Here is a 144,179-nt window from a genome sequence, read left to right as displayed (position 1 = left end):
GAGGGCAAGACACAAAAGGTGATTGCTAAAGAAGCTGGCTGTTCGCAGAGCTCTGTGTCCAAGCACATTAACAGACAGGCGAAGGGACGGAAAAAATGTGGTAGAAAAAAGTGTACAAGCTCTAGGGATAACCGCACCCTGCAGAGAATTGTGACGACAAACCCATTCAAAAATGTGGGGGAGATCCACAAAGAGTGGACTGCAGCTGGAGTCAGCGCTTCAAGAACCACCACGAGGAGACTCATGAAAGACATGGGATTCAGGTGTCGCATTCCGTGTGTCAAGCCACTCTTGAACAAGAAACAGCGCAAGAAGCGTCTCGCCTGGGCCAAGGACAAAAAGGACTGGACTGATGCTGAGTGGCCCAAAGTTATGTTTTCTGATGAAAGCAAGTTCTGCATTTCCTTTGGAAATCAAGGACCCAGAGTCTGGAGGAAGAGCGGAGAAGCACAGAATCCACGTTGCATGAGGTCCAGCGTAAAGTTTCCACCGTCAGTGATGGTGTGGGGTGCCATGTCATCTGCCGGTGTTGGCCCACTCCGTTTCCTGAGGTCCAGGGTCAATGCAGCCGTCTACCAGGAAGTTTTAGAGCACTTCATGCTTCCTGCTGCTGACCAACTTTATGGGGATGCAGACTTCACCTTTCAACAGGACTTGGCACCTGCACACAGTGCCAAAACCACCAGCACCTGGTTCAAGGACCATGGTATCCCTGTCCTTGATTGGCCAGCAAACTCGCCTGACCTTAACCCCATAGAAAATCTATGGGGTATTTTGAAGCGGAGGATGCAATACGCTAGACCCAACAATGCAGAGGAGCTGAAGACGACTATCAGAGCAACCTGGGCTCTCATAACACCTGAGCAGTGCCACAGACTGATCGAGTCCATGCCACGCCGCATTACTGCAGTTATTGAGGCAAAAGGAGCCCCGACTAAGTATTGAGTGCTATACATGCACATTCTTTTCATGTTCATTCTTTTCAGTTGGCCAACATTAGAGAAACAAACATTTTTTCATTGGCCTTTAGAATATTCTAATTTTCTGAGATACCAGATTTGATGTTTTCATTGGTTGTCACCTATAAATATCAAAATTAAACGTAATAAACATCGGAAATACATTGGTCTGTGTGCATTGCATGAATATAATGTACAAGTTTCACGTTTTGAATGGAATTACTGAAATATTTTCAACCTTTTGATGATATTCTAATTTACTGGCCAGCACCTGTAGATGGAGAATGTTTGCCCAATAATGGACCACTGGTTTAGGGTTTCTCCATGATAAATCATCCCAGATTCTCCAAGCTGAACCATCTCTTTACGACTCTTGCGTGATTTTATTTTTTTCAATTTAACAACAACATCCTGTGCTTATCTACCTACAATGTAGCAGACATATTTATCTACAGAGTGACTGCCATGTGTGCATGACCCCTTGGGGTCTTGCTGTAATAGGCTCACTCTCTACTTGGTGTGCGGGGTCAGTCTCTGTCAGCAACATACGGTGTCCCCATGGAAACCAAGGATCATCCCCAGGAGGAAAGTGAAGAGAGAAGAAACTATCACCAGTCAGAAATCAGCGTTGAGCAAGTCAGATGTGACAACCAGCTACCGAACCACAAGTGTTAATTTGCTGCAGGAGTAGAATGGCAACGGTCAGATATGACAACGAGGCCACCTGACCGACACCAACCGAATTTAGATCATCAACATTTTGATTTGCCGTCTCCTGCAACATTAACAGGGTTAGACATTGTTTCTGCATGTGTGTTTGTTCAACCACAGGCTGGATTTTATTGAAACATTCGGTGAAAAGTCAGTGCTCATACATCCACAACTGAGTCAGGAAGGTTTAAAGATGGCTGCTTGACCGGATCAACATTGGCCAACATGACAAAAGGGTAATAGGTTTAAAAAATGGACGGCTGGTTTTTACATACTTTGGAGATTTTGACTGATAAATGGCAGGTAACACTAACGGTACGTTAGAAAGAAGTCCGTTACACTGAGAGTGTGTACCACTCAACATCAAGCACTGGATATGAAGGCTTAAGGTGCATTATGTAATAATGAAGTAGGACTGACATCCTGTGGTCACATTTAGTTACTGCAGCTCATTTTCTAAACATACCGGTCACTTTGTCACTCCTGTTCCTTGAGTTTCGTGGCTGTTGCCAGCTACGGATCAACGCCAGGAGATACTAGATGACAAGTAATGATAAGTCGTACACTCTTAGTTGGTAGGTTGATAGATAACTTTCACTGTAATGTGGGGTTTTGCTGAAAAAGTAACATGAGATCTTTCGATAGACGACTGATTCTATATCATCATTAGCGTTGTTAGCTCAGTGTTAGCCTTTAGCTTTTCTCACCTGATATTAGAGTAAAAAAAGATGAAGTGATTTCTTCAGGGTACGAGGAAAACTTCTGGGTCGCTCCTGTTTTCTGTCTTAGGATCTTTACTAAACACTGCTGCGTTTTGCCAGTCACTGTCGGATTTGAAATGTCGGTGCTGCAGCGCTGTCTTGGCGCAGACTCTGCAATCTCCTTGGCTCAAAGATTATAAACAAAGATTACGTCCCTCTTTTGATTTTTAGAAAACTTGGCAACCCCCCAGCAGGCTGATAGAGAAATGTGGTTCAATGTAACCTTCTTTCCAAACCAATTGAGAAAATAAGACTTTTTTGGTGAATTTTGTAACTAAAATTCTTACATAATGCTCCATTATCTTTTTTTTTTACCTAATCCTGGAATCTTTCCAGGGCTAAATATACATTTGGTGGTTGAACAACGTTAATTTGTGGCTTAGTCCCCCTGAAAAGTATCGTCATCCTTTTTGTTTTCTTTACATCTAACAGTTTAGCTGCTTTGAGGGTGTTTTCACAGCTGTAGTTTGATTCCTCTGGCAGAATTGGTTCATAGTCACCCGTAAAACCTTAAAGAGTTTCTCAATAACAGAAATGTATTTTTAAAATACTGTTTCATGTTCTTTTTTTAACCTGTAGACTACCCATCTGTGTACAAACAACATATACAACAAATGACGTTAAAGTTGGCCAGGGTGTTCGTAAAAGCACGCCTCTGCGGACACAAAATGATTTCCAGGTTGTTCTCATTTCACAGTTTATCATGAGAATTGGCTGCAAACGCTGTAAGGTTACACAAAAATAAACAATAAGATAATTGCCCAAAGCTGTTAAATGGGATGCACGACGAGAGCAGTTGCTGTTGTTCTAAATGTCCAGCAGTTAAATGGTGTTTTCCCACAATATCTCAGCAGGCCGATCTTTGTGTGATCTCCAAGCTCTTCCCCCCCACCAGATTCTGTTCTGGTAACAATACATGCGCTACGCTGATGCAACAAATCCTCCAGTAAATTGCAAACAATTTCACAGAAAAAAAAAGTAATTCAACTGAAACATAGTTGGGACAATAACATTGTTTTGGCCGTGGGAATTGAAAGATAATTGTATGAGCCCGTGGCATTGCTGTTTCATAAGCTTCACGCTCTATTTCTGATTCCCAACAGAAAGCCGTTTCTTTTCCCTCCCTTGCTCGTATTTATTTCTGGCTTTTTTATTTTTAAATTAACTCTATTTATACACACCGAAAATCACATATTTTTGTGTGTCCTTGCAAAATGGAAATGGGCCGCGTTGTTATCTATGGAACAAAATAAAAACAATGTGCATATTAGCAATTAAGAGCATCACACATCTTCAAAAGGGCAGTTGGAAAAGAGAGGGTGCAGCAATGCTTGAACATGCAGTTGAATAAATACATTAATTAAGGGGGAATTATGTGCTCGGTGCATGAGTTGGCCTGCTTTCAAGTGCCAGGGGTCCTCATAAATATACATTTAAAAGACATGTGGCAAGATCAAGAATAACCTCTTAACAATGAACTTCTGTATCACCATCCCTCTGATGAACACCTCCCTCGCACTGGTGGCCTTGTGAAGAAACCATCGGTTTTACTTGATACTAATGAATGTAAATGAATGCTTTGTTTATCTGAGTTGAGAACTCTCAGAAGTCACGAGACGTAGACGGTTTAGTCTTAACTCTCGAGACGCAGACAGAAATATCAGATGTCAGGGACGGCACGGGCCCGTCTTACTGCTGTCGTAGAGCCGAGTGGGATTTCCTCCGCCACTGGTTTTCTCTCATGTATATCCCATTATTGGAATAATGCAGCTGTATAACAAATCATTAATAATAAGAAGAATAATGCCTGAATGTTTAATTTGAAATTATGGGGAAAAACAATATTTCTATCCATCTTACCACCATTTGGGTCATAGAGGTATTCATTATAGAACGAAAAACAGAAATCCCTTGAACCAGTGACTCTTCTAATACCTCCTGAAGGAACCTAGGGTGTTCCCAGAAAAGAAATGATAAACACTCCCCTCACTGAGTTCTCCTCTATGTTCCCAGCCTGAAAAACCTCTAAGGAAATGCAACAAGGAAGCATCCACGTAGAAGCATCAGAGGAGTGATCCAGTTCTTCACCTTATCCCTGAAGATGAAACTAGACAACCATAGAAAGAGCATTTCAGTTGTTGGTTTCAAGGAGCTTGAAGTATCAGTCATGGACATCTCATGACCGAAGCTGGGAGTTGACCAGTTCACACAACACACAACAGACCAGAGCACTCTCCTTTTTACAGACATGTCTATCGCTCCATCCTACCATCACTGAAGACACCAAGATCCATCCTCTGCTTGAGGAGATGGACCTCAAAGATGGAGGACAAGAATATGTGGGTTTCCTCGTGGGGGAAAGGGACAGCCTTGAGTGAACTATCTAGACCTGGGCACGGCTTATAAAGCCATACATTTTATGAATGAATGAAATGGTAAATGGAAAACTTACTTAAATCACTTTTCCCTAGTCACATTCATTCATTCATTCATTCATTCATTCATTCATTCAATCATTCACACACCACTTAGCCACCAGGAATTTTTAGGATTCTGTGTACCACTGTTTTAACCAAGCCCTATTTAGGTGTCCTATCCAGTTCATGTCCAATGTAACCCATTATATGTTCTGATGATGTGTTGGGTAAGATTGTGCCGTGGTGGCCATCTTGCTTTGGGTTGACTCCAAAAGTGAGCTGGTTGTTTATGAAGGTCCTTTTAGGAATTTCAGGGTTTTAATTCAATTTAGAATAAAAAGGATCTCTAGTTTGAAGAACAATAACTTAATTATTCTTGTTGCAAAAACAAAAACGAACCAAATATTTGACATGAATACCCACAGTGAAAATTGAGTTAAAGGGATATCCCACCCGTAAGTGAAAATTAGTCTATTTTTGTATTCCTTAGAGTTAAATAAAAGAGAACAAAGCATTTTGTAATCAGTGCAGTAATTCTATTGGTCTGGCAGCAGTCTGCTTGCTTTAGCTTAGCATAAACACTGGACAAGAATAGCAGGAACTGGCATTTTGTGTGCAAAAGTGATTGAATAGTCTCAATAATGACACCAATCATCCCTGGTGAGCTCAGTCATCGTATCAACTGCAAATGAAAAGTAAGAAGTAACACAGATCTAGGCTTGGGACTATATTACGACAAAGCACCGTCGTAAGCCGCCGCTGCGTGGCGCATGGATATAACACGGCAGTCGAAAAAGCCACCACCAACTGAAAAAAACGGCAATCCCATCCATATTTTGTGAAGAATAAAAAACAAGTGCATCATTATTATCTGTATTTATTTAATCACATTGTTTGAGTGTTGCTGAGGTAAATTACTATAAGTGTGGCGAAGGAATGTTTGTTTACGGAAGCCAGAAGCCTTTCAACCACTTTTTCAGCCTCCGGGTTTAAAACTGATATATGATTGAATATCATCTGCATAGAAATAATAGAAATATATATTTATCCTAAATCCTTACACTGATCAACAAATATGACCCCATGATGAACGGAACATATATTAAAATGCATATATCTCTTTTTCTTTGCCATCACTTTAAATTTTAGTTCAGTAGAACCTACCTAGAGTTTTATTTTCTCCAGATATTTTTATTAGGTGTAACTAACGTGAGATTTTCTTCTAGATGGGTCAAATAGAGTTATCACATCAGACGAGATGCTAGAATAATCACCTGGCTCAAACACAGTCGTGCATTGTGATTTTTCTCTTCTCTGCCGTTTACAGACTGCATTTGTTGTGTGCAGCAGTCTGCCTTTGCACACGGTGGCTTTGAAATGTGTAACCCCACGCCCAGGTGTTTCCTCGAGCCCCATCTGTTCATAAGAGTCTAATTGTGGCGTCGCTTTCAGTGTTAGTCCATGCAGCCTGCGTTGGTATGGAGACAACATGGGGAAGGAGATTTTCAAGGGAATGGACATCTTAATATTCAGGAACATAAACTCAAAGTGTACGTCCTTTGGCTTTGTGTTCTTTGGTATTTATTGGTACAAAGTAAAACATGTGATATGAACCATTAATGGTTGCTACAGAAAGATAATATCTGCTTTGTTTCCTTTGGCTATCAGCCCATCAAGGTCAGAACTGACCAGTAGTGACATTGCTAATCGAGAACAGGCACTGCGATTCAATTTGAACCAATTTCCAAAGCGATCTGCCAATATGAGCGGTGGCACACGAGGCAGCTCATGTCATTGGCTGGCTGCAGCACATTATTTTTGTCTGCTCTCCTCAAAGATCCGGGGTACAGATGACTTTTGTCAGCCATCAGATGCTGTGTGGCAGATGTCACAGCATTTATTGTCACGGTGATTTATTGGTTTCGAGTGACCACGGCCACGGGGAAGAACACATCAAAAAGGCCAGGCGCTGGTGAAGGGAAGCTACTGAATGCCAAGTCCTCCAACAACTTTCATCCCATCTCTCTTAGGACGGCACATTTTGCTTCTGGTTATTGTTTAGCCATCTGTTGTGTTCCAAGCATCTCAACTACACCGCTAAGCAAACATGGAGTCGGTGCCAAATAATATCACCTTCCTTTTGCCCCGCTAATGCCACCCCACTGCGCCTCATCAGTCAGATCAAGCACTGATTCACTCAACTAAAGGGAAAGGTTTACTTTGATAAAAATGAAGCTATTTTTATGGATTTTGTTATGGTTGTTGCATGTCCACTGTCATGTATCCACTGTGGTATTAAATTTGAGACTGATAACTGTAACGCTTCGTTAGTTAAATCTTAAGTAATGACCCATTAAATGTGAGATTCCATAGGAAGGATGAAATCAATTTGGGTAGATCTTTGTGTAAATTTAACCAGAAGATCGGGTCTTTTTATTGCAGGGATTGAGCAACTCTTCGTATCAACTCCAAGAAAGAGAGTGAGTCAGGTTTAAAAAGTTAAAAGATTTATTTCTAAACTATTTGAACAAGACTAACTTTAAAAACTATGTGATGATGAACTAAGGAGGAGTAAGACTAAGGATGGTGTGTGGGTGAATATGTTCGGAACCAGCAGATCCGGAGAGACTATTAGTTCTGAGTGGGAGTGAAATGGTGTTTCGCTCTAAGCTTTGGTTTGGAGATTATGACACACATTGAGACGCCATCTGACGGTCTACGTACCCCAACGGAAGTCCGCGTTTAGATCAGGAGGTGTCGGGGTCCAGCTTGGACCTTGTCTGGAACCGAAGCCTGTAGCAAAGCTGCAGCTGCTGACCAGTCCCGTCTTGACATACTCCCAGGTCACGACAGTTTTACTGGCATCTAGCGAGACCCTGAGGGGTCATGACGGATCAGCTTTTATTCTGAAGGAACCGTTGCAGCAGGTGGAACATGCAACAGATTTAATCCAGCTTGTCGTTCGGTTCTTTCGGCTTTAAGAGGAAAGTTACGGATTGGCCACTCCGATAACTTCTCTAGAACGCTTTGAACTGAAGTTAAGATGACGTGGAGCATAGTTTTATAATTCGGATGTTTTGATTTACGGTCGAATCAGAATTTGCCAACAAAAGGGGAATTTAACAAACACCAACAAAACCACGCCTCGCTTCAGATCTGGAAGGTTCTGATTGGATCAGAAAAAAAGGAATGTGTCATGTGATTTTAACATTACGTGTGATCAGTCTAGTGTCTAGTTTAAAGTTATATTACTTATTATAAACTATCATAGGATTATAATATCAAGTAATTAATATTCTCATTTCACAGATTGATTGAACATTAGGCTTCACATGATTATTTGGACTAACAGACGTTATTTAATTATTATTTAATAGAGTTCTTGGCCTTCTTTCTTCTTTCCTGTGCTGTCCGGGGAAGCAACGATTTAGATAAGAGCACAGCGCATGAGCGGCCTTGGCCCATATCTTGTAGATTAGGCTTGTGTCAGAAACTTGTGTTTCTGCTTGGGCAGAGCAAATAGAGCAGGGCCTTTAGGTCAAAGATGGACAATTCATCACGCTACATAACACTGAACAAATCTGAATATCAAATTCAAGTGTTCCAAGTTAACACCAACAAAAACCAATTAACTGACATAAGATTATAAACAACTAAACAAGCAGAATCTACACCACATTTGAAATATAGATATGAAATCTATATTAATCACTACACTCCATTGATCTGCAACTTTGATGTTTTACCCCCACAAAAACCTGAATCTTGAAGGAGTTCTGCTGTATGGTGGAGTTTCTAATGCTAATAGTTAGCTCCTACTAGCCGAGATGTTCTCTGCTGTCAGCTGGATGCTAAATCAACAACAAGAGCCTTCACTGGTCTTGAGCCAAAAGGGGCCAGTTTATGAATGCTAATTCAACAATGTGATGTCACCATCTCTTTTCTACTGCTGGCTAATGTCGGAAATAGGGGTGGAAGACTATTTCATGTTTAGCCTGCATGCTAAACTCAGAGTCATCCATCAAATAAAAAAAAATAAAACTGTTGAAAAACTGTTTAACTGGGTTAAAGCAGTTTCTTGCGCTCTCTATTTTGACTATGGCGGCCATCTTTAATGGGACCAACACTAAAAGTTGAAGATGAAACAAAAGTTGAATCGTAACCTGGTCAGCGGTTTATGAGGTATTTAGCTAACAAACGGACAATTGCTTTTTTGATAAGTGATAAAAACAATGAGCTGTTATTTATTACAGAAACACGTAAAACAGAAACATTCCACTGTCGTATACCGCCTTCCAATGAAGGGTTTTCATGACTCAGAGCAGCTAAGTTACATGAAGATGTTAATGTTTTCACTGTTCCTCTAAAGCAGATTTTTAGCTCCTTGGCATTTTTCTGAACAAAGACGAGGTCGTCTTTGATGAAAAGCACAACAACAATGTCTACTAAATGCTGGGTTTAAAGAATGACCTTTACGGTCACCGAAACGCCTCATTTTCAGGAGGACATAATTCAAGAATAAGTGCAATGAAACCTAAAGCAACAAAAATAGTCACTAATGATAAGTCTGCAACAACTGAATCATCATTAGAAAAGCTTCTTTGGCTCGTTTTTGTCAAACTGCATCACATTCATCTCCCCTTCCACTGGAACCGAATCCTGAACGATGCTTTCAGATGCACTCCGGCAAATTTCATCAACAGAGAAAGAAATTTTGTTTCATAAATTGTATAAATGCATTTGAGCTGACTGAATTATGATAGCAAAAACATTCTTCTGATGCTTCACCTTCAGCGATGACCTTACGATGGCTATTCTGTGCTGATGCTTGCTGGAGATAAAAGCTATGAGCCCTTCTCGCCCTCCCTCCTCCCTCTAACCCCTCCTTCTGATGCCAAGGACACGCGCATCATCACTTCACTGGTCTATCCGCCCAGGTGATGCATGGCTCCTATAGCAGTCAGTCTGAGGCAGTATTTATAACAAACTACGGGAGGCAGCATCCAACTCATCACAGTCAGGCTCCAAGAATCCTTGGTCTGGTGCACTCACCCCTGTTTTGTTTTATACCACAAGCCCCTCATAAATTTTTATTTCTTAATCTGTGAGAATGCAGATTCTCTGTGCTAATAGGAATGCCACTTTTTTTCTGTCATGCATCTTCAAATTGTAGTGCGTGATAAATGAGTGAACGTGAGGCTCCTAACAAAGTTACCTCGATATAAGCCAATTTGCCGTCCCGTAAAGTCCAATAACGACACGACGTGTGTTCGTTAAAAAACTGGAATGAAGATAAGGACGGAGCCTCCTGAACCTGCCGGATACAATTTCAAGAAGAAAAGCGAGACAAAAATCTACATACCAGCTTCGGCAAAGGGCAGCTCGTAACTGGAGGGGAAGTGAACGGCAAAGAACAGGCAACGCTTGAAATTCATTAGGTGTCAGTGGGAGACAAAGCACTGACAGGTGTTTATGTAAATCATCAGCGGATGGATTCATCTCCCTAACGGGGAAAACAGCAGTCTCAGAATAATGTGAAGCATGCGAAAGTAAATCATATCCACTTGTGAGGTTATGAGCATATTGTAAGCCTTATAATGTGCTGCGGTGCAGACCGGGACCTGGAGGTGTCATTTACCCAAGAAATACCGAAGACTGTTTCTACTTCCTGGTAAAACGCAGCAAATCTACAAATCCAGTCATTCTCTAAATGTAATACGATGCTGTCATTTATATATGTTTGTGTTTAAAACAAGCGTAATTAGGTGAGTCAAAGACACTTTGTTAGCGAATGAGCTGGAATACAGGCAAAGATCCATCACTGGTGTGGAACTTGTCACTTGGGGGCTTTTAATGATTGATTTTATACATTTTCTTTTTCAATTAGAAGCACAATTTGAGCGCATCAAGAATTTATTTTTTCTCTTTCCCACAGGGTCAAATTATACAATTACTGGCCAACGTGCCTAAGCTGCACCTCAACCAAAACCCGTCAACAAACTTCTGGCTTGGTTCTGGACCATTTGTCCCGATAAAAAGGGTGACGTTAATTTAAATATGAATAGTTTACTGTCACAGACCTGACTTTTAGGCACAGCCAACAGATTTTCAGCAGAGACAAAAGCTGCATTATCCAATCAGAAAGGTGTTCAGTTGTCCGTGGTCATTATGGTGTCCAAGTTTCAACATTTTAGCCAATAAATTCAAGTGAAGATCAATTTGGAAGCTCCATCTTTATTACTCTATTCACTTTTATGCAACATGCAAGTTCCACAGCATGATTCTTCCACCGCCGTGCTCAACAGCTGCTTTGGTGTTCTTCTTCAACCCACCTTGTCTCCTTCAAACCAACTTTTCATTGTGGCTTAAAAACTCAACAAGTCTCATCTTACTATAAGAGCTTCTCCAGAAGACATTTTGCTCATCACCATTTCATCAACATGTTGTGTTAACTCATTTAAATGTTGTATAAACTTTTTTTAACTTCCTGCAAGTGATCATAGTTGACTGCAGCTGGTGGTTGCTCTTGGCAACATAGGGATAAAACATTTGACAACACTTGTTTAGGGACAGCTCAGGAACCACCAAAGATTAAACCTACCATGAACAGGAAGCTGGACAACCAGTGTCTACTGTGAAGAAAGTCCAAAAGTCACCCTCAGGCTGGACTCCGGTTAGTTTTTCCCTTGGACAAGATTAAACATTTCCTGGAGACAGATTTAATTGTCAGATGAGACAAATACTGAGCTACTTCGCTGCGAAGATAAGTTAAATATCATGAGTCAAAAGCATGGTGGTGGCAGCATCATGCTGTGTAGCACAAACCTAACGTAACCTGCCAAATGATTGAAACTTGGACAAAATCTAGGTAAACAACTCCGTAAACAAAACGGAGTAAGTTACTGAGTGAATAATGCAGCCTTTGACCACATTCACACGTTTGGATCAGGAATTAAACCATGAGCCATACATTCTATCAATCTTGTGAAGAAGAGTGGTCAAATAATCAGCCAGAAAAGATCCGTGGATTGTAGATCTCCTACCATCTTTATGCAGATGACATCCAACTGTACATCTCCTTTAAGCCCCATGAGATGTCTAAGCTGCAGCTGTTACACACCTGCTTAGACTCTATCAAAACCTGGATGGTGGGAGCTTTCTTCAGCTGAATGAAGATAAGACTGAGATCCTCATCTGTGCCCCAGACAAGCTGGTTCCCAAAGTCAGAGACTCTCTTGGTCAGCTTGCTTCTCACACCAAACCTTCCGTCAGGAATCTTGGCGTGACCTTTGACCCAGCTCTCACCCTGGATTCTCATGTCAGTTCTCTTGTTCGCTCTTCCTTCTTCCATCTCAGGAACGTCGCTAAGCTGAGTCCCATTCTGTCCCGCTCTGAACTTGAGACAGTTCTCCACACCTTCATCTCCTCACGCTTAGACTACTGTAACTCTCTTTTCACGTGTCTGAGCAGAACCTCCCTGAACCGTCTACAGGTGGTTCAGAACGCCTGTGCTCGGCTTCTGACCAAGTCCTCCAAACACACCCACATCCCCCCGCTTCTCCTCCAGCTTCACTGGCTGCCAGTCAACTTCAGGGTTCATTTCAAGATCCTGGTTCTGGTCTATAGGGCCTTACATGGACAAGCACCATCTTACATTGGTGATCTTCTCAGTCCCTACACCCCCAGCAGGTCCCTGAGGTCCAGTGATCAAAGCCTACTGGTTGTGCAGCACCAGGCTAAAGGTCAAAGGTGACAGATCATCTGCTGCTGTGGCCCCCAGACTCTGGACCTCTCTCCCCCTGAGCCTGAGATCAGTGGACTCAGTGGTCTCCTTTAAAAAGCAGCTGAAGACTCACTTGTTCAGGCTGGCTTTTGTATGACCTTCTTCACCTCTCTCTTTATTCTGCTCTCCCCACCTATTCCACCTTCCTCAGGATCCACTGATTTCCCTCTTTCCTGTTCACTCTCTCTCTTTCTTTACATTTTTTCTTTTAAATCGCAACAGCTTATTCTTGCTCATTTTAAATATATTTTTAAACATTTTCGAAATGCTTTTTTATATTTTTACAATTTTTATATTTTTTGTTTTTGTGAAGCGCCTCGTGATTTTTATCTTGAGAGGCGCTATAGAAATGATATTTTCTTCTTCTTCTTCTAGATAAACACAACAACATGTGTGGTTGAGTTACAACTCGCTAAGGAATGTTGAACCACGCTAGTGTGGGTGTTTGTGTATGTATGAGCCTGTTCATTCATTCTGATCCTGTGTGGAAGAGAGAAAATCAGTAATAAACTCAAATTTGTGCACAAGTTTTCAAGTCATTGAAGCTGGATGTTATCTAATCACTCTGAGAAAGAGAGCTTCAAATAAATAAGTAAAAGCCCCAAATTAATACGACATCCATGCCCACGACGAGTGCATGGCAGTGGGAGAACATAATCGATGGCCTCCTTCACACATGCACAGCTTCCCTTAACTAGACATCAGCTGAACTCCTTCCCTGATTTTCTATTCCTGCAGCCAGAATCCAACTGGCTCAAAGGGAGGAAACTTTCTGGGCAGAACGCGCATGTGTGTGTGCACTTTTCTCCCGTCAACTTAACAGAAAGCCACAGCAGCGTTGGGTTAATTTGACATGTGATCAGTTGTTCCGAGGAACTCAACAGATTGTGTTATTAAATAAATAACCGAGCTGTTCAAACTTCCTTCTCCATACAATGATTAGCTGCGGCACATCGCTTTTTTTTTTCTTTCTCTCAACATCTGAGCACAAATAAACGAGGAAACTGATTAAAAGCATCTGAGCTACAGTTGTAATCTACTTTCTGTTCAGATATTCGTCAGCCTTCACCTGTAACAGTCGACTCATGTGTGGACATAAAGCTGCTTCTTTGGCTGTTTCAAATGAAGATTTGTGACTAAAGAAAGTGCTATATTTTTTTTTTGGGGGGGGGGGGGGGGTTGCAAATGTGCTTCCATCATGTAATTAGTCATTATTAATGTAATAAGATTAAACATCACACAGCTAATCTTTAAAGGACATTTGCTTTGTCAACCTATTGCAGACATTGTGTAAAACACTGCCTCTGGTGGAGGATTAGGGTATTGCATGGATCACAGGGACATTTTGTTCAAAAACAACACATTTCTAATGCACATCTCATTCTCACTCTTAGAATGAACCACAAAAGCTTCATAATGTGTCAGCAGTGTGTGGTGATAGTTACAGGACTTTCTGCCTTAAATTTAGCCTCAACAGAAGTTTGACACAAGTGGTTTCCATGACAACCGTCCATTTCTGATTCTTTCTAGGCATGGCTTGGTTAGAGAGTAAGTAAAAAGTATAACGTGAGGGCAGACGAATAGGATTTTATTAGGCAACTCTGATATTTATGGAAAATAATTTGTTGCTTGTTTTGTTGACGTGTAAAAAAAAAATGACCCAAATGCTGAAAACACGCCAGAGATGCAGAGTTGCAGCTCCGTTATGATATAAAAGGCATTACTGAACGCTCAGAACCGAGTTACCTTTAACTGCTATCACCGCTGATCGACTTAAGGTTCATAGAGCTCAGTCCGGACCCCACGTGACTCTCAGTTAGTAGACGCCATATTGGCAGTTAAAAATAGGTAAACAAACACGGATCTTAACCATGAACGTGAACGGGATCAGCTTGGATTTTACTTCGTCGGAGTTTACTTCACACTTTAAAACCGAAGAAATCGTTTTATATAGTCAGAAATTAAATAGACTAAACATCCCCGACCCTTACCGTGCCCCTGGGATACTTTTTAAAAACGCCAGAAGCTGTCGGAGCGGACTTCTTACCAGACCTAGCCGGGGAACCCCTTGGGATTCCCCCGGAGGAGGAGGCGGCTGGGGAGAGGGAAGTCTGGGACTCTCGACGCTACTGCCCGCTCCGACGCCAGAAGCTGTCGGAGCGGACTTCTTACCGGACCTGGCCGGGGAACCCCTTGGGATGTATCCGGAAGAGCTGGCTCAGGTGGCTGGGGAGAGGGAAGTCTGGGCCTCTCGACGCTACTGCCCCCGCAACCCGACTCCGGATAAGCGGATGAAAATGGATGGATGGACAAATAACATAGATTTACACGTAAGTAGTTTAAATAGAGTGCTGTGCTGTTTGAATGTATAAACTGAACGCCAAGAGATATCACTAGTTTGATTTTTTTTTCCATGAATAAAATAAATATGTCAGGCAGGAGCATCTCAGGATCTGTCTGAGATCCGTCTCGGTGAGACAGATAATAGCAATCCAAAGTGCTTTTTATGTGTGATCTGCAGAGGTGGAAAGAGTACTAAAATTTCCTACTTAAGTACGAGTACCAATACTATGATAATTTTTTACTCAATTACAAGTAAAAGTACTTGCCTAAATTTTTACTCAAGTAAAAGTAAAAAGTATCGTAAACAAAATGTACTCAAAGTAAAAGTTACTTAGTTACATTTTTGTCAGCGTAAGGTTGGCTACATCTAAGTAGTGCTAAATCACAACGCCAGTTCATAATTCACTCGTGTGTGTGTGCGCGCACACACATGCACACACGCTCAGCTTGAAGGAGAGATTTCTATCCAATCAGTGAGAACAGGACGTGCACATTGATTGGACGAGGTTTTTCTAGGATGGTACGTTTCAATTGTGATTAAAATTATTCTTTATTTTGAGAAAAAAATAATTTTTTAGATGCCATCAGCATGTGAAGTATCAAGGTTCTCATGACAAAACTGTAACATGAGACTGTGCTCTAACCTGTCACATAACAAGCTAAATGAAAGTCAAACATTTCAGATGGACCGTATGACAGCTGCTAACGTTGGCCCTGCCCTACTTTACCTCTACATTACAGTTCCTTTATCCATGTCCATCCTAGAGCTCCTCTCTGACCTTCATGCTTATTTAGAGCAGCTGATTTTTAAAGCTAGCAGAGTTCATCCTTGTTGGTGGGTTCACTCACTCATTTAACCCTTCACCACTGAAATCAGTTTGTTCATTCCAGTCCTCCTAAATAATCCTCCAATCATCCAACTGGAATCCTTGAGGGTCCCGTAACGTCCATCCTGTCAGAACAGGCCTTGGGAGCCCAGGTGTTACTAGAACTAACGGTGTCTCCTCACCAGCGTGACCCCGGGTTTCCACGGGAGCCGTCAGCAGCACGTTACTGCAGCAGCACGTCTTGCTCGCGTAAGCTGCTGCTTGGCCCTTCCCACGAGACGCGAAGCAGCAGGGGAGCAGCTGTCACCAACCGAGCACGAAGTCACACGAGTGACTTCGTCAGTAAACACAACAACAAGCAGGAGAAAACTACAACATGGTTTGTGTTTTATGTTCTGTCCGTTTTATAATCGCCAATACGGACCTGAAAAACAAAGGAGACCGCTAGCTAGGTGATAACTTCTCACGGGGCCGCACAGTTAGTAACCTTTTTTAAAAGTAAAGCAACTGGAAGGCAGTACGTTCTTTATTCTGAAAATCTCGGGAGCTTCTCTCCATTTCCGCGTCTGATTTCCTGTCTTTTCTTGCCCAAAAATGTCGAACTTGACCCGTTTCAGAGGCGTCGCGCGTAGAAAATAGAACCGGCGCGTAAAGGCCGCGACATGCTGCTCCTGAGACGCGGCCGACTCGCGCTGCTGACGGCTCCGGTGGAAAAGGTTCTGTTGACCACAGCGGTTCCTATCAGCAGCTATGACGTGCTGCTGCAGTAACGTGCTGCTGACGGCTCCCGTGGAAAGCCGGGGTGAGCCTCCAAACTGTGAAGGTTGGTCTCCAAACATGAACTTTAAATTCATGCATTTATCTCCTCTTGTAACACTTTAACATGTTTTAAAAGGCTTGTATCATGATAAGTTACACCTCCCAGACCAAAGATAAGATAAAAAATTATCGTAGACATTGCAGACGTCATTATGTATGAAATATGTTATTTTCCTGAGCCGTTACTTCAGCCAAGATATAAGATGCATGATTTGATGAAACCACGATGTCTCATGCAGTCCTATATGTGTAACACACACACACACACACACACACACACACACACACACACACACACACACACACACACACACACACACACACACACACACACACACACACACACACACACACACACACACACTGCAGCATGTTAGAATCATGTTAATGACTAATTTAACTACACTGAACTGCTTTAGTAATAATTTAATCTCTTATTCTGGAGTAAAATAAAGAAACAAGCTAAATCATCACATATCTGTTAGCCTAGTGAACTAGACCAAATTCTTGCTTTGCAAAGAATGGTCTAGGCATGCTCCATTGGAACCTCAGCAGCTCCTACCAGGACTCTGGCTAGCCAATCACAGCTCTCTAGAGAGGTTTCAAACACATAAAGAGCTGTGATTGGTCCATAATGGTAGGCCAATCATAGTGCCCTATCTGCTTAGTGAACATATCACAGAGCTTTATCCGCTTTGTGGGCCAATCAGGGCACTCTATATGCCTGGTGGGTGGGATGATGCAACAGAGTGAAACAAGAGTGTGTCACATTCATTGTCCAATAGCATGCGGAGATCATTTGAAAGACAACGGTAGAACCCGCCCCACAACCGAGAGCCGTCAATGGAGCGTGGCCAGACTAAATAATACATTTATTTAGTCTGGCTTGCCAGGCTACATATCTGTGGCATCAAGGAGCATCTTCTGAGTTCAGACACAGGGATGAGCACAATGTTTACACCTGAACAGCATCAGGACGTTTAAACTCACAGAGGCCTGCAGGTCTTCTGTTTTATGAGCAGAGCGCTGAGAATCCGCTTGTTATGAGCGCTAAACGTTATTTTGTCACTTCCGTGCGGAGCGGTAGAGAAACACGTTTCAAACACGGAACCGAGTCCGGCTACCGAACCGAGCAGAATTCTGACGACGTCACACCGGCGCGCGAAGGTGCGGGTTCCAACCCACAGGACAGGAGGGAGAGAGGAGGTCAACAGCGAGTCGATCGACTGAACTGATGTCTTTGAGCAAAAGTGTACACCCCCACGGTTTAGACGCGGCGCTCATGCAGGTGTCTATTTCCGTTCCGACGCTGCTACACGTAATATTTTTAATTTATTAAGCCTATAATTTATTTTTACTCAGTAACGGATATGATTTAAAATGTAGCGAATTACATTTCTTTTTTAAAAACTTAAGTAAAAGTAAAAGTACAGCTTTTAAAAACGACTTAAAAAGTATAAATATACAAAAAAGCTACTCAATTACAGTAATGTGAGTAAATGTAATTCGTTACTTTCCACCTCTGGTGATCTGACAATTGATCAACCATTGCTTAAAAATTAAATACAGCTTAGCCGGTTAATTGCTGTGATCATAAAACACGTAAACGGCAGCACGCAGAACTCACGAGGCAACGTTTTACGTGATGTTTACTTGCTGCTGTGAGTAATAAGACAGAAAAAGCCACGCCAAAATAAGTTAGGAAGCCCACTAAGAATCGTAATAAAAGCATTTAAGATAAACACCACACACAGTTGAGGAAACGTTGGTTTAAGTACCTGATATGAAGCGGTCGCTGCATAAGCGAAAACCTTTACTCTCGGGATCCCACAGTTTCATTTCAGCCCGGTCACTAGTGCGTTTTATTACAATGATCCAACGTTTGCGGCGCTCCGGATCTTGGGGAATCCTGTAGATGGCTCATTCCTTATGTCGTCCGCGTCTGTTCTGCATCCTGGGGTACAACAGGAATCTACCATATTTCCCGTTTGATTGAGTTTTCTGACAATAACAAATAGTCCAGCTGCCGGCTTCTGCATGCCAATATGGCGCCGTTTAAATTTGAACTGTTGCATGCCGGCAGAAGTGACGTCAACTCCCAGAGCTCTATAGCATCAATTACGAAGCATAATTTTACTCAAGGATCTACTTTTCACGGACAAGGTTTTGAGAGTTTCTTTGGTCAAGTCTAAAGAAGAAGTTGATTCCTGCTTTTTTAAAGTTACAATGCCATAGTCATCATCATCACACTGGTGAAGTTACATCCCTGCATTTGACCCATCCCTGTAGGGAGTGACGAGCTGCAGCGGTGGCTGCGCTCGGGAACTATTTGGTGGTTTAGCCCCTCAGTCCAACCCCTTGAAGCCGAGTGTCAAGCAGGGAGGCGTGGGGTTTTATTTTTAAAGTCTTTGGTGTGACCCAGCCAGATTTGTACCTCACCTACCAGTCCCAGAGCAGACACTCGTACCACTGATTCATTTTACAAGACCTTATTCAATCTGGTGTGAATAAATCTCAGCTACAACACAACTTTTTTGCTCATTATCTGTATAGCCCACTAAGTTAGGCATATTTGAGCTTGGACATGTTTGTGGTTGAGGTAGAACTCACAGGATTCACAGATGACAGTTTCATTAACCAGGCATTCCTCAGCGTTAGAGTAAAGTTCTTCAGACGGTGCGGATCACCAGCAGGAAGGAGTTGAGGTGGAAGGGCGGACACTCAAGCAGACACAAAAACATCAGATTTCTGGAGTTGGGAGGACTGAAAAGTGATTGGAAGAACTGGTTGTTGACCCAAAAGTAATTTTAATTTCAAAAATGGAGGAACACAAATGCCTTGAATGATGGCTGTGGCATCAAGGATCCACATTTTACAAATCTGTTTGGAATTTATACTTCCTTTATATCAATCAATCAATCAATCAATCAATCAATCAATCAATCAATCAACCAACCAACCAACCACCCAGCCAGCCACTGCCTTTCCAGAAGCCCAAGGTGCTGAACGTAACATAAAAACAACAAAAGAGCAAAGAGACCACAAGCCAAATGATAAAAAGAAGTCTTCAACAACTCTTAAAGACCTGCAGTGATGAGGACTGTTTGACAACAAGTGGGAGCTTGTTCCATCGTGTTGGAGCTAGGACAGAAAAGGCCCTGTCACCTCTTGCTTTCAGCCTTGTTCTTGGGACGATGAGCAAATCTTGGTTAGCTGAGTGAAGAGAGCACATAGGGGCATGCATCTGAAGCAGCCTAGCCAGATATGGTGGGGCACCACTGTTGAGGCACGGGAAGACAAACAACAAGGCCTTAAACTTTGCCCGGCAATCAATCCACAGGGAGCCAGTGTAGATAATCCAGGACAGGAGCAATGTGTGTTGTTTTGTTTGAGTTCTGAACCAACTGCAACTACTTCAGTGCTGCCTGACTCAGCCCAACATACAAGGCATTGCAGAAATCAACATACATGCATGCAGGACAGACTCAAGATGTGTCCTAGATGCTAGATAAATTTAGTCTAATTTAGGTCAAAATAAAGAATGGATAAAAACTGCCTGATGAAAAAGTGTCAGAAACGTGTCTCCAGATGAAGAAAAACAAAGATAGAAAGCAAAGTAATAACTAAATCACACCCAAAATCGTTGTGCACTGTCCCAACTTGGAAAGCTGCAGTTAGTGCCTACAATTAGTTTGACACTATTATAGTTAGGAATGTCCTCTTGCCTTATACTATTGCATTTTCTCCATCAGTTTTTGTCATTTAAAGATCATTTTTAATGCTTTGTCATCAATTTAGGGAATTTTCCAACATCGTCTCTAATATATATTCTTACATGCACATCTTAGTTGAGCTTTGGAGACATGTCAGTCAGAAAATCTAATTATTGGATGAAGTGAGTCATAAATTCAATGTTCTATAAATGTTACTCGTCTTTCAAAAGTATTTTTTACCATGTTGTTGTTGGCTGTTTCCTTGTAGCTTATCAGCTGTCTGTCAGCAAACAACCTATTGTTCTCCAGTATGTTTTGTGGTTCACAGTAACCTTGTTAATGAACTAAATACTGCTAATTAAATGATTATTATGTCTGCTATGTTTACTTCTGTATGATTCCAGAAAGTTCTGACAAAGTATCAGCGTCTTTTTAGATCATTTTAGGAGGGGGGCTGCTAGGCTTTTGGAGGCCCTAAGCCAATCCAGCTTAGGGTCTCCAAAAGCCTAGCAGCGGCCCTGACTGTAAATATTCCTAAATCTCACTCTGAGAATTGCATGTTCATGTGTCCGTGCATTTGCCACACTCCTGCTGGAACTGAATGAAAGAGGGAATAAAAACACGTTAAATTACTTGTAACATGATGCGAGTACAAATATCTGAAAGTGAAGTGAACGAAGACCGCAGCAGAGCGTGTGCTCTTGTTTCATTGAAGATCTTTGGCTGAACACAGGCAGCAGCTTGCAGAAAACACACAGACACACGACAAGAGCCAAATGTTTTGGCCTGCCGTCAAATTACTCAAGGAATTAACATTAATTAGTGGCAAATATGGTGACCTGCTGCCGGCAACATTTGCCATTCTGAACAACAAAAGCGACAATCAGCATCAGTGTCATAAATATGAATCAACCTGTGGTTCATAAAAAATTTTTTTATTTAAATGTAGCACCATTTCAAACCATTCCTTCAAATGTAGGTGAAAGAAACACCCGACATTACTTTATTATTCATTTTGCACTGAAAATGTCTCATTTAGACAACATTTCCCCAAGATAAGAAATTTATGGCAGTTAATGTTATCAAGCTATTTATAGAATGTGCAAAAAGTGAAAGAATTACAGTAAAATCAGGATTTAGCTTTCTAATTATAATACCATTGATGCTTTTTCAGTTTTCTTTGGCTTTTTTCAACATCTCTTGTGTTTTATAACTCCCACAGGAAGCCCAACAGTTGCTGAAATAGCATTTAATTAAATATACTGATTCCATAGTATGCTGGATGAAGACATGATGCCCCCACCAAGAAACTTTAATCTGTAATTCTCGGCCTTTATGGTGAAATCATCTTAAATGAGGTCATGTGACATAACCTCATTAAAGGTGTGCGCATGAGGTGTCTGAGGTTAATGTGGTTGATTCTGCGGTATCTTTTCAGTTTTATCATCTAAATTTGAATGCATGGCCTTATAAGAGTTGAGCAGCAAGACAGGAGTTAACGTAATACGTGTAGAGAAGATGTTCTTACATTTAATTAGAAACCATAGAATGTTAAGTATCATAAAATATGAAATATCACCTTAATGGATCTTTGTGTAAATTTAACCAGAAGATCGGATCTTTTTATTGCAGGGATTGAGCAACACTTCGCATCAACTCCAAGAAAGAGAGTGAGTCAGGTTTAAAAAGTTAAAAGATTTATTTCTAAACTATTTGAACAAGACTAACTTTAAACACTATGTGATGATGAACTAAGGAGGAGTAAGACTGAGGATGGTGTATGTGTGAATATGTTCAGAACCAGCAAATCCGGAGAGACTATTAGTTCTGAGTGGGAGTGAAACTGTGTTTCGCTCTAAGCTTTGGTTTGGAGATTATGACACACATTGAGACGCCACCTGACGGTCTACGTACCCCAACGGAAGTCCGCGTTTAGATCAGGAGGTGTCGAGGTCCAGCTTGGACCTCGTCTGGAACCGAAGCCTGTAGCAAAGCCGCAGTTGCTGACCTCTCCCGTCTTGATACTCCCAGGTCACGTCGGTTTTATTGGCATCTAGCGAGACCCTGAGGGGGTCATGACGGTTCAGCTTTTATTCTGAAGGAACCGTTGCAGCAGGTGGAGCATGCAACAGATTTAACCCAGCTTGTCGTTCGGTTCTTTCGGCTTTAAGAGGAAAGTTACGGATTGGCCACTCCGATAACTTCTCTAGAACGCTTTGAACTGAAGTTAAGATGACGTGGAGCATAGTTTTATAATTCGGATGTTTTGATTTACGGTCGAATCAGAATTTGACAGAAAAAAAGGGGGATTATACAAAACGCCAACAAAACTACGCCTCGCGTCAGATCTGGAAGGTTCTGATTGGATCAGAAAATGGAAATGTGTCATGTGATTTTAGCATTTCGTGTGATCAGTCTAGTGTCTAGTTTAAAGTTATATTACTTATTATATACAATCACAGGATTATAACATCAAGTAATTAATATTCTCATTTCACAGATTGAACATTAGGCTTTACATGATTATTTGGACTAACAAAGTTATTTGCTCATTATTTAAAAAGAAGAGTTATTCTTCTTCTTTACTGTGCTGTCCGAGGAAGCAACAGTTTAGATAAGAGCACAGAGCATGAGTGGCCTTGGCCCATATCCTGTAGATTAGGCTTGTGTCAGAAACTTGTGTTTCTGCTTGGGCAGAGCAAATAGAGCAGGACCTTTTAGGTCAGAAAAGGACAATTCATCACGCTTCATACTTTATTCTAAGGAGTGCAGCAGGCTGAAAGTTTAGCTGATTTTGTGTTAGCTGCAGTTTAGTTAGCAGAAACAGACGGCCTTATCCCAAAAACATGATTTCTGTTTGCTTTGAAAGCCTAAAATCGCCAGTAGTCTCTCTGTTGGTTAGTTTTACTCCTCATCATTAAGTTTTGTCACAACCTGTAAATAAATCCATAAATGTTTCCTGTTTGTGCACCCTCCATTCATCAATATTCATATTATTGCACCTGCATGCCTAATTTGATGTAATGCAATCCCGTCTGGATGGTTTTAGGCTACAAATGTTGTGTTGTCACATGAAAACATGACCTTTAGAGATTCAAACCGGAGACTTTTTCCACTTTCTCATTAGAGCCTCTTATAAAGCTCCACCAGCTGCTGTTTTACTGGTTACCACAGCTTCACCGCATCACTCCGAGCCACATCCTTCCAGCAAATCTCAAGACAAAAAAACTGACTCAAACTGAAATTCTCCATTGATTTTCTTTCCTCTGATGTTCCCCCTCTTCCTTTTCTTCCTGAAGAACAAGCTGTCCCCCTCCCCTTCCTCACCACAGATCAGACGCATCGAAGCATGGAAATGGCAGGTGTGTTTCATTTAGGTGAGCCAAGTTCAGGTTCCTGTATTGTATGTTTGCTCACCAAAGAGACTTTCTAACACACTCAGTAGAGACGAGCTGCTAAAAGAGTGATTTACAAAATAATCCATAAATAGATGCAGGATTGATTTTGAGGAGCGCTGTTCCAGGAGCAGCAAAACGACGATTAAACGACAGGAATAAAACAAGGATCACTAATCTACAGAGTAAGGGAAAAAGAACATACCCAATGATTTCTAATAGATTTGTGTGAAACAAAATGATAATCCATGTTAATGCAATTAATTAAACTGCAGAGCCAAATCCAAAACAAATGAAAACGAATATTAATCTGCACAAATCTGGAGGGATTACATGTTGTAAAGGATAATTCAGGCAGTGATTTTGCCGTGTTAAATTTGAAAGTTCATAATTTTAATTTGAAATAATAAAAAAATGCATCATTATTTCTTACCAGCTAAAATGCGATGACATCATCTGCAGATCTCCTTATTCCTTAAGAAATGAAACCTTGACTGAAAGCGATTGCCGTTTGCTAAAAGGCTCCTCGTGATTATTTATTCAGCAGCTTTTTGTCAGACTTATTCTGAACATCTATTAAAATATTAAATGAAGCTACAGCATCAAGTGCATTTTTCCATATTATATCAAAAGCTTGTGACTTGTTGGTCTTTTTTCAACATGTCTGTTTCGAAGACTTAATTATACACAAACTGAGTTTGTACAGAAAGTATTTTTCTTAAATTACACTACATGTAATGGTTTTAAAGGAAGATATTGACCTCCATGTGATTAGTCGGTTGCAGAAATGCCAATTTGGGGCCCATTAGTCTTTGAAGCCATCTATCAGTGTCTCTGGGTTCGAAGCAGCAGTTGAGATGGAAAGGTTTTTAAGAGTCCCATAGATTGGTTCTGATTAAGCTAACGGCCCACAGCTAGTCACAACAAGGCCAGTTATGAAGGGGATTTCTGATACCATAAAAACATTCAGATCTCAAAAATGTTACGTTGGACTTTTCCTAAAGCCCTTCTTCTTGGTCCTTATAGCCCAGGAGACGTTGGACAGAGAACATGAATACACTTCAACAATGACAACGATACCTTGACTTGAGCTGACTTAAAAATAAGAGAGCTGCTTCTAGGACTTCAGCATCAGGACCCTTCTTATGCCTCCATAAGGGTGATGGAGGAATCATGGTGGCACCCCGGACTTCTGTGCTTGTCTCCTAATATGGACTAGACTCCTCCCACTCAGTGAGAGAACACAGTGAATCAAGTGAAACCCATTCTACCAGAGTTTATGCTGTTCTAACCCACTAGCTTCTTTTACAAGACACACCATACCAGCAAATCGGCGTAATATTACCGCAATGGTATGTCTATAAACGCGCCATGCCGGCATGGCGTCGCGCGAATTTTGCGGCATTCGTTCCGCCTTGCTTGGTAGTAATATTGTGGTAATGGTTGTCGTATGCGCCCTGGCGCAACAGAGGCAGATGTCATGATGACGTGGGGAGTTATTGCTGAGCTCCGGCTGGCAAATTTATTGAAAATGAAAGTAAACTCGGCGGTGGGCGGGGGAGCCTGCTCATCAGCACCCCAGCAGAAAGGGTCAAACTCTGGTAACCGGTGGTGGTTGTACCCCATGTGCAGCATTACCGGGACCAGAGTGAATAGGGTGTGTATGGGGAGCATGAATGGGTGTCCGGCGTGTATTTTTGTAAGTCTTTGGTTGTATGTGCATGTGTGAGCATGAGGGAGGGAGTGTGTGACTGTGTTTGTGTATGACTGTATATGTCAGGTGGGGCCTTTGACTCCTCCCTTCTCCTGGGACCTCCTTTGATGATATAGATCTTCGTCTCCCCTCCCCCCTGTCACACCTGGTGGGGGTGTGATGTCTTGGTCTGCCTGAGTGTTCGTGGCTCCCGGGTCAGGGAGTTTAAGATTTTTGGCATCTGCCTGATCAATCCCGGTGGCGGCCTGGGGGGGTCTGGGTCCCTGGGCTCTGCTGGGTCCCCGGCGGGGGTGGTCGCCCCTGGGTCCCGGGTCGCTGGGTCCCGGACTCGGCCGGCTAGGGGGTGGGAGGCTGCGGGCAGGCCTGAGGACTTGCCGCTGATATCTCCCGGGGCTCTGCCGGCTGCTGGTTGTGGCCCCCCGGGGCGATCCTCTGTGCCTCTTGAGGGGGGCGGGGGCCTTTCTGGTTGCGGGCTCCTTGGGGTTCCTGTGTTCTGGGGCAGCGCCTGGATCTCTGGGACTTGGAGCTCCCCCCCGTCTCCTACGCGTCTTTGGGGGGCAGATCTGTGGTCCCTCACACTCTCTATTGGACGCTCCTATAGATAAACCTTACATAAACAAGCGCGTGTACACACACAGGTGCTCACATGGTGCTCTCATAAGTATGGGCTTGGGCACGTTCAACACATGTCTTAAGACTATGGTGGGCACTCAATGCACTGTGGTATATTATCGTGTGACTGTTTAGTTAAACAATGATTGATTATATATTTCTTCATCAAGTTGACGCAGTGATAGCTTGATTTTGTTATATTGGTGTTGTGTCCCATTTTTTTGTTATGTTTTGCTTTTTTCTCGTCTCATTTTGCAGGTCTAGAAGCAGACTCTTGTTCATTATTGTTTATTTTTGTTGAATCCCCCCCCCACCTAACCCCCTCTCTCCCCACCTTTTCTCTTTTCCTTTCTCTTTCACCTCTGTCTCCGTGTCTGGTCGAAATTACAAAGCATTCAAAAACAATAACAATAAAGTTTTAAATATCAGGTGCGACATTAAAAGCAGACTCTTTGATGCTCCACCTGAGACATTAAAAGCAGATGCTCTGATGCTCCACCTGAGAGTAAAACTGTAAGGCTTGTTACCAGCATTCAGACATCAATTCTGCTTGCTTCACAGCCAGACAGGACACGTTAAAAAAAAAAAAAAAAAAAAAAAAAAAAAAAAAAGAAAATGAAAGTAAACACAAGCAGTAAGGTTTGCTTTTTGAACAAAATCAGCCGAGACGGCAAACTGTTAGAGCTGGAGCTCAGATCACCAGAGACTGCACAGGGACTGATGGGGACAGACACCTTTAGGAGCTGCTTGTTAAAAAAAACTTAACAATCACGGCTTCAATCGTAATAAAAAGCAAGTTATGTCCAAGATAAACGGAAGTCTGCGGCGGCGCAGAGACCGCCCCCATACCCCCTTTATGCCGCCATCACCTAATCTTTTCTAAAATTTCCACAATTGCGCCACATCACCGCCGCGGTCTGATCTTATAAACGACCTTTATCCTCCCCAGGGAGCCGCGGCAAATCCCGTTTAGCAAAAGCTATGGTCCTGTAAAAACAGCTAGTGTTTCCCAACCCTGGTCCTCAAGGCACACCGTCCTGCACATTTTCCATGTTGCCATTTTAAACATCCGTGTGTCATGATGTGAAGGGTGGAGATGGTGGACCAAGTGTGGTGGAGGGTTCCAGGAGGCAGAAGAGCAGGCACGGATGAAATAAAAATGGGTTTAATAGCAACGGGAGCGACAGGACAAAACGAGACATGCACATACACAAACAGTGATCCGACAAAGGACAGGAGCAAAACAGGTGGTATAAATACACAAGGCTAATTAGGAAAACATGGGCAGGTTAACGAGGGACAGGTGAGAACAATATGGACTAATCAGGGCAGGAGAGAGACACAGTCAGGAGGGCAGGGGCAGATCGTGACGCCGTGTTACCCTGCTGCCATGGATGAGTGATTAACGGGCATGTAAAACACTTGATGTCCTCCTGAAGAGGGCATGTAAATCAGGTGTGCTGAAGCAGAGCCATGGGGAATAGGGTTAGGGTGCAGATCAGTGTGCCCTGAAGACCAGGGTTGGGAATCACTGTTGCAACCAAGCAAAGGAGAAAAACTGCTTCCACATTGTTTTGGTTCCTTCCTCATGAGAACCAAATGTGATAATGGTGAGGCTGAGGCTTAGGGCAAGGTCTCGTTCATGAGATTCTTCATAATATTAATCTATCACATGCTAAGCTGAAAGTGCTGAAACTAGCAACTTATTGCATCTCTGAGGATGTAAGTTAGCGCATTTCCCAGACTGTATCTAGGCGCGTTGGCAGGGCCGCTCAGCGCAGAGCTTGGTGTGCTTGCAGAAAGCATATCTCAGTCAGAAAATCTGGCGCGTTTGTGGAAATACCAAGGCTGATGCAAGTTGGCAACATTTCTCATGGACAAGTAAGTCTTTAAAATTATACATATAAGAATAACATGAGAATACTAATTGTGAATCAGTGTGTTTAAGCTCTATTGCCCGGCCGCAGGTGCACTTTTACAAATGAGAAGTGTTCCGCCCTATGAAAACTCGTGTGGGACAAAATAACGACTGTTAAAAATGCGTAAATATATGCGTCCTGTCCACAGCGACACAGTATTTTGCCCCCCATGGCTTTCCGTACACCTCCAGCTGTAATCCTTGAAGTTAGAAAAGGGGCTTAAGGTGCAACACACTTTACTGCCTCTAGATGGTGGCCTCTGAGAAGAATCCCCAGATTTTTGCTTTAATACTTCTTTCAACTCCGTCTCTCAGCCCATCCCAGGTTGCTGCTCAGCGTGTCTCTTAGCTCATTGCTTAACGTGCCTCTGTAGTTGTTGCTAGGTGCATTGCTCTGTGTGTTTCTTGGTGCAATGCTGTGTTTGTTTCAGTGCAAACATTTAGCAACTAGTGTTCAAATTAGACAGTTGGACTTTTTGAGATACTCCAAGAAGACATCCCACTGCCTCGTGTCCTCGCTGTGACTTTTCATTAGCTCTTCTGTTTGAGGTCTGATTTTCCGCTCTAAGGTTGTTCAAAGAGCTGCCCACGACATAACCTTTACTCAGAAACACTTCACAAGATCAAACTGTCTCTTCAAGGTCCATTAGATGAAAACTTTATAATGTTATAAAACATGTTTGAGTTCTAACTTTGGATTTCGGCCATGTGTCCAGCCTCCTCTGCTCTCTCCACCAACATTGTTCCACTAATTACAAATTGAACTCATAAAAACCAGATTAGTCAACAATTTTCAGATTGCAAACAGACAAGAGATGCACACCAGGAAGCTTCTGGCACAAAAATCCTCCCTCCTACCTCCAAAGTGTGCACATTCATACACTGATCTCTACTGGATGAGATTATTCAGATCGTGTTAGATTAATTTTATTACCTTCAGACAGATTTGTCCATGAGGTCCACAGCTGCTGGCTCCAGATTCATTGTGCATCTTGAGAGGATTATCGATGTTTATCTATGTAGCAAAGAAAGAGAGCATATTTGTCAAAATAATCTGATCTGGATTAACTGTTAAGTATGAGATTGCCTTGAGGCGCAAACATGTGAGAATACCTCCGAGCGTGGATGCTAAAGGAGCAGCAGCAGTAGTGGCAGCTGGTTTGTTACGATATCAGTCAAAATCTATAAGAACACGTCGGACCGAGGTAATTCCTGTAATGGGCTTATTCACTTTAATCAGTCGGATAGAAACGTGCGTGTTTTTTTTCTACTGAGCCACTTCATTAATCAAATCAGAATCAGTGAATTTAAAGTGGTCGGCACTTAAAAAAAATCATTATAATCAATAAACTTTAGGCATATTGAACTTGCAGCCAGACTTGAGCCCTTTTGCTCTTTATGATCGTGTTTGTTTCTCAGAAAATTCTGCTCTGGTATAGAACTTTGGCTCGGAGGAGGATGCTCCTCGTTTGCATAATCTGGTTTCCAGGGCTACAGCCGTACAACGGCTGCAAAAATCCCAAAACGACACAGGAACGCTGTGCAGAATCAACAGTCAGAGAAGGAGTTTCAATAAAGTGGCCGATGAATTCATGGCTTTTGAATACAACGACGCTTAAAGCAGAGCGTTACGGCACCTCTTCGAGGAACATTCGTCGTTAGGTTTGAACTGAGCCACATACCAAAGCCTATGGATTTTTGAGGCGTAAAGACTACAGCAGAACTGGTAAAAGTCTCGGAGTCGAAAGGTTAAAGCAGAAATCAGTAAGTTAAGGAGGAGCACGTAGCTGTCGGTTGACATCTGTGCCCGCTGGCTGGTGTCGCTTTGACCCAGGATTGATCCACTGCCGGCCAGTTAACTCTCAGCCTCAGACCTTTCTCTGCTGCTCCTGCAGAGCCGAGCTGATGTGTGAGGACAAGTCCAGACCTAATCTATTCACTGGAAAGGGGTTTAACCCTGTGCTGGCAGCAATGTGTGTTTTTGTCTGTCAAGTGTGTCGGTGAGCTTCTCTTCGATAACTAAATGTGCACTGTAAAAACGATATGGTTCAGTTTAGTTTGCAGTTAAACTGCGATTAAAACAGTTGGCCACTGAGGTCGGGGTTAAAATAATGCATAAAAATAAATAGAAATGCATGTTATTGCACTCAAATATAAAGTTACCAACAAGCCGTTCATTAACCCTCTGACCGAGAAACAGCCGATGGGCTCTGTCTTACCGTATTTAACTGTTAAATAAGCAGAACTAACACGTTATGTTATGTTTCACTGCACTTTGCTTTATTTTACATTAAAGTGATTTAAATCTAGTACCTTTTTGTAAGGTAATGCAAGTCAACGTCCTGTTATATTATGTCAGAAGTGTAAACCAAACAGACAGCAGGGTATTATGAATATGCTAAATATATTTAATTTTACATTTATTTATTTATTTAATTTTACATTTATTTATTTATTTATTTATTTATTTTTCCTGTCCTGTCTGGCTGTGAAGAAAATAGGATGAATGTCTGAATGCTGGTGACAAGCCTTACAGATTTCACTTTCCCTTTCACAAACCAGTTGTTGATAGAGTTTGTCTAATTTCTGCTTCAGACTAGAATTTAGCAATTATACTTTTACAGTATCAACGTGAAATAGATTTTTTTAGTTGGGTTTTGTGAACTCTCTTGTCTTACCTGCTGAGAAGCTAACGGCTATTCTGAGAAGAGTCCTTACCAAGGTGAACCTCTGTTGTCATAAATTATCTTATTTCTCAGAACTATAGTGGTTCACGTATAAGCCAAATAAAATAATTACATTGTCAATAATGTAATGTAATATTATTTACAAAGGCTCTTTAAAATTTATAGTAGGAATTAGCAGAAATGGCTGCTTGTCCAGCTCTACTTGTAAAATATCTGGCAGGATAATCACATAATACAAAACTGTTTATTTAAGGTGGAATTTTTAAGGCAGTTTGGACACGTGCTCCTCTGTAAATGTGATAAAGTTTCCTGAACTGACGTCAGCTTTGAGAAACAGAATTTAAAACTTCCACGACTGACAAGCTAACTGCTAGCTTGGAAACAGCAAAGACCCTGGGTGTTTCGCAATGTCAAGGCGCCTGGCCTGGCAAGGCGATGTCTTGCCAGGCCAGGCGCCTTGCCGTACGAGGACACTGTCCTTCCTTGGTCAAAGAAAACGGTTAAATGGAACAGACTTGCATCACGTGACCACGGCTTCCACGGCAGTTACGTAACGTCACATGACACGGGAAATAACGTTACATTTTATACGTATTAGTTTCAATATAAATATATAACGAGCCTTTTACTTTTTATGTTTATGTTTATGTATTTAGCACACACTTTTGTTCAAAGCGACTTACAAGTGATAATCGGCATGTTGCCTTTGAGGCTAACAACAACAATAACAACAACTTGACATCAATCATGGAGAGGAGGGAACAAGGAGTGGACAGTAGAGAGGAGGGGACGGGTGCAGGGAGGGTGCTAGTTTAGAAGATGCTCTCTGAAGAGCAGGGTCTTCAGGAGTTTCTTGAAAATTGAAAAGGAAGCCCCTGTTCTGGTAGTGCTTGGGAGGTCATTCCACATTTGTGGAACGATGCATGAGAAGAGTCTGGATTGTCCTGAGCGTGGTGTAGGCACTGCTAGCCGACGATCCTGTGATGACCGGAGCGGCCGGGCCGAGACGTAAGCCTTTGCAAGAGGATTCAGGTAGATGGGAGCCGTACCATCTCGGACTTTGTATGCTAGTGTTAGCAATTTGAATTTGATGCGTGCTGCTAGCGGTAGCCAGTGGAGCTCAATGAACAGAAGGGTGACGTGTGCTCTTTTTGGCTGATTGAAGACCAGACGCGCCGCTGCGTTCTGGACCATTTGAAGAGGTCTCACAGTACAGCCTGGAAGACCAGTTAGAAGAGCATTGCAATAATCGAGGCGGGAGATGACGGTAGATTGCACCAGGAGCTGGGTGGCATGTTGTGTTAGGTATGGTCTGATCTTTCGTATGTTATACAGCGCAAAGCGTGAATGAGCAACAGAGGCAACATGATCTTTAAAGGTCAGGTGTTCATCAATCACAACACCCAGATTTCGAACTGCCTTTGAATGAGCCAGAGATAGGAAGTCATTTTGGATTGAGATATTGTGCTGTACGGATGGTTTTGCTGGGATGACAAGTAGTTCAGTTTTAGAGAGGTTGAGTTGGAGATGGTGGGATTCCATCCATTTTGATATGCTAGAGAGACAGTTTGATATTCGTGCAGAGACAGTGTGGTCGTCCGGTGGAAATGACAGACAGAGCTGGGTGTCGTCTGCATAGCAGTGGTAGGAGAAGCCGTGTGATCGAATGATCTCACCCAGTGAGGTGGTGTATATGGCAAAGAGAAGAGGTCCTAGGACAGAGCCCTGGGGGACTCCTGTGGCAAGATGGTGTATGGTACAGGATTGTCCAAGCCAAGATACACTGAATGATTGTCCTGTGAGGTACGATTCAAACCAGGCGTGTGCTTTCTCTGTGATGCCCATGCTAGAGAGTGTGGACAAAAGGAAGCCATGGCTGACAGTGTCAAATGCAGCCGATAAGTCGAGCAGGATAAGCACTGAGGATTTGGCAGTCGCCCTAGCTTTTTAAATCGTGTATATGTTTATTAAATTAAATATATAATTGAGTTACTACCTGCTAGCCACCGAAGCTGCAACTACTAAGCAACTAACCAACCATAGATAACTGTTTTGGATAAAAAAAAAAACATTTGAAATTAGCTGACTAACATTTAAACTTTAAAATTGTCCCCAAAGTAGCTGCCGGCTTCTGATCCGCTGTTCTTTAGAAAATACCACGGTGTATTGTGGGCAATTTTGACCAAGGCTAGGCTACAAGACACCTCCCGTGGATCCTCGCTCAGCTAGCAAACCGGCTAACAAATGGAGAACACACGCCTCGGTAGAACACGAACATTGGAACACGTCTTGGGGGTTCCCGATGACGTATCTCCTGGGCAACCGGGGCCAAGACATAAAGGCAAGGTTCCTTGCATTGAGAAACACCCCAAGGTGTAATATTCAACCTAGCTGTTAGCATGTCAATCTTTAAAGTTGTAAGCTTCCTGGCCATTTAGGGAGCTGTTGACATTGTGTACAATGGGCCGACCCAGGAAAAAGCACTTTAGAAAGGTCTTAACATCACTTAAGTAACCAAACTGACTCCATATAATTTTCACATTTAAGCATTTGTTTTAAGATTTTAAAAGACCTCGTTCTTTTATTTAATCAATAGATCCATAAACTTTTATATTTAATCGGAGAACTGGACTAATGTAAAAAAGATTTCATCTCTTTCTTTTATTTTTACATATACCATTGTTTACCTATGAGTCGACTTGTCTCTGCAGACGTGTTTACACTATAAATACAGTTTATAGATGTTAAATCTGCACCAGATGGGTAAAAGTGATGATGCCCCGCTCTCTCTGTGGGGTGAATATTGAGGTTGGAAGTGGCGCTTCCTGGAGCGTTCAGTCACCGTTCATGCACGTGATGTCAAGGTTGCAGCACATTTCACACAGAGAATCAGATTACTGAAATTTCACCAACAGCAAACTGTTTCAATTGTTCTTTCATACAAAAATAACTTGAGAGCTGAAAGCACAACGACACACGGTGAAATCAACACACTTAGCAGCTCTGTGGCTTTATTTATTCAGATGTTTGTTCTACAGTCCTGCAACATCTCTGTCTGCAGGAAACACGTGAGCCATGTGCCAAACCAACAACAGCTGTGTAAAAATAACAAGTTCTTTGTGTTATATCGCTCTTTTCTCACTTTAAAGTTATGTCCTTCTATGGTATTTAATTTATTATGACACAGCTGAACAATTTGGACCAGATACAAAGTCTCTTCTGTGCCAAAACTTCTATAATAGAAATATTATTGAACTCAGAAATGTCCATTTAATGTGAATGTGCAGCCAGAAAACTGCAAGCTTTGCTTGTAGCTTGATGACAGGAGGAGGTGGGAAATATACAGTGGCTCCACCAGGCAGCACATAAAACTCAGATTTTAAGTACCTCCAACGCTTACTAATTATTATATTTGTGTCATTTGTTTAATGCACAGAAAAACGGAAGAGTACTAACAGTAATTCACAGATTTATTGCGAGCTGTCTGCTGCAGTGAGCAAATTTTTTCCAACCTCAGCAAACTCAAGGAGATCATTTTCAAAATGATTACAGCTTGATCTCAACTAATACCCATCCTTCCTATTTATTAGCCCCAACTGCATGCGCAAAAGGGCCCAGTGCATTTGGCGCTGATTTACAGCTTCAACACTAATAGTCATCGGTCAGATCGGTGTCACTCCACACAATCGCTTTGAAGTAAAACATTTGGGAGAGCTGTTGCATAAATTGGTGGTGAAGTGACAGCAGGATGTGGGACCCCCGCTGGTGTAGCAGGTCATTTACATATCCGCCATGTCTGCATAGATCACTAAGCAGCCAAGGGAGGGCCGTTGCCCTATGACTGGGTTTCCATAGGAGTTCTGGGAGGAAGAAAAGATACTGGGAGACACGTTTGCTTGGTCCTCAGCCGTCATGTCTGTATACAGTTAGCCTCTTTAGGACTTTGCTGAGACAACCGTCGGTGACTGTTTCGGCCTGAGTGACATCTCTGATCAGTGCCACAGACATGAATAACGTTAAAAGACTTTTCGCAGTAATTTAATCCATTCAGGGGAAAGAGAGATCAGGCGTGTGATGTAAAAAAGCGACGTTCAATGACCAGAAGAAACTTTGTTTTTTACAGTGTTCTGTTAAACCACAAAGCACCGTGCAAGACGGCGTTACGGGGGGACTCCCACCACGCTTGTGTGTGTTGGCATTTTAGAAATGAATTTTAAACACACATTAATGCTGCTTATCTTTTGTTTTTCCTTCCATTCTGCTTCACCAGCAACTCTTCCAACTTTGCAAATGCCCGTCATTTGGCTACGTTTGGCCATGTCATTTCCTACTGAGAGACGACCAATCAGGATGAGGTAGCCTCAAGTCCCACCCAGTGAGTCTACCGAACCTTCCTGAGTACACAGAACTTTGTTGGTTCCTGAAATGACCCAGAAAATGGTCTTTTTCATCTGGCTACGTAAAACAGAGACGCATGCATGCCACTTAGGTCCAGGAACATTCCCAAAATTTCAGTTAGTAGAAGCAGGCTTTATATAAGCATAAACATGCATAATCAGCCATGGCGTTATAACCACGGGTGATTGTTTGGACGACTGTTTATTTAATTATAAAACAAAGTTTTTATAAAGTCTGTTGGTGTTTCTCAATGTCAAGGCACCTGGTCTTGCGAGGCGATGTCTTTCGAGGCCAGGAGCCTTGCTTACGAGGACACGGTCCTTCCTTGGACAAAGAAAACGGTTAGATGGAACAGACTTGCATCACGTAACCACGGCTTCCGCGGCGGTCACGTAACGTCACATGACACAGGAGATGATGTTATATTTTATACGTATAAGTTTCAATATAAATATATAACAAGGCTTTTACTTTTTAAATTGTGTGTATGTTTATTAAATTAAATATATAAATGAGTTACTACCCGCTAGCCACCGAAGCTGCAACTACTAAGCAACTAACCAACCATAGATAACTTCTTTGGATCTAAAAAACATTTTAAATTAGCTGACTTACTTTTTAACTTGAATATTGTCACTGAAGTAGCTGCCGGCTTCTGATCCGCCGTCCTTTTGAAAATACCACTTTGTATTGTGGGTAATTTTTGACCAAGGCTAGGCTACAAGACACCTCCCGTGTGTCCTTGCTCAGCTAGCTAAACGGCTAACAAACGGAGAACACACGCCTCGGTAGAACATGAACATTGGAACACGTCTTGGTGGCTCCTGATGACGTATCTCCTAGGCAACCGGGGCGGGGCCAAGACATCAAGGCAAGGTTCCTTGACATTGAGAAACGCTCTGTGTGATGCTTTGCCCTCTACAATCTGAGGAAGAATAAACTCGTCCCAACAGATCTAAGTGGATGTGGTTTCAGACGCTGCCCATAGTTTGCTGTCACTAACAAACAAACACTTGCCTATTGTTTACAAAGGCTCACCTGGACAACAAGAAAGCTCAAACGCAATAAAAAGGGAGTTGTTTGGACACCAGAGCATGGCTTTGTTTGATAAAAGAAAAGAGAAGCAAACAGCCTAAAGACCTCTGTAGATTCTGAAGGTTTTGGCTTACTTTCCCCAGTCAGCCAAGGAGGCAATGCCTTCAAAGTAAGCATCACAGAGAGCAATACATACATGTTTTAGGGGAAACCACGGGCAGTCTGAAGAAAGAAATGGAACAGAAGATGCTCACAATGTAAATGTATAGATTTTACTCGACACGAGTGATGCGAGAAGGTCTTTGAATGTAATTTTTGTTAAGTCCTTGTGTCTTTACGGTGTCCTGCCTTGCATTTAAGCAGAAGGAACCCAATGGACATAGAAACATTCACAATAAGTGACTTTAGTATGTTGAGTGACATCAACAGTGGTGATTTATCGCTTATTTAGCCATTGTAGGATGCAAGATTAAATTAGATTTAGATGAAATATGGTAATTAACCAGTTGTTAGGGAGGTCAAAGGGATTTCAGCGATCAATGAACTCATATAGCAGATTACTGTTTTTGTTTCTCAGCCATGATGGTTGTGACATCAAAGTCTTATTTATGCTCAATAACAGATTGTGAGCTAAAAGGAGACAAACCATCTGCATCGTTGTGACAAAAAAAGTTGTCACTTCATTGGTGATAAAAGGAAGGAATAGATTTCGTAGTGACAAGGGAAGGAACAGGAACAATGCAAGAGGCAAAAATAAGTAAATGAATGAATAAATATAGATATACGTTTCAGACATGGAGTCGCTGAGGTTATCGCTGCTCCGGTAGAAATCCAACCACCACCGATCAATCACTCTGGTTTTTTTATTTATTTTTTGCTTCCTTTGGAAACAGAAAACACAAACAACGTCCCGAGTCGGTACTGTAGTTTAACTGATCATTTCACTGTACGGCTGACGGATACAGAGAGACGTTTGCAACAGGAGGTGCTCAGAGAGAAGCCTCCCGGCGATCGTTCATGTGTTATATTGCATTAATAACACCTCTGTCCGGTGGGTGGTGGACGCCCGACAGCATTCTGGTCTCAGGTTGTCCACCTCAAGCTGCTGCTGTTTGGAGCTGAACGGCCCAGCAGGAGGAAGGGGAGCAGCAGGTGTTGGTATTATCACGGTGACACATACACACACACACACACACACACACACACACACACACACACACACACACACACACACACACACACACACACACACACACACACACACACACACACACACACACACACACACACACGAGATGTGAATCACCACCTCTGAGGCCATTCGGTTTACATCTCGATACGTTACCAGAGACAACAATACGTTGACAATACGGTGAAACCTGACAATCTGATTCATCCCTGCTGATAATAAATTATTTGACAACAGTTTTTTTGATTTTATATACATTCATGGGCAATTTAAAACAATTTGACACAGTTTCAATTATTTACAATTATTTAAAGGCCTGCATCTGGTTTCTTAAAGGTGTGGAACACAGAAACGCGGTTTAAAAAAATTATCTGTGATTATAATGAGTCACTGAGGTTTTCATGCAGGATGAACATGAAGATAGTCTCCTACACCTATCTCCTGCTTTAGCTTCTGATAGAAAACAGACGGTGAAACTCTAGGATTAATAAATTTTGACAGATCTACGTCACACTGCCACCTAACATTCATGGACTCATCCATCTAGACTCCAACCGAGGCGGAATGAATGCCGCAGGATTCATGCGTCACCACGCCGGCATGGCGCATCTTTAAGACACATCGTTGCAGTAATATTATGCCGATTCGCCGGCATGATGCATCTTGTAAAGAGGGCTGGAGTCAGTGGTAGCGTTGCGTTGGTGTGAGCCAATCTGAGACGAGATGTCCAGATACCAGGAAATAAGACTTCAAGTCCCGCCGTGTTAATCTCTCCTCCGATGTGGCATCATGCTAGTTCCTGAAATAAGTGCATCTAAGCCCCCCCCCCACCCCACCCCACCCCAGAGTATGACTTGCAAGGCATTCGTTTCTACTAGTGACCAGTGCAAATGTTTTGATTAAACGAGTGTCCCACACGCTTAAACATCATCACAAACGCACGTGCACGTGGTGACTCACTGTTATTTACAAGTTTGCCCTGATTAGTTTTAGTCTACAAACAAAATAAGGGTGTGTTGCCCATATGCTAATGCAGATTTCTGCTGCAACTGGGGCGTTAGGATAAAATCTGGAATATTAAATGGTAAATGGCCTGTATTTGATATAGCGCCTTCTAGAGTCCTGGAACCCTCCAAGGCACTTTACAACACAGTCATTCACCCATTCACACACACACATTCACAAACTGGTGGGGATGAGATACGATGTAGCCACAGCTGCCCTGGGGTGCACTGACAGAGGCGAGGCTGCCTCCCACCACCACCAGCAGGCAAGGTGGGTTAAGTGTCTTGCCCACGGACACAACAACAGCGACAGACTGAGCGGGGCTCGAACCTGCAACCTTCCGATTACGGGGTGAGCACTTAACTCCTGTACTACCGCCGTGTCACCGTCGCCCACATATTAGTGATAATCAACTTCAAACACGACACAGACCTGCAAAGAATACAGCTAATGTGGTGGAAAAGCATCGTCTAGAAATAATATATTTGTGATATAAAGTACATTTATGACCATGATATGATGCTAGGCATAGCTGCAACCTTTGATGGGGCAGTGTTCCGTTTCTGACCAGTTGCACCCTCCTCTGATAGAGCTTCCTCTGGTACAGTGTTCCACGTCTGACATGCTGCTCGAAGGTCTGACTTGATGACAAAAAAAGTCGAGTTCGAGTCAGAGCAGAAGTTACAAACGAGTGTGTTTCACCCTCAGACCATATCCACTACACATGAAATCAGCTGATAATACTTTTGTCTCTTTGATGTTGTCTATTGCTGCAGTTTAGGTGGACAAGAAAAAGCAGTTAACAAAACTTAGTTATATTGTGTTTTAACTAAACAAAACATTATTGAGCAGATGGGTAAAATTATAATTACTATCAGCGTGGCTCGCGTTTCCTGTGCAGCATCAGAAACGCGGCATGGTTTTTGTCTTCAGAGCTGAAAGCCTCAGGCTTTGAGCAAAGAACAGAAAAGCTACCAAAAAACCCCACGAATTGTAAAAAGAAATGATGTGCCTGAAATATTTGCTTCATAAACTCCCTAGATTCAGGCACTTTACCTTTCAGCAGTCAACAGGCTGTTAGCTGCAGGGAGGTTTAAAAAAAGAAAGAAAACTCGGTTTCTGTCTCCATTAAGTTGTTGATGGAAAGCCCCGCTGAGGCGTTTTCTAATTCCCTGCTGAGGTTTAGCTGCCGTATGTCAATACCTCGCACTTGATTTACCTATATCAGTTCAGATCCAATAACAAAGTCGCGCACGCGCTCGTCGCCATCAGCTGGAGCTGATTAAAAACGGGTCGCGGGGATGAATCACAACAATTCTGGCAATTTTTAGACTTCTTTACAATTTGATTGCTGAAAGTGTATCAACACACTGAGCAAATAAAACTTATATTTGAGCTTTTTACTAAGAAAACATAAACATCAAACCTGCTTTTGTCAGTCTAAGACATCAGTAAACCTTCTACCTTTTTATCTCCCTATCTGGACAGAAAGATCCTTAAGTCCTCTTGACTCTGATGTTTTCCAGCTGACCTGATTGCTTACTTGGGGCTGAAAATAGCAACAGGTTGTCACAGATCTGTTCTCTGTGATCTTTTCCATCAGCGTCTGAAACTGGTACAGAAGACCCAACGTTGTGTCCATCCTTTAATCTCACACTTGATCTCGATCGCCCTATATTGCGGATGCCAAACTGCCTGAAGCGAGATAACAGATGTCAACCTTTTTGGATCTTTTGCCACAGAAAAGTCACGTTTCATACAAACATCTGACACATACTTCAGTGTAATGACAAATGGAAATCAAGTGCTCTTATTATTAGACTCTAAAAATAGGTCAGAGAAGAATGAGAAAAATGAGTAGACACTGGTTGTTGCAGCAGTTGCACTAATGTCTGAGTCGCCACCGTGCAACCTCTCCTCCACTTAGTAATGAAGTTAGTGGTGGGAAAAACTCAACATTTCACAAATGCATTATTGTACTTTACTATGTTTATATTACCGTGTCCTGATCATGTAACCACTAAACAGCTGAACTTCTATACAAACAATGAGAGTACCTTCTGTGTATCTTCATATACTAGTCCAAAGGGAAGTGCCGGAAAGCCCGAAGAACTATTGACTAAAGGCCCGTTTCCACTGTCGGTGCTTTGAGGTAACTTTATCTGACCTGTGTCCACATGTCTCCATATCACCAGGTTGTCCCAGATGACCATTTTCTGGGCCATTTCAGAAACAAAGTACTTGAACTGGGCTTTGTTCTCAGAAAAGGACATACTTGAGGTCCACTCATAGCCTAGTAATGCTCCTTTGGAACCTCTGAGGCATTGTGACAGGCCAATCACAGCTTTGGGGGTTTCTGGTCCACAATGGTGGGCCAATCATAGCGCTCTATCTTTGTGGGCCAATCACAGTACCGTAAGGGGTTAAATTTACATCTATTTAATGAGCCATAAGACATGAGATTCCATAGTAAATACGAAATAAATCTTATGGATCTTTGGGTACTTTTAACCAGAAGATTGGAACTTTTTATTGCAGGGATTATGTAACACTTCGTATTAACTCAGAGGCAAAAGAAAGAGAGTCAAGTTGTAAAAGTTTAAAGATTTATTACTAAACAAAATAAAACTAGACTAACTTTAAACACTAAATGTATGGATGGATCTTGGTGTGAATGAGACGTGAGATGAATGGTGTATGTGTGAGTGATGTTGTAATCAGAACTCTCGTATCCGGAGAAGCAAGTCTGAATGATGTTGTGATGTTTTGCTCTTAAGCTATGATCGGAGTTTCATTAACACATGAGACGCCATTTTGTCGCTCTACACATACCCTTAGAATGAGACCTCCGTACAGATCCAGAATGCCAAGTCCTCGGACCCCCCTTTCGGCACCGGAGCCGGTAAAACAGCGTCAGCAGTACGACAGACTAGTCTTTGGATTGTCTCCAGGTAAAAAGCGACAGTTGGTTGACAGCGTCAGATGGACCCGGAGAGTCAGTGAGTTCAGCTTTTATTCTGAAAGGAACCAGTGCTTGGTTGGTAAAATGCAACAGATTTTATCCAGCTTGTTGGTTCTTTGCTTAAAAAGGAAGTCCGGGTGGCCGGTCCCATACTTCTCTTAGAATGCGGTGAACTGATCTAAGATGGCGTGGGACTGGTTTTATTAATCTGGATGTTTTGATTAACGGTCGAATCAAAGTTGGCAGATTTATAAACACCACAGAGACTATGCCACACTAAAGAAAGGAAGGTTTCGATTGGATGAGCAAAAGCAATGTGTCATGCGTTTACAATACGTGTGATCAGGATGTCCAGTGCAGCTAGATTAAAGTCATATTACTCATTGAAACTTACTAATCATAACATTGTCATTTCACAGATTGGTCAACATCTTATTATTGACTAACACTTTGTTTGATTAGCTTTATTAAAATAGAGTTCTTTGATGTATTAAAAAGAAAGAATCCTTTGTCTTCATTCTTCACTTGCGCTGGACAGAAGAAGTTTTAGAAGCAAATGCATGAGACCTTGAGCAATATCTCATGCAGATTAGTTCTTTGCTGAGGAGAGGGGAAAAATGACCTTTGGGTGGAAAACAGTCATTTCATTCCGTTACAGTACTCTATCGGCTTTGCGGGCCAATCAAGGTGCTCTACTGCTTGGTGGGTGCGATGACGCGATGGAGCAAAACAAGATGGCGACAGGTCGTTTGAAACAGCTTTTACATCAGTCACATCATTGGACTTGGGCTTTATTAGAATCAAGAGTGGGTACGTGTCTTTAGGTCCTTAATTTAGAAAAAAAGATGTAATTGTGCCTTCTTCAACAGCGGACTGCCTCTTTGACCAACATCTGTTGTGTTGAGTACTTAACGTTGTTCTTTGTTCGTTAGCATGCAGATAAAGTTTGAAAGACAACAGTTGAACCCGCCCCACGACTGAGAGCTGTCAATGGAGTATCCCTAGACTAAATAACATACTTATTTAGTTCCGGAATGCTTCATTGACAGCTCTCGGTTATGGGGCTTGCTTGCCAGGCTGGTTATCTCATGCTGATTGGTTGGAACTCAGTGAAAAAACACTGGCAAACGTTGCCAATCAATCTGCATTAATAAAATTGCAAGAGTTGCTGTTGAAGCCGAATGGAAGGGATAGAAAATAGGCAGCACCATTTCTAAACTCACAACACCCAAAATTTTGGCGGGAACCCTGCCCCCACCCCCTCCCTTCCCATACACAATGCCCTGATATTGATCAGTGACATCACTCGCTGCCGAAGCACTTGCGATATGCTGATGCCTGTGCAAAGTCCTGAAAAAGCTGATTTTGTAAGGAGACTGCGGCTGAGAGGATCAAGCGATCATATTTCCTTGTCACGTAATAACAGAATCTTCCCAGATTTCCTAGAATGAAAACACTGTCCAAGAGTCTTTTAAAGGATGAAGACATTGCCTGCTCAGGAAAAAAAATAAATATATATATATATATATATATATATATATATATATATATATATATATATGTGTGTGTGTGTGTGTGTGTATATACATATATATATATATATATATATATATATACATGTGTGTGTGTGTGTGTGTGTATGTATATATATATGTGTATACACACACACACACACACACACACACACATATATATATATATATATATATATATATATATACATATATATCTTAACGATCAAACAATTTCAAATCAGTACAATAGAAAAAAATAGGTTTTCTAAAAGCTAAAATGTTTGGAGAGTACTTTACATGGTTGGCAATCAGGAAAATGATCCTGTGTGACTAACTGGAGATAAAACTTCTGCAATGAAAAGCAAAAAAAAAAAAGCTAAATGTTCTACAAAGACCCCATAACCTCATACGACTGATTGTGCCACTATTCCTAACCCTTTTGTAGCAGCTTTAATTATATTTATCTAACACTTTTTGTAACTGTGATCACACCTTTTATCTGCATGTGCGCTTCGGCTACAACATGAAATTAAAACCTTTTGTCACGACAGATAACAATTAGCACTAATGTTCATGGAGCAGCACACGGCGCTCAGCACAATGACACCCCTAAGAGTCGTTGTGCGCACAGTGCACACATTTTAAAAATGACCTAAACTTTATTGCTCCCTTCTGGTTTCACTTCTAGCATTTAGATTACAGTCATCTCTGCAATCTAATCAAGCATGGTTTATTGTGTCTCTCTGAGGGACACAGTTGAGGGACATCTATGAGCTACTCTGGCTTTAATCACTTACTGATGCAGCAAAGATCTCAAACTGCCACCAACCGCATGTTTTTAGATTGTACGGCATATTTTTAAGAGTATAATGTCATTTTGCCACAATTGTTCCCACTGTAGTAACACAAAACTAACCTTGATGGTGCCATTGCAACTAACCACATTATTCATAAAGACGAGTTCAGCTTCACCAGCCACACCCAAAACTGTCGAATTATGAAATGACTTCAATAGAACTGGTCTGATAATATGAATAGCATAGCATAGCATGGTTTATTTTTATAGCACGTTTAAAATGCAGCATGGGAGCTGCCCAAAGTGCTGCACAGGCTAAAACAAAACACACCCATTACAAGGAGCTAAAACAAAGGATAAAAATCTCAATTAAAAGCAGAGAAAACATGATGAATACTAAGAACACATTAAAACAATGACACAATAAAACACTAAAACGAGTCACTGTCTAAAAGCCAAAGTGTAAAAGTGGGTCTTTAAACGAGATTTAAAAACCGCCAGAGATGGAGCCTGCCGAACTCCAATGGGCAATGAGTTCCATAGCTAAAAGATCTCAAAAACCACCACCGTCACGACTTTAAAGCAGCTTTCTGTAGTTTTCTACTTTCAGAAATTATGTATGGTTTTTCAGAAGACCATAAAAGTGATTATATTATCATGTACTGTGGTATAATGTCAGCAATACGTCTTTTTTTTTGGCTAAGAACGCCCCCCGCCCCGCAGAGCTTCATGCAATAGGAAGCTGAGCGCCAACCAGAACTAAGCACCGCTTAAGTGCTTCAAATTTAAGCAATACCTCAGCTGATGCAGAGCTGATGAACTTTTCACGGACAAGAACATCTTTACAATATAAATATAAGAAAACACGGCATGACATGAGAATAATACTTTTCAAACAGCGTGTTTCAGCTCTGTCGGCTACAGAAGCACATTTATAAACAAGAAACGTGAGGTCGCCATCTTAAAAAAACAGAGCCACAAACGTGTTGTGTGATATGCTTGTCGGCCACTAAATGGTGCCATCGGATAAGAGAAATACTCCGGAAAGAGACTTTAAGAAGAAAAGAATAGAGAACATCTGAAGTTCTGCAGGCCTTGCTTGTTAAGGCAACAGGCCATGACTCAGTGATGAGAAAGCTCTTCCAAGTTCTAAGTCAAAAATGTTCCTGAACAAAAACAACAACATTCTTGCTTCTTCCTAAATAAGGATTGGTTACACAGAAACAGAACTTTCTGGTTGGTCCTAGTCGGTCTGGAGGAAAACTCCAAAACGACAACATGCCAACAGTCTGACATAGTGGTGGTAATGTGATGGTCTGGGACATTTGCTATAACTGACGCAGCCATGTAGCCTAGAATCTAGACCATCATTTGCCAAAGCAAACTTGGTGGTCTAGCAATGCTCCACCGGAGTCTCACAGCTCCAGCCAGTACTGTACAACGTTTATTTACATGTATTTGATGAGTTTTTCATGTTTTTTGTAGTTCTTTCACAATGCCATTATCGGACTGCCCCATTGACGGACATCCGTAGCTATCCAGTCGCGCTCTATTGGTTTGGTGGACCAATCCCAGCACTCAGCCCAGTCGGCAGGATGTTACTGTGACTGAATGAAACCAAGGTGTCCACGGCTCCTTAGCGGTCTAATCACAGCACTTTGTTGGTTTGGCGGGCTAATCACAGCATTCTAATGGTGGGGCGGGATGTTGCTGCAAAACAAAAATGGCGACAGCTTTGGAATTAGCTTTGGACTATTTTGACTTGGACTTTTCTTTGAGTCGAGAGCAGAAAGAGGCACTAAAGTTTATTTAGAAATAGGATGTATTTGTGTCTTCTTCGCCAGAGTATGGTGGACTGTCTCGTTGACTGACATCCGTAGTGGTAAGTACGTCACATTGTTTGTTATCCAATAGCACGCATGTATTCAGCATGCTGAACGACAACTGCAGATCCCTTCCCACAACTGAAAGCTGTCAATGGACCAAGGTCAGACTGTATAATCACAGATATAGGATGGCTTGCCAGGCCAATAATCATGTATTCTGCTCTCTAGCAGGAAACCCTGAAGGGGATAATCCGACCTTTGACCTTAAACCAGCTGATTTGTAAAAAACACTTTGCACATCTGAAATATTAAGTGTGTAAACAAAGCATTAAACAGAAGAAATCTGTGATTTATAATATTTTTAATCTCTCTGTGTTTTAATGATTTTCTTAAACATTCAATCAGGTTAAAATCTGAAGCCATGTTTTATTTCTAAACCATAAAGTGTTAAAATATGTTGTTCAGACTGATTTCTTGGTCTAAATCTTGATTTTAACTTGAAGCGTTTTCGTGTTACTAAAGACTTTTCTCACTTCCACCCTTTAGTTCACAGAATGCACTGATGCTTTTTTTTTTTATCAATAAGTCCTATTTCATGCATGGGCATCCTCTACGGGTTGGATGGTTGATTTTGAGTAAAACATCCTGTGGTTATGTGCACAGCCACCCAGAAGCAGAAAAACATGTTGGCAAACCATGTAGTCATTCCTCATGTTTGTTTTGCTATTTGTGTGTCTTAATATCAGTAAATTAAAATGCCTTATTTGAGATAAATGCTGCAGACTATTCCCATAAAATATCTCATTCATTTCCCTTATCATTTTCCGATAACCTTTTAACATTCCCTCAGGGCTGCGCTGCTTTATTTGCTACATATGCTTTTAGAAAAAAAGAAAAACAGCTTAGAGGTGGAAAAACTATAAAAAGCTGCACAAGAAACCATCATGAGTAGGTGGCAAAGAGCGTCATCGTTAATGATTTAATGACTCAATCATTTAATAACTTCTGTTTGAAATAAAACTGAGTTTTACCAATTTAATGACTTTTTCTGTTGATGTGATAACCTGTTTTTTTTATTTCCTCCTGGATTTAATCTGTTTTCCTGCTTCTGCTAAGCTAGCCTTAGTTAGCTTAACATATTTAGAACATTTACTTGCTTCTTTAATTACTTATCAGAATTAATTGCATATTTCTCGAATAAAGAAAAAACATTGCAGGGGTGATGTGATATTTATAATTATTAGCAGAATGTAATTAAGTAGAGTATGAAGGATGCAAAAGCTTCGTTTAACAGCTAGCGCCTCACCCAGTTACCTTCTCAGTGGCCTAGTGATGAGTGTCCACCCCGGAAATGGGAGATCGGGTACAAATCTCGTTTGGGTCACACCAAAGACCTTAAAATTTGGACCCAATGCCTCCCCGCTTGACACTCAGCATAGTTCCCGAGCTTGCCGCAGCTCGCCGCTCCCCACTAGAATGGGTCACATGCAGAGATGAATTTCACCAGTGTGTGATGACTAATGGGACTTTAACCTTCTCTGGGTCAAGGACGAGGTCCTGCCCCAAGTGAAGGAGTTTAAGTATATTCAGGGTGTTGTTCACGAGTGAGGGAAAGATGGAGCTTGAGATCGATAGGCTGATGGTGCTGCGTCTGCAGTGATGCGGGCGTTGTACCGATCTGTCATGGTGAAGAGAGAGCTGAGCCGGAATGCAAAGCTCTCGATTTACCTGCTGAGCTTTGGGTAGTGACCAAAAGAACGAGATTGTGGATACAGGCGGCCGAAACGAGTTTCTCTGCAGGGGGGCTGGGCTCTCCTTTAGAGACAGGGTGAGAATGTCGGGTCATCCGGGAGGGGCTCAGAGTAGACCTGCTGCTCCTCAACATTGAAAGGAGCCAGTTTAAGTGGCTTGGGCAAAGTTAGGATGCCTCCTGGATGCCTCCCTGGTGAGATTTTTCAAGTACCTTCAACTGGGAGAAGATGTAAAGGAAGATCCAGGACATGCTGGAGGGACTATGTCTCTTGCCTGGCCAAGTAACTCCACTGGAGGAGCTGGCTCCAGTGGCTAAGGTAAGGGAGGTCTGGACCTCGCTGCTTAGAGGGATTTAACTTTCAGCACCTGCCTATTCTACGGTTTTTTTTAGGTACAGGCTTCCACTGACAGGACAAACATTGGTGTCAGAAGACATCAAATAAGATGGAGGTAAAGGAGAAAAAAGGGACAGGAAAACTAAAATGACATTCCTCTTGATTGTTGTATGGCTGTCAGTCTTAAGCCTAAAAATCTGGACAAACCTTTGCAACAGCAACACATTTTGCTCGGCAGGTTGGTTTAGTTGGCATAGACTCTGGATGATTCAGACCTGGGTTTTTCTTTGACACATGAGCAGACAGAGGTACTTTGATGATGTCTGACGGACTGATCTGTTGACTGATTTTTGCAGCTATGAATCCGCTGCGTTTGGTCCTAGTTCTGTCCAATTATGCGCACAGTTTGAAAAAACACCATAGCTTCTGGCCCATGACCGAGCTCTGTCTATGGGTCATAGCCAGGTTATTCAGTCTTAGTATTTTCTGTTCTTTTGATACTTTACCATCCATTTTTCACAATTTACTCTGTTTACTTGTTTCCACTAAGCTAACCTTAATTAGCTTACACCCAAAGCATGTTTGTAACATTTTTCTGCCACTTTCGTTATTTATTATTCAGAATTAATGCAACATTTATGATAGTGCATGATAAAGCACCAGAGAATTGCTCAGTAGGTTGCACAGTTTTATTTCTGAAGTGTATGGGCTGCTTCATTTAGCAGCTAACCTTTCACCGTCCTTTAAACACGTTCATCTCCTTTCGATTATACATGTTAGTCAAGTACAGACGTCTAACGAGCAGACAGTTAAACAATAGTGTAAAATAACTGGTTGCAGATAAAAGGGGAGTAAGAACAAATGATGATAAGTTGCAAAAAGACAAAGTATACTGATGATTGTTCAACACACGACATAAGAATGACACATAAGACAAACATAGTTCTCTAGTTTCTCACCTGCTCTGTGTGTCTGTTTTCTGACTTTTCCAGCTTTTGGGTTCTGGTTTAGCATGATGATATTTACTAATATGCCAAGTTGGTTTCAAATTGATATAGAATTAGGAGGCTGATGTAAACGTGGGCTGCAGCTAGAGACCGAACTGAAATCACATCTAGCACCTAATGGGGAAGAGTCCAGGTGAGGAGAACTAACAGTTCTTCTCTGTGGGGTTAGGTGACTCCAATGCATGATCTATGGTACATTGCTGTTATTTAATTTAACTGCTCTCAGTGTGATACTCCAGTATTTTTGCAGAATTGCAGCATAGAGAGTAAATCAGTCTCATTATACCGTGTTTCTGCTCAAATCAGAAGCAGCATCCACTAATTTACAGAAGAGAGGGCAGAGATGAGAAGAACTGGAAACCTGTAAGAGAGAAATGAAAGGTGTGACAGTAGAGAGGGTTGGGTAAATGAGTCACCGCAGTTGATCATCTAAAAATATTTTGGTTTTGTTGCAAACGAATGAGCAGGACCCTGTTGGGTTTCACCCATTATGCTCTAGTATTAGAAATGCAAACCCATAATAACCCTGGTTTGTTTTCTTAATGTGAAAATCTTGGATTGTGATCATATCGACTACACTGATTTGCTGCCACACCTGCTATCCAGTATGTTGTTCTGTTTCTGATTGGATCATATCTGATGTCATTTCTGATACTTTTTGTATAATATTGTATCTATCTCTAGTGACAAGATGTAAAAGCAAAGAAAATCTCAGGAAATAGGAGCCAAACCTGCAGAAGCTCTTGCAGAAAACAGTAGAAGGCAAGCCCAATTTAAAAACTTGGTCCCACCTCCTTCCTCTCTGCTGTGCTTCAGCTTTGCTGCCAAAGCTCAGGCTTGTAACCATGTTAACCACAAAAGCTGCCATCGACACATATACTGGACAATTTGTGTCCATAGGCTCCAATTCTAAGTTTTTAAGCCAAAATGGGAGATGGCCACCACCGCCATTTTGACCGTGTCACAGGTTCCATCAAGCCCAGACTTTTCCATAAAAGGGAAAAGAGGTGGAGCTGAGGGTGAGGCTGTAAAGCTGGGATCAAATGACAACACCCGGTCGAACTAGCTACAAGCTAAGCTGAAGCTAACCCAAAGCTAACACGGAGGTGGGAGCTAAGCTAACGGAGGTAGCTACTTAGCTACAACCGGAGTTAACTGTGCACAACACCAGAGCTTCTGAGTCAGAGACACGCCGAGCTGCCGCTGAGAGGAGTGAGACCATACAGATAGTCCGAACCCAACTCCACCAATTCAACCCATTAAAAAAAAAGCAGCATTATGTTAAATGCACTGGGTTTTACCCTATTACATTTAAATTTCATGGTTAAACAGTACATGTTAAAATCTAAGCTCAGCTCGGCAGTGACCTAAAATACATAAATATAATTTTACTTACAGAAAAAGATGAAGTGGAGACTCCTTGGATGCTCTATTAGTGCAATTAATGCCACAGCAAGTCATTTTGTCCAACAATTGCACAAAAAATATACAAAAAAGAACGCACAAACGCTACAACTAATGGTCTAAGTTGAGAGACTGAAAATGACGGAGCACTTTCCAGGCCAGACCGAGGCTCTACTGAGGTCTTTTCCCGGAGCTAGCTCTGCGGTCACGTGGGTCTGATGCTCATTAATTATACAGAATTTTAGGCTTTTAATACACTTAAACAGAAGAGTGACAAAACTATTCACCCCCTCAGAGTTGTCATGAGTGTAAACTAGATCATTTAAACCAAAAACATGTTTTGGAACCAGGCTGTAAACATGTTTATTCCTGCTGTCAAATTGTGAAATTGGTATTTTTAACATGGGAGTCAATGAGGATTTCCTCGCTTCTGACACCAGCCCCTAGTGGATGAGGGTGGAACTGCAATTTTTGTCACTTCCGTGTTGGCTTCAATTTCAGACCCGAATTATGGGGGCTTGAAAGCTGCACAGATTCAGTGGTAAGAGATTCTTTCTGTTTATCACAAGTTATTTCCACTTTGAAACTTGGCACATCCAGCTGACTCTTTGTGTTTTTTCTTATGTCTGTTTCACAGGGCATGCCCATAAATGGATCAATTTAGCAATAACTTTATTTAGGGGCCATGCCCATAGGGGTAACACTATTAAGTGACATATTTCCTGTGCTGCTGTCAGGAGTCTGTATGAATGAGGGACCCAATGGAGACTGACAGAAAGTAGGCTGCTGAGACTAGAAATTTACGAGGATCGAGGGGAGTTTAACATCAGAAAAGTCAAAGCACATCTGCTATCATTAGCTCAGATTTATAGGTAGTCTGGCAGTGGAGACATTTGTTTTATAACAAGTGCCTTTAATGAACAACAGATTTCCTCCAGAACATAAATCATTTTAAGTCTTAGAAAAATACTTTTCATCGGAGAATTAACGGTGAGCCATACTGTTGATAAGAACCCAACCAGCCTCCTTGAACCACCTTTGCTTTATGTTAGAGAGGTTTATAGCACCAAATCTCTGAATGAACACTATAACTTACACTAAGGATTGTTCTATGCTAACATTGCTAACTAGCTACATAAACCTGAGCCTATTGAAAATGCCAAAGTTTTTGTTTATTTGGGGAGGGGAGGGGGGGGTCTAGCCCTGACTGCTGGCACCCCTTTTAATGCCACATTGGACTATTCCTTTAAGACGCCGATGCACAAACAGGAAGGGATTGGTAGTCATTCCACTCCATTCCAGTTGGTGGCAGTAAAGCACCAAATTGTTGTTTGCCAAGTGCCATAAGACCACAAATAATAATAAGAAGAGAGGCAGGAGCCTTTGTAACAAACTCGAAGTGGAAGTCGAAACATCAAGCATGAAATGGAGTTATCCTAGTGGCTCCAAGAAGAGAAAGAAGCAGCTTGATTTAAAAAAGCTTTTATCTTCACTTCCGAAAGTGACATCGTTTTTCAATGTACCGTATTTTCTGGACTATAAGCCGATACTTTTTTCCCACGCTTTGAACCATGCATCTTATAATGAGGCGCGGCTTTACTGAATGTTTTCCTTCACCTGCCACTAGGGGGCGCTTTAGCAGAAAGTGAAACAGGCGAAAGTCAAAAGTGGAAATCGAAGAAAGTGCTCATTTTAATTTAGCACATGCAAGCAGCCGGCACGACGAAGAATCTTTTTCAAATCCATACCCCCTCATCATGGTAACTACACGTATGAGTTCATATGATGCCGCATTTAAGTTGAAGGCCATCGATCTGGCGGTAAAGGAGGGAAACAGCGCTGCCGCACGTCAGCTTGGCATGAATGAATCCACGGTTCTGCGCTGGAGACGGCAGCGGGAAGAACTCATTCAAGCCAGCTTCACCCGGGGATGATGACAGCAACACGGAGAGCGACACTGACATCGCCACAGAAAAGGTATGTGACGAAGCTCTTCTGAGGCTGTTCAACGACACTGAAGAAGAGGACTTTAATGGCTTTAGTGCGCAAGAGGAAGATGAGAGCGAATGACTTCTTCTGGTAGGCAATTTTGTTTTATTTACTAACCAGACATGTTTTGTGTGCAGTTTTTATTTTCTCGTCATCCAGGTCTTATTAATGCCGTGTCAGCGCTGTTCTTTTCTTCTAAACATGCAACTTACCGGTAATAACGCGTCAGTTCTGTTTTTATGTTATAACCATCCAGAAATATGAATGCTATCAGTACTGTTTTCTTTTCTACACTTGCAGGCACGTTCACCCGTGTTTAAAATTTGTTTTGTTGAATTAAAACAACAACGAAAAACCTGCGTGTAGCGTCTTTCCGTCTGATTATCTTATGTTATGGCCGTACATGCGCTGTGCGCCGGAGACCTGCATGTGGCTGCTGCGCCGCGGCTTGTATTTGAGTGCGGCGTGTGTGTAGAAAACCTTTTTTTTTGTTGGTGCGGCTTATAATGAGGTGCGCTCTATAGTCCGGAAATTACGGTAAACATCAAAAGGAAGCAGAAAAGGAAAAACATTGGAAAATGTTTAAAGGGAGGACAACCTGGACCAAAATGGAAAATAGAAGAAAAAATAAGAAAGGCAAAAGCACAGGAGCACTGACAGGAAGAAGAAAGCAGAGCAAATATTGCAAAGGGAGAGAAAGACAGGAAAAAGAGGAGGACAAAAAAAGTGAAAAACTCATGTCAGAAGAGGGTAGAGTTTCGCAAATCCAGTTAAAGATAAGATTGTCGAAATTTTTGTGTAAGGGTGCCCCATGTCTGTGATCACTTTGGGCCCTCAAATAGCTAAATCCACCACTGGCGTGCTTGCACTTCCAACACTCCGTTTACATGCAAACTGACCTACATTTAAGTTGATCCAAGTTGATCTCATGGTAATAAGCTGGGAGTCTTTATCCTAGTTTACATCCGCATTAGAAAACCAGCCTCTCAAATAAAGTTTGCTCCACTCCGGTACAGTAGGTGGCAACATGCGCCCTATCCTGTCGGCATTCTTCTGGTTAGCTTATAGCAACACAAATAGTAAACAAATGCTAGCGGGAGTGGAGCAGATGGAATTAAAGCAGTGTGTGCACAGTGGCTGCAGAACAGCTTATTTGGTAAGTACGGTACTGTTTGATGGTCTTAAGCCTGAGTCATGCTTCTCCGTCAGCTCCAACAGGGAGAGACGCACGCACAGACGGAGATGTTTAGCCCTCATACTTCTCTGTCTCCTGGGGAGTGTAACAAAGCAATTCCCCGCCAGGACAACAGAGGGCGTCGCGCTGTTCTGTGGTATCCTGTCATGTATCGGTCCAAGATAGTGTGTTTATATTGTGTTTTTTGTATATAAGAGACTTTTTAACATGGACAAATTTGTCTCTCATCCTCCTCCACCTCTTCATGTGCTCGCCACCTCTAACCACATTTCCTGTCATTTCTGTCCACAAATAAAATGCTTGCTGCGTATCTTTTCACTCCTTCAGCCACGGGGGAATCAAACGTTCATATTTTTAGAGTTTTTTCGTGAGGTATTCTTCAAGCTTCTCCGTGTCTGCCGCTAGTTACCTGAGGCTCTCTTTATGTTTTTGAGGGCGCAATGGCGGCGGTGTAGATGACAGTGGTGCCCTGACCAATCACAAGCTTGCGTTCTCCGTCTCGATGGACGAATGTTTAGAAAAGAGAGCGCGACACCGTCCGTCCCTGCGGGGCCCTCCAGCAGGCCCGTAAGGACGGATAATGACGTTGCGTGTCTCCGCACTGACGCAGAAGCTTGAATCAGGCTTTACTTTGTGGCGAGGATACTCTCACCACTTCTGGAACCCGTTTACATGCAGAATGTATCCGGATTGCTCCCGCATTATCTGGGTGCTTCGGCTTGTTTAGAACCAGTTTGCCTTCAGCCAGATTAACGTGTCTACATGCATAAAAAAACCCAGCATGAGCCTTTCTAAGGCAATGCTTCAGTTTTCTGAAGAAAACGTGTGGAAGAGCTACAGGTGGCTAGCTAACTCTGTTGCTAATCTACTAATCTTCAATGAAAGTAACACAATCATTTTGTGTGAATTGTGTTTATCTGAACTGCCAAGAAATGTCTGTAATAATAATAGACTCTTATTGTTATGGATAGCCATTAGCTTTTCTTTCTGGCCGGAGGAAATCTGTGCTTTTCTAACCGAGGTTGCTCAAATATCTGTCTAAGCAGGTGATGACCTTCTAGCAAAGTTCTACTACATGAATTCTCAATTATTCTCTTTAAAAGTATTTTCCCCCCATCCGTCTGTCATGACTCCAATTTCCTGTTTAGGTTCAGCTACATGGTTGGGTCATAAAAACACATTTCCGCCTGTCAAGCAAATAAATGGGGTTTAACTGTTGACTTAATAATGGCCAAAATAAATCAACATGCTGAGCTGTCAGAATGAATACAGGCGGATCTTTGCAAATGATTCGTTTAAAAGAGGGGGATTACAGAAGCTGCATTAAAAATCAGGCCGGCTTCCAGAGACAGTGACAGTGCTCAGAAATCTTGACCCTAAGGAACCTGGGAGATTTATTTTTAAGCTCTTTGCAGTTGTATACCATTTGTCTGAGAGCTGTCTGCTCGCTCTCTTTTTCAGACATCAACCCCGTACTCCGAGTGACATAAATCCTAGCCTGGGTTACCAAAGCACTGAAGTGACATTTACTAACAGTCCTTTCCCCCTCTATTGTTCACCCAATTTGGAGCGTCCCCAGAGGCCGTGAAACATGTTGTGAAATGCTTTTTCATATTGGTCGGGAAATGGGGGCCACTCCGGGACACACTTGTCCCACTGTCACCAGGGAATACTTTTTTCCCTCATTTCTTTCCTCCTGTTTTCTGCGGAGATTAATTTTCACTTTCCAAGTAGTGCCACTCGTTTTAGAGATTAATCTTTTTGTTGCCTTAGGCAATGCGCAGTGGTGCGGTGGTTAGAGCTGTAGCCTTGCAGCAAGAAGGTCCTGGGTTCGATTCCCGGCCTGGTATCTTTCTGCATGGAGTTTGCATGTTCTCCATGTGAGTGTGCGGGTTCTCTCCGGGTACTCCGGCTTCCTCCCACAGTCTAAAAACATGACTGTTAGGTTGATTGGTCTGTCTAAATTGTCCTTAGGTGTGTGTGTGTGTGTCTCTGTGTTGCCCTGTGATGGACTGGCTCTCTCTCCAGGGTGTACCCCGCTTGATTGCCCATTGACCACTGGAGATAGGCACCAGCCCCCCCGCGACCCTACATGGGCAAGCAGGTTCAGACAATGGATGGATAGACACCAACATACATCAGAGTCTACACGACCGAGACACGCCCTTTAATCTAGCTTCATTGTCCTGAAGACTCTTAACATTAGCACATCTTGTTTGCTCTCCTTTTGAAAGATAACTTATTCCAGATGTGTGAGCCAATGCAGAAGAATAAATGTGTTTTTGGAGGACCTGACCAGATATGTAAGAATACATCAGCTGCATCAGACAAATGACAGTCATTTGCCTCAGGACACGATCACCCTCAATTGCTGGTTTGAAAAATTCTTCTCTCGCAATAGTCAGAGCTATCAGGTATTCTGCATGACGGCAAGCTATTTTAAGTTGACCCAAGGTGATTATTTCTCTGGCACAAAAGCCATTCAATGTTGTTTAAAAGTTTAAATGCTTTAGAAATGTTCCCTGTTCCTTCTTCACGCTGGATTAAACTCTACAAGACCTCTTAGAATTCAGCTGGATCAGAACAAATTCAGAAAACCTACTTCAGAGTTAAGGCGTGATGCTGGAACACTATAAGTACTCACCTCTCCACATGTGAGACGTTCTTTTCCACAGAAGCTCTTTTCCAAGAAGATGCTATGATGATGTCTTGGTCCAAGTCTCTGGTACAGCTTTCTTAGACTGTGTCGGGACTGAGAAACAAGCTAAACCACTCAACCATACCAGCACAACACGGTGTGAAGAGGTGAGCAAGACCAAAGACTTTCATCGTGGGCATCCTGCAACTCCACTCCACTCTTGACCCCATCATGCTGCTACCTAAATAATTCATCCTCACCTTGACTTTTGTGTTGCCAAGCGTTTGCTGTTTGGTTATGTTTTCTGCTTATCTGGATCTGGGACAAGAGGGCAGCAGCTCTAGTGGGGATCCCAGACCAGCCACCTCCATCTGGTCCTCAAATTGGATCCTAAGGTAAGTCCAGTCCAGTCTAGGGATAAAAACTCTTCAGCAGTCAGGACTTTTCTTGGGGGAGGGCTTCCGAACCACATGCTTGAACCATTTCAGCTGACTCCCATCAACCTTACCCTAACCCTTAACACAGTTCTGGTCTTGGAGGGCCGGTATCCAGCATGTTTTAGTTTTCACCCTGCTTCAACACACCTGACTTCAGTCAGCAGGTGATTAACAGGCTTCTGCAGAGCCTGATAAGCTGCAGAACAGCTGATTCAGCTACTGAATCTAGTGTGTTAGAGCAGAGAAACCACAAAAACATGCTGGATATAGACTCTCCAGGATGAGGATTGAGCACCATTGATCTAGATGGAGCACCAGAATAGCACATTCCTATATAATCTTCCCTATCCAGTTCTATACACGTCTACTGCTCTCTGGATCTGCAGGTGGTAAGGACCAGTTTTATTTATTTATTCATTTATTTATTGTTCAGATACATTTTTATTCATTTGACCAGTATTTAGCCAGGTGAGTTGGTGAGAACCCTTAGTCATAAACAGCAACGACCTGGCTAAGAGGTAGGCATGTCTGTAATATTGTTTTAAAAAATGCTAACATTCATGAATTTGTCATTTCAACGTTTTTTACGAATATAAACATGATTACATTTAGGGTAAGGACAAAAAGATGACAAGAGTTGGCATTTCATGCCCGTTTAATCTGTAGACTTAAGTGAAATACACTTAGCTTTTGTCCCACGTGGACTGCTGCAGAATGATACCAACAGAGCTAACGTGTCTCAGGCCTAGTCCACACGTAGCCGGGTTTTTTGAAAACGAATATCCGCCCCTCCAAAAACTTGCATCCACACCACCTCGTTTAAAAAAAACTCTGTCCACACGTACCCGGATAAATACGTTGTTAAGGACATGCCAGACCTGTAGGCGGCAGTACTTCCCCCGTTCTTAACCTCGTCCTTCGTCTGTGGTCTTCCGCAAGGAGCAGTAATTCCTCTTGCAAAAACAAACAAGCAAAAAGCGCTTGGACAATTGATAAAGCGAGCGCAGCTCTGAGGGCATCCATGCTGTCAACTAGTGTAAACACAGGTCGCACACGTGATGTCAGCATTTTTTTGTCGCGGAAAGTGACGTTGTGGACCTTAAAACTCCGGTTTTGTCCGTCCACACGCAGACACCCAAAACGGAGAAAATGCAGATCTTCACTTTGGCCGGAGTTTTTAAAAAGATCCGTTTTCGTGTGAAAAAACTCCGTTTTTGTGTGGATGACAGGCCAAAACGTAGAAAAATATCTACGTTTTGGCAGATCCCCGGCTACATCTGGACAGGGCCTCAGTTTCTCCCCAGTTCACTGGAGCTGTTTAGAGATGACCTCATTGCAAAATGATTGGAAGAATGCAGCCCAGAAAAAAAAAGACGGTCAAGGACTGAAACCAATATGGCAGCTGCTGATCATACTAGTTGATTATTTGCTGCAGATAGATTTAAAGATAAATATAAACTGATATCTGACAGAAGACAAAAAAATCCTAGATATTTCCGACCTTGACACGACCAGCACCCCCGCCTACACACCACTCTCCACACAACTGAGGTCACCGTTGGCTCTGGCGAGTCTGTAAGCTATCTGGCAGCTGTCAGTCTTGATGTGACCGCGTGCAGAGGTCCCAGCTGTTCGCCTCACACTTATTTACCAGCTGGAATTGAGACTCTTCCCACTCACCTGTTACCCTGCTCCTCTTGTTATCGGTTAATGTAATTGGAGAGAATCTATAATGGAATATGATGTATTATTTATTGGATTGACTTAAGCACGACTTATTGAGTGCAGCATGCTGAGCTTCCATTAAGGCTAGATTAGTAATAATTCTTTTTTTGTAGTTGATTTTATTGCTTGACGTGGTTAAACGGCAACATCTTCTAATTGCATGCAAAAGGGTATACAGAAATTACAGCTTTAAAGCTGTTCACTGTGATTTTTTACATCTGGAGCCCAGGATATTGGTTCAAACCTCTGGCGGAGACCGTGAAAGATGAATTTACAGTTAACAACGAGCTGACTCTCCCCTCTTGTGTTCTAGTGTAGAACGTGTTTCTGAAAAACCAGAGCCAGTGACTGCAACGAGAAAACACAAATACTCAAGATGTTTCACCACAAGCATGCAAACCTGCTTTTAACTATTATAGAATTATGATATTTTCTGCATCGGATTGTGAAATAGTTTATCTTAAAGCAAGAAAAAAAAGTTTTAAAGAAAATTATTCATAACCTGTCTTGCGTTTTGAGAGTTTTTTTTTGTGATTTTCAGGTTGAAGGGTGAAAGGAAGCCATCTTTAAGCACAAATGAGCATTTTGAGAGGATTTTATATTTCATTTTAGCATCATGTATGGATGCAGAAGCCAAGTCAGAGTGTCTGAAGCCTGAATTTGATCAAACTCAACAGGAAGCTACGGCTGCTCGAGGAGGATTGTGTAGAAGTTTATAGGAAACAATTCAAATTCTTGCTTCTTCAATAAACATTTCCTCCTCTGAGCTGATGGTTTGAGTGGTTCATGCTCCAGTTTGACTTCCTTTCTTCAGATTATGTTTTTAATGCAGTAGAAGGACAAAATGTAATGGGCTCGACACACGGAAGGCCACATCGCCTCTCCATTCATTTTCAATGAGACATGCGCAACAAAGCGATAATCGCGGGTCTCCCTCCTACCAAGCGAAACGCGAAAAACGTGCGTGTGAAATTTTGCGCTCGTGCACGTGTCGTGCACAGGCGACCCAGCGGCGCGATCCCAGAAAGTTGAAATATTTTCAACTTTTCATCGCTGTCTCTCGGACGAGGACCAATCAACGGAGGTTTCATTCACTGACCAATGAGTGGACAGGATGCTCCGTATATCTCCGAGCAAACATGGAGGAGAAGTTGATTATTATTATGTTTTATAGTAAAATCAGAAGTAAGATTACACATAATTCTAGCAGCACCTTGTAAAACATCATATCTACCGCTTTATTAACTCTGAACCGCTTAAATAACCTTAATTCCCTCCATCCTGACACAGCCAATCAAAACAACGGAAGATTCGATTTCGCCATGGAACAGAACGCGTCGACTGCTTTGCCGCTGCCACGGGTCGCCTCCCGTGTGTCAGGTAATAAAAGCGACAGCGACGAATTTCGCTGATCGCGGTCGTTTGTCGCCTCCCGTGTGTCGAGCCCATAAGAATGATGGTTTTACTTTTGACTTTTTATAAAAAATAAATAAATAAACTGGTGAACAATGATTCATTGGATGTTGATCTACAATTGATTCAATTTTCAGAGTCAGTGTGTATAAAAATGGCTCCCACATATACATGTTGAATCTGTGTATACTTTAGAGTGCATATTGGTTTTCAATACTTTAAAACCCATTCAAGGTGTGTTTTGCTCCTAAAAAAGAAAAAAAAAACAATTACTACATTTATTTTTGATTAGGCAAAGATGGTTTGGGTAAAAAAGGAAATTGTGGTTATATTTATGCAATACTTTGAGTAAAACAAGACAAACTTTGCCATGATCCAGAAAATAAGCTCAATAACTAGTTGTTTCTTAGCTCCATTTTGCCTTGGCCCCCAAAATGTCTTGAAACGGCCCTGGGTGTGTGACTGAGTTTTGAAGGTGATCTGAATTGTATCAGATGTATGATTATTACATGTGTATAAATTATTGTTTTATACAGGTAAAAACGTGTGGAGATAAATCTATCTACATTTTACTTTGTTTTCTTGTTTTTATTTAACTATTTCCTGTCCTGTCTGTCTCTCATCTTCCTGCATCTCCTCTAAACTCTCCAGAAAATCTGCTGCCTGGATTCTTACTTTTTCACCTCATCAGTTACTTCTGAGCAGATCAAAGGATCTCCTGACCGCAAAGCGGAGAGCGCGATTCAATGCTGCGTCAGTGAGGTGAAATCACCGCAGTGCAGGTGATGAGCTCCGCAGCAGAGCGCTTCAGGCACAAATAAGACAGAAAGTAGAGAACATGAGCGGACATGAACGATCGTGTGTTAATTTTGGTTGTGCCACTTTGAGAATGGACCGTGCGCTGGAAGCAGCTGCCTGGAGCGCTGCGCAACAACGCAGCGCTGTGTCGCTGTCTGTGCTCTCTGCTCCAAAGAGTCCATAAATGATGTCATATAGTTAGAAAACTTTTTTCCAGCTCCCCTGGATGTGTAGGATATACAGCTCCCCCATAATTCGATCCCTGCTCCTGGATGAAAAGCGGACATTTTCATCAATACAAGAACCAGTCCGGACGTCCCGGACAGAGTGAAAAGTGGACACGGTCCATCTCCTTTCCTTTTTGTATTGTTTTCTCTCTGTAAACATGCTGTTAACTTGCTTTGCACATCTTCTAATTGAAATCTGTCTTTATCATATATATATTAATTTTTCCATAAGCTTGCGTTTGGTGCCCCTTCCCCGGCGTGGTGCCCTACGCGCTGTGCGTGGTGTGCGTGTGCGGAGCGCCGGCGCTGATCCTGGGTATGGTGAACTGCAGCTCTCTTCAGGTGCAGGGAAACCCATTCTGATAATAAACAGACTAGAAGAGGAAGAATGTGCACCAGAAGTTGTTTATAATTGAATAAAATAACTTGATATACTCGATAATTTGAGGGCAGTGATCTGAAATTCTGAATAACAAAGCAAACATTGTTGCCACTGTTTTAGCCGGAACTAAGAGCTGATTAGTTTCCAGTTGAGTGATTTAGTAAGAATGAATCTGCTAGTTTGTCTTTTGTTTTCGTTGGCAACAGGCTTGCTGTTGATGAAGTCCCGTGGAAGTGGGCACCATCAAGAACGGGACCCAAACTGATAGGAGTGTTGCCCAGTGCGCTATCTGAAGGTTGCCAAGAAATATTTTGACACAGTGTGGCGGATTTGCTTCAGGACAAAATGCCAGAATTGTTTGACGTGTTATTAAGCCTTAAGATGTCTTGTTTAAAAGGCGTTGGGAGATTCCTGGCTAATTAAATTGGCTTAGCAAGCAGCGTGTGACTGGTGTGTGTGTGTGTGTGTGTGTGCTGCCCTGGTGTGTTAGTGAACCAGCTGACAACAAAAATCCAATACTTGAATGTCTTAATAATGAGCGAACACTGTTTAAAGCTGCAGCTGGGTGTTTTGAATAGAAAAGATGTTTGTGACACATGTGAACTAACAGATACAACGCTAGCTGAGAGCAGGGGCTATTTTCCTGATTCATTTCAATGTCAAGCATAAAAAAGTGCAAACATGTAAACGACAACAGTGTCGTATAAAATCTTTTTCAGCTGTTTCTGAATGTGCTTCTGTTTAAAAAAGTTAGCTTAAAGGCTTCAGCACTGAGGAAAAGCCAACAGGGCGTGTGAGCTAATGCCAGTCAGAACAAACCACCTTCAGTTTTTGGTTATTTACAAGGACTTTTGGGGTTACGTACTAGCATAAATGCAGTGTTACCACGGTTACCTTGAAATAGTAATCTGGTTACTGACTACTGGTTACTCCTTCCAAAAGTGACTTAGTTACTTTACTGATTCGTTCATTTAAAAAGTAACTATGTTAGATTACGAGTTACTTTATTAGTTACAGTCCACATCTACCAAAAACACTCTCCACTGCCTCAGCATAAAAACTACAACTGGCTTTGCCAACACTCACTTCACTGCAAATGCTTTCTAACAATAATGTCGACAACGCATCTTCTTACATTTTAAGTTGAACTTAAAACCTGTTGCCTGACAGAATGCATGTTTGTATAAAAACAAGATAAAAACAGTCTTTCTCGACCTCACTTAAAAGAAGTAGTATTCATAAAAAATAAAACACAGAGTGTACAACGAACCCTAACATTTTCAACTTTAGCTGATACAAACTCAAAATAATGACGATATATTCCCATCTGTCTCTCCTCCCGCCATTGTTGCTCACTCGCTGCTTGGTAGGTGAGGACGAAAACATCACGTGACCAGTCGCATACTCCCCGAGACGGAAGAAGAAACCACTGTAGTGTGGAACTTTTGGAGCAGGCAGGGGGCAAGGTGCATTATGGGTAGCCAGCTTTCCAGTTTTATGTTCTACATTGTGCGTTTTGTTGGGGTCTTATTGTAGGGTTGTGTTTGATGTTGTTAGCCATTTATTCAGTAATATGACTGTGCTTTTATTTTGGTTTTAATTTTGCACCATGAGTGAGAGTTATACTCCGACACATGGCATCTCGGTGCCGTTCTGTTGTTTGGTAATGCAGTATACTGCTTCCCGTGAGCGTGGAAAGTGAGCGTTGATTGGGTCGATGCATTATGCAAAGCTGATCTTGGCTCCTCCTCTGCCGTGTTTTTTTCCTTTACTCAGGATTTTCTTTAGCAGAAAATAATCAGAGTAAAAGGCAAAATAACGCACAATGGCTTTAAGTAACTTTAATTTGATTACTAGTGTGGAAATAGTAATGCGTTAGATTAGTCGTTACCAAGAAATGACGTTATATTAGAGTAACGCGTTAATGGCATCACTGCATAAAGGTTGGTTTATGCTTGACGCGTCAGCGAGGTTTGCACAACCACGCCCCTCCACCGCGTCTCCGCACGGCCCAAACTTTCTGCACCGCGCACCTAGGACATTTTCTAACCACGCGGATGGTTGGACGCGGAAAAACATGGCGGACTGGCAAGAACTAGTATGGCAGAGGTTCGTAAATACAGACATTTGTATGATTCAGCTCTCAAAGATCACCGTGATCAACATGTTGTTAATAATTCTTGGAGAGAAAAAGCTCGCACTGTCGGAAAAGACGAGGACGCTGTTAAAAATGCTGGAATGCCATGTTGTAAACAGTAATTTCTACTTCTACTATGGTGTAGTGTTGGATGCATGCCGTAGAGCTCCATGCTGCCCCCTACAGTTTGGGAGAATATTGGCTCACCGCAGAGACAAGCCGCATGAACCATAAACGCTGCGAGTTGTGAAGCGCGTTCCATCCGCGAGCCGCATCAACAAGCGGAAAGTGAATGCCTCAAGCATAAACCAAGCTTAAATGTCACCAGTGGAAGCTAACTGTAGCATTGCTGGTGCATGGTGGTCAAGTCTTGAAGGGATTTAATTACATTTTTGTAAAGAAAAATGTGAAAATGATTGTAGTGCAAAGGTTGTTCTGGTAGTGTTCGCTTTTTACTTCTCAGAATTATCTATTTTTGAACTAGAATGTGTAAAATGTTGCCTAAAGATCCTGCTGAGCATGATGGATAGAAAAAATGAGGGCTTTATCAGCTAATTCCTTCTTTCTAAGATTTAAACCTTACTTATCCACACTGACGCCTTTCTGCAACACACAAGATAGTAATTATAATAAAGTTTTACACAAAAACACTTAAAAAATGCATTTAAATCTGCTTTTGTTATCAGAAGGAGACAAACTTTTTCCTTGCACTTATATATTCCTCTACCTTTGATTCGGAGAGCTCATGAGTGCTTACCTTCGTTAGTGTTATGAAGGTCATTGCACTCCCGCTGAAGTGTACATGAGACCACAGCATCTTGATAATGTGAGCGTGAGGAAATGCTCACAGCAGAGGCTAAGAAAAGGTCACTTTGACAGGAAAGAATTAGAAAATGACAGAAATGTCAGGAGGGAGTTTTATTAAAATGCCGATTTTTGACTATATCACTTCAAGCAGGTCATCAAGATAAGACCTTTGTACTGTTTTTGCCTTTCTGTCAAATTCTGGCATTTTCTACAAGAGTAATTTTATTTTTGGAAATAAAGATCCTTAATAAAGCCTTTCCAACTTTCTCCGTAGCACATCTCAGTGAATGTGTAAATATCGTTTTTTTCCCGTCTCTGAAGCAGAACCTGTGGCCACTGGATGGGAAAACATTTAGACAAACATAAAATTTGATCAAATTGAAAATGCGTCAGCATCTAATTCCAGCTGTCCATTTAACATCATATTGGAAGTGACACACATGCATATGCAGGCACATGTAAATACAGGCCGATTTCCATTCAGGTTTGATCGAATTTTGAGGCGCTGCACGAGGTGTTGTGTTTACCAAATGAGGTATTCGGACGTTTTATTTCCTTGCAGGTACATTGTGAAATTGATGGAATATGTGTCAGATCACTGTCTGACATCTGCTCATATTCATCAGCGTCCAAGTTTCTAGCAATGGTTCCTTCATTAGAGAGGTGACTCAAAACTCCATCCAGGCTTAATATCCCCCCAGCACCTGAGCTAAATTGGATTTTAAATAAATGTCAGAGTGAGTTTTGCATTAAGGCTGGCGCACAAATGCACGTCTGGCATTGGGTCTGCGGCCGAGACGGCCGGTTTGTGTAAGATAATCTCACATATGTGCTTTTTTTTTATTTTACTGTCGCTCACCCAAACTGAAAATAGCAGATTATAAATGTGACAGGTTGTGATTTTAGTGTTAGCTGGTTCTGTTTTTTTTTACCTTTAGACTTATTATTTCAGGGTTTCCGACACCATTATAATACCAAGATGAGCTGTTGAAGAACTTTATCGGCAGCTCAATTATATTCAGCAACTTATTCACGTAATTACATCTGGTGCTATCAAGCATTGTGCAAATCTAGTACTGCAGAGCGCGTGCACACACACACACACACACACACACGATACATGATCCTCTCCCTTCTTAATGCACTAAATCAATACAGTATCATGCACCGAGGGAACAAAATGAATTGTTCTGGGGTTTGAATCAGGCTCTTGGTGGAAAAATAAACCATCATTATTTTCTTTAGCTTTCTGTTTCTGCTACAAGTTCAGGTAGGAAATCCTCTCCTGTTGAGGGATTACTGTAATAATTATAATGCAGGCGCATCTTGATATTAACCACTTTCACCAGCAGCAGGAGTCAGATTGTTCACACCTTAAACTCAGTTAGGTGGCTCAAATGAATCCAACAAAGCAAAAAAAAATTGTTATTTTTCAACTTTCGCCTACAGCTGCGGATGCTGCAGGAGAAGCTAGCTGCAGCAGCGACCGGCTCTAGGTCTTTAATGGGTGCCGTTTTGGCAGAAATATGACATCATAAATAAAAAGAGCGAGAATACAAATGGATGGCCTATTAAACAGATTTCACATGAAATACTACATGTTTTATACTGGAGGTGTTTCCAGTTTGCTGTTTTACCCGGGTTTTCCACCAGATGTGTACGTGAAAGTTGCCAGATGTTTTACACCGATCCCACGTTTGACTTTAGGCCCTATCTACCATAGGCCAGGTACCGTTTTATAGGCTTTATATGAGATGTTCTTTTACCAGAACTAAACTGTAACATGGCAATCCTTATTCTTGTGGGTGAAACTGGAAACATTAGAAACTGGTGCAAAAGTTCATTCACGTCAGTGATTGAACTAAAAAGGTGAAAGTAATAAATGAGACAGACTCATTCAGATATTTCAGCTTTTATTTGTTATCATAGTTATGATTATGGCTTACAGCTGATGAATCTCAAACCATTCAAAACTTACAAACAGGTAACGAATCCAGAACACCTGCAGAGGGTTCCTGAGCCTTTAAATGGTCTCTCAGTCTAAGCTGCGTTACTGACATTTATGGACTTTTGCACCATTTTCTAATTTTCCCAGTTTCACCAGTATATCCTGAGTTTGTGAATTCCCTTCTTCTGTGATTTAGTGCTTGTGGTTCATGATCGCTGGTCTGAATGCAGCTAATAAGCCTTTTTTTTCCCATGTATCTGAAACCAACGAGCGTTTGACTTTTCTGAAGCCTAATTTCATTCACACACCTCTCATTGTTGCAAATGTCACTGGCTGGAAAATAGCAGAATGTCTGATGTGGCAAACCTTCATTACAGCTTCTCGTGGGTTTTAAACAAAGTCACTAATACTTAAATTTATTCATTGATTTATTTTAATCCCACGACTCTTCCCTGTAGCTGTGGCAACTTTTGCACCAAATGATATTCAACAAACTATTTTTTTTAAATAACGGCTTTCTGTATTCATTATGTTGCCATCCTCCATTGTTGCTGACATTTCTCACAACTTGTTTGTCTAAGACTTGTAAAAAAAAAACAATGCCTGCATCTAATGTATGTGGGGAAAATTGGCAAAATAGGTCAGCCTGTGTGTGTTGAAATCCGAATGTCAAGAATGCATTACTATCATCCTATCCTGTGGAGGGTAAATGAGTTTATAGCCACACCAGTGAGTGAGTGAGTGAGTGAGTGAGTGAGTGAGTGAGTGAGTGAGAGAGAGAATGGACCCATAAATTGTCTCGTGCGCCGTTTCAGAAGGTCAATCCAATCACACAATTTTCTCCGGTTTTATTTCTTGTTAGTTGCCACGCTCGGTGCATACTTCTCATTGTAGGTGTGGAGAATGCCTGAATTACCTTTTGATGTTTCAGCTCCTCTGATCCAAAAGCAATTACTCTGTAAACCCCGTAATAATTAGAACAAATGAAAGTACAGTAAAAAATGAAAGGGGTGAAATTGCATTTGGAATAAACTTTTTTTAAGAGTTTTTTCTTCTTATAATAAACAATCAAATTTACTATGTTTTTTTTTTTTTACTGTGATTTTCAACTTGTAACCTGTATAAGTATGCAAAGTTACCTACAACTTCTGGCTGTTTTTCAGCGTTTACGCTTTGATAGAGACCAAAAGTTGCAACAAAACCTCCCCTAATGCATTTTCAGCCTTTACAAATCCTTTCTGGACTGAATCATAGCCTGGAAAACTCAGGGCGAAGATTAAAATCTCTTAAATACGATATTTGTAAATAAAGTTGGTGAAACTCTTGAGAAACTCCTTCAAAATATTTGATTCGGTTGATATTTTATTAATGAATGTGTGGTAACTCAATTATACCAACAACCATGCTGTTAAGAAAATATGTGAGCGGGGACCAAAATAAGGTGAGGAAGAAATAATCAAAGATTTGCACGCAGATCCTTCCATTTTCTACAAAGTATAAACCATCTTCATGTTTCTTGTGTAATTAAATAAAAGTATTTCCCTAAACCTAATAATCAAAGTCTTCACTGAACTAAATAGAACAAATTAAGCATCGTTGACTCCATCAAAGCTGCTAAATCATTTCCATTACAGTTTCTTCCAATTAAAAAAATGAACAAGTCATTTGGCTTAAAGACACCAAGTTCATTTATTTTAGGTGGATGAGCTTGATGGAGATTTGTAACCAAATAAACAAACATCAGATGATTATATTTTTCCTCTGGGAGCCAATTAACCTCTTAACTTTTTTTAGTTTTTGGCTTCCAAAAGCTTTTTCACATAATCAGCTCCGAAAGGGACTTCCATCCCTCTAATATCACATTTGGAAAGTCCAACGTGTATTCGGAGTTCATTGTGAATTTTTCATTTAAAGTGGATCTGGTGGAAGAAGGGTATAAAAGTGTTCCTAGCTCCGCCCCCTCCATATAAATGAATGAGATTAATTAATGAAAAAGGAAAAATGCTTCTTTTTGGGTGTGAAAGTTTAAAAACCCACAATGAACTAGTAGATCTTTCAGCTCAGATTCTGAGCTGACTTAATAGCAATAGTTATTAAACCACTGCTGTTTATTGATTTATTTGTTTTTGTTAATTCTTTTTTTATTGACACAGCCAGCAGCAGAATGGAGACTGTCTAAACCTTGGTTTATGCCTGACACATTTACTTTCCGCGCGGTGATGCGGCTCGCGGATGGAACGCGCTTCACAACCTGCAGCGTTTATGGTTCATGCGGCTCGTCTCTGCGGTGAGCCAATATTCTCCCAAACTGTAGGGGGCAGCATGGAGCTCTACGGCATGCATCCAACACTACACCATAGTAGAAGTAGAAATTACTGTTTACAACATGGCATTCCAGCATTTTTAACAGCGTTCTCGTCTTTTCCGACAGTGCGAGCTATTTCTCTCCAAGAATTATTAACAACATGTTGATCACGGTGATCTCTGAGAGCTGAATCATACAAATGTCTGTATTTACAAACCTCTGCCATACTAGTTCTTGCCAGTCCGCCATGTTTTTCCACATCCGACCATCAGCGTGGTTAGAAAATTTCCTAGGTGCGCGGTGCGGAACGTTTGGGCCGTGCGGAGGCGCGGTGGAGGGGCGTGGTTGTTAAAATGACGCAACTTTTCCACGCGGAGCCATGCGGACCTCACGGCAGCGTCAAGCATAAACCAACCTTTAAGAATGCGGTGTAGCCCTTTGGCTAATTTTGCTCAGGTGTTTCACCAAGATCAAGTTTATTTCTTTACTTTATCTAACACAATTTATTGACAGCATGCCACGAACTTCATCTGTTTTCCTGCTTGAAGACAAACTGCTGGAAAAATGCAAACATGTCCCTGCCTGTTTGGAGAATCATTTGGAAAAGGGACAGACTCAAAAATCCATAAATTCCTCCTGCATGCCACCTGATTTAAAGCAAACTATTGTTGTAAGCGTTGACAGATTCTGATTATCTAATACTCCAGCCTCCAGAGTCAGAAAACAGCCTCTTTCTTTATATTTTATTGTGTTGCATTCATAATATGTGTGCCCATCAACCATTAAAGCATGCAACACACAAACAAGCAAAACTGAGTCTTTACCTCAGCCTTGTTTTCCCATATTTCTATAATGAAGACCAATTAAAGAGCACAGGTTGGAAACTGGCTTGGCAGAAGCAGAAAGAGCACAGTCCAACATGCCTCATAGCACCGGGATAATTAGGTGAGCTGGATGCAAGAGGAGAGCTCTGCTCCTTTTTTTTATTTTATTTTATTTTTTTCCATGACTGCAAGCAAAGAAATTGGCTCGGACATTTTGGAGGTAGGTATGAGCCTGGCAAGAGTCGCTGGGGAGAATGTTTCCCACAGGGCAACATGGCTGCAGGCGTACAGCGCCACCGGCAAGACACCTCTGAAAAGAAATGGTAATGCTGCTGCAAAATAAAGGTCCCGTTGGACTCCTGGTAGGTTTACAGCAAACAGGACCTTCGCCTGAGGGGAAACTCACTTCTACTGTTTATCAACACTTAACCAAAAATAATGGACTTGACTGGCAACACTGGTCAAGTTAATAACCCCTAACAGGCTTTGTTAATGGAATCCACCAGCAGAACTTTTTCTTCAGCCAACTACTTGATGTGATTATTTTACACGTATGCACCTCAGCAGAAACTGTGAAGCAAAAAATTGATCTCAGTGGGGAAATCTGGTCATCACTAAATCAATTCCTTCCCGTCACTGCAGTGAGACGCTCCCGAAAGAATCAATGATGGGCTCTGCACAAAGGAATCGCTCTGATTTTTAAGAGTCTAGAGAATCCCACAGGAACGGCTCAGGAGACAGGTGTGTTATGGTGCAACGGCATAAAAATGGCAGAATGATGGAAAAGTTGTTTAAACTAATAGTCAAATCATGTCTTTATAATACATTTTAAAGGAGCCGTATCATGCTATTTTAAATCTTTAAGAGCAAAGGTAAGCACAGTTTAGTTTTGATAATTTTCTGCAAAATGTTTTGTGTCTCTAAACATTTTTGATTTTGGTCGTTTCCAAGCAGCGTTTTAGTTGATTTAGGCTGCTCTGCTCACCTCACATGGACTCACGCTGGCTAAAAAAACAAAGCAAAGAGAAGAAAAACAAACTAGTCCTTATACAGGTGCTGGCCAGTAAATTAGAATATCATCAAAAGGTTGAAAATATTTCAGTAATTCCATTCAAAACGTGAAACTTGTACATTATATTCATGCAATGCACACAGACCAATGTATTTCCGATGTTTATTACGTTTAATTTTGATATTTATAGGTGACAACCAATGAAAACATCAAATCTGGTATCTCAGAAAATTAGAATATTCTAAAGGCCAATGAAAAAATGTTTGTTTCTCTAATGTTGGCCAACTGAAAAGAATGAACATGAAAAGAATGTGCATGTATAGCACTCAATACTTAGTCGGGGCTCCTTTTGCCTCAATAACTGCAGTAATGCGGCGTGGCATGGACTCGATCAGTCTGTGGCACTGCTCAGGTGTTATGAGAGCCCAGGTTGCTCTGATAGTCGTCTTCAGCTCCTCTGCATTGTTGGGTCTAGCGTATTGCATCCTCCGCTTCACAATACCCCATAGATTTTCTATGGGGTTAAGGTCAGGCGAGTTTGCTGGCCAATCAAGGACAGGGATACCATGGTCCTTGAACCAGGTGCTGGTGGTTTTGGCACTGTGTGCAGGTGCCAAGTCCTGTTGAAAGGTGAAGTCTGCATCCCCATAAAGTTGGTCAGCAGCAGGAAGCATGAAGTGCTCTAAAACTTCCTGGTAGACGGCTGCATTGACCCTGGACCTCAGGAAACAGAGTGGGCCAACACCGGCAGATGACATGGCACCCCACACCATCACTGACGGTGGAAACTTTACACTGGACCTCATGCAACGTGGATTCTGTGCTTCTCCGCTCTTCCTCCAGACTCTGGGTCCTTGATTTCCAAAGGAAATGCAGAACTTGCTTTCATCAGAAAACATAACTTTGGACCACTCAGCATCAGTCCAGTCCTTTTTGTCCTTGGCCCAGGCGAGACGCTTCTTGCGCTGTTTCATGTTCAAGAGGGGCTTGACACACGGAATGCGACACCTGAATCCCGTGTCTTTCATGAGTCTCCTCGTGGTGGTTCTTGAAGCGCTGACTCCAGCTGCAGTCCACTCTTTGTGGATCTCCCCCACATTTTTGAATGGGTTTGTCGTCACAATTCTCTGCAGGGTGCGGTTATCCCTAGAGCTTGTACACTTTTTTCTACCACATTTTTTCCGTCCCTTCGCCTGTCTGTTAATGTGCTTGGACACAGAGCTCTGCGAACAGCCAGCTTCTTTAGCAATCACCTTTTGTGTCTTGCCCTCCTTGTGCAAGGTGTCAATGATTGTCTTTTGGACAGCTGTTAAGTCAGAAGTCTTCCCCATGATTGTGGTGCCTTCAAAACAAGACTGAGGGACCTTTTAAAGGCCTTTGCAGGTGTTTTGAGTAAATCAGCTGATTAGAGTGGCAGCAGGTGTCTTCTATATTCAGCCTTTTCAGAATATTCTAATTTTTTGAGATACCAAATTTGGAGTTTTCATTAGTTGTCACTTATGAATATCAAATTTAAATGTAATAAACATCGGAAATACATTGGTCTGTGTGCATTGCATGAATATAATGTACAAGTTTCACGTTTTGAATGGAATTACTGAAATATTTTCAACCTTTTGATGATATTCTAATTTACTGGCCAGCACCTGTAATTTAAACTGTTGGCCAATAAAGGGTTGAAAAAATCCAAAGCTAGCAACAAAAAAAAAAAAAAAAAAAACTGAACCTGCGCAAAACTATATGCTAGTCTGGCACTCTAACCAGATCTGTTAGAAAACAATAGTCGCCCATCCATATCGTGAGCTGGCCAGTGCATGCATCTTTGTAGATGGGATTCAGGGTTTTTACAGCGTGGTTTGTCCCCAGTGCACCAGTAATTTGTCAGAATAGCCACATAATATCCAGGTTTCAGAACCAAGACAGGACAGAAAATTGCCTGATGACACAAGTAGTTTTCATTCAGGCGTTTGCAGAGTTTTCAAAGAAAACTAAATTTGTAGCCGATACAGGGAAATGCATGAATCAGACCTTAGGGCACCTTAGGGGGTTGTAGAACCCTAAGAAGGCGCTATACAAATGCAGGTCATTTACCATTTACCAACTATGACTATATAAAAACTGTGAGTGTATAAAAGTGTATAAAAACTACTATTTAAAATACACATACACTCAACATTTTGCACTTGTACTTAAAGGGGCATTATGGAAGTGTGACAGCCAAAACATGTATAGAAATAATAAATGTCTTCTTCATACATTCTCCTGCAATGCCCTGGTCCTGTAGAATGAGCCCTGGCAATTTTCTGTGATTGCCTGTTTTTCTGTAAAATCACAGAAAAAGAGAGCTGCTCGGGTCGAGCAGGCTGCTTCATGCGCGTTCACGCTCAGGCATAGCCCTCTGAACCGTTCTTTGAACGTTGTTTCAGCTGTCATCAAGGATATAAATGTTACCGCTGCAGAAGACACCACTAGTGATTTAGGTCGCCTAGTAAGATTCTGGGCTATTGTGCAGAAGACCTGGGTTTGATTCCAGATGGGAACATGGTTGTTTTAGAGTTTCTTTTTTACATTAATGATATATTTTTTTTACGGTAAGAGGCCCATATTTTTCTTTGAGACTCGCCGAACGGCATTGAATTCACAGATAGAAAAGATGTGGGTTAAACTTTCATTTTGGAACAATTTTTCAAGCAAGGGAAGGGAATGATCTGAGCATGCAGGAGGACTGACCCATCATAAACCTTTGTCGGCTGTGCTGAAGAGAAAGATACAGAACCACATTATTTAATTAATTAGCTGCGTGTTCTCCTGTCCTCTGTCCTCCGGGCCACACACACACACACACACACACACACACACACACACACACACACACACACAAGGGACTGTCAGCTCTCAGAGCTCTGTGAAGCTGACCACCGTCAGCTTCACAGAGCTTCGTCTCAGCTGTTATTTTCGTTAAGGAGTGTGCACGTACAGCATGCGCGCCTCGTGCACGAGCCTACTATTGAAGCTGCCGTTACGCTTTTGGCCTGAGGGGGCAATCGCGAGCATAAAAATTCAAAACTCCGTAAAGTCCCTTTAAGCTTATCTGTGGCCTGTGCTGGCCTAAAGCTTAAAGCTGTCATGTGAACAGGAAACTTTAAACCTGGTTTTTCTGTTAACATGAATGGTGCATTGGTTCACATCAGAAAGACAACTTTGCAGTGTTCGGCTTGGTCATGGCTGATGGATAGAAACTGTTTCTTAAGCCGGGCGTACACTGTGCGACTTTTTCACTTTTTTGAGCCGATTTTCCACTCGTGCGAGAATCCACAAGATCGGGGCGAGTTGTGCGCTGAGCGTCGTGTAGTATACAGGGGGTTACGAGAGGCGATTAACACCACGTGACCAGCTACTGATCAGCAATCGTGAGCTCGCACGGACTTCTGGAGTGTTTGATATTTTGCTCGTTCCTCGTGAGGGTTAAAGCTTTTCAGCGAGCGACTGCGACCCAAAAAGTACCAGAACCGCTCACGGCACATGCGGAATCCTTCATCAACACCGCTCGCCCGCTATTTCCCTAATAACACACGTTGTTTGTTTTTATTTCTGCACGTCTTTTACACACAGTGACAAGGATTGTCAAAAAAGCGTGTTTGTCGTGTTCATGTCAAATTAAACTGATCACAAAACACAGATTTACTTTCTTTATTTCGTTTTCCTCATCCAACCCCCATAAATCCCTGTGTGTCCTCCTGCAGCACTCCCGAAGGACAACAGGCAAAACAAGACAAAAAAGTCTGACATGTTGAGTAAAAACTGCTATTTTTAGCATAGTTTTAGGTCCGACGTGTTGCTACCAGACGTACAGTGTGAGCAGTCAGGTCGCATCCGAGAACTGGGTCGTGCAGTGTGAGCGCATGACTCGTGAGATCTGCCCTGCGAGGAAGTCGTACAGTTTGAGCTGAAGCTGAGTGCTACGAGTGAAAAAGTCGCAGTGTACACCCGGCTTAAAGGAACTTTACGGAGTTATGAATTTTTATGCTCGCGATTGCCCCCTCAGGCCAAAAGCGTAACGGCAGCTTCAATAGTAGGCTCGTGCACGAGGCGCGCATGCTGTACGTGCACACTCCTTAACGAAAATAACAGCTGAGACAGTCCCTTGTGTGTGTGTGTGTGTGTCGGTGGCCCGGAGGACAGTTCACACCTTCACTTTGTTTATACTCATGCTTTTATTTTCTACGTTTATCACTGCTATTGTTTTTTCTGATGTTTGTATTGGTTAGAGGTATTTGCCCTGATCTTTATCATGTTGTACAGCACTTTGTGATTTATATCTGTGAAAGGCGCTCTATAAATAAACTTTTACTTGCTTACTTACTTACTTACAACATTTATATCCTTGATGGCAGCTGAAACAACGTTCAAAGAACGGTTCAGAGTGAAAATGGCTGTTTTGTTGCTAATTAGCAGGAAATATCTAGAAGAAAGTAGCTAAGGGTCCTCAGAAATGTAGCTAGCTTTGTCACTAGGCGCTAGGAACAGCGGCAAAGTGGCACTGCCTCTCTCTCTGCTGCTAAAGCTACTGATAGCAAATGCTACGGGCGATGCCTGAGCGTGAACGCGCATGAAGCAGCCTGCTCGACCCGAGCATCTCTCTTTTTCTGTGATTTTACAGAAAAACAGGCAATCACAGTAAAAATACCAGGACTCATTCTACAGGACTGCACTCTGGGTGATTATGCTGTCTTGACTGATTTTTTAAAATAATATTGTTTAGTGTGTCCCATATTCCTTCATATTATTTTTATATATAACTTTCATTTTACTATATTATTCCTTCCTACTTTTTTCTGGGCTGCATGCTGGCGAAGTTGTTAGCACTGTTGCCTCGCAGCACGAAGGTTGCAGGTTGGAAACTCGGCTGAGGCCTTTCTGCGTGGAGTTGCGTGTTCTCCCCGTGCATGTGTGGGTTTCCTCCGGGTGCTCCGGTTTCCCCCACAGATCACAACATGCCCTATAGGTTATAAATTGTACGTTGCTTTGGATAAAAGCGTCTGCTAGATAAATAAACATAAACATAATAATATTAACTAACTTATTTTTATGTTTTTTATATTTAGATTCTGCCTCTTCAGTTCTTTGCTTTAAGACATTTTTATACAATTTATTTTTCTTTTTACAAGCGTTCTGCAGTCCTCTACTAATCCATGGTTGATCTGTTTGTTTTTGCTTCACATTCAACGGAACAACTGGACAGTTCTGATTATAGATTGTTTTAAATATTGTTAAAAATGTATCAAATATAAATTTAAGTGATAAAATCTGTATAAATCATTGGCGTTAACGTGTAAGATGCACACTTTTCAACAAGTCTCGTGTGCAGCACTTTAGTTGATTTGATGATGACCAACAGGCCAAAAATTAGGCTTAATTTCCTTTTAAAGCATTTGTGAGATTAGTCAAACTTGTCTTCAACCTCCACATGTTTTAGACATTTCACTTCCAAGATGTGTCCTCTTGGTTTAGAAGTAATTAACCTGGGATAAAAGACTTGGAGGGTCACATCCCTTTGATATTTAGGTCTGACATTAGTCGGGTTATTAAGGCTTCAAAGCTCACATGGGTTCTGTGATTTTATCATCACACGTGGATCCCTAAATTTCCCGTTTATTTACCTGAGACCGAATATGTTTGTTGTTTGGCTTGTGCCGTCTTCTTTCATCATTATTGTTTTTGTAAAGCTTTGTGTGCTCTTTCCTTTGATTGCATTAATGAAAAGAGACCAGTCAAGAGCAGTGGCTGTTTGGAGAGGCGCGATAATTGGATGAAGAACACAAGAGCGGAGACGAACTTCAGTGGGTTTTCTTCCTTCTTTTGTGTGCTGATTTCACCCGGAGTACAGTAAAATCCGTATTGTTCATCACTCAGCAGTGTGGGGTCAAGATAGTAATTATTTAGACGAGTACAAAACGTCTGCTTGATTGAAGACTGCAGGGATTGTTTGTTGATTGTTTGAATGCGAGTGTTCATTGTTGGCATCTCTGTTGGCTTTTACCAAAACCTGACAACAATCCACTTACTCTCCCATCAGTCTTTTCCTGCTTCACCCAAAGCGTTCCAATAAATCTTCTTCTTTTGCGCCCGTTGTCATCCTTTTTTTTTTTACATCTGTCTTCAGACAGACTCTCCACTTGACCATGCAGGATTAGACCACACGGGAAGGCCTGGGAGATGGATTACACAGTATTCCATCAAACGCCGAATGTGACCCTGCATCATATACCTCCCTTCATATTAAAGTTCAAATTACATCCGGTTAATTTGTGGATGAAGCATGGTAAATGGAACCTTGAAACCATGAAGCACGGAGGTTGGGACCAGGAGGCATCACTGTATTTAATTTGGGGAGCCAGTGGCCTGTCTGCAAAACGAATTAGGGCTTTAAGTCAGCGGCATGTGTGCAGTCGTATCCCCATGATTCATTATCAGTCGGTAAACTACTTAAAAAAGGGTCATGTGATTAGATTTTCTGATCATCCTAAGTTATTACAGTGGGAAATTCTCCGTAAACTACAACATGAATGAAACTTAGAGGGATTTGCACTCACAAGTGCTTTTTTTTGGACACTTAGATATTCCAAACATGCATTCATAAAAGTCCTTGTGTTCGGAAAAAGTCTTCTGCAGTTTTCAGCGTTTCCGACGTGGAATTTGTTAACGTAATTAAGAGTGTTTGTAAATTAGGCCCAGCTGGTTGACCATGAGGCTTTTAATTTACGAGGACTCGTCAGACGTTAAATAACACTGTGGGTTATTGCATTATGTTTGAGACATTTGATGATTGTTCCAGGCGCGGAGTTACTCACCCGAGTAGCACCCGCGGAGAGTGACAAGTACTTTGTCAAACGGTTGCCCTCCCCTCTCCGTTCACGCTTGTCTCTTTGCGTTGCAGGCTTGGCACATATAGTAAATGGCAGAGCGACTTCAAGGCAGCGGAGAGAGAGAAGGATGGTACAGTACATGTTAGATTCATGATGGGGCCGGCACTGTTGCTGTCAGATAAGCAGGGAGCTGAAATTGTGGCACGTTTGCAGTCCGATGGGAATCTTCTGTTAGGTGGGGAGGAAACAGGAAAAAGCTCACTGAGAATTGCGTGGCCTTTTTTTTTTTTTCTGGTTTGTAAAAAGGGTATTTAATGAATTTATAGACCCTTTGCCCCTGGCGGGCTTCTCTAGAAGAGCCAAATGGCAACGAACCGGCAACACGAACACGTGTGATCACTTTGTGCCCGTGCAGCGATTGTTACGCGCTTGTGTTGGTACAAGTCTGCATGAGTGTGAAGTCTCCGAAGCGCCTAGCAGATGCCCAATTCTTGAGTGGTGGCAGTAAACATCGGCAGCATTATCAAAGGCTTCAGCTTGCCCTGCTCTCCATCAAGTCTCCTCTCAGCTAATGCCTGCATCTGTAATGTCCCAGAGGCTGCCTTATCTCCCCCAGCCACTTGGATTTGTTGCCAACCTCCGGTTCATGGCAAAGCTCTGATCTGAAGACAAGCTAGCAGCGTGCCAAGGTGGGCAGCAGAAAAAAGTGACCTCGCGCCACCAGCACTCGTCTCTCCCACTCACTGTGGACTCCCAATTGCTCCCGAGCACATTGTGACTGTGGGAACTAACAGGCTCCAGTAGATGCTCTCTGCTTTCCTTTGTGTTGACTCACAATGTAGCATTCTGTGATGATGATGATGATGATGTTGAGGTTAAAACATAGAACGAGCACGCTTTAACAAATGTCATGCTTTAAATTCATCCTGGATTTAATCTTTATTGTAGGTCAATTGCCTGTTAAATTGTGAGTTTTGGAAAGTAAAAAGTCACTAAACAACTTTTCTAATAAAATATTGTGAGTCATTAACGGCCTTTGTGGGCTGCGCAGTGGCGCAGTGGTTAGAGCTGTTGCCTTGCAGCGAGAAGGTCCTGGGTTCGCTTCCCAGCCTGGGATCTTTCTGCATGGAGTTTGCATGTTCTCCCTGTGCATGCGTGGGTTCTCTCCGGGTACTCCGGCTTCCTCCCACAGTCCAAAAACATGATGTTAGGTTGATTGGTCTGTCTACATTGTCCTTAGGTGTGTGTGCGTGTGTGTGTGTGTGTGTGTGTGCGTGTGTGTGTGTGTGTGCATAGTTGTTTGTCCTGTGTGTCTCTGAGTTGCCCTGTGATGGACTGGCTCTCTGTCCAGGGTGTACCCCGCCTGATTGCCCATTGACCGCTGGAGATAGGCACCAGCCCCCCACCCCTACGTGGACAAAGCGATTTCAGACAATGGATGGATGGATGGATGGATTAAAGTCCTTTGCAAACCTTCTAAAATCCTTCATTTAGTTTCCATCTGTCCAAAAGTGCAAAGGAATGCAGCACAACTCTGGGACGATGTTGTGGCCAAATATCAAATACAACTATGCTGTAATTTTTTTAATTAATCTATATTTCTGTTTGATTTACAGCATTTGCTGTTCTTGCTTCTGTAAGACACTTTGAATTGTCTTTGTAATAATAATAATAATAATAATAATGCATTGAACTTATATAGCACTTTTCTAGACGCCCAAAGACGCTTTCACACACTCTCACATTCACACACTGCTAGTGATGGTAAGCTACTTATAGCCGCAGCCGCCCTGGGGAGGTCTGACAGAGGCGAGGCTGCCATGTGGCGCCGTCGGCCCCTCTGACCACCACTAACACAGGCAAGTTGGGTGAAGTGTCTTGCCCAAGGACACAACAGCAGGATACCCCTGGCGGGAGCTGGAATCGCACCCATGACCCTCCGATCATGAGGCAACCCGCTCTACCACCTGAGGTACTGAGCTGCCTTGCCTAAAATAAAATCAGAGTTGAAAAGATACACCATCATACCCCTTCTGACCCAGCCTTGCATGGAAGGCAGTGATAATAACAAGTCAGTGAGAATCAGAGTATGTGCATATGTTCTTGCTATTCATCGTTTCCAAATGGTCGCCACCAGCCCGGTAACCCACTGCGTCTAATATTGGTGGGAAATTATGAACGTCACTTGCAAAGATTTTTCCTAAATATCTTGAAACTTTTGTGAAGATTTTTTATGTTCTTGCAAATTCCTTTAAGTCTAAAAACTTTGCAATAAAATATTTTCTCTGAGTAGAGCCAGAACTGTCTTGGTTCCTTTATAATTTTAAAATAATGTTTTTATTTCAAATGTGCAACAGTTTAAAATTAATTTTAATTTTTTTAAGTGTGCTCTAATGTTACAGATTTATTTCTGGCATTAAATTATGGCTGCAAAAATATCAATAACCTGTAAATATTTAGATGTGCAGTTCTGGGCATTTGATCCTAACAGAACAATCATCTTCTTGTCCCTTCAAGGCACATCACAGACATTAAAATTGTTTCCTCGTTCTTCATTTTTATTGTCCACAGAGACATTGTAACAACAAAGCTTGAATAATTAGACAACATGTGACTTCTTCACATTGAGAAAGCTGCAGATCTTATTGTTGCTCAGCCGCGAGGTTCCTCTGAGACGGGGCCAAAGGTCAAACTCAGCTGCTCGACACACAGCCTTTGTTTTTTTCTTTTATGAGTATCCGTAAAAAGGCTCTGTTTCACAAAGTACGTTATGTACTTCTGAGTTCCTCTCTGAAATCCTAACACTCTGTGATTAACCAAACAGATGAAAGGCCAACAAGAGTCAGAGTCAATGTTAAAAATTCTTGACTTTGAAGTGCCCTTTTCAAATATTACATCAATGAGCAATTATTGACTTGCAAATGAAGTTAATGTCACTAAACACAGTCTGGTGGTCCTTTGATAGCTATAGGGTTCCATTATTTATTCATCTCTTTGGATGGATACAGTCATCGGTGCTGCTTCGGGGGTGGGGGGGGTGGGGGGGGGGAGAACAGATTCTCCCTAATGAGATGGAGGTTTTAGAAGAATTCATCACCGATATTAAAAATGGAGCAACCACCAACTCTGATAAATAAATGCATTTAAGTTAATTTAAGAAAAATACCTCCTTGATTAATCGTGTTTAGGATTTAACGTTTATCTAAAGACAACTTTACCTCTAAGATTATGAGGTCACTACAGCTGAGTAGTGATTCAGAGAAATGATGTGTCCAAAGACGATAAACACCCAAATATTTTTTTTTTAAAAGAATGAATAAAATAGGAAACAGAGTAACCGATTACCTCCACTACTATGTTTGCAGGAGTATTGCTTGTTTGAGTTAATCACACATTACAAAAAAGCTCCACCTAGTGGCTGGCTGCAGTGCATGGTTTAAGCCCCGCCCCTTATATACAAATGGGACATTTTATGACCAAAAAAAAATCAGTTTAGATAATTAGTTTCTAGTTATCAAGTATTGTTATGTAATTTCACTATAAAGTTGCATCGATTTGAATAAATTTACATTGGTCTCAAGAATAAATTAATGCTTTATGAGTCCATTTCTATGGAAAAAAGAAAGTTTTGGCTCTCCTGTTTCAGGAAGTAGAAGATAGCCAGAGAAGTCCTGCTCATTAATTATAGGAGACATATACATGTTTATTGATGTGTTTTTGGTGGGTTTGTTTGTTGTAAATGGAGATCAATGTCAGGTCAGGTGATCATGGGCGGGGATTTAACATCATCTGCAGCACCTGCTCAGATAACATGGGGAAAGGAGGAGTGGGTGAGCGGGTTGCTGCGTATTTTTGTTGACCGTCAATTGATCGCTGTGATAATTGTACTGTTTGATTTTGAGCACGTTATGTTTCAAGTTAATTGGAGTTCCTTTAATAGTTTTTGGAAATGCAAGCTTGGAATCGCAGCTTGTAAAGAGCGCGTCACGCCGGCCCGACTCGGCCTCTCAAGCAGCTTTTAGTTTGCCTCTGAAGTTGCGGAAATATTACTATTCATGACACGCTAATAGCTCTCCTCTGATTGGCTAGCAGCAACACAACTCTTCCACTCCCACTGTTTGCTTGTTTTATCTCCACATCAACACATGCCTAAAAGAAATCTGCCATGAGGTGAGGATGCTAATGCTAATGGTCCGCACGCTCTGCCTTCCTCATAGTGAGCCACGATGGGTGAGTCCATGAAGGCTTGTTACGGTGTGACGTAGATCTGAGTGGAATGTTCTGACCCAAGCAATTCCCTGTCTACTTTCTTTCGATGGCGAATGCAGCGAAATGCATGAAATTGGGGTAGAAGTCCATTTTCATGCTCAGTAAGCAGGCAAAACACAGAATAACTGGTCGTATTTTAAAAAGAACAAGTATTATACATGTCCCAGTTTAAACACCATGATTATGAGTGGGTTAGTACAAACTTAGCTAACAAAAGTTAGGAGCAAAGACAACTAGGAACTGTAGGAGAATGCTTGCTAGTCCAGAAACATGCAACATAAATGCACAAGGAAGGCACAGTTGCATCCAAATCTGGGACAAATCAACATAGTTTTCTTACAGATGAGCTAAAGGAAAGTAGCACATGAAATATCATTTTTATTTGTAGCCACAGCTGTTTATATGAGTTAAGCCAGTGTATCTGCACAACAGTGAACATATGAATCATATCTGCATAGATGGACGAGCTCAGGATCAAATACACTGAACCACTAACCTCAAATAGATGTGACGGGTTCTACAGCCAAAATACTCCTCACCATTGAGCATTCCCATCCAGAACGCTCTGGATGCTTGAGTATTATCGACTTTCTCGGCAGATATATTTACACATATTTATTTTTTACTATGCTGCCTGTGAAATGACCTTTCTGTCAGCTTGTTTGAAAAAAAAATCACGTTTGTGAGAAATAAAATGTTGAAGGCTAATTGAGTCTTTTCACCGTTTTGGTTCTGCTTGTCAGTGTGAAGACAGAAAAGAAAAATCTAATTCGAACCGAAGTTTGCAGCAATGTCAAGGTGATCAGAACTTCTCCGTAAAAATTACAACTAATGAAAGTTTCAAGAAATTTCAAGTTGAGTTTTCAAGGTTTCCAACATCATACATTCGTTGTGACTTAACTTGTAAATAAGCAGTAGCTCTAAGCATGCTCCTACAAAGAGACTTCAGGTTATAGGGCAGATACTGATTTCTGATTTTACTACAGTTCTGATCTTTATGAGCAAATTTTTTATTTTTTTCCTGTTCAGCTGTTTGTGTCATGTTAAAGTGACAATGTGTATTCTCCTTGGTGATAGGGGGCAGCACATGCCCAAATCGTAGCTGGAAAGTGGTACTTTTGTGGTGGAGTAAGAACTTACAGATGAATGGCCATTAGGGTCAAAAACCCCTGGGAGCACAACCTCCAGTGTTACGAGCCCTGCGAGTTGCGGCCCCAATATGAGAAGTCCAGCGGCCCACTGAGCCATCTCAGGATGGTTTCCTGCTGCTGAAGGTTCAGCACCATGGAGAGTGGCACTCTAGCAATATACTTTCTGCTAGAACCCCAGCAGGAAACTATTAGGTCGTGATGATCCAGTCTTCAAAGACTGGTGTTTGTCACCTGCTCAGGGGGACTCAGATTTAGTCTGTTGTCCTCCACTGCTGCCGGGTAGCTTTGGCTTAAGAGTAGGGTTGGGCATCGAGAATCGATTGGAACCGGTTCCAATTGTTCATTTTTCCCGTAATCGCTCAACATTTTTTATTTGGATTCCTAGTTTCCATTCCTAGTATGCCGACGGAAGAGGAATCCGCGGCCGATCTCTGTGAAAAATAAACGTGATCTGCAAATTGTGATCAACGCTTTTCAGAGCTGATCACACCAGCTGTCTGTGTGCAGCACGAGCCCCCCCTCCCCCACCCGGATATAAACATACGCGTCTGCCGAACTTTTACTCCGTAATGTGAACTTTAACTCCTGCAGCGTAGAGGAAACGTGTTAAAATACGTCAACACGGTGGATTTAATAGAAGCTTTAAAGAACAAACTCAGGACGGTGTGAGGTGAGTTTGTCTCCCTGCAGAAATAAAAACACACACAGAGCGTCAGCAGTCAGACGCAGCCGCTCACCAACACTCGTGCGCGCGTGTGTGTGTGTGTGTGTATGTGTGTGTGTGTGGGTGGGTGGGTGGAGCGGAGTGTCAGAAGGCTGAACAATAACCTGTAGAAATTAAAGTCATCATGCTAGAGCAGCTTCTCTGTGGCGGACCACACCAGCTTCTGCCACAATAAATAATAATAATAATAATAATAATAATAATAATAATAATATTATTATTATTATTATTATTAATAATAATAATAATAATAAATTACACACAAAGTAGTGAAATTTCCTTTTTAAACAATTTCTGTTGAGAGTTTTAATGTTTAAAATCTGTTAGCTTGTTACTGACAGCAGCTACGTTTAAGTTTCTGTTCTGACTGAACGCTGCAGCAGCGTGGAGGTGTAGTTCTCAGTCATCCTGGACGTGATCATCCTGAGAGTTTTAGCTGAAAACAGCTGCACGTGTCTGGATATGTTGGAGACATTTAGCCTCTCATCCCAGAGGCTTCTTCCAGACTTTGGTTGTGGTCAGAAACAAACACACTGGTTGTGCTGCAAGTCTGTTTCTTTTTGTCTCCAAAACATGTTTTTGTCTAAATGAAGGTGATGTTGTTGTTCATAGAGTTCAAACTCGTGTTGAAGTTAAGATTATTTCATCAAGTAGGACCTGTGGTTAGCTGGCTCATGTAGAACACGGAATGTCTTCAAAGAATCGAAATCGGGAATCGATAGGAACCGGAATCGAAAAGAGGAACTGGAATCATTCAAAATCAAACGATGCCCAACCCCACTCGAGAGACATGGTGAGACTTTTTCAATTCAATTCAGTTCAAGTCTATTTCTATAGCGCCAAATCACGAGAGTCGTCTCAAGGCACTTCACATAATAAACATTCCAATTCAGGACAGTTCATTAGGCCAATCAGAAATAATGCTTCCTATATAAGGAACCCAGCAAATTGCATCAAGTCACTGACAAGTGTCAGTGACTTGATGCAATCCTCATACTAAGCAAGCATAAAGCGACAGTGGAGAGGAAAACTCCCTTTTAACAGGAAGAAACCTCCAGAGGATCCCGGCTCAGTATAAGCAGCCATCCTCCACGACTCACATGCTTTTCTCTTCAAATAAAAGCGACGCATTAAGCTCAATCATTTGCTGCTTCTACTCTGCAGTTTGGTTATTTAGTGTAAATTTAGTGTAAACTGATTCATGAAAGGGTGCAGTGAAGCAGTGTTTTAAGTGTCTTTTGAGACTGGGATACTTTCAGACTCCTCTGTGATAAACTTTGAGAGCATGTAGCTTGCTGTTGGTTTAGTTAAGTCTGTTAGTGTCGGTACAGCTTGCTGATTTCACTTTACTGTAGTGATCGTTTTGAGATCACTCCACTGGTTAGCTTACTCACTGGCTGTAGTCGTGTTGTGTTACATAACAACCTCCTTAAATCGGTTTCTACTTTATGGCGATCTGTTGAGGGATTATTTCTGTTGCATAAATAATACTTTTGTTAAGTAGCGGCCACACCCTCCTCCTTTTATTCCAGTTTAGTCCTATTTTATTTGTGTTTCTCCTTCCTGGACCTCCTAGCCAAGCAGGGGTGTAATATGATGGTAGCTCGTCTGGGATTTTGAATAGAAACTGTTTAAGGTTGTGTGTTAGTCCGGTAGATCTGGTGAGCGCAAGTAGTCTGCTTGTGTTACTGACAGTGTGATGTTAATATTTGCCGTACCTTTTATTGTATTTCTGGGTTTGGTGTTGTTTGAAGGCGTTTTTAGACGCACCTTCACAGGAAGTGGTCATGGGTTGTTTCAGGTGTTTTATGTCGTACCATCCAGCAAAATGACAAACACATCAGGCTCCCTTTTATCACTGGCAATGAGGGAAGCGGTAAATGTGTTAAACAACAACGTTCATGAATAAAAAAAGTTTTGTTATTGCTTGTTACAAATCCGTAAATAACTTCTGCAGCTCCTGTAGAAGTAAACATGGTGTCTAACTTGGCGTTGCCCAGTGACTTAGACCCACTCTCGTTTTTTTATGGTTATATGTAACAAAGCCGTCAATAGTTTTCACCAACTGGGCATCATTTAGTTCATTTTCACAGCATGTGGATGGATGTTTCCAGAGATTAACTGTAAAAACTACAGAAATTCAAAACTCCACCAGTAACTCGTCAGTCTGAAAGTGAACCTGCTTGATGTGGCAGAAATTCATCAAAGTCAGCAAACAGAAAAGGACATAGAGTGTTTTAAAATGCCAAGAAACTGTTCAATGAGCCATACACAAATGGGACTGTCCTGCTCATTTTTCAAGCAACTGTATTGTTTTTACAGCTTCAGCATATTTCAACAAATGGTCAAAAGCATTAAGGAGTCAATTAAAGCCGGGTGTACACTGTGCGACTTTTTCACTCGTAGCACTCAGCTTCAGCTCAAACTGTACGACTTCCTGGCAGGGCAGATCTCACGAGTCATGTGCTCACACTGCACGTCTGGTAGCAACACGACGGACCTAAAAATATGCTAAAAATAGCAGTTTTTACTCAACACGTCAGACTTTTTTGTCTTGTTTTGCCTATTGTCCTTCGGGAGTGCTGCAGGAGGACACACAGGGATTTATGGTACATTTTGGGTCGCAGCCGCTCGCAGCGCCGCTTCAACAGTGCGATACCCTCACGAGGGACGAGCAAAGTTTCAAACACGCCAGAAGTTTGTGCGAGCTCACGATTGCTGATCGGTAGCTGGTAACGTGGTGTTAATCGCCTCTCGTGACCCCCTGTACACTACACGACGCTTGGTGCAAAACTCGCCCCGATCTCGTGGATTCTCGCAGTGAAAAAGTCGCACAGTGTACACCCGGCTTAAGACAATAAAAACCCCAAGCTGATTGCGTTGGATCTGCCGTTAGCTTGTTGTTTAACCACGTTTCAATGTTGTTCAGCAGAAAAAAAGCTGTTTAACTGTAGGTCTTTTAAGCGTTTGTGCAAAAACACAACTGAGAACAAAAGACGGATACTCCCGCCAAGCAAGCGGTGTTGAGAAGATAAACGGAACAGCAAACAAAACACCTAGTGTGACATCAACGTAATAAACAACTATACTGTAGTGAACACACGGCCAAGTACACAAACCAGGCCTTGAACGTGCCTCTAAGTAGCTCCCTTGACTCGTCTTCCTAATGGCTTGTGCTTTGTGAATTCTGCTCGGTTAAAACAAAGATGTCAGCTCCACGCTACATAAATGCTTGCTGATCCTTCGCGTGTGCATGTTTCAGTGTCTACCTGTGTGTGGCTGCGTTCGGAGCGCTGCTTTTAATCAGCGTTATGGATAGTTTTAATTTGGCGATGTTTAATACTCCTGTCCCCGTTGTACCACGGCTGTGTTTAAGCAGCAGTATTGAATTTTTAGAATGAATCATTGCAACTGCACCATGCACCGCTGGAAAAGATAACTCAAGTTGAAAAACAACACACACCCACCCCACTTCTGCCCAGTGAGGAAGAATTAACTGCTGAAGAAAAGCGTTTAAACATCACATGAGCAACTGTGATTACTTCTACCCCAAATGCTGAGAAAAAGACTTGTAATGGGTTTATGTGACGCTCTAATACTGCCTTTAGATGTGAAATGAAATTACACTTCTGTTAAGGATGAGCCCATCAACATAACACGATGATGTACCTGTGCAACAATACCCTACAGAAACAGGAAATTGGAGATCTTTGCCTCGAGTTATAATTTCAGCTCAAACACGCAACAGTAATAGAACTTTTGTCCTACTGCACATATACAGTCATGATAAAACAGAAAGTGCAACCTCTTAATCTGTGGTTTTTCGTGTCAGGAAGGAATAAAAGTTATTTCAATTTTGGGATTTATTAAATACACAATGTACACAACAGAGCCTATCATATCATGCATCTTTAATAAACAAAAACAAACCTGTTCTGTTGTTCTGTGTTTGGATAACTTCCCTGTTTTATGATCTAGTTTTAGTCCCAACCCAAATCATCACCCCTCCACCGCCGTGCCAGCGGCTGATATAACCTGTTTCTGCTCATTTGCTTTGTTTGTTGCTCTCCAAGCATGCTGCTGTACATTATGGGTAAGCATCTTAACGCTGTTCTCATCTTGTTGATGGCTTTGTGGATCAGTCAGATGGACCGTTACAAACCCAATATGTGCTCTTGTCTTCTTTTACGCTCCTTTGTCTAGCTGAACACGGCTGAGTTCAGCTGAACGTGACTCCGCTCAGCTCAGTGTGGGCTGCGTTTCCACGTCAAACTGAGACATGGTTCTAGTGGGTGTGAAGGGGATGGGAGTTGGGTGTGCACCTGGAGAACTTAAGGTCTTTATCTGGCCCCAAAATAGCGTGCGGTGATCTGCATGCAACACAAAAGCACAACACGTTCTGCTCAGCCTCCAAACCCAGAAATGGCTGCAGGCAGTGAGGCAGCATGAAGACAGCTCTGGAGTGAGTCCTCCTTTTGCTAATAAATGACTGAAAGTCACTAACGTCACTTACTCGGCACAGTTTGATACGCTAGGGATCAAAACAAGGCAGGTACAGAAAAGTTGCAGGAAAATTCTGACTGCGCTTTTTTTCCCAAACCTACCGATGGGACCTTTGACCTTTGGGTCAATTCTCAAGGACATATATTTTTCAGCATACTAGATTATTGATTGTTTTTCTACTTGGCAATGCGTTTACACATACCTGCGTGCTCCAGACCTGCAAAATATCTGCTGTCCGAGACTTGAGGATAATCAGCCAATCGACAACTTAGACCAACTATTTTCTATCCAAATGTTTTAGATCAGAATCATTTTAGAACCTCTTAAAAATCAAGAGGGTGGATGTTTTCATTTAGAAAGATGTAGGTCTGAATGCTTTTTCTCTTCAAATAAAAGCGACGTATTAAGCTCAATCCTTTGCTGCTTCTACTCTGCAGTTTGGTTATTTAGTGTAAATTTAGTGTAAACTGATTCATGAAAGGGTGCAGTGAAGCAGTGTTTTAAGTGTCAACTTGTGTTTTTAGTTTTTACCTTTGGGTATGGTTTCTTGAGGCTGATGTCAGGTCCACCACAGGTTGTTTAAGTCAGCTTGGCTGCACTACATGTTGAATCACCATTAATATTGACCCTTTGCACCTACGTCACCTAATCACGTGGGTCCGCCATACTGGACGTCAAAAGCATGTAAACAGCAAGTGACACGCGTACTAAACAAAGGGAAAGGTAGAGACTGAAATAGTTTTTGCGATCTTCAGCATTCCCTCTACTAGTTCAAGCTCATGTTCAGTTATCAGAAGAAGTAGTGCACCTAGATGGGGCTCACAGACAGCGGCATTTACAAAAGTGAAGTGTTATTAACTAGCTTAGGAACGTTAGCTTAAGTTCTCTCTGCAGCCATTTTCTTCTGACTGGAGTGGGAGCATATCTGGTTTTCTGAAAAATTGGGATGACGGAAGAAACTGGAGGGCGACCCGCACCCATGGACGGCACCGTCCGGGCGGAGACCTCACAGACTGGGATGTTACTCGAGGTGAATCGCAAGCTGGACAATGTCCTAGCTGCGTTGCCGGTATTAGTGCGCAAAATGGATGTCATCTCGGAGAGGGTCACCGGACGGTTTAATCCCCCGAATTGGCTTCACTGAAGGACTGGAATGACCAGTTACAGACTGAAGGCAGAGGGAAAATTATCTCTGCCTGACCCGAACACAGTCTTGTTATCCGCAGCCTTGAAGCTGCGAATAAATCATCCCCCACGAAGGAAGGAATGCAGACAGATGCTGTGGAACCTGTCCTACAATCCCCCCCCCCCCCAAAAAAAAACACACACCCCACCTTCAGATTGTGGACTTCACAGCGAGGTCATCAACCTGCAGGAATGTGCTCTGCGCCCCTCCCAAGATCTCTCTCCCTCCTGTGGACAGAGCTGGCTGAGCGCCGAGTGGCTGCTGGTCCTGGAAAAACAGGATCCCCCCCCCCCCCCCCCCCCCCCTTCCTAATGGAGTCTCATGTTGTGAATGTTGAAGTTTGTGCTTATATGTTTGAGGTGTTTTTTGCCTAGTACAGCTACGCCCTGTCGGGTGTAACTCTGGTATGCCTGTTTTTTCCCTCCACCAGCTTATCCTCATGTAATTCCTTTTCATCTATTAAGGTAGCGCGACTCAAGTTGCGAATGACCGCGGTCACCAATTCTTGTCATGTGTCTTGCCCATGTATGTCTGATCTCTGAATTGTGTGTACTGAAACTCAATTTCGTTTCTCTGTTTGTCTTGCACATGTGGTAGAAATGACAATAAAAATGACTTTGACTTGATTTATCGATGTGAAAAAGCTGCCTACTTTGCCTAAATTCAAACGACTGGATTTATAACATTATGTTATAAACAGCATTTCACTGATTTAAAAAATGTCCGGATCCCTACGAGTTTTCTTTGCTGGTGGTGTCACCGCATGTTCAGCTGCTGCTCTCACACCGAGATGAGAAGATCTGCGAACGGTGACGCTCGTACTAAATAAATAACGTAATTTCATACATTGGAGTAGTAATACTGTAAATAATTATCTCGCATTTCCACTACAGTGGACGTTACCACTGCCTCCGGTACCGTGCGTCCTCAATGGTGAAATATCCATCCATCAGAAAGCATCACATTTGCCCTTTTTCTTCCTCATGAAATAAATAAACGTTAATCTCACCCGGTAAAGTCACGTTCGCTGTAAGCCTGAGGGCTGCTAGTCCGTTTGATTGATCGCTGCAGTTCATCTCCGTCCTCAGTCTCGATCGATGGTATTTGAAAAAAACAACACGAGTTGACTTTACATCCTTGTCTGTTAGTTTATGTTTATGTTTATTTGTTTGGCAGACACTTTTATCCAAAGCAACCAATAATTCATAACCTATAGGGCATGTTGTGATCTGTGGGGGAAACCGGAGTACCCGGAGGAAACCCACGCATGCACGGGGAGAACACGCGACTCCACGCAGAAAAGCCGCAGCCGAGTTTCGAACCTGCGACCTTCATGCTGCGAGGCAACAGTGCTAACCACTGCGCCACCACGCAGCCCACAGTTAGTGCAGCCAGCCACGCAGCAAGTTAAGTGATAAATGACCCGCACTTGTATAGCGCCTCTCAGAGTAAGGACTCCAAAGTGCTTTACACTACAGTGTATCATTCATCCATTCACACACACACACATTCACACACTGATGGTGATGAGCTACTGTTATGTGCTTTGCCCCTTTTCAGCCACAAGATGGCCTCAGTGGCCCCTGCCTGGGTCTCAGCTGGGTGTAACTGGGCAATCATGGGCAGCTGTTAAAAGCTGTTCTCCTGTCTTCAGTGACTGAGAAGGTCCAATGGTAGCACAGACTCATCTGAGTTTGTACTACTCTCTTCTCCTCGTTCGCTGTTGGTTTTGCTTGGTAGACTTCATATTTAACTCGTTTTGACATCCGGATTTGGCATTAGATCGTTTGGCTATTTGACTTCGGACCGGCAATAGACTTTGACCTCGGATCTCCCCTTTTGGTATTAATATTAATATCCACGCTTTATTCCCATCCCCTTTTGGGTTGGTGTTTTTTCGTTACCCCGTTTAGTGTATAGTGTTCATTTGAATATAGCTCCTTTTGTTTTGTATATAGTGTTCTATAGGATCCTTTGTAAATATCCCATTTTTTTTGTAACAAAACTGTTGTTTTAAGCGACACAGCACTCTGATTATTATTTCTCCCACACACTACTTTCATTACTCCCCTCCTCATCCCTCCTAGAGAGCCGGGGACGTAATTGCTACCATGTAGCCACAGCTGCCCTGGGGCGCACTGACAGAGGCGAGGCTGCCGAGCACAGGCGCCACCGGTCCCTCCGACCACCACCAGTTGTTACCATTTTACAGTGAGATCAACTAAATAAAAGCGATAAAAGGTTACAGACAGGCTTGTTTTGACTAGCTTCACTGGAGTTTCAACGTGTGTAAGTGGTCTTTTTGCCGTCCATCATGGCGAACAGGGCGGTCCCATGAGTTGGCGTGACGTCACATGCAAAGGGTCAATAGAACTGTGTGTCTTCATCAAGCCTTACTACATTTTTTTAGCATAATCTGAATACTAGTCTGGGAAATGGCTGAAACATCTTCAGATTAATAATCAGAGCTCAAGTTTTCTCTTTCATTTGGTTTAAACAAATCAGAAATGTACAAATGCAACATATGGAAACTGAAATGAGAAATAGATGGAAAATGATGGAAATTAGGTGGTCTAGCCGGATATGTTTTGCATGGATTTAGAACAGCAACATTTTGTTAAAGATTGCCTATTTCCTGCAGATGTTTTAGCTCTACAATCATACTTTTTATTGTGTTTATCTCCTAAGCACAGTGGTATTACTGTCATGGTTTGCCGGGTCAGGACCTCACTTTGAGTCTTGAATATAAATAAAGATAAAACATGATTCTTAATAAAATACGTCTGTTAAATATACTAATTAAAATCAATACATGAATACAAATAATGTAAAACAAATGAAAGCTCTGTGCTTTTTTAATTCTATATTTGAGGACAACAGTCTTAGCCGGTGTAATTTTGTGGGTCAGAAAGTTGGTCTAAAGATTTTTTGTGAGTCCCAAAGAAAACAGCAGCACATTTTATTAGATATGATCCATCTTTGAAAGCAACTCTTGCTTCAAAAGTTCACGAAGATGCAAACTGATCAGTATTTCAAACTCTACAATTTAGCATCGGGGCGTTTTAGTTTGCTTGTTTCAACCGCACGTCTGAATTAATGACCCAAACATCCCTTTAGAGTCTTGTGAGGCACCGACACGGACATAATTACTTTTACCAAGTTTGTCTCGGGTTGGAAAGTTGAGAGGATTTTCTCGAAGATGTTGTTTGACAGCACATGTGACCACGTACTGACATGGAAGGAAGGGAAAATAGCTACAGGGTGAACGCTCTGACATGTTTGTGCGGCTGATCTGAGAACAGATGGAGACAACATTACAGGGTTGCAGTACTTCATTAGAAGACCTGCCAGCTGATGCCTCTCTACCTGTGATGTACATTGATAGCTGGCACATTATGTTCCTCGTTTCACGTCACCTTTGAAAAATTAAAGCATTCCTCTCGTCTGCCTGCTTCCCGTCATTTAATTAGCAGAGATGCAGCAGCCTAACCCATTACTCTCTCATGCCTTCATCCAGCGTGGCCATTATTGGAAACAATAGCAAAATATTGTTGTGCACAAATTATGTGGCGAATGCATCGGAGCAGGCCCACAAAAACAATTATTACACATTTGTCATTGATATTTGAGCTCTATACGTAGGCTGCCGGGAACATTTTATTAACACATTATTCAGGGGAGCGTGTTTTATTCTGTCATTATTCTTAAAAGAGAATTTGCAACTGAAATCCACACGTCTCCAGGTCCCTTTATTAGAATATGTTATCGGGTTTATAATGAGTGTGGATAAATCTCTTAAAACATTCAGGTGGCGGGCTTCAATTCCAGTTTCATGTTGGGTTTGTGAAGGCCCGTGAAAGGAGATCAGATGCAGACGTTCCTCTGTTTTCCCCCATAATCTAAACCGATTCTGTAAAAGGCTAATAGATGGCATCCAATTTGCATATAAATTATCGGGGAGTCTCGAGTGATCTATGACTCAGTCGGATTTAGTTGTGATGGCGAAGCAGGGGAGGAGCGGGAGATACAGTTGGGGAGTTTGGAATTATAAGAGATGGAGAAAAGCAGGAAGAGGACTTTGGAGGAATTTCTGACCATGTCATAAAAATTCTATCTCTGCTTTGTCTTCACACCTCTAAGACTCCACACTGGATGCTGATCCAGCTACAAATCAGCCAGAATACGGATGGCACTGTGAGGATCTCACCAAGGTTCTCAATCTCATCACAGAAGATACACAATACATGCTGGTGTAGTTTGTTGTCATTGTGGCAGGTCCCAGGTGGGATGTAGAGGTGTTAGTGTACCCATCATATGGGACTCGTGTGCACCAACGTGGTTTGGACGCCAAGCGTTTGAAGCAAGACTGTGCATGCCCACCCCATGTGACTCATCACACAAACAGTGATCCAGGGTGTCTCTGGACATGGTCCAAGAACTGTGCCGGGATGGGGCCCAGAGCATGACGAGATATGAGGGTATTTGGTAGAATCCATTCAGGGACTCACCGCTGATGTTGGAAAACGTAGCTGAAGAATCAGGAGGCATCCTGATCTAACACCTTCATTACAAGAGCTAAAGTGTTGTACGAGCTTGACTGGACTGACCGATCACCGCTTCAGTGGCTGTGCTGATGATGTTGGTCTAGTCTGTGATGGTTAATAAGAACCTGAGCTGAAAGGCAATTGTTACAAACCCTTAAGCTGTTCAGGCGTTGTGGTAGAGGGGTAACATAAAAACTGGTGTGGAAAAGAGGGGAGTGTAAATAAAAGAATATTTTTATTAACAAAGTCAAACACAATCACTCAGTCCTTGGCTGGAAAATACAAACAGATGTACCTAAACAAAACACACGACGGAGATAACTCAAAAGACCTGGGACAAACGGTCCCAGGGAAGAAAACACGGAAATAACTATTGATACAAAATGGAAAACAACGAGCCGGAACTAACTAAAAACCAAAACTCGATGGCTATCAATATTCAAAAGGGGGTTAACGAAAAGCGAGCTGTAAAGCTGAAAAACGAAAACAAAACGGCCTCACTGGGGCAGAATCAAACAGATCTTCCAAACGAACCAAGGATACTAATTAATGTTATCTGAAGTCAAACCAAGTCAATCCGAATCACAAAACCGAGCTAACCGAGGAGAGAAAGACAGAGGTTTAATCTGTGGTTCTCCCGCTGAGAAACTGAAACGGGAGTCTTTTCAAGAGCGTCTCATCATCAGTAGATTGTCCGCAGCTGGGGCAGAGTGAGCGGGCCGAGGCAGAGGCCAGCCTGATGGAGGACCTGTCCAAGGTCCTGAACAGCATGGAGGGACCAGAACAGGGCCAATCAAGGTGCGGGAGCCCGGGATCCGTAACAGAAACATTCTCAAGTTTCCGGTCCTTTTCTGTTCCAACCATCATCAACATTCACGAGAGCCGAACTTCAACCAGAAGAACGAGATCTGATTTGGAAATTTGACAGGCTTTATCAGATCAACACATTCAATTAATTTGGCCAAAGACAGGTTTAAAGTTAAGCCTCCGCTACCTTTCCTGAGTCCACCTTTACGTGGTCGGCTTCAGTCACTCGATTAAATGGCGTCTCTGTCTTTCCAAATGCAGAGCCCCAATGCAAACCGAAAATTGACAGTCTCTATTTGATACAAGTGCTTTTTTTTAAATGTGAATCCCCCGAGTGCCACACTGTTTGGAAATGAAGAACAATCCCTCATTGTGAACCTGTTATTTTCGATAAGGTTATTATCAGTGACAATACCAATCCAATTAGTCTCTTCCAAGTGCTGCCTGCTGTTTTGTCAGCGCCAATGAAAAACTATTTTTAAAGCCATAAATTATTCAAATACTTGTGTTTTTACAGACTTATTTATAAAAAGGGGTATATTATTCTGCTCTTGTTTCCACGCAGCTCATTTGTTGAGCATGTCAGGGCTAGAGTCATGAAGGTGTAATGGAGGCAATCCTGTGTAAATGATGAGTAAGATTGCATGAATCATTTTCCCAATGTCTGCCAGATGCATTGTAATCAACGGCAAGGTTGTTTGCTGCAGAACTACAGGCATCAGGGTATGAAACTGGAAGCTCTTATGCAAATTTCATCTCTGCAACGAGGTCCACTCAATAACTGCTGTTTGATTATCTGTCTGGGAACACACTTCCCTCAAATATGAACGATTCATGTTTATTTATGATGGGTAAATTATTTATATCCCTACATTTCTTTTTCAATCTACACTTTTATTATGAAATAACTCCTAAAACAAATATGTTAGTCACTGAAGGTTAGCGTTTTTAAATCACCACTAATGCTTGCTGACATTTCAGGTAGTGTTTACGAATCAGAAAAGCCATTTTTACATGAAACACATGAATGTGCATGTGCATGTGCTAGCTTAAAGCATTCAGCAGTTGATGATGAAAATATAGTTTTGTTTATGTAGCTCAGGTATCGCTAAAATAGATTGCTGCTGCTGCATAAGTGCAGGAGTGTGGCAGGTGCCGTCTATGCTAAAAAATTTTAAAAAGCATTATATTTGTAACTAAAACGTTCCATCCATCCAGACGAGCTAACCATTCAAGAAAATATGTGATTTAAAATCTTTTAATGCATATAATGTAAACAATTGTTTTGCTAGCACAGCTCCTTTTCCTTAGTTTTTAAGAGGGCCTAAAAAGCCCCACTACTTACTTTATTTCAATTAAAAAGGATATCACTTTATGGGCGGGGCCTAAATTTTTAACTAAGAAGCTAATTGGGATCAATTAAAGAATTACTCAGACAAAAAAAAACTATTTGGAAAACCTAATAAAGTTTTTAAAATTTTAATTTAGACAGACAGAGACAGACAGAGACAGACAGACAGACAGACAGACAGACAGACAGACAGACAGACAGACAGACAGACAGACAGATAGATGATAGATGATAGATAGATAGATAGATAGATAGATAGATAGATAGATAGATAGATAGATAGATAGATAGATAGATAGATAGATAGATAGATAGATAGATAGATAGATAGATAGATAGACATTTTTATTCGGTCAACAACAATTTATCAATTTTACGTAAAAGTAATCAAGCAACCGAAAAAAAGGGATAGGTTGAAGCCCAGTGGCTTATAATTAGCCTATCCTTAACCCCCACAGAGATGATCAAATCCTTAACCAAGAGGGAAAAAAAAGTTGGGCTGATAGATAAGATGCATAACATTTAAAGATAAAGCAAAGATAAATCAATAAATCAAATCAACACAAGGTTAGACATCAAACTAAGTTTCTATAACTTTGGAAGATGCACATTTTTACATTTTTCTTGAAAAATGACAAAGAATAACACATCTTCTGTTCATCATTCCATAACTTCACTCCCAAAACCCGACACACATCTATACTTAGCATTAGTTCTCACTTTAGGTATTTCAAACATAAAAGACCCCCTCAAATCATATTTTCCATCTCTTAAACTTACTTAAAATACAAATTGGAACATTCTTTTTCACCGCTCTATACATCATTTCTAAAGTTTTAAGATATATAATGTCCTTAAATTTTAACATAGCTGATCCTACAAAAAATTGGTTTGTGGACTCCCTATATCCAGCTTTATTTATTATTCTAATAGCTCTTTTTTACAATTTAAAAATTGCATCCAGATATGTTTTGTATGTTTTCCCCCAAATTTCCACACACTAACACATAAGGCAAGCAAAGGGAAGTGTACAGTAAATAAAGGCAGCTCTTGTGCAATAAATTTCTTGTTTTATAAAGAACAGAAATAGACTTAGATCACGTGAAATGGAAATTATCTATGTATGTGAGACTTCCAACAAGGTTTATCATCAATTATTCCTCCTAAAAATGTAGTCTCATATACTCTTTCAATTTCAGCATTATTTAGATTCAATTTTACTTCAGTATCACTCTGAATACATCCAAACAACAAACATTTTGTTTTACTTTCATTCAGTGATAGTTTATTAAATACAAACCATCTGTTTAACTTAATCAATTCTGTTTCCACTGTTTTCAGTAATTCTTTTATGTTATCTCCAGAACAAAATAAGTTTTTATCATCAGCAAACATCACATATTTTAAAATATCACTAGCTGTACAAATATCATTTATATAAAGTAAAAATAGCTTAGGTCCCAACACCGATCCTTGCGGAACTCCACAAGTTACTTTTCTACGTTTAGATTTCATATTAATAATACTCACATATTGGAACCTTCTTTCCAAGTAACTATGTAAGAAATTCTTAAATGTTCCCACGACAATCATAAATACTGAGCCACACATGGCAATGGTTTAGACTAATGGACTTAATCAGAGATCTGGCCCTTAAGAGCACCATCTCACCTTGGTTTGGTGTCAGTCTACTCTGTTCTAATTCACCCAATCAAACGCCTCTCCAGAAAGACTCTAACCCTTCTCCGGGCTAAGTGAACGATCTGCCCAGCGAGTCCTGGGTCTTCTCTTAGATCTGTTTCCGATGGGACATATCTGAAACACCTCCCATGGACGGCGACCAGAAGGCATCCTCACCAGATGTCCAAACCAACTCAGCTTATTCATTTCAGTGCAAAGGAGCTAAAATTCCCTCTGAGCGTCTCACTTCATACTCTAATAATGTGTATGTGTCCAGCCACTCTGCAGATAAAGCCCATTTCAGCTGCTTGAATTCACTATAAGTTTTAGAGTCGCCCCATTCACTGCCATAGATGATCAATGAACAGAACTGACATGTCGTTAAAGTAGCTGAGAGTCAACACATCATCTTACTAGGGATGAGCGAGTACACCACTATCTGTATCTGTGTCTGTTCAACCATCTATGTTATCTGTATCTGTACTTGGAGTGGGCGTGGCCTGACCTGGAAGTGGGTGTAGTTTAACCGGAAGTGGGTGTGGTTTACATCAATACGTTATTTTAAGTTTGATCAGAAGTTGCTATGTGTATTGTTTATTTGAAAACTATTTACAGAGCAGCCTCAGAGTTGAGATTAAATGTTTTTGATCACAACAGTAAAGGAACTATTACAGAACGAGTTTTTCAATAAAATCAGAACATTAACGTTTAAGGGCATGAATTAAGAGAGAGAAGAAAAGATCTTTTCTATAGCGCCTCTCAAGATAAAAATCACGGGGCGCTTCACAGAAACAAAACATGTAAAATAGAAATAAGAATTTCGAAAATGATTAAAATATATTTAAAATGAGCAAAAAATAGGCATTTGTGATTAAAAAATGTAAAGAAAGAGAGAGTGAATAGGAAAGAGGGAGCGGATCCTGAGGAAGAGGAGAGAGAGAGAGAGGAACAAAAAAAAACCCGACTGGAGCGGAGGCAGTGACTGACGCAGCACGAGCCGTTTTCAGCTCTGTCTTGTCAAATACACCACGTACGTTACGAAAAAAGTAACTTTAAATAACTTTAAAGTAACTTTAAAAAGAAGTAAACTGAAGAAAACATAGGGAGTACTGAAGAAACGTGAACAGTGAAGCAAGCACAGAGAGATCCGTTACTGACTGTGTGTGCGTGGATGGACCGGACGCGGACTGAGCTGTGAGCTCCCGCTGCAGTTTTGTGTGTAGGGAGGGGCGGGCGCTCTATTTGACTGTCCAATCACAGAGCATGAAGACCGTCAGTTACCCTATGAGGATTTTCCTTCAGCATGATTACAGATATTTACCAGTTTTACTCGTTTCATGCTCGTACTCGTCAAAAATGCTTTATCTGTACTGGATACTCGTCTGAAACGAGTATACGGCTCATCCCTACATCTTACATGAGGTAACACTTTTTCAAAGTCAAAAATGGTTCAACGCAATCTTTTCTAACATAAGAGGATCTTGGTTAGAAATTTTGGGGCTTTATTGTGGAATTCCCAATAAGAGGAAATGCGAGATTTGTTTAGTTATGTTGTTTCCTAAAACTAAGGAGTGAAGCCGTTTTATATGTATCACTGTGGGTGACGGTGGCACAGGAGTTAAGTGCTCGCCCCGTAATTGGAAGGTTGCAGGTTCGAGCCCCACTCAGTCTGTCGCTGTCGTTGTGTCCTTGGGCAAGACACTTAACCCACCTTGCCTGCTGGTGGTGGTCGGAGGGACCGGTGGCGCCAGTGCTCATCAGCCTCGCCTCTGTGAGTGCGCCCCTGGGCAGCTGTGGCTACATCGTAGCTCATCCCCACCAGTGTGTGAATGTGTGTGTGAATGGGTGAATGACTGATTGTGTTGTAAAACGTCTTGAGGGGTTCCAGGACTCTAGAAGGTGCTATATCAAATACAGGCCATTTAACATTTACATCCATGTCTGTGTGTTACCAAGCTTTCAAAAGGAAAACCGGCTCTAATTTCTGCGTCTTCCTTTGATAATATGCAGCTGATCAATGCAACTTGAGATAAATACTGGCGATAATGAACACAGAAGGTCATCTGTCCTCTTTACAAATGGAAGCTACATCTCAAAGTGCTGATCAGCTTATTTCTAAATGATGCGCTGTTAATGGCTGCCACATAATGGCCTCCTTCAGCTCCACCATTCATTTCAGCAAGTAGTTTCATTTTTGAGTGTAATTTAAAGTATGATCTTTCGATTTTCTTACTTGCAGCCCCGCGTTTGTGTTTATTTAAATATTGAATATCTTTACAGGCCGGGATACACGAGGGGGAGATGCTGAGACGCTGAGTGCACACTGTCAATTATTCTGCTGGCTTTCATTAAGAGACAGTCTGTAACAAAATCAATCACTTCTATTTTAATCATACATGCCCAATACCCGTCCTACCACCATGACAGGGTGAAATATGCACAGCTCTAATGAGTGAAATGAAGTTTAACTGGAGGAAAAAGAACAGAGGAAATCCTTGGATTCACCAGCAAAAGGTGTGTGTGTGTGTGTGGTTTGTGGTGGGGGTGGGGGGTGGGGGGTGGGGGGGGTTAACAGCATTAAAACATAAAATCTTCATCAAAAGAAAACCACACGTGTCATTTTCAGTCCGTGTCAGTGATCACATTATTTTACGTATTGATTTTCTAAATTCAGGTAATTCCTGAGGTAATGCAGAAATCTCGAGTTTTTTCTCAATGAGCACCATCTAGAGGGGCAGATATGTATTACACCTTGAGCCCTTCTCATTTCTATGAACACTGCTGGAGGCAACTGTGCTAGAAACGAGGCCATCGTTTACTGAAGCTAAATAATTTTGCCCCATTGGAACCCCCGCAGCCCCTGCTAGCTAGTATAGAGGGTAGTTTCAAGTTCTGTGCTATGTCTTCCGGTCTCTTATAAATCAAATCAACTTTATTTATAAAGTACCATCACATGCCCAAAGCAAACAAACAAAGTGCTGTAGCGTTAGGAAGCTTATAATGGTCTGCCCTTAACAGCCGCCCCTTCACACAGTAACATCGCCAAGGTCGGACGCTTGGCTCAGTATGTTTACATTCCAGGAGAAGAGACAGAAGAACAGAAGAAGAATGCTTTTCATTGATTAATCAAAGTACTTTATTTGTGATAAGCTAATCAAAGCATTTGTTGATCATTAATAATCAGGTGAATGATCTGTGAAATAAAGATGCCATGAGTTATGTGTTTAAATGAATAAACAGGGCTGCACCAGACACACTGATATGCATTACCATGGAAACGCATGACACATTGTTCTCAACCAATCAGAAATTTCGTCTGTGGTAGGGCAGAATCCCGTTGTTGATGGACGCACACCTCTAGCTGGCCAACAAAGCTGGACACTGATTGTTTTACGATTATTAGTCAAATTTTATGCTGTTTATTCTCTCACTCACACACACACACACACACACACACACACACACACACACACACACACACACACACACACACACACACACACACACCATTTTTAAAGACTTGTCCATCAGAAATGACGCCAACTCTGTTTCTGTCTAGGTAGTTCAGGTGACGTGCACACTGTGTGCACGTATTGCCTACGTTACATCCCTGAACAGGGTAAGACTATCACTTCAATGGATTTTTACAAAATGTTACATGATTCCTAAAAGGGAAGAAGGTCCAGATTGCTTCCTTAAATGTATTTTGAAGATTTTTAGAGTGCATAAAGTTAGAAGTCTTACCTGTCGTAGATGGCTTCTGTTTGGAGGAAACAGCTAATCCAAACTTTCGTCATGTCCAGTTCTAGAAAAGTAACAGAAATAAATGTCATGTTTGCAAATTTTCATGAGTTTTGGGGTTTATCTGAATTTAGTTAGACAGAAAGAAAGAGAAACAGTCATGTCTAAAGGAAACAAGGAAGTAGCAGAACAATTATACATCTTAAACAGAAAAGACAAATTCCAAAACATAACTCACAGTTCACAACACGACAGTGTCCCACCTTGTTTAGGCCAGCTCACTCTTCACACCATTAATTCTTGTCATTTATTTTATAACGAGTCAATTAAAATTAGATTTAGAAAGGGCAGTCAAGTTTAATGAACGTGTTCTGGATAATTTGCCTCACATCATTTGAAACTTTCCGCAGTTAAAGTTAAAATCTTTCTACAAAGTAAACCTGCGTGTTGTTCATCCGTCCTTTTGTGTTACTGTGTATTTTATACTAAACCAGCAGAGGAGTCACATGATTAATGGGAACATTTTTCACTCGATGTGACTAAGAAGAACCAAAATTACCTCTCAGAGATTCAGAATTGGAGGTTGTGCTTTTTATTTTCCTTCTATGATCTGTTGCTCAGAAATACATAAGAGGGCTAATCCTGCTGAGTAAAGTAAATTTAGAATTTTTTTTAGGTTATTTAAAAACATCATCCCATTTTTCTGAGTCTTACTTTAGACACTTCTTGACTCATGTAGTCCGAATGGAAATGGACTATTCACGAGGGATTCTGTCACACGGATGTGTACTAAAAGCATCAAAATAAGGATTAAGACATTTGATTAATGAATTTAAATGAAAAACCTTCACAAACATTATGTGACAGCTTTAGTTGCACATACGTTTTACATGAGAATGTTAGCAATAAAATGTGATTTTCTGCTAGTTTTTTCTTTTGAATTCATTCACAAACCATCACTTAAAGCCACATTAAGCAACTTTATCCATATTTTAGATCCTTTTCTAGAGCCAGTATGTGCTATAAGGACCCTTACAGGCTTAATGAAATGTCACTCAGACCCTGTAGCCAGAATATCACACTTGCAACTTCAGAGTGGCATGCCACCTCCTGTTGGACTTAGTAAAAATGGAGCTGACTTGCTTGCACTGGAGTATGTTTCCAGCACATTTCCTGCATGTTTTAGATCGTGAACACAGCTGATGTGTTTGATTTAGTGATGAATCACTCCTGTAGACACTAATGAAGGCTGAGGGGATGTTTCAGCTGTTAGATTAAGGTGATAAAAACAACAATTTCACTTTTGGTTCTACTAAACGGGCACTAGGGGGTGCTAAAAGCAAAACTGACAAGTGTGTCTTTAATCGTAAAGGAAAGGCAAGGCACCTTTATTTATAGAGCACTTTTCAAACACAGAGGCAATTCAACGTGCTTTACAGTTATCAGAACATGATATTGTGGCGGCCCTGCCACTGAAAGGCCGGCAAGGCCGCATTGCACTCTGGGGGGAGGGTAGATTGGGTTTGTTTATTCCGCTCGAGGTGTTTTGGGGGTTATTTTGATCGGGGTTATGTTAGTGTTGTTTGTTTCAGTTTGGAGTTCACGCTGTGTTGTTCTTATCCGGTGCCTGTTGGCACCGTGAGTTAAATGTATGTGTGGGGGGATGATAAGGGGAGCCATTCGGCTATTAAAAGTGTTCTCTGTCTGCTACCTGCTGACCCTTCTTTGCTGCTTCACACACACCCCGCTAGAGGGCGATGCAGACCGCTACAATATGAAAACAACGTGAAATCACACGTTAAAATGCACACTAATGGAATTACAGTTTAGAGCTAAAGGAGAAGACAAAGCGTAGTTACAGCGTAGATTACAGTGGAGACGACGCAGCATAAGAAACAGTTCATTTACAGGCAGATGAGTACATGAGGGTTTTAGTTTGGTTTTAAACAACACTAGGGTCGGGGCAGATCTGAGGTCATGGGGGAGCTGATTCCATATGTGAGCAGCATAGTAACTAAATGCATCTCCACCATCTTTTGTTCTGACCCGAGGTTCTACCAGCCGATTGTTTCCAAGGGATCTCGGAGCCCTATTGGGTGTTTATACAGGAATGAGATCTGACGTGTATTCTGGTCCCATGCCATCGAGTGATTTATAAACTAGTATAAACAGAATTGGAGGTTATGCTTTTTATTTTCCTTTCCATGATATGCTGCTCAGAAATACATAAGAGGGCTAATCCTGCTGAGTAAAGTAAATCAAATTTTTTTAGGTTGTTTAAAAACAGTATCCCATTTTTCCGAGTCTTACTTTAAATGATAAATGATAAATGACCCGCACTTGTATAGCGCCTCTCAGAGTAAGGACTCCAAAGTGCTTTACACTACAGCGTATCATTCATCCATTCACACACTCATTCACACACTGATGTGATGAGCTACGATGTAGCCACAGCTGCCCTGAGGCGCACTGATGGAGGCGAGGCTGCCGAGCACAGGCGCCACCGGTCCCTCCGACCACCACCAGCAGGCAAGGTGGGTTGAGTGTCTTGCCCAAGGACACAACAGCAGAATTCTCTGTCCAGAGCCGGGATCGAACCTGCAACCTTCCGATTACTGGACGACCCGCTCAACCTGTTGAGCTACTGCTGCCCCCCACTGTTTGACTCATGTAGTCCGAATGGAAATTGACTATTCACGAGGGATTCTGTCACACAAATGTGAACTAAAACCATCAAAATAAGGATTAAGACATTTGATTAATGCATTTAAATAAAACGTTTATTTCAGTAATTTATTCATATACAGGAATGAGATCTGACATGTATTCTGGTCCCATGCCATTAAGTGATTTATAAACTAGTAGAAGCACTTTGAAATCTATTCTGTAGTTTACTGGTAACCAGTGTAGGGATCTAAGAACAGGAGTGATGTGCTCCATTCTCTTAGTTCTTGTTAAGACTCCAACAGCAGCATTCTGAACAAGCTGCCGTTGCTTCACAGCTTTTTTGGGAAGACCAGTTAGGAGACCATTGCAGCAGTCCAGCCGACTAGAAATAAAAGCATGAATACGTTGCTCTAAGTCTGGTCTGGACATGAGACCTCTGACTCTTGATATTTGATGAAGGCGATAAAACATTGATTTAGTTACAGCCTTAATATGTCCAGAGAAGCTCAGGGCGGAGTCAATGATAACACCAATATTTCTAACTTGGGTTTTTGTCTTTATTCCCCTGGAAACTAGCTGAGCGATGACATCCATTCCAGCCTTCTTGTTACCAAAGACCATAACTTCAGTCTTGTCTTTGTTTAGCTGAGGGAAGTTTGACTGCATCCAGTCGTTTACTTGTTCCAGGCGCTGACAGAGTGAGTCCATTGGCCGACAGTCACCAGGTGATAAAGCTAGGTAGATCTGGGTGTCATCAGCATAGCTATGATGGGTCATGTTGTTGTTAAGTGTGACCTGACCCAGGGGGAGCATATAGAGATTAAAGAGTAGTGGTCCTAGAATCGAGCCTTGGGGGACCCCACATGCCATGGTGATCCGCTTTGATTGGTAGGCCCTAATAGAGACAACATAGCCCCTGTCTTTGAGATAGGACTGGAACCAGCCAAGCACTGTGCCTGATGGTCCCACCCAGTCTGTGAGTCTGTCCAGAAGGAGGTTATGGTCCACAGTATCAAAGGCTGCACTGGGTGGAAATAATAATAATAATAATAATAATAATAATAATAATAATAAACATTAATGCAAACATGAATACAACAAAGTAAAGTTTACTTTATCGTGTTCTGAGAAGGAATTTTCTGTCATAAAAAAAATCTGCGTGTAATCTAGTTTTTATTCCGTTATTTTGTACTTAAGGTTAAATTAAGGATTTTCATACACATCATCCAGATAGATTGATAAATAGCTCGATAGATTAATAGATGTTTACTGGCAGAACATTTTACAAGACCTCTGATTTTCTGGCTGCAGCACGACCTAAAAATATTCCGTCCTGGTGGCTTCCCGTCACAAATATCATTTTTGGGCATTTTTCTAAATCTTTAAGTCAGTTTTTGTTTCATTCATTCAAAACAAATTCTTCAGATTCTCATTAAAGGAAGTTTTCCTCAGCTCTACAATCATTTATTTATATTCTACAATAATAAATAAAAGATGTGGCGGGGTAAAGCGTTACTATAGCGACCCTGACTGAAATGTTTGAGATCATGTGAATCTAAACCCTCTGGATGACTGACAAGGGCGATGAAAGGGACAAATCTGCCTCCTCATGTAAAATGACCACTCGTTAATTATGCATGCACCTTGATGAGATGCTTTATTTTTAGCTGAAATCCCCAAAGCGTGACCTTTTCCCGGCGCCAAGCAAACACCGGGATATTTATTACACACTTCATTCACACGGATGTGACAACGAGGCTTATAAACAACCACACGGTGAGTCGTGCTATTGAACGGCTGTAGCCCAGGTACAGATGCATTTTACTACATGAATCCATGAAAGCAGTTTTCAAACCTACAGAGATGCTGAGTGAATCCAGCTTTTGATGTTTTTCTTTGAGAAGGTCTCAGTAAAAGCTAATAAGAAACTACAGGAGATGTTTATGGAAAACTTTAGAAGATAATCGTTGAATCATTTAGATGTAGACTTTGTTTCTGCTGACTTCTTGTCATTGGAGGTTGGTGGTGATGATCATGAGAAGCCACCAGAAAGCAAAGACCTGCAGGTCACAGACTGACCATTAAAAATTGACGTGGTATAAGAGGGTAAGACCAAATGCGTGACACTTTCCAGCTGAAAATGGCCGCCATTTGCAATTCCATTAAGGACATTTACACCAAATTCCTGCTATGGGTGCTTCATCTGATTGTTGCCGAGTTTAAAAATGCAGATACAAAATAAATGTGGATTAGCTGTTCAGGGTCTGAGATGTGATCCCTAATCTAATCCGCAGATGTGTTTACATCAAATTGCTTGTCTAAACATTAAAATTTTTTTAGGTTATATCACAAATAATAAAACATTTATGACTTTTCAAAACAGAAACAGAAATATAATTGTTGTTCGTGGAAAAATTCTCAATTTGGGTAAACAGATTAACATGCTAATGGCTAGTTTGAGCAAGGTTAGTTCAAAAATGGATTCCTGCCATCTTAAAAAAATCATTGCCTTTCCATGACGACATATTTTAAGTTGTACTAAGCAGGTGAAACCGGCACATTTAGAGTTTGTTATTATTTGGATCCCCATTAGTTGTCAAAAACTTGACAATTACATTTCCTGTCGTCCGTTTCCAAATTATTCTTAAAAAAACAACACAATACAGTTATCAATCACAAACCATAAAAACATAACTTCATTACACCGTCCAATGATCATAAAAATCTATGAAAATAGATAAATATGCATTAAAATAAACTGTCTGCAGACATGTCACGATGCCATCACATTTAAAACATGAGTGACGCAATAAAAGGCAAGCACAGCTCATTTAAAGATGGCATAAACATGTTCAGAAGCTTTTTTAAAGTTGCCTTACCAGCATCTTCAGTCTCCACAGCTGGTGGTCCATTCCAGATTGTTACAGCTCTAAACATAACAGATTGTGATGGCCACATCCATGACCACACAACGGTGAACGTTAGTACACTCATGCACTTTCATGATTTCAGTTTGTACGTTTATATTTCTTTGGATTTATTGTTTAGACGGCTTAAATGCATTAGTTCTGATTGTAAGCGCGCACATTTAGTTAACTGCTGTATTTTATGCCTTTCATTTGTTCAATTGAAGTTAATTTGTTTTCTCTTACCGGTGCTGAGAGGTTCTCCACTTCCTGCTTCCTGAGATGGGACAGGCAAACAGGGTTGAAGGGGTTCTGTCAGCTAAATACAGGAGGAGCTGATGGGGCCAAACCAATAGCTCCATGAAGAGGGGACTGAAGGATTTCCTTTAGTTTATTATTTTGTCATTTGTTAATTAATTAAAGTTTGAAGTTAAATAGTTAGGTTTATGGGTTAGGATGTTTAGGTTTATTAACAATCTGACTGTACTGGTTTGTGGTTTTAGTTTTAGTTAGTAAATGTTTGTCTAGTAATCCCTATTGTTGATATGGTCTGATCAGCCAGTGAGTATATATACCCGTGTGTGTCTGTGTTTGCTAGGTCGGTTATGGTTTCAGTCAGTCAGCATGCTAAGTTAGAAGTTTATTGAGTTTCAGTTTGTTTGTTTGACCTCTTTTATGAGCTCGAGCTATTTTTGTGAGGATATTTTAAAAGAAAAAGGAAATTAAAGAGTCTATTTTTGGAGATTTCCTGTGTTCCTCCTCTCATTTGGCTTGATCCCTCACACAGATCTACACACTGGCTCAGTTCTGGGTCTGGTGTCTAGCTTGTCAGCTAGAATAGCCATGCTGGTCTCTCACATATTATACATCTGCATGCAGACTTTTAGAATATGGTGCAAAATGTTACTGATGTCAGTAATTCAACTTTGAAGATGGAAATATTATGAGACAGACACTTTCCGTGTAAAGATAAACGTGTCATTTGTCACAATGGTGATTATGGCTTTCAGCGGATTAAGCCCACCCATTCTAACTCTCAAACTCTTAGAATAACGTGAAAAGGTTCAATATTCTCGAGTCAACACTCATCAGCGAATGAATCCTGAAGCGTTCCTGAGCCTTTAGGTGGTCTCTCAGTCTAAGTTGAATTATTGAAATAAGTGGACATTTGTATTATAATTTGTGTTTTAACAACTTAAGTATTTTACAAAGATGTTTATTTTACGGGGTTCGGGAGCAAAAAACTCCTGATAGGTGGTAAAATTATAATATCGCCATTTGTGATCCTGATACCTTCACACATCAGTCCTGAAGAATATAAACTCTGACAAGACTAAAGGAGTTTGACTTTTCTACAAAATCCAGCTTCAATATAGTGAAAATATTCCTTAAATTAGGAAAATTCCACTATTAAACTGCATGATGCTTTGAGCACCATTTCCTCCTGATTAAAATCCTACTTCCTGTTCCTCCTTTTCCTCAGCAGCCGTGAGGAGGAACGTAGGAACTGCATTTCAAAACCAGATTTACTTTCCAGTTCCGTATAACCCTTCCCGATGAAAACACTGACAGACACGTTTAAGGAGCGTTTCCAATCCAACCTCAGAGACAAAGATTAAACAACATTAGAAGACGGACATATGGAGATTAAAAGCTGTCTTAATTAATTATCTCACATTTAATGAGTGATTATGAATGACCCTTTTAATTAAGCTACATAAACTATTCAAGAATGTAAAGTTTTGTTCTAAAAAAGTTGTTACCATGAAAAAAGAAAATCCTAATAATCCCTGATAAACACATTAGCCTGACTTTGTAATTTGGCTGGCTGATTGGGACAGACAGCTTGAATGAAGATAGATACGCCGGTCAGGCCAGACTGACTAAGTGTGATTGATGACTGCTGGTTCTCCTTCCTTGTATGGAAATCTACCTGAGAGTCGAAGCAAATCACCATCCTCAATCCATAATCGTACCTTTAGCTGCATTTAATTTTACTTTCAGCCATCAGCTAAATAAATAACTAGATGAATCACTGTTTTTATTTCTGTGAAGATGCCTTCAGACAGGCTTTTGCTCGGCTCACTTAACTGAACTCGACTGTTTTATGTGCTCGAACTGACAAAAAGTCTAAAATTCACGAGAAAGACAAAAAACGCAGACGTAGACGGAAGTTCCATTCATGTCACGCTCTTCAAACGTGACTTCCTGCGACCCCTGACAAGAGCTGCACTGACGAGGAAACAAACTGTCATTCTGTGTGAGACAATACGGACTGAGTCGCTTCATGCCTCCAGACAATACCCTGATGTCTTTGGTGTTAAACACATTCAAGCAGGAGAAGGGAAAACATATTGTGAGGAGCGGCGGCTTGACAGAACGATAATTGTTGGTTGCTGGCCGGTAGAGGAAAAACATATTTGGATGGTGAACAGAAAGAATTCACAGTATGATACACCAGTGGTTGTAGAGGTTTCCGAGCTTTTATTTCATGTAGTACCTAAAAATAAAACTCTGGTAGTTTAATTAGCAACACAATGTTGCTAAAATACACAGATGAGCTAAAATCTGGATCAAAAATCTGCTTAATACTTCCATTCTGTGATTATGACAGGAAAACATGACACACTATTTAAAGTCTATGAAAAGGCAGATCCCATTTCTGGTGTGCAACACCATTTTTATACCAACTACTTCATAAACGCAGCTCTCTTCTGAGAGTTTTTGTATTTAAAAGTGGAAAGTCTTGTGCTGACCTGTGAAAATACAACAGATTTCTGTTTTATAGTTGTATTGTTGCCACTTGGGCAAGGTCTTGGTGTTTTGGTTAGCCATGCTGGTGTCTTTGGTTCCTGTTCTCTACAATTTAGAGGAGGATCAGAAGGATTTGTAGGAACTGAGATTTAAACTAAATATTTATGAATCCAAAAACCTGGACCTGCATTGGTTCTTTTTCATGCCTGACTGACCTTAGCTACACATGACTGACCTGAGGCTTTGAGATGAACACAAAAGACACCACCACTCCCCCAGAGCTGCCCATTGTTACCAGTTATGTTCATGTCTTATTAGGATGGGCTGGGTATCATGTGGAGGGTGTTAGGTTTAGTCTTTGGAGGATGTTGTTTCTGTTTCTCCCTTGTCCTGCCTCCAACATGCCTCCATCTAAATAGGATAGATTATCCAGAGTTATCTCTGTAGTTATGCTGCTATAGGCTTAGACTGCTGGTCGACAGGTTTGAGGGCAAAGGTTGACTAAATATGTATTTTCTCCACAGGATGGCTGGGCTCTGTTTTACAGATGGGTCAGGCGTTCTGAGTAGAGTTGAGAGGAATCAGCTGATGTTGTGATGAGTTTAGCTCCATAACTGTTTTCACGCCACTCCGAACTTAATCAAACAAACAGGCTCACCTGTATTTGTTCCATTGTTTCAACCTGTGATCCCCAGGATGTCTGCAGCCACAGCTCTGATGTCAGATCATCTAGGTCTTTGGTGAAGCCCTCATCTTGTTCCAGTCATCAAGTCAAGTAAGTCAAGGCAAGTAGAAGTCATGTCCAATCAGCAACCAACCAACCAACCAACCATCCAACCAAAGAGGTGACCAAAGTGCTCCACACTAAAATAAAATGAACTAAATAGCAGTAAAATGAATAAAAAATCATGAAACTGATAAAAGTAATTGAAATGATAGATGACCCACACTTGTACAGCACCTTTCAGAGTCAGATAACTCCAAAGAGCTTTATTACTGGTACCCGCTCTACAACGGCTCTTCTCCGGTGCGGAGACCTGAGCTGCGCAAACAAGCATGCGCGGGATTTTTGAGATCTTGCGATACAGTCCGAGCAATAAACGCAGAAGTTGGATCCAAACACCTGTTGTGTGGGAGAAGCATCGGCATGAACTGTTTAATCTGCCCATCATTTGTGTTGAGAGATCAGCAGTGTTTGGATCAACAAAGTGTGACTACTTTGATAGTGGAAACTGTATTTATGGCTTATTTTTGTGCATTTAAACTTCAGCCGCCATTGATAGTTGTTAAAAGTTGTTAAACCTGTGCATATGACACAAAACACGCTTTTTGTTTATCGATTTATTGTGAAAAACGGAAGTTGTGCTTGCTCCTTTTCCTGTTGGGCAGTTGTGATTCCTGTCCATTGACTGCGGAGGTGCTCCGGCGTCCGGCAAAAATAGGATCGATTCTATTTTTGCCGGACGCCGGAAAAGAGGGCGGCGCTCTGCGCCGCACGGCCGCAGTGGTAGAATTGCTCTGATTGACTACAACGGGACCAATTTTGCTGCGGAGTTCGTGCCGGAGCGGAGCGGAGGTAGTGGAATTTGGGGTGTTACACAACAGTGCATCATTCATCCATTCTTACACACATTCACACCCTGATGATGAGCTACAGGGTAGCAACAGTTGTCCAGGGGCACACTGACAGAGGTGAGGCTCCCTAGCACAGGTGCCGCTGGTCCCTTTGACTGCCACCAGCAGGTACGGAGGGGGGCTCGACACACGGGAGGCGACATCGCCTCTCCTCCATTCCGTTTCAATGAGACATGCGCGACAAAGCGATAATCGCGGGTCTCTCTCCTACCAAGCAAAACGCGAAAAACATGCGTTGTGAAAGTTTGCACTCATGCAAGTGTCGTGCACGGATGACCCAGCGACGCGATCCCAGAAAGTTGAAACATTTTCAACTTTTCATCGCTGTCGCTCGGACGAGGACCAATCATCGGAGGTTTCATTCACTGACCAATGAGCGGACAGGATGCTCCGCACATCTCTGAGCAAAAATGGAGGAGAAGTTGATTATTATTATGTTTCATAGTAAAATCAGAAGTAAGATTTCACATAACTCTAACAGCACCTTGTGAAACATCATATCTCCCGCTTTATTAACTCTGAACCGCTTAAATAACCTTAATTCCCTCCAACCTGACACAGCCAATCAAAACAACGGAAGATTCGATTTCGCCATGGAACAGAACGCGTAGACGGCTTTGCGGCTGGCCACTGCCGCGGATTGCCTCCCGTGTGACAGGTAATAAAAGCGACAGCGACAAATTTCGATGATCGAGGTCGTTTGTCACCTCCCATGTGTCGAGCCCATTAGTTGTCTTGCCCAAGGACACAACAGCAGAATTATCTGCCGGGAGCCGAGATTGAACCTGCAACCTTCCAATTACTGGATAACCTGCTCTACCTCTGCTGCCGCAAGCCAGAGCAAACACAGTCAGGTATGCTGTTTTCATTCAATTCATGTCATTCAAGCCTAGTCTTGCCAAGTCAAATCAGTCTGAAGCCACGCCACACCACGCCAGTCCACTCCTGTCTTCTTCATACTATACACTTTTATTTTATCCTCCATTCTGTGTGTTGGCTGAATTCTTAGATCCAGTTTCTCTGACCGTACCATTGTGGTTCAGGCATGTGGTCATGATGCCACTATGACACCTCCTTGTGGAGGTGATTTAATAATCTCTCTCCAGAAGAAGATCCCAAGGCTGACCCAGTACTCTCTGGTAGGATCATATCTCCAGGCTGGCCTGGTAAGACCTTCAGGAAATGGCCAGGCTAAGGGCACTGTAGTTTCCCGTCTTCTGCCTCTGCTGCCCCAGATTCCATGAAACATTAACCTTTTCTTCTTTCTTGGAAGACTTTATGCTTTATTTTTATGATTCCATAAGTCAAAGGGGAAAATAAATCATTTTGTACCAAGACATTACGAGAATCATATGGTTCACTTATGCAATGAATAAGAGAAAATCAATAGACTAAAGATAAATGTTCATGATGTCTAACTGATAACATATAAAAGGTATAGTTTTCCATTGACCCAATTCATAATGGCACCTTGGACAGACATCACAAGGCCGTGCTTCAAACAGTCGAGGCTGTTTGACCGAAATAATCAAATCATCTTTTTATAGCCCTTAATGGAACCATATTGGATTTCTATTGGTTTTTCTGTCTGGAAAACGTACATCCGATTAACACATGTAAGCCATGATTCCTTAAGGAATGATTAGGTTGCAGAGTATATTTGATTTATTCATCAGTATATTCATCTGCAGCTTATATATAATATTTTTCTGCCCTTTTCTAAGTCTGTGCACTTAAATATATTAAATTACTGTCGACTGGCACGTAATTATGTTTGCGTGTCCCAAAGGTTCACATTGAATTATTCAAAAGAGCTCTCTTGTTCTTTGAATCTGGACCTTATTACAACATAATCTAAACTTAAACAAAGATTTAACACACCTTGGGGGGTTCACATTGGATTTAATAGCAACGCATGGTTGCCCCCTGAGTTTGCTGCCATGTAGTTAATTGTTTTATGCGTTCCCTAATTTTGCTGAAAATGTAATTAGTGAATTATAGTTTTAGGTGCATGAAGTGCCTAAAAGAGACTATTTGTTCACCTGAGTGCTAAATAATTACACCTCTTGCCCAAATTGGGCCTTTATTAATGTCAACAGTTAAAGAGATGTCTGTGGTCAAATATATTGTTAAACATCTGCTTTGGTTTAATGAGTTTTTATTGCTGTGATCTGCAACGTTTTGGATTTTTGCCTGACATCAACTGAAAGCCAGAAACGTTGTGAATGTAAATCCAAAAAGCAGGAAATGGAAAATAAAGTCCGTGGGAGAGCAGAGGGCTTCTCTGGTGTATTTCAGAACTTTTCATGTTTATTCTCTTCCTGCTTTGGTCTCCAATTTTGCAGCACATGCTAAAGTACATTTCACTCAAACTTGAGAACAAGCTGAACTCTGACTTGAGCTAATAAAAAAATGAAAGAAAACTTCAAATGCTGCATTTTTCAAAATGATTTTGGATGAAAAAAGGAAATGACACGTCAGGAGAGGAAGGTATAGAAAAGGCGTGCTACAATCATGGTACTAAAATAAACCGTGGAATTGACTTTTTCATTTATTAACCAGTTCTGTAACTTTACATAATGAGCTTTATACATTTTATATATTACTGTTAATTCGGTATAAATGTTCTAAGTTTGATTAACATGAGGATGTTTGATAATCTACAAATGAATAGCTAATATCAAAAATATGTGGGAGAACAAAGTAGACAAAGAAATGGGTTGTCAGCAGATGAGATACACTCACTTATCTCAGGATAAAATGATACTCACTTGCTGAAGTGATTCTCTGACACCTTTTGCAGACCTAAAACTAGACTGGTTTTCAGAACAGCACAAGTATTAATCGCCACATTTTGTGCCTCAGTTTATATGAGGGATGTTTGCATAAACACCAGATCTGGACACGTGATCTAATAAAATGCAACGCATTATAAAGTCCCTTTTTACCTAAACAAGAAACAAATTCCTCAGAATCCGTGAAGAAGACCAGAATGTTTGCGACAGATTGATTGTCTGGAGAAGAAAAGCTGAGTTATCCCATCAGTCCTATTTCCTACCAGTGAAATAACCAAAGGACATGTATGTGTTGGTTGCTTCTTAGTCAGGGGAGTGGCCTACTGACAGGTTAGCCTCAGAAGAGAACGGTACCTAAACATCCTCCCTGGGGAACTCCAACCAATGTCTTTACTGGCATGATAAAGCACTGCATCCTGAGTTTGAGGGGGTAAGAAGCAAAACATCCCAAATAATAAAAAAAGTGAAGGTCCAACACTGCAAATGTATGAGTAACTAAAAAAAATGGACACATAGCCAGTCCATCACTTGGGCAAACAATCAGACAGAAAGCCATTTACACACTCAGTGATGACTTAGAGTAACAGTTTAACCTAACAAGTATGTTTCTGGTCTGTGGGAGACACCGGAGAACCCAGAGAGAACCCTTGCCTGCACGAGGAGAACACACAGCGTGCCGCCTTCTTCCTGAAAGGCAGCGATACCAACTCTACCAGCATGCAGTCTGCAGAACACCCTGTGAAGACAAACAGCTGTAAATCATGTGTGTGTGTTATTTTAGAAGTGTGCATATTTACCTAATTTCCACTCAGTTCTACAAACTAAACATAATAACACTTTACTAATCCAGTTTTCAAAATGCTCACTGCCGTTAACATCTCATTTTAAAGTGTGAAAGAGAAAGGGGAAATAGATTTGAAGAAGTTAACACTTCTGATTATCTTTAAATATAATTGCTTTCCTCTCCTCATTATAATGTGAAGGTGCTCTGGAGAGTAATCTCACTGAGAGAGTGAATAACCTCCCATCCAGCCACGAGTGTCACTCATCAAAGGTCGAGGCTCTAAGCTAATTCCTGTGTAATGATAACCTGAGTCGTGTGCACAGGCATGCTCATTTGCATTGGTCGCCATTCGTCACATTTCTGTTCATGTTGTTGAGTCTAGTATTCTACGTGGTGCACCATTACAGCTGATGTAAAGGTGGAAAACTCGTACAGAAAGTCTCAGTTCGACACAGCAGGTTTTTCTGGCTCCGAACGAGTCCTCCGAGGCCGACGCGCGACGCAAAGCACAACCGGTCTGTGTACACTCAAGGCAATAAGGCTGTGTGGGCTAAACATTTTTGTCATTTCTGACCATTTGATAAATGGAAATGCCCTCCATAAAACTGATTTATAAAGCTGCTGAAAGAAAAACAACAAGTAAAGCCCTTTTTTCTCACAATGAGAGTGACATAATCGTAATTTAAAATAAACCTTTTTTTTTCCTTTTGTACCAAATAAATAGATGTTTGAAATGAGTCCTTCAATCTGTGCCTCGCTTTCCATCCTTCAAACAGGCCTTTAATGATATAAAGCATAAAATCTGCTTGGAAAATGAAGTTACATGAGGCAACAAAAAGAAAGAAAATGCAAGAATGTCAGTTATTTGCTCAGACACTAAGGACTGGTGTGCTTTTATCTGATGGTTTGGAACAAAGGGGGTTTGCAGGGAACACTGCGGTTGCACCAGTTTTCCTAGTTTTAAAATTAGTCGGGAAAAGTCTCAAGGTGTTTTTCTCCTTACCTATTCATCAGGAAAACAGGTCACTGATCCATCAAGATGGCTGACTTTTTGTTTTCTATTTTTTAGACGAAAGGTGAAATGTCGAGATGTTAGTTAAAATACAATTTTAGACTAAGCTCAAGATGAGGAAGTGAACCTATCGCTGTGTTTACATCATTGCTCACCACTGAAACAATGTACAGTGAACTGTACAAATATCGGGCTGAACTTTGGGGATAATACGGAGCTACTACGACACCTTTAACTCTTTATTCAGCTCAAAACTATTCCCAGAAAGTCTTCGATGGATGGACACCAGGTGTGAAGCGTCTTTAACCCTTTCCAGTGCACAAACATTCATTCCTTCACAATAAGAGTGTCAAACATGTACCTGAAACCCTTTTCTATTAGAAGTTAGAGCTGCTTCCCTAGAAAGTATTTTTACAGCCTCTGTGCAGCTCCAGACAGAAGTTATAGTGTATGAGCTAAAATAATTCCTAATTTATAAAAATGCATTATCGGTATTTTTGAATTTTGATTTCCATTCTTTTTTCAAGTTGTCACGTTGAGAGCAAGGAGGAGGTTGTTAGGACCCAAGATGCAGATATCCCAGATGACACGAGACAGGAGTGTTTAAAAATAAAAATCATTTTATTCAGGAAAGCAAAAAATAGTCCAAAAAAGGCAGGAAGCCAAAAACCAGAGTCCTGATACTCAGGAGAACAAAAGTTCACACAGAGCACAAACCTAGAAGCGAGGACAAAAGCTCACACAGAGCACAAACCTAGAAGCGAGGACAAAAGCTCACACAGAACACAAGCAACGCTCACACAAAACAACAATGGACCGACACCAAACAGAGACAAGACAGGGCTTAAATACACAGGGAGAACATTTAAGGAAACAGGAAGCAGGTGTGTGGAGTGAGGGCTGGAGGGAAGGCAGGTGACACCAATTATCTAAATGGGGGAAACAGAACCAATGGAGGGCAGTTAACCTTAAACCTAAAACTAAACCTAAAACTGAGGGAAGGACTCACACAAACACATACACACAACCACTGAGCATGGGAATGGCACAGGACCTGGGAGGAATTGACTTTACAACATGACACCTAACTGAAACTTAGACCAAGGACACATGAGGGCGCTAAGAGACACAAAGGGGAATCTAGAGAGGGATGGAGGACACCAGGAGGCACATGGAGAAAGGGGCAGATGCAGACCATGACACAAGTGTAAAATAACCTTATTTTAATCAATTCCACTTTGATCTTTTAAGTATGATTTTGACTGTTGTATCAATATTTTGACTTTTTTTAATTGTGATTTTATTACAGTTGACTTTAATATCGAAACTGTGTGGGAAAACAGATTTATCTTCTTTTTCTTTTGAGTAACCTTCTACACACACCACTGTGGACTCATGAATAAGTAGGTTTTATATTCAAATTTGTAAAGCCCATTTACTTTTTCTATCGACTGAACGACGGTACTGCATCTTCTACACGTGTGTCTCTTTTTGTCACCGTTAGCGCCTCCTTTCTATCGCTTTTACAACAAAAGGAACTAACTGTCAGCCGCTTTTCTTTCTTTCTTCTGAACTCTCTCACTAACTCATTTTTTAATAACAAAGTTCTGGAGGGGATCTTTTTATCTCCACACTGTAATGAAATGAATGCATTTTCTAAAATAACTCGCCCAGGCTGTGCATCATTATGATGAACTGTGCTAACACAGCAAGCAACATATTACCACCAAATTGCCCCTGAGAATCAGCTTTTCTGTAATATATCCTAAAACAAAAAGAAAGACAGAAAAAACCAAAACAACAGCATGTAACACAGGCTTTTCCTCCCGAGTATAAACACCCCAGAGCCAGGAACGCATCTGGTGGAGAAGTTACAACCATCCAGCAGCTACTGTCAGTTCAGGTCCCGGTGGACCGTGTAGACACCAGTGAAAGACATTCATACCTTTAAAACACCTGGGTTCCCCCTGCCCTTAATCGCAGATGCACCATTATAACACTCTTTTCTGTTTTAAGGTGGGATGGAGGGGGTGACCCACTGAGCAAACCCAGCATTTCTGGAAACTAAAAGCAGTAGATTCTTATGTTTTATGGTATTAGTTAATATGTTGGACTCTTAAAAATAAATCAGGGCCAGAATTAGTGTATCTGACCTAAAAGAAAAGTTAAATCTTCTCACGTTGAGCCTGTGAGTGGAAAAGTTAGGTCGGGGATGTGTTTTTTTCTTTATGCTTTTGTATAAAGATTCCCCAGTCCACATCTGTCCTTTACTTAGGGTTCAGACTTTTGAGTTACTGAAGAAAAGCTTTAGATCGGAACAATCCGACCCAAAGTTCTCAGGATCTTCTTCCTCAACACATTATCACACACGAAGCATTGAAAAATGACGGTGGGTGACCAAACGCCTGTTTCGGCTTCAGGTGTGAGAATGCGTTGGCTTCCTCAGTAAAAGAAGTGATGGTGGATTAGAGGAGGTCTTCAAGTACTCCGCCCTGCGACCCAGGACATCTCGAGTCGAGTTCAACAGCACTCCGTCCGCACCATAAACAGTGTTGGTGGGGTACCACTTCCCCTTCCTGAGATACCAGATGATGAACCAGAAACTCCTCGAAGCTGTGTGGAAGTCCTTTTAGCCTCTTTTATAAGACAGACCATCGCGTCATTACAGAGTGATAAATCCGAACTTGTGGTTCTCGTAAATGCGGCAAGGAGCAAAGGTGATAAAACTCGATTCTGATGTGCTTAGCCTCGTAGTGATACTGCCGCATGAGCCCCACACCTCTGATGGCTAAACGCGTGTCAGCCTCACTAATCCCTTTGGAGCGACTGTGGGAGCCCCCCCCCCCCCCCCCCCCCGCAAAAGAGGGTGGTCGCGTTAGTGACGTACACTGCGTGCCGAGTGTCGGCCGGAAGGGATATAAACACAGATAAACATGGCCGCTCACTAGTATCTTTCAACCACCTACAACAAGGCAAACTGGGCGGACGCGGAGACCATGGAGCTTTTGGCCGTGCGAGCGGACGAACAGATTAGTCGCCTTTTTACGGGGATGGTGAGAGACAGCCAGCTGTTCGACAGAGTGGTGAAAACACTGGCTGAGCGGGGCGTCAAGCGGGACAAAAAGCAGGTCACATCAAAGCTAAAGGTCCTGAGAAAGAAATTTCATCAGTCTGAATGCACGACCCTGTACGTCACATGCGGGGGGGGGGGGGGGGGGGCACCCAGAGATAGACAAAGAGCTTTGGGATAAGTTAGGGAGGAGAGGAGGAAAAAAGCGTCTGAGATGGCGCCGGGTCACAACGACTGATGAAAGTCGTTGCGTCTCACAATTCAATAACTCTGAAGGAGTTTTCGTCAGCTTGTGCTGCTGATGGCGTTTCTGTTGAAGCAATTCTGTCGGCGTGACAAAAAAACTTTAGTAGAGGTTTTGAACGGCCGACTCGATCCTCTGGACTCTCGTTGCCACGGAGAGAATTTGGTGAGCTCAAGAAATGAACTCGAACTGATCAGTTAGGTTTTAAGAGACGGCCGGTAATCTTATTCTAACGAATTAGATTTTGACATGTAGATTTAACGTACCTCGGAACACGCCCTCTCAGAGACAGAAAGTTCTGGGTTGTCATGTGACAAAAGGTTATGTGAGTGCAAGGTTACCATTTAACATGGAGACTATGTGTGAGGATGCAAATAATACTCTTGTCATGATTAAACATGACTGATTATCATAAATAATTATTAACCACAGAACAATAATTAATTTAAGTAATTAAATACATTTATAATGAACCTTTGGTGATTTAACAGTAAAAAGAGTTTATTATAAATGATTTTTATGGAACGTGATAAAATCCTTGTCTTGCTGTGGAGGCAAAGGAAGTCAAGATATGGTAAGGCAGTTCAGATTAAAGATAGTGTACAGCAGACGTCGCGTCTCCTGTAACGGATAGTCTGTAGATAGAAGTACAGCCAGGACAGCTTGACCCAGCTGTGGAAGTGTGACCTTAGGGTCACAAATGAGGCCATTCATGTCGCTACACATGGTGACCCTAAATGAGCCACTGACATCAGCTTTAACGTGTGTTTATACAATTTCCACATCAGAATGTGTCCATTTAGTCCCCGCTGTTTATCATGCCCAGATTATCTTGGTGATGTAGGAAAAATGGCTAAATGAATCAGCTGTTGCTCAGCACTCATCAACATTTCTTGACATTATTTCCTGTTTGCCTTTTTGTAATTTTTTGCTCTTCTGGAAAAATGTGCATCAACAACCCTAAACCAAACAGGAGCAGCTTGAGGTGGGAGAAAGACCCTTTCCCCCCATTGCTACCCAGCAAGCTCCTATAAGGAAGAACCGATGGGAAGAACGCACCACAGCAGACATCCAGAGTTGTCAGAGAAAGCCCTTACTTGAGAACACTGCTGTTCGATACGTCGTGATTTGATTTGTTGGAGTATAGCAAGTTTCAAAGAGAAATGCAGCGAGAGAAAAGACGACTGGCAGCCTGAAGTGGAGAGATGTGATACCCCCTTCATAATGGGGGAGGAAGGATCGACAGTTACTGTGTCACCACTTGTCAGAAAGAGGAGTGGAGGTATGCTGTGAAGCAGGAGTTGTTCTAAGAGTAGTTTTATAAGCTGTCCTATGCTAACTGCCAGAGAAAGTTTATTAAAGGACGTAGACTGAAGCAGATGAGGAGAAAAACAGCTGCAGCGGGGTGTCGGAACACAATTAACCATCTCATTCTGATTTTAAACTGCACAGAAGACCACTGGCTCCAGTTCTACGAGCTCTATTTGGGAACTTTTGTCACAATAATGCATGATCCACGTGGATGTTTTGCACCCAATTAGGGAGTTAGGCTAATTAACGTTGTCTCCATGTTCTGAAAAAGTGAAGGGTGTCAGTAAACAGGCTGCTGTTTGCATAGATCCAGCACAGGCAACAACGGGGATAATGGAGATGAGGTTATTGGACTTCTAAGTTGAAAACAACATTGCTTTATGTTTGCAGGATGTGTGAACAGCCGCTCAGTGAAGCGCCTCGTGATTTTTATCTTGGGAGGCGTTATTTAAAGGATTGCTTTCTTTCATTAGTTAATATCAATTATAAAGAGGAGAAAATAGTATTTCTTTAATTTCAGAAGCTAAAGATGTAAAAACAAGCCGTGTATCTGGTGCACGCCTGTAGATGTGTGTCAGCAGGTGGAAAAAGTCCTTGTAAGAACATTTGTATTGTGTGCGAGTTCACTGAGCACAGCCAGAGTGTGGATAGAAAGACTCATCTGCTTCCACAAGTCCAGACCTGCTGTCCATTGTTCACTAACTCCTACACGGCTCCTCGGACGCCCAGCACTCGCCTGCTGGTGAGGACTTTTAGTTCAGCTGCACCTCCGTTTTTCATGTGCAAACAGGTCGTGACGTTATTATTGGCTGCAGCCAGAAGGTGACAAGTGGGAGATAATGTTTTTGTGTTTGAGTGATAGTTATCAAATCATCTTGTGAACCACTGAATAGATTCTATCGAAGTGTTCAAACTTTTCTGATTAACTTTGGGACTGAATCGGATTCCAGGTGACTGTTCATTTGCTACCGGTTAGCGTTAGCAAACAAACTAAAACGGATTTACGCACACTCCTCACTTCTAATTGGCTATCAGAACGCTTTCAGTCATGTTGCAAAGTCACTGTCATCGAGATACTCTCCGCTATCTCTCCTCACTCCTTCCTGTAGGTGGGCACGAGCCAAGATGGGCGTGGCCATAAATGCAAATTCACAGTGTGACATAGATATGTTGGGATTTTCAAATCCTAGCATTTCACGTCTATTTCCTATCAGAAGCTAACACAGGAGATGGATGTAGGAGACTATTTTCCTGTTCAGCCTGCATGAAAAACCGATTGACTCAGAAATTATCATTAAAAAATGTTTTTTGTCAGGCAACAACTTATAGGTGGATGGTATAGGGGGCAGATGAACGAGGAAGTGGACAACTAAGGAAAGCTATGGATATCTGGCATTCAGCCAATGTCCAGATTCCCAGTACAATCTGAAACGTTCCCCGTGTGCTCCGACAATCTTATCTGTAGTTCTCTTTTTGTTTAACACGAACATTAGCAGTACCTAAGGCTAGCATTAGCAGTAGCTTGGGCCATTGTTGTTCTGCAGATAGCATTACCGCAACAATTAATAAACTGGCCATGCTGAAATGGCAAAATATTGTCTGTCTAGACTGATGTGTTATTGCAGCTTTTCTCAGTATAAAAAAAAACTGTCGCTCCTTCACATTTAGAACATTGATTTGTGCTTAGGAAAGCATTTCGGAGATGGCGCAGGCTTTTTGTATGCTACATGAGACACCCAAACCTGCCTTCAACTGAGGCAGTTAGGGTTAACACGCCATTAGACTCTGGCCTTAGAGCCTGAGGGCTACTCTGCCATCAGCTGGTTGACCTTTGGTGACCCACCTGCCCTGATTCACCTTAAGTTATTTTGGGAAAAGCCACCACTGCACTTGAATCAATGTAAGAATCTGTTTGGTCATTGGGAATTTTTGCTCTGTGTGTACTTTAAATCTGTCCAAATAGCTTGATGGCATCAACATTTGGAGTCATCTCTATTCAAAATGGCCACCAAAACCAATCAATGTTACCAAACACAGAAATATTCTAACTCAGTCGGACATATATGCCAGCCCACGGTTTCAGAACACAGTGGCTGAGAGTTGTTCACGGACTCCGAGTGAGATCAGGTTGTGCATAATGTTGTTTTCAAGATTTGACCGAAACGGGAAATCATTCCTCAACACAAGATGATCTGGCGTGAAAGGCAGTGGGTGTGCTTTCATTCTAGGACTGTTAAGCCTTTAACTGTAAAAATAGTAATCTAGACAACGTTTTTGCTCAAAGACGTTTACTTCTAAAGGGTTCAAAAGCTGCTCAGCACTGCCGGTTCCCAATCAAGTGCAGTGAATAATCTCTCCCATCACACTGGGGAACGTAGCCGCTCCAGTTTAGTTTCAGCATCAGACGACTGAAGCCACGAGCTTGATTTCTACTCGTTTCTTCATCTTTATTTTCCATCCTGTATTAAGCAGACCCCCCCCCCCCCCCCATCCTGAATCAGATTTCAATCAGGTTATTTCATAAGGCGTACACTTCACTGTGTTTGTAACGATTTCAAAATGACACGACTGGTTTCATAAAGCATTGCTTTAGTTTCATTAGCTCATCCAATTCATGCAGCTGTCTGTTATTATTTGTTTCCAAAGCATGAAAACAGAAGTGGGTTTATTAATTTTTAAACTCGAGCACATTGGAGCGAGAGATCCATGTAATTCAACATAATCCACGCTGGATGCAGGTTTAGAGAAGGCCTTTGTTGATGTTTAAACACCACATTTAGGCTCTTCAAGAGGTTCGGAAATGGTTAGAGCAACACGTTTATAATGACTGAACAGACGTGAGAAAAAAATCTCCGGTTTCAAGGAGACAGTTGGTTTGTCTGATTGGGATGCTGTCCTGTGGAGGTGTCCAAATGGAAAGAGAAGCTGGAAAAAGCCCTGACCACACTGCATGGATTATGTTTCTTATCCCATATATCCTCAGAGGATCGCCAAGTGAGGATAAAGGCTGTGGCTGGGGAAAAGGCATCAGCCTGGTCCTCGATAAGGACCAGGAAGTGGGAGGATTAGCGGCTCTCGGGCACAAACAAATATCAACTAATTGCTTCATAATGGTCATTTAGGTACTTTACTCTCGCTACACACCTTGGTTTACCACAAATAGGTTCAGAATATAAGAGCGTTCACAAATTAAAAGGTACATATTTGAGTTTAGACGCACAAAATGAAAGTCTCTGTTTAACTCTGTGATCAGAGATGGATTTAACATGGTCCTTCGTGACTTGTAATTATATTCCAACTAATATCCTGTAGGAAGCACCTAAAAATACACGTACTTGACAGTTAATGCATTTGTTATTAAAGTAACTGCTGATCAAAGCTCTTTCCTTTTTCCATCAACCGGCCCAAATATTGTTGTATGTGGTGTTTCACATCTATTGGATTTTAGTTATGTAACTTCCTTTTGTGGGAATCTGCTGAATGTGTGGACAGGCTGCATATGATGATGTAGGCGGCGATTAAAAATAAAGCCATTTATACCCACCTCAACCCCATCCACCCCTCGCAGAGAGGCTTTTTTTCCCCCTCATTATAGCAACAAATGTGCCTCACGCCACTGATGTCTTGCTTTATTTGATTATAGCCGCTGCTTATTTCAAACAAATTTGATAGGTGATAAAGAATATTAGGTAGCTGCATCCAAACTGCTGCCTACATATTGGTGCTTGTGTGTCACACTGTTGCCATGATACAAATAATTTACATGCCTTGCTGGTTGGACCCCGTCAGAACTGATCAAACCTTCATGTCATCATTTCAACAAGGTTTTTGACCGTTCCTCAGAGATTGTGGCCCATATTGATTAGCGTGAATAACATAAACACACACTGGAAGCCATTGGAGTCCAGTGAACTCACAGTCGTTTCCTAGACACCAGTCCCAATAATCACACTTCCACCCTTGTGCCCTTCAATTGTGTGTTCCCGTTCAGGGTTGCGAGTGCATAGGATGTCTCGGTTCTTTAGTGCAGAAGTTGACCACATCCACTTGCACCCTTGAGCCACACTTTGACCCTTTTTGCATCAATGCAGACATTGGTGAAGGGTTTTACCCACAATCCATTGCAGCGTGGACATTTTGAGAAGAAGGTGGAGCAATGGCTCAGGTTCTCTTTCTGGAAAACATGGTTTTTCAAGTCTAATTATCAAATTGATGAGCATTTTATTATTGTGTGCATATTTGATGCCTGCCCCACTTCCTCTAAGTGACCTTTGCTGAAGACCATAGGGCGCAGTGCAAGTATTGGGACTGGGCCACTATGTGAGCTTTTGGACTCCGTTTTTCAGTCTCTTCTGGTCCAGCTCTGGTGATCCTGTGTGGATTTAAGCCTCGGTTTCCTGTTCTTATAGCTGACAAGAGTGACAGCTGGTGTGGTCTTCTGCTGCTGGAGTCCATCTGGAGCAGCTGTTGTGCTTCTGCAGCCCTTGGTAGAAACCGGTGCTCATTTTAGCAGCTGTTGTTTTTCTATCATGTAGAACCAATCTGCTCTTTCTCATCAGACAACAACAAGACATGTTCATCCACACAACGGCTGCTCACTGGGTACTTTCTGTTTTTTTCCAGAACATTCTCTGTAAACCCATGAGAGGGTTGAGGATGAAAGTCCTTGTAACACACAGACAAGCGCGCCTGCCACCAACAGCCACTTTTCAAGTCCCTTACCATTTAACTCAGTCTCCGGTACCAAAAATACCAATTTGCAGAACCAGTAACCAGAAGGTTAGGGCTCCAGCTTCAAAAAATGAAAGTAGATGGTGAGGCTTCTTCCATTTTTCTACAGATGGGACAACGCATTTGGATTTCGTGGGCTTTAGGGAGAGATTTGTGACATTTAAAGTATCTGTGGTATTTTTGGTGCTTTGTGAAAAGAAAAGTCTTCAAAAACTAAATAAATGATATCTTATGTTAGCAAAAGACTAATGCGGTGATTTAGATCGTAACATTTTTCATGTGGAGCCTTTTCACAACATGTTTAATGTGTCCAAATGTACACGCCATTATTTATATTTCATCGAAAGAACATTAGCTTTCAAACAGAAATACGAGTGTCAGTAACCTATCATCACCTACTGTAATAGCACAGGACATTTCAGAGAAAACGACCTTAAATCTAAGCACTCAAAATTTCCTTCTTTCAACACTTCCGCGGCAACTTTGCCCTCATCACCATAATCGTTGATTAATGACTAGACGATGACACAGTAATGGAAGCTGCTTCAGCTGTGTGTGGAGAAAAAAAGGATGAAAAGGGACTGAATATAAGGCATCTCATGAAAACCTCCCATCCATCTGTCTTTGAGTCAGCTGACATTTGCTCATCTGAATGATGGTTTTCCTAAAAGGTTTGCAAACACTGAAAATATTGATTTAAGGATGTTCATAAATACATACGCTGTCTAGAAGCACATTGTTGTTCTGCATGCATTTAGGAAAGTAGGAATAACACATCACAACTAAAGCATAAGGGACATTTGTTGTATCCCCTCTTAATTGGGTAATCTCTCTCCGAGTTCAGCAGGTCCACTTTGTTGCTGTAATTTAATGTAACTGGAACCGTTTTAGACGGCAGAAAGAGCAGGGTCTGGATCTGCAGCAGAGGAAAGAAAAACACGTGCAAATGTTTTAAGTGTGCTTGGTGTAATACTTCGTCTACAATCTGTAGTTTAGCTAAGCAGGAAATATAGATAATCAGAGAAGTAAGACTAATTGTTATGCACGAAACAAAACACGATACTAATCCACTTTTCTGGGGTAGTATTCCTTACTCTTCATCCCCAAAATAGCTCATTTTTCTGTACCATGATGCCAGAGTTTCAATGTCATGTTGAGAAATTGAATTCTAACCATTTTGGTCAAATACTTTGAACACCCAATAATTTAGGGGCAGTATTAGCTCAACAGGTTGAGCGGGTTTTCCAATAATCAGAAGGTTGCAGGTTCTCTCCCGGCTCCGGACAGAGAATTCTGCTGTTGTGTCCTTAGGCACGACACAACTTAACCCACCTTGCCTGCTGGTGGTGGTCGGAGGGACCGGTGGCGCCTGTGCTCAGCAGCCTCGCCTCTGTCAGTGCGCCCCAGGGCAGCTGTGGCTACATCGTAGCTCATCACCACCAGTGTGTGAATGCATGAATGATACACTGTAGTGTAAAGTGCTTTGGAGTCCTTACTCTGAGAGGCACTAAACAAGTGTGGGTTATTTATCATTTTTCTGTTAGACTGTAAGTTGTGAATGATTCTCAGCTATGCAGCAGTCAATCCATATCTGAGTTTCATCAGATTCATTTGCCAAGGCGGCCATACTGAATGAAGAGGAATCGCTAAGGTTTTGTGCTGATGGTTTAAGGCTCAGGGCTCGTGTTTGGGTTGGCATTCAGCGACTAAGGTTCCACTTTTTAGCCCAGTCTCTGTAAATCTGACAACATAGGTAGCAGCAATCTTGTCTTCTCCAAGGTTGTTTGGCTGTGGCAGCCATCTTGAATTTGGATTGCCTTCAAAGTTGTAGATGTACATCAATGAACTGGATTCAGTGGTTTGGATAAAACTACAGGCAAAAACATTATCACCTGCTTTGAATCTTTTTGTTCATTAATAAAAAGTGATTCTCAACCCAGCTACTTCCACACCCACACTAGGCTGTGAACCACACCAGCAAAAGCTGGAGATCACTGTCTGATGAAGCCAACAGAACCACATCGTCTGCAGAAAGCGGAGCCGTAATATTTAGACCACCAAAAAGGATCTCCTCAGCACCTTGGATGCACCCAGAAATCCTGTCCATAAAAGTTATGACCAGAATTGGTAACAAAGGGTAACAAATTTGACTTACTGCTGGCAATGCAGGCCAAGCTCTGGCACTGGTCTTATAAGGATCTAACAGCCTGTATTAGAGGGCTTGGTGCCCCATACTCCCAGGGTACCCCCCACAAGCATCCCCAAGGGACATGGTCAACCGCCTTCTCCAAATCCACAAAAACAAGTTTTTGGTTAAGATTTATTCTTCTAAATTACTTATTACCCAAACTGCTGTATTTAATTGCTGGGCTGCAAAGTGCTGGTCTGATTTGTGTGCGACAGACACATTTCCAGGAATCTTAGAGGTGTGTTTCGTGCCAGATGGCAACAGAAGCATAATTAAAGAATGTTGAATGAGTCACTCCTCAATCAGAGAGATTAACGATTTCTCCAGTCCATTAAACTCATTTTTAAGTCTTTTGATTTAGGGCGTGAGTGTGACCTGAATGTTAGTCTTGAACTATCACCTCCAAATCAGCAGAAGCTGTTGCATATGATACCATTTGTTAAAGATTGGAAGATTGTTAAATGTAAGCATCTTTGGTGAATGCATACATGGAATGGGACTACATGCCTAGTCTGTAGCCACATCTTGCCATTAGAATTGTGCTAAAATAGTTGTGTCCTGCATCACAAAGTTCCAACTTAAAGTAACACAGAGCAGTTTCCTGCTCCTCCACCCTATTGGTTTAAAGCGGAATAACAACTGTAAGTAGTGCTAACAACGAGCTAACACCAACATGAGCCAACACATAAAATAAACCACAAAGTAAAAATATCCACACTGTTGGACAAAACTAATATTACTTACAAGACCAGCAGCAACAAAGCCAGGTCACCATCATTCCGTAATTTTGTAGCCTCCTTTAGCTCCCTCAAACTAGCATGAGCTGCACCGATGTTCACTCTGTTTTAAATCTTTGCTTCACTTCCAAATACATTACTCTGTTACTTTTACTTCCAGGCTCCGCCATGATGCAAACAGAAAAAGCAAACTTCTACTTTTTTCTTCTTCTTGTGCTTTTTTTAATTCATTTTAATTGCTGACAATCAGCAAACTGAAGAGCTAACTGCTAGCATAACAGCCATAGGTAAAGTTTCTCCTCTAAAGAGCACTCCACAAAACTGTCAAGTGCAGAGGGCTCCAGAGTAGTGTTCAGAGTGACGATAGAAACATTTACACTCCCACAGTTACCTGAACCCACTTGTGAAGGAATAACTTTTGTTATATTAGCTGCTTTTTGTTATTTTAACATCGTCCAAGAAAGCCAAGCCAGGACAGGGCTTGGGACGTTGTCCGCTTCATACATAAGGAAGTGTAGATCATGGAAAGTGTGTTAAATCAATTCCTGCAAGAAGAAAAAATAAAACACTATGAATAAAAGTTTTTTTTTTACTATAAAATATTATTTGTAAAATATTAACCCATCTTTGTTCTTCATCTCATAACTGGTATGACCCCTCATCTAGAACAGGGGTGACAAACGCAAACTCTCGAGGGCCGGCATCCTCCATCTTTTTGTTGTTTCCCTGTTCCAACAGTTGATTCACCTGTGCAGCAGCTCATCAAGCTCTCTGGAGCCTGTTAATTACCTGCTGATTGAAATAAGGTGTGTTGAAACAGGAAAAACACTAAAACATGTGGATAGCGGCCCTGGAGGGCCATAGTTTGACATCTGTGGTCTAGGAGATTTATGGGGTGGAACATGTGCAATAAGGTAGTGCTGACCGGTAAGTCAAAGTATCAAAGTGCTATAGTACCACGAATAAAAAGCAGCTTATTAACTAAAAAATTCTTTTTGTAATATACTAAACAAAGCAGACAAACACTAACTTAAGAAGGCTCCCTGAACTAAATAAAAAAGAGGAGAGTGAAAAAATACCACCGTTGCTAAAACCCAAACTACTAAAGAAGTAAACCCAACGTGACCAGGTTGCTGGGCTCAAACACTTTTTAACTCAAAATGTGACTGAGCCAACCAGTTCCTCAAGGTAAAAGGCCTTAGGTTAAACAAACACATCTACAACTATACGTCTAGCGATGTCTCAAAAAGCGTAGCAGTTATCTTTTAGCAGTCACGTCCAACACCAGACTAGTCCGGGCCTCCCTCCATGACTGAAGAAGTCGTATTCTAAATGTCCAGGTGGTGTCGATTCCAGACTGAGCTGAGCCGCATCAACCGAGTGTGCCGCTCTCCATGGTGCTGAAGTGGTGCACAGGGGAGAAGAGAGTTACTCGTAGAAGCTGTCCGAGGTGCTGAAACCAGGCTGCAGACCTAACAACCGAACTGAATGGCAGACAACCAGATTCACGAGACCCTAACAACAACTATGACATGAAGCATGTTCTAAATCTAAAAGCCTCGTACTTTACAACAAAGGGATAGAGACTATGTACATTTTGAGACGGAGAATAGTGAATTCATAAAATAAAGGGCATTCAATGAGAATGTCTTTATTTTTGCTCTTGCAATAAGGTACATAATAATCAATGTAATGTTGGTGTATTTGTATTATTTTGTTCTGAAGCTTGAAGCTTGGTCATAGTTATGTATAACTTCAGCATTAACAATCAGATTCAGATTTAGTTTCCAGCATTTTACTGGAAAAGTGGACAGACTACTGGTAAATTGAGCTCTTTTACTGTGTTTAACATTAACATCACCAGTTCACAGCTTGCAGCTTTAAGTCAAACAAAAAGTGACCGGAAACAACAAATTACCACTAGAAGCAGCTGAGGCTGCCATTGGTCATGACCAATCACATCACCTCTTATGCCTCCCTTTGAATACAGTAATTGAGTCTGCAACAATTTAAGACGATTTCATTTGAAAGCATGGTTTAGAGAGTAATCACCATCAAGACAAACACAGTGTCCATTCTGAGGGGAAGAGTCACAAAACGACCCGACTGGCTTTAGAAGAACACAAAGCAGCAGTGGTGTGATTGGTCAAAGGAGGAAACAAAAAGCTCAGCTTCCCACCGGTTCTCATGTTAACGGGTCAGGAGTCTTTAAAAAATGGTAAATCAACATTTTGGGGTAACAATCACAGACTTGTGTGCATGTTGGAAAACAGTCTGACAGACTGCAATTTGATATTTACTTCACTCACCACAAGCAAATGTTTGACTAATTTCAATTTGACCCTTTAAAATAAAATAAAAAGGTTATTCAGTAATTCCCTTTGTTTAAAAATAGGACGAATAAGGCACAAGCATGTTTAAATACAGGACATGACTGTTAGTTCTGAACCTGGATCATCTCTATCCATTCGTCCATCCACCTACCCTCGCCCGTCCAAGATTGGACTCCCATTGGCTCGTGACCCAAAAATATCAACATGTGCTCATCAGGTATCCAAACTCACTCAGCTGAATATTTTGAAGAGCAGCAGCAGCAGCTCTGTGCATGTTCTCCATGGATGACAGAGCTCTTCACCTTAGCCACCAATATAAAGTATACCTAAGCGCTCTATAAAACAAGAAAACACACCGGCGCGCCTTCAAAGTGCCATACATGTGAAGGAGAGGTTCTGAAGATGCAACAAATCAATACTACCACTGTTCACACACACACACACACACACACACACACACACACACACACACACACACACACACACACACACACACACACACACACACACACACTGAGGGAAACATTACTTGAGGAGGTGGTTCAGTAGAAACGATCCTTGCAGATCTACTTCATGGAGCATTGGTCTGTTTTTTGTTGGTAATGATGTCTTTGAGATCCTTTTTACTACATAAAGTTAACCCTTCGATGCATGAATTATGAAATCTTCACTCTTGATTTTTTTAGCAATTTTTTTCATTGATCTTTATGTGTGAATGAAACCAATTTTATATTTACATTTTTTTGTAAAATTTAATTTACAAATAATTTATTACATGTCCACCTCAGTGGACAGCGTGGAATCTGAACATGAAATATGTTGGCCTGGCTTACTGAAGTACAAATGGAGGGGTTCAAATGCAATAAAGTCTTCAGCAGCTGTGCTTAATAGCAAAAATAAATAAATAACAATTTTAAGTACCTGTCCACTGTAGTGACCCTTATGCATCAAAGGGTTAATGCTAGTAGCTCACTGGGCTTTGAGGGTTAAAGACAAGTGCAGCAGGACTTTACATATTTAAGAATGACTTTATGTACAATTAAATAAATTAACTATACATTTGCCATACATTTGACCTCCTTTTCCTTCCAAGTGTCTTTTATCAGCCAGGCTCCATCCTGACTTACAACCCTTCTCAGAAATCCACCCAGCCCACATTCCTTTTGAAATTAGGTTTCACCATGTTCCTTCATCCTGTGCAGAGATCAAGCATCAAACTAATCCAGCCTCCATGTCAAGGATCTTCACTAATGACCAGAGATGGATCTGAGACTGCAACGCAGGAACCAATCAGCATTCCATAGTGGAGGAGTCCACTGTCTTTGAGGAGAAATCTGATGCACCAAGTCAAGAACGTGACCAAGAGCATGCTCCCTGATTTTCTTGGAATTGATTGGGTTACACTCCATTTGTTTATCGTTGGAGGTAAGACTCTTGTTCCATCACAACATCTTGAGGGAGAACATCTGTTGAAAATTTACCTGAGCAGTGATGCATGCCATCATGTCTCAGAGCCTGAAGAAAACTGGGAATGTTTTAGGCTGCACGAACAAGCCTCAGGCCCTTTGCACTATTGCAACTTAAATAAAAAATACTGGGTTTAAAGAGCAGCAGGAACTTTTACGAGTCAAACATGGCCTACAGTAGTGAAAGAACTAATGCAGATCATAGGAATTTTTCTTAAAAGTCAGTAATCAAACATGTGAGATGTATTATTGTGGTCCGATCCTGTTCTACATACATCCATAGTGACAGTGAGGCCCGCTATGATGGCCGCCATGGTGAATGAAAACAAAATCTGACATGAGTGTCAGCTCACCCATGATTAAAATCCTACTTTTACATCTGCTTTGTGCTTCATATCTGATGTCCCTGTTGGAGGGAAAAGTCAGGAATCTAAAAGAATTCAACTGAGATTTTCAGATTTTTAACATTTATAAACATCACATTTCTGGAGTTTATTTATTTTTTGTTTTTAGAAAAAAATTACAAAAATGTAACTATGGATTACTGTGATGTTTTCCTTTTCTTTCATATTTACTGTTTACACCTTTGAAAACATCAACATCATTCTCATTTCTTTAGATGACATTTTTATTCATCTTTCAGTTTTTTTATTTCATCCTGCTTGCTCACAAACTTCTAACATGTTTTTTTAAGTTTAATGGCTTCTTTCAAATGATTAGAACGATGAAGTTCATTTAACTTTTTGTCGTTCTTCATCACACACAAAGCAATAAAACCTCTGCTGACATGTTTTGACGTCTGCTGTCTTCATCAGAGCAGCCACCGACACGGTGATGTTACTTCCGTATACCTTCTCCGTTGATCACCGAGTCCCATGAGTGTGTTGTCCTGCTCTGATGAAGACGGCAGCAGATGTCAAAACATGTCAGCAAAAGGTATGACGAAGAAGCCAAAAATAAATAAATAAATGGGAAAAAAAACAGGACAAACCCAACAAGGAAGATCAAGAAAGTTTTTTTTTCTAAATGTTTTAGTTTTACTTTTCCTATTTGAATGGAAACATTTCCTCCCGGCAGTGTTTGTATACCAATTTTACTCAGAAGACATTTGCACAATTTACTTTTGTTAGCTTTTTTAATTTTATATTTTTATTTTATTTATTTTTTATTTTATTTATTTATTTATTTATTTATAATTTTTTTATTTTTTTTATTTTTTTTTATTTATTTATTATTTTCAACTAATTGACAATCAGCACTCTGTTTTCAGGATTAAATGTGACAGAAAATAAAGAATCCAGTATTTTTTTTTCCTTCTGCATAATTATTCATCTGGCAATAACAGTGTTCCTCCAGCTGAAGACTCAGATGAAAGCCCATAGAGGGTGGTGGAGTGTAAAATTTCTATGATATAGAGCCAACTTAGTCAATAAAAGCAGATGTTTCACTCGCCGAGCACTTCCATAAGTAAGTATTCACAGGCTGAGTGATCTGTCATCACTTTGGCTGGAACAGGAGCATCCTCGGGGCTTTTCCTGTGAATCCAGCATCCAACACTTCATCCTGCACACAACCTCTCTGCACACACCTGTCACTGTACATTAGAGGGGATTAGTGCGCACCAGTGATGGAAGGCTCTTCACACGGTAACATGCAACGTCGACTGTTAATTCAGATTCATCACTAAAAGGGTAATAAATGACATCCCTACGGAGGTGGATGGATTTTTCATGCAGTCATCATCATTTAAACGTGGAGTACTGTCCAAAAACTGCTCCAAATGAGTGTCATGTTATGTCATATTTTATAGAATTCCCTGTTACTGGATACACAAAGGAAACCCTTTATGACGAGCTTTTAAATGGACTCGTGCACTCTTATTCCTCAATTTAAAGCAAAACCCCAAGGCTAGGAAATGTCTAACATGCCTTTGGTCAAACAACTGTGGAGAAAGACAAAACTTTTCTTTTACCAACCCAATTTCTCAGTCACATGCTTACAAAGTGACTGAAAAGAGTGAAGAGAGCTTTATCTTTTGCGAGGTCTTGCCTTTTCGTAATTGGTCAAGAATCCCGCTGCTACTCAACAAAATTAAACCCCGACAAAAATAAGACTAAATTTTTCTTTTTAAAATATTATCTCTTTCTATTTTTGTACGCAGGATCCTGTTTGGAGTCATGCAGTGATGTGCAACTCAATTCATAATGGACATGATAAAATATGAGGATCTTGGCAAGATCTTTAAATATGATTGCGTGTTTTATTTGCTATTGTCATAAGTCCATAATGGTTTTGTGAGCATGCAGATAAGTCCCAGAAAGAGAACTCCCATCCTGGGTGTAGGGTGTCAGGGTCCTGGGTGGGGCGCTGAGGAGTGTGATGGCAGCTAAGTGCAGTCACTGAGACTCTGAGACAAGACTTAAAACCTGGGGACAGGATTTCTACGCAGAGCCAAGATGTTGAGGGGAGCTTTGGTGGCCTAAGGCTCTGCTTTCTGAAGATGATGTGGCCCTGTTGGTGTCATCAGAACGTGATCTCCGGCTTTCGCTGGAGCAGTTCACAGCCGAGTCTGAAGCAGCTGGGACAAAAATCAGCTCCTCTAAATCTGTGATCATGGTCTTGAGTCGGGAAAGGGTAGAATGTCTTCTTCAGGGATGATGTCCTGCTTCAAGTGGAGGAGTTTAAGTATCGCGGGGTCTTGTCCACGAGTGAGGGAAAGATGGAGCGTGAGATCGACAGGCGGATTGGTGCTGCGTCTGCAGTGATGCGGGCGTTGTACCGGTCTGTTGTGGTGAAGAGAGAGCTGAGTGGCATGGTGAAGCTCTCGATTTACCGGTCGATCTACGTTCCTACCCTCACCTATGGTCACGAGCTTTGGGTAGTGACCGAAAGAATGAGATTACAAATACAAGCGGCCAAAACGAGTTGTCTTCGCAGGGTGGCTGGGCTCTCCCTTAGAGATAGGGTGAGAAGCTCGGTCTCCTGAAAGGGCCTCAGAGTAGACCCGCTGCTCCTCCACATCGAAAGGAGCCAGTTGAGGTGGCTTGGATTTCAAGTTAGGATGCCTCCTGGATGCCTCCCTGGTGAGGTTTTCTAGGCACATCCAACCAGGAGGAGACCCAAAAGAAGACCCAGGACACGCTGGAGAGACCGTCTCTCAGATGGCCAGGGAAAGGCTTGGTATTCCCCTCGAGGAGCTGGCCCAAGTGGCTGGGGAGAGGGAAGTCTGGGCCTCTCTGCTTAGGCTACTACCCCCACAACCTGATCCTTGAAAAGCAAATGAGGATGAACTTCAAACCACAATAGCAACATGCTAGCTTGGCAGGGTCTTCTGTTCTAAATAACCCGATTTGGTCCGAGAGCTGTGGCGGTGTGGGGTTCAGGGTCATGATTGTTGATGAGGATGTCGAGCAACCAAAACTCATCAAAAGGGAGAGTTGAGTCAGATGATGCCATGGATGAGCTTTAAGTCCCGGCCAGGATAAAATAATTATGCTGAGTACGAGCGTACCCATCACACACTTAAGGAGGCTTTTCAAATTCCCAGTAATGCAGGCATGTTTTAATGGTTTATATGGACTGTTAGTCCTTAAATGTTGGACTTTTCACAATGTCAAACTGTCTATGCGTTTCCTGATGGATGCTAAATTAAAAGTTCAAATATCTGATTAATAAAAATCAATAAAACTCAGGAATTGGACCAACTAGTCATGGTGTTAAACAATAAAAACACGGTTGGAGCTGGATGATCATAAAGACAGATTACTCTGAACTGATGTATTTTTTATGTTCCAGCCTGCTGTAAATCTTTCAGATACCAATCTGAATGTAAATCTGAACCATTCACAGAAAAATGGCATTTAATGAGATGTTTTCAAACCTACAGGGTCTTAAAAACGGCACGGCTGTGTTTTTCAGGAGGTTTTGAAATGTAGTGACTTGATGCACGTGAAAAATGCCGCCACGCAGCGAGAAAGTATTTTCTTTTCTTATGTACGCAGTTCCAGCTCCCAGGTGATGCTTGGTAAAGAGAAACACGTCTGTGGAGAGAAGTTGCTTTGAGAAAGGTCAGCGCTGCGAGATTTTAAGCTCAATTTTCAGACAAATGTTGAAAGTCAATGAGAAATGACCTAGATCTGAAGAAAATTGGTGGTTGGACTGGCAGCCACCAGTTACAGCATGTGGGCGCTTCAAACGTGTGTTTTGCTCTGTGATACAGCTTTGTCTCCAACCGAGATATATCTAGATATTTTGGAAGAGCAGCAGAAAAAAGGGAATGAGATGTCAAGGAAAGGTGAAGACAATAAGATCACAAGAGACGAGGTGGGGGAGCAAAAGGTGGAACCTAAAAAGAAGACTACAGCAAACAAACAATCACGACAGAGAGGCTGCTGAAGAGAGCACGGTCCGCTTGGACTCAGGGAACTATTTCAACAATAAACTGGGGAAAGAGAAGGCTTGGACAGAAATGACTAGTTCTCAACAACAAAAGAAGAAGAGAAAAATCAGCAAGAGTTACTCGTGTTGTCGAGTAAAGAGAGACTTGTCTACACGACACCTGGAGCTCCTCGTCAAATAGAAGACGGGTGGAGGTGAAGTCTAGTGGAAACTCATGCAGTAACCTCCCGCCGTCAATCATTGTGCTGTGTGAACTCTTCAAAAGTCTCAATTACAGAACAAGCACACAAAAATCCAGCCACACACACGTTTAGGCTGGATTTACGGAGGGATTTTTGGACCAAAATAGCACCTAATTATATCCTGTCCCACAGCATTTAATTACAACAAACAAACCCTTAACAAACGGGACCTGTGCTGGCTTTTGTATGACCTTCTTCACCTCTCTCTCTTTATTCTGCTCTCCCACCTATTCCACCTTCCTCAGGATCCACTGATTTCCCTCTTTCCTGTTCACTCTCTCTCTTTCTTAACATTTTGTCTTTTAAATCGCAATTGCTTATTCTTGCTCATTTTAAATATATTTTTAAACATTTTTGAAATGCTTTTTTATATTTTTGTTTTTCTGAAGCGCCTCGTGATTTTTATCTTGAGAGGCGCTATAGAAATTATATTTTTCTTTTCTTCTTTCTTTTCTTTAGAGTTTGAGTGAATTCTTATGAGTGAAGTAAAAACCAGAGAAACACATGTTTTAAATAAAAGCATTGCAGGTAAAGTCATTTGGTAAGAACGATTGGGGGATTTAGCTCTTTGGTTGATTATTTTAGTTTTCTTGGCAACAAAGCCTCTGTCTTGGTACGTTACCTTGTCAAACAGGTACATTCTGTAAGGATCCTTTATTTGTGAAATGAGCAACACAGCTAAATGTGTGGGTAGCAGCCCAAAGGTATGCCAAAATCCCCTCTAATATTCTCCTGCTGGTATTCACGCTTATTCTGAGCTCTAAGTGGTGCCAGGTGTGTTTCAGTCGCAGGTGTATAACTGGCACCTGATTGGATCCTGATTGACAGCTCATGGATAGCTCGGTTGGGCTGTAAGTATCGCCTTCAACAACTCCGGGTGGAGGAGCGGGATGACATTCCACATGAAAATGTGATCAGACGTGTTATCAGCATTAGGAGGAAGAGTCAAGCCAGTGATGATCATTAGGGGGACGAGGCAAGCTCGTTGAGGCGTGGATAGATTTTGTCCTTCCTACTGAGGCTTCTGACACTGGTGAATCAATGAAGTGAAAAAAATAATCAAAATATCCTTGTTTTTCCTGACTACTGTGAGAAGACCATGGTCTTGAGTCAGAAAAGGGTAGAATACCTTCTCCAGGTCAGGGATGAGGTCCTGCCCTAAGTGAGGGAGTTTAGGAATCTCAGGGTCTTGTTCACGAGTGAGGGAAAGATGGATGGTGAGATCTATGGATTGGTGCTGCGTCTGCAGTGATGCGGGCGTTGTATTGATATGTCATGGTTGAGAGAGAGCTGAGTCAGAAGGTGAAGCTCTCTATTGTAGATCTATGTTCCTACCCTCACCTATGGTCACAAGCTTTGGGTAGTGACCAAGCGATCATGGATACAGGTGGCCGAAACTGGTTGTCTCCACAGGTTGGCTGGGCTCTCCCTTAGAGATACGGTGAGAAGCTCTGTCATTCAGGACGGGCTCAGAGTAGACCTGCTGCTCCTCCACATGGAGAAGAGAGGGTTAACGCCGGGGACACACCGGCCGCTGAAGCGCCGCAAAACGGGGGCCGCCTTCATTCGGCGCCCTTGTTTTCCTTTTCTATAGACCACATGGGCCACCGAAGCGCCGCGCGCCGTGCAGCGATCGTTTCGGTGTCTGCTCTTATTTTTTTCGCGAGCCGTGGGTGAACCACATCGATTCTGGCAGGAAGTCAAACCTAGACATAAGAGGCAGGCCGGTAAATTTAATAAAATAAAGCTTTTCAAAATACAATTCTGCGATAGTCAAATGTATTCGTAAACAGACACTGCATAAAAACCACACACACACAGTGAACTTGTGTGTGTGCATGTGTGTGTGTGTGTGTGTGTGTGTGTGTGTGTGTGTGTGACCACGTGAAGGGGGTGTGGTTTTGGGTGTCTTTCAACCGGAGCAAACAGGACAGAGAGACAGAAAGTCGTAGGCCAGCTATTAAAGACTGGTTCACACACACATGTACAAACACACACAAACAGCAGGGGGGGGGGGGAGAGCAGAGAGGAAATGGAGGACACCAAGTGGTTAAAAGGAAAACTACGAGGTGCGCCTCGACCGGAGCGGAGAAACAAGCGTCTGGTCTGAACTGAGGAGCAGCGAGCAGAGGCCAAATTTCTTGAGCGCTTTGCCTCCCGGCGCTTCGGCGGCCGGCGTGTCCCCAGGGTAAGGTGGCTCAGGCATCTAGTTAGGATGCCTCCTGGTGAGGTTTTCCGGGCACGTTTAACCGGGAGGAGACCTAAAGGAAGACCCAGGACACGCTGGAGGGACAATGTCTCTCATCTGGCCAGGGAAAGATTTGGGTGTCCCCAGAAGGAGCTGGCTTAAGTGGCTGGGGAGAGGGAAGTCTGGGCCTCTCTCCTTAGGCTGCTGCCCCAGCGACCCGACTCCGGATAATGATTAATTATTTGGTAGATTAAATAAATGTAAAAGCATTCTTTAGTGGTAGCCTTCTCGTCTCCACCATGATGTAAAATGAGTGACTTCTAAAACAAAATGTCATCTCAAAGATGGTGTTTGTTTTCCGTTCAGTCGTCTTTTTGTTGCACACAAACCGCTTTCACACATTCTTGATTAGACCAGTTTTTAAAAGAAGTCTCCAAAATGCCTCGAGTTTGGCCATCCCAAGGGAGTTGAACTCTCATATAACATTTACCAACTCCTCAGACCTTAATTAGCTTCTTGTGTACAAGCCAGAGACCCAAGAAGCTAATTAAGTTCTGAGACCTAAATCTGCTTCTTGGGTTTATGGCGTGTTCACAATCACTGTTAGGAAAAGCCAAGTGAAGCAAATTTCCAAACTTTGATTCCTTGAAGCTTTCTCGGTAAGTGTCAGCTATGGATCTTTCCAGCTGAAGCTTGTAAACACAGATGAGTACGAAGCAGAAGACTGCTGTGAGAGGATGACCACGTTAACATGATTTTACTGAAACAGACCACACCAAAATGAAGAAGAACCTGGGAAGTCTAAATAATATCTTAAATGATTGATCTGGGAATGATTTTAAAGGAGATGGATCGGGAACATCTGTGACTTTTGGAAAATTACATGGAGGAAAACTAGTTATTCTGAATAATCTTTCAATAGACAAGCCAAAAAGAGACTTGTAGTGTCACGATGCGAGGTTGGTAGGACCCAAAATGCAGTAACCTAAGATGACACGAGGCAGAAGTTGAATATATATATAAAAAATCCTTTATTTTAGGAGAACCAAAAACAAAAGTAATCCAAAGGCTGGGAGCAAAAGTCCAAAAATCCAGATAGAGATCTGGAGATGCAACGCACAAGAGGCACGAGAAGACTTGACAGAATTATCAACAATGGACCGACACCAAACAAAGACAAGACAGGGCTTAAATACACAGGGAGGAACAATTAGGGAAACAGGAAGCAGGTGTGTGGAGTGAGGGCTGGAGGGAAGGCAGGTGACACCAGTTATCTAAATGGGGAAACAGAACCAGTGGAGGGCAGATGAACTAAAACACAAAACTAAACCTAAAGGCTGAGGGAAGGGCTCACACACACACACACACACACACACACACACACACACACACACACACATACACTGAACTGGGGAATGGACAAACACACACACACACACACACACACACACACACACACACACACACACACACACACACACACACACACACACACACACACACACACACACACACACACACACACACACACACACACACACACACACACACACACACACACACACACACTCTCTCTCTCTCTCTCTCTCTCTCTCTCTCTCTCTCTGAGCAGGGGAATGATACACACACCGAGCTGGGGACAAAGAGGCTGGAGATGAATGAATGACTGACACAGGACCTGGGAGGAACGATTATAAAGGGCTACAACATAAGACACATAACTGAGACGCAGACAAAGGACACATGAGGGCGCTATGAGACACAAAAGGGAATCTAGAGAGGGATGGAGAAACATCAGGAGACGCATGAAGGAAGACGCAGACGCAGATCATGACATGTAGGGTCACACGGGGAGACAGAAATAGACTCAGCAGATGTGGTAGCCGAGGTCAGGCAGGTGTAAAAGTCAACAAGCGTGAACGACCAGAGCTATGTAATCTACCAAGGTGGAAAAATATGTCTGAGGTTTACCTCAGAATCACCGTAATTTCCGGACTATAGAGCGCACCAACAAAAAAAAGGTTTTCTACACACACACACACACACGCCGCACTCGAATACAAGCCGCGGCGCAGCAGCCACATGCAGGTCTCCGGCGCACAGCGCATGTACGGCCGTAACATAAGATAATCAGACAGAAAGAGGCTACACGGAGGTTTTTCGTTGTTGTTTTAATTCAACAAAACAAATTTTAAACACGGGTGAACGTGCCTGCAAGTGTAGAAAAGAAAACAGCACTGATAGCATTCATATTTCTGGATGGTTATAATATAAAAACAGAACTGACACGTTATTTCCGGTAATTTGCATGTTTAGAAGAAAAGAACAGCGCTGGCACAGCATTAATAAGCCCTGGATGATTAGAAAATAAAAACTGCACACAAGACATGCCTGGTTAGTAATGATCTGCACAGCGGAAACAGTGGAAACACCTCGGCCGTCTGCCCTATGTGTGTTCACCCAGTCTTCAAGAATGTTTTCCAATTCCGGCCATCTGCTTTTATTTCCTCTGAAAGCTTTTGTCGTCTTTTTTTACATTGACTGAGTTCTCCCGCTGCCGCCTCCAACATCGCACCATTGATTCATTTATGCCGAGCTCCCGTGCGGTGGCTCCGTTTTCTTGTTTGATGGCCGGATCAATCGCTTTTAACTTGAAAGCTGCGGCATATGCATTCCTCCGCGTGTTTTCCATGACGAGGGTGTGTCTGATGTGTAAACGCGCCGCTTTAAATCAAAGAGCATCTTCTTCCGTGCATAACGTTTTACCATGCCTGTCTCACTTTACTGCTGGAGAGTGCCTCTAGTGGTTGTTGGCCAACAAAAATCTACACATGAGCCGCACCATGATACTGGCCGCAGGCTTGGCTTCAAAGCACAGGGAAATAATGGCGGCTTGTAGGCCGGAAATTACGGTATCTTAAATGAAGTGGGCAGGGCTTAAAAGTTTACTGGAACCATCCATTAGGAAGCACTTGCTTTTGTTTGGCTTCAACTTCTTTGTACCTTTAAAAACGTAGTGTAACGTCCAGGAACGGACGGTTTTCATCTACAGTTGGACCTTTTCGGTGACCGGTCATCTCCAGACATGAATCGGCCTCTCTGCATTTCTTAATCTTCCGAGCTGCAGGAAAGACTCGCCACTGCGTGTTTACACTCTGATTGTCAACATCGCGTTCCTTCCTCGAGGTTCATCCCTGCCACACTGCGGCCTTATCTATCCGCTTGCTTCACAGGACAAAAGAAGAACTTTCGCAACTCATAAGTTAAATAATCATTAAATAATAATATGGTTGAATGAGCAAATGTTAAATGAATACTAATATTAATGTTGTGATTCATCTGTGCTTAAGTTAATAAGGTTGAAATGAATTTTAATATTACAATGAAACATGTTGATGTTATGATCAGTAATGTTTGGTTCAACAAGTGAATCATTATCTACCCTCATACACAATGTTCATAAGATAAAGTTAAAGTAATTTCATGCACATGGATATTTTCTTACCCACAAATCAGGGAACCTTCTGTCTGAAAGAAGGCGTGATGATCTGAGGTTTGTTTGTTAACACCTCTTAACATGGCACATCCCGATTGGCCAATGTTTACAAATTGATTATTTTAATCTGTTATGACCACGATGATGTAATACCCCATGTAAATATAAAATAGTAACCTGTGAGGTGTTTATTGTAATTATTCAGATGATTCTAGGATTTAATTCAGAAGATCTAGGTTCTTTGCTTTTTCAGTGATCAACCACACTTCGTGTTACTTGAAGAAAGAGTCAGTTTTATAAAAGTAAGAATTTATTTTACAATCCATTTAAAACATGACTACTGAATTAAACATTTAAGGTGAATGAGTGGAGCCAAGATGCTGAAGTAACCAAGGTGTAGATGTGACATTGATCAGAGCAGGGGCGGATTCAGGACTGAAGAAGATCCGGGGCTTATCACGCACGCGCACGCATGTGACACGCACTAGTCAACATCATATTTGTCTTGTACCACATAATTTTTTATCCGAAGCTACATATTAAGCATTTTCAGGGCAGAGTATTGTTCCTGTTAGTGTTTAGTGTGAGATGATAGTAAATATTCCCGCTCTTTCTCCATCAACTTTACCTGATAAGCTAACTTTAGGCAAACCATCAGCACAACAAATATTTTCAAACAAGACTCACAAACCTGAGTCAGCACCAGTCTCATCAAAGCTGGGGTTCTGTCGTTGTACTTTTGGTCTAAAAACGTCCTTATGTCCATCTTCACTCATGCGTTTCAGGCAGAGAGTGTAGAAGAAGCCGGCTGCTGAAGGACTTCTTCTTCAGTGGTGGACACTCAGGCAGGCTGTGTACAAACTACTGCCGGCTGCTCCCTCTCTGTTGGACTTTGGTACTGCATGTTACTTCCACGTTTTAGATCCGGGGCTTTTCGTGAAACATCCGGGGCTTCAGCACAAGTAGCCAGGCCTAACGCCGCCCCTGGATCAGAGCTTCCTTATCAAGTAGGCTGAGTTCTGGTGAAATGAATTTGGAGTGCGTTAAGCTTATGAAGTCATTATCTATAAAATGCATCCAGACGCAATCTCTCTGTGTGTTCTGCTTGCACTTTTGATGACCCTTGACAGGATCCGGAGGTCGAAGGAGGTCGGATGACCTTGCCAGGTCCAGGAGACCACAAGGTAGCAACTTTTCCCGGTCCAAAAGACGTCGATCAGGCAGTACAGGATGGAACCAGCTTGCGTCAGGAATAACTCTTAAGGAGTGAACAGTTCAGTTTTATTCTGCAAGAAGTTTTTCTCATCAGCTTTGCGGATGCAAAAAGGTTCTTTCTCGACGTGTAAAAATCTGGGATGTTTGTGGAGTATTTGCAACAGGTGGCCAATCTGAGCGATCTCCAGAACTTTCAGGACTCTCCAGGACTGTTCAGAACTGAAGATCTCTCAGTCTGCTTTAGTTTTATAAGTTATTTGTTATGGTTTGTTCGGCCAATTAGAAGCTGACAGGAACGTATAGGTTACCATGGCAACAGAAACACACCTTCTTTTTTTTTTTTTTTTTTTACCATGTCCTGTCTGGCTGTGAAGCAAGCAGAATTGATGGCTGAATGCTGGTGACAAGCCTTACAGATTTATTCTCAGGTGGAGCATCAAAGCGTCTGCTTTTAATGTCACGCCTGATACTTAAAACTTTATTGTTATTGTTGTTGAATGCTTTGTAATTCCGACCAGACACGGAGACAGAGGTGAAAGAGAAAGGAAAAGAAAAGGTGGGGAGAGAGAGAGAGAGAGGGGGGGGGGGGGGGGGTCCACAAAAATAAACAATAATGAACAAGAGTCTGCTTCCAGACCTGCAGAAAAAAGACAAAAAATAACAAAGGGACACACACAAAAGGGACACAACAACAATAGAACAAGATCTACCTATCACTGTGTCAACTTGATGAAAAGAAAAAAAATATATATATATATATATAAAATCAACATTGCTTAACTGAAGAATCATGATAATAAATCACAACGCATCAAGTGCCCCCCATAGTCTTAAGATCTGTGTTGAACGTGCCCAAGCCCATACTTTTGAGAGCACCATGTGAGCACCTGTGTGTGTACACGCGCTTGTTTATTTAAGGTTTTTCTATAGGAGCGCCCAACAGAGAGTGTGAGGGACCACAGATCTGCCCCCCAAAGATGCACAGGAGACGGGGGGAGCTCCAAGTCCCAGAGATCCAGGCGCTGCCCCAGAACGCAGGAACCCCAAGGAGACTGCAACCAGGAAGGCCCCCGCCCCCCTCGAGAGGCACAGAGGATCGCCCCGGGGGGCCACAACCAGCAGCCGGCAGAGTCCCCGGAGATATCAGCGGCAAGCCCACAGGCCCGCCCGCAGCCTCCCACCCCCAGCCGGCCGAGCCCGGGACCCAGCGACCCGGGACCCAGGGGTGACCACCCCCGCCGGGGACCCAGCAGAGCCCAGGGACCCAGACCCCACCAGGCAGCCACCGGGATCTATCAGGCAGATGCCAAAATCTTAAACCCCCAGACCCGGTTGCCCCGAACACTCAGGCAGACCAAGGCACAAGCCCCCACACCAGGTGTGGCGGGGGAGGGGGGACAGAGATCTATATCATCAAGAGAAGTTCCAGGAGAGGGGAGGACCCAAAGGCCCCACCTGACATATAC

The 144,179-nt window shown here is 41.9% G+C and overlaps 1 long non-coding RNA gene across 1 annotated transcript; it reads right to left on the bottom strand.

Moving 5' to 3' along the window:
* Positions 1-28,905: 28,905 nt before the first annotated feature.
* On the bottom strand, positions 28,906-106,135 carry LOC129167061 (uncharacterized). The gene is made up of 3 exons (XR_008565895.2): positions 106,088-106,135; positions 100,545-100,605; positions 28,906-28,987 (listed from the first exon to the last, which is right to left on the bottom strand). It is a non-coding gene; the product is annotated as an uncharacterized lncRNA (long non-coding RNA).
* Between the last annotated feature and the right edge of the window lie 38,044 nt (positions 106,136-144,179).

Source organism: Nothobranchius furzeri, chromosome 7 (genome assembly GCF_043380555.1).
Source record: "Nothobranchius furzeri strain GRZ-AD chromosome 7, NfurGRZ-RIMD1, whole genome shotgun sequence".
Classification (NCBI taxonomy): domain Eukaryota; kingdom Metazoa; phylum Chordata; class Actinopteri; order Cyprinodontiformes; family Nothobranchiidae; genus Nothobranchius; species Nothobranchius furzeri.
The sequence above is the reverse complement of the archived record's forward strand: the minus strand, read 5'-3'. Positions and strand labels throughout refer to the sequence as shown.